At 40.0% G+C, this 144,179-nt stretch overlaps 1 protein-coding gene and 3 long non-coding RNA genes across 8 annotated transcripts; 3 read left to right on the top strand and 1 right to left on the bottom strand.

Annotated features, from left to right (window-relative positions):
- The first annotated feature begins 42,741 nt into the window (after positions 1–42,741).
- PIK3R1 (phosphoinositide-3-kinase regulatory subunit 1) lies at positions 42,742–103,929 on the top strand. Of its 4 annotated transcripts, XM_055790485.1 has the most exons (16): positions 42,742–42,893; positions 47,435–48,193; positions 76,238–76,330; positions 78,042–78,116; positions 80,969–81,100; positions 81,986–82,178; positions 82,379–82,458; positions 92,706–92,808; positions 93,489–93,587; positions 93,711–93,891; positions 94,367–94,492; positions 95,555–95,697; positions 95,975–96,151; positions 96,262–96,330; positions 98,682–98,852; positions 99,310–103,929. In XM_055790485.1, exons 2-16 carry the CDS (start codon positions 47,860–47,862, stop codon positions 99,497–99,499), a joined length of 2,166 nt encoding a protein of 721 aa, XP_055646460.1. In that variant the 5' UTR covers positions 42,742–42,893; positions 47,435–47,859; the 3' UTR covers positions 99,500–103,929. The 4 variants fall into 4 exon arrangements, with proteins under 4 accessions (XP_055646460.1, XP_013157213.2, XP_005240714.1 ...); XM_013301759.3 differs by lacking the exons at positions 42,742–42,893; positions 47,435–48,193; positions 76,238–76,330; ... (2 more) ...; positions 81,986–82,178; positions 82,379–82,458 and adding an exon at positions 88,673–88,796; XM_005240657.4 differs by lacking the exons at positions 42,742–42,893; positions 47,435–48,193; positions 76,238–76,330; ... (2 more) ...; positions 81,986–82,178; positions 82,379–82,458 and adding an exon at positions 88,817–89,166.
- Positions 103,159–113,384, bottom strand: LOC129782707 (uncharacterized). The gene is made up of 2 exons (XR_008744734.1): positions 113,008–113,384; positions 103,159–105,491 (listed from the first exon to the last, which is right to left on the bottom strand). It is a non-coding gene; the product is annotated as an uncharacterized LOC129782707 (long non-coding RNA).
- On the top strand, positions 106,951–122,520 carry LOC106112698 (uncharacterized). Of its 2 annotated transcripts, XR_001227140.3 has the most exons (5): positions 106,951–108,744; positions 113,391–113,484; positions 114,258–114,459; positions 119,652–119,770; positions 121,586–122,520. It is a non-coding gene; the product is annotated as an uncharacterized LOC106112698 (long non-coding RNA). The 2 variants fall into 2 exon arrangements; XR_001227142.3 differs by lacking the exon at positions 113,391–113,484.
- Positions 122,521–125,031: 2,511 nt separating this feature from the next.
- Positions 125,032–131,712, top strand: LOC106112699 (uncharacterized). The gene is made up of 3 exons (XR_001227143.3): positions 125,032–125,349; positions 128,834–129,371; positions 131,338–131,712. It is a non-coding gene; the product is annotated as an uncharacterized LOC106112699 (long non-coding RNA).
- Positions 131,713–144,179: the final 12,467 nt, after the last annotated feature.

The following is a 144,179-nucleotide window of genomic DNA, read 5'->3' as shown; positions in this document are numbered from 1 at the left end:
GTGCTGTTCCTTTGAGCATCACTCTGCCTGCCCTGCTGTTGCACCTACAACACTTCCTGGCAGCCAGGGAGAGGAAACACTGGCATGCAGCTGAGATCTGGATGGGCACAAGATGGCAGTAAGCCCAGCAAGTGGACATGGAGGCATGGGGCAAGGAGAGAGCCACAGGAAACATTCCTGTTTCACTTGTCTATTTTGACACTGCATCCAAGCTACAGATAGGGAAATGGAAAACACAGGAGGAGGTTAAAGTGGTATAGGAGATGGGGTGGTGACTAATCTAGGACAGTCAACAAAAATATAGATAATTGGATCAGAGGTTTGAAACAGTTTGCAGAAGACAGCTAAGAATGAATCCAAATCTCAAAACAGAAATGGGCAGGCAATTCTGATTGTATCTCATCTCCCAGTCTAATTTTACTGCACAATCCTGCTCAGCTAACTGTTGTTGCCTGTCCTAATGTACTTTTAAAAGCTAACAATTTTTTAGCATGAAAGATGGATAACAAGCTATGAGCTGTTATTTCAGTTTTTTTAGCTCCAACTCAACTAAATAATTGAGCATGTTTTCAATACGTTAAGATTATCTGTACAAGCCAGAAAGGGCTGCAAACCTCAGACCAGAACTGCCCCATGTACTTCACCACATAATGTAAGTGAATATATCTTACTCTTACACCAAAGCCAAAGCTGGCATTCTGACAAGGGCAGAAGAAAGTCTGTGTTTGTGGAGGCAGTGGGAACCTGACTATGAGGAAGGAAGGAAGGAGAAAAAAACTACAGTTATGTAGTTTGTGTAATATGTTATTGCTTTAGGCTGTACATTAGGGCATCCTGATGCCCTTCCAATAAAATGGAGAAATACCTTTTGAATTACACTGTTGTCAGGAAAGGTTTCAACCCAAGACATTTTATAGAATTGTAGAATGGATACAATTCATAGGTAGGATTTTCAAAGAATTCAGATTTTCAAAAGATCTCCTTCCAGCAAATTGAGTTGGATTCTGAAGACCTGGGCTTCTGCTGACAGAATAGATAGCATGCCCATCACCCAGCATGTGCCTGGGGACTGGTGCTGCAGGGCAGTTGGACAGCCTTGAGCTTCCTTGAGACCAGGAATTTCAGGGCCTAGAGAGTCTGACTCAGAGCCAAAAGTGTAGAAAGCCAAAGCTTCTAGTGTTAGAAGCTCTAGGGCAGCCCAAATGTTTGGACTGCACATATGTCCATACCTCTAAAAGTCTGGTTTGGACCTATCCCATACGCTACTCCGTTTATCACTGTTGGAAGAGTTCTTTAGTCTTTCAGATTAAAGTGGAATAAAATGGCTTTTAAAACAAGAAAGGAAAAAGAGTCAGATCCCCTGAACTAAAACAGACTTTTTACATCCCAAAAAATAGCTTTTAGTAATAACACTGTCAGCATTATTCCTTCCTCTGTGAGGGGCAGCCTTCCCTTATGAAGGGAAGTCTCTATGTATGTTGCCTTTCTTACTCTATTTTTTTTTTTTTAATAGATTTCTAAACCTGTTAGCTCTGTCAGCTACTGTGCTTCTGATTTTAGTTATTTTCTGAAGGCTGAGTATTGAGTACCCTATCATCACTGATCAAATCCCTGCAACACAAAGATTTTGGTGTCACCTGATTCTTCCACGTCTTGGCATAGAGTCCGAATGAAGCAGAAAAGGTTTACTTGCTATTACAGAGGATATGCAAAGCTCTGCAAAGTGCTCTACTTACTGGGAAGCAGAATGAAGATCTTGTAGAGCAAATGGAATAGAAGTGTAAATCAGCACCTCTCAGTACAGTCAGGCAATGTGTAAGTATGGTTGCTAACAAACCCCCAAAGCAAAGAGGTTTCCTTTCTCACAAGAAAATGCTTATCCTCAATCAAAGCAAAACCGAAATCTTGGGGGGGAAAGAAAAAAAGAATTGAAAGTTTCAGAGTAAAAAGAAATTCCAAATCAGAATGGAATTTTTTTTTTATAAATTGGAATTTCCCACAAGAAACAGATTGCACTAAAAAACCAAATCTCAATCAACTCCTGTTTCCCTGTTTGGTTTTCACAGCAGCACATACTGGATTTGACCTCCAAAGTGCTGAAGCCCAGACTTCTATTACTGTACGCACTGTAGTGATCACCAGTTTAAGGATTACTGTTCTGGATGAAAGGAGCCCTTAATTTAACAGCTATCAGCCATGGCTACACTTGTGGTTCTGCCAGTGTAATCTGCTGTTATATATAACTGTTATTCCTCCCTGCTTAAGGAAATGATGTATTCCTTCATTGTTTGTGATTTAAGATGTAAAGCAAACCAGGCTCTTCTAAGTGTCTTGTGCCCTCCTCTAATCTCCTCTCTCCATTCCTCCCTCTATTATAGTCTGAATGGATCTTCCTCAAATATGACACCAAGTTTGAATTTAATGGTATACAAGAAGTTTCATGCATTCTTGGTAATCTGACTGTATTTCTGTTCGAAGTACTTCTAGAACACACTAGTGTCATGTTTGCCTTTCTTTCTGATGGCAACATATGTGCAGCTTATAGCTGTTCTTCACTCAACTTCATACCAAGCTCTTACTCCTCACAAGTAATTTCCAACTGATATTTTTGTTATGAGTCACTACAGGGTCAAATCTGCCATAATACAAGTACAAAGAATTTCTACTGCACAAAAAATTATTTTTCTCCTAAAAATGTGGAGTAGTTTCACTGCAGTGTTTGTGATAGCATGAGGTGCTAAGAAGTTTTAGCTTGGACTGATAGTGCTCTGAAAAGTACTCTGTGGCTTCCCCATGCACAGAAAAATGCTGAACAGTTGTGCCAATAAAAAGTCTATTGCATATCACATCATTGATATTACTAATCATATATCATTCATTTGGATCTTTTTAAACCTGAGTCAGCACAAAAACTATGAATGATATTCTGAAAGAAAACCCAACAATTTAAAATAACAATGAATTTAAGGAATTTCATAAGACTCTTGAAGTTTAGCTTTCTACATGTAAAAACCTTAAAATAAATTCCAAAACCATTTTTTGCCCTCACCATTGATCGTTCACTCTATCCAATTCTGATGATTGACATGAGACTTGCTAACAACTGCATCTGCATAGAGCTGCATTAGACATAAGTTTTACAAAAATCTTAATGGTAATGCAGAGAAAATGTGGTATATTTCTTCTTCCACATCGAGGAACAACCTGTACAATTGTATTTTTAATATCATAGCACTGAGAGGTCACTTTGCCAAAGGAGAATAACTGCAGTATTCGCCTAATTTTCAGAATTGCCCATAGTAAACCAATTTTATTTTAAACTAAAAATCCCATGCCAAGGAAAATGGCATTACCTGACATTATGCATATAGAAAGACTGCAAACATAGATGTATTTTGTAAGCAGAAATTGAAATTTCATTATTGAAACTTTTTGCATTTGTCTTGAAAATGAAAATTGCTTGTAAGTACATCTGATACCTTCCGTTCCAGGTATTTGTACCCCTATGTGTTTAATTACAAAAATCCATCTGTACTTATCAGCTTCTGTCTCTCCATCCAATATAAAAAAAGATAATGAATCTCAAGCAGTAAAATGTTAAGAGTTCTAGAAACAGGCTTACACACAAGTTACATGGACATCTAAATCTTACTAGTGGATTACATTTTTTCAGTGATAAAACTACTGAGATGGAACATTTTTAGAATTTCTTGCTATGGAGCAGTATGGTGTGTTTGTCAGCCTTAAGTGTTCAAAAAAGGAAGAAAAAAAAAATCCAGGTCATAAAACATTGACGATGTTGGTTTAAAAACAATGAGATTTTAAATAAAAATACATGCTGGGGTTTGTTTATTTACCTAAAGATGTTTGAACCAATTGTGTTCCTTTTTCACGTTTTGCTCAACTGGCCAGTTTGTGAAGTGTTATTTACTTATGTATCTATTTTTTAGTGAAAGATGAGATTCCAATGTAGTCGTTAACTGCTTAGGAGAGATGTTAAACTGTGACAGCTGTCAAAACTGTAAGTAATTATCACTGACTTGAGAATATTTTATCCAATTTTGAGGTACTTCTGTCATTTAGAGTAGATTTTTGAAAGTACAGTAAGAACTGTCTCTGAAACTTGTGGTGCCAGAATTAGAAAGACATGTACGCAAATATACCCACTAAGTAGCACACTGTCACTGCTGTGTAATGCAAGGCTACTAGAAATTATGCACTTAGTGGCTCAATATGATGCCGGACTTTTTCTTTTAGTATCAGTATAGTTATAGTGCATATGGGCAATTGACTTGGCATTAGAAGACAGACGACCTCAGCTAATGACACAAAAGACTTACTGAGATTAGAAAGCATGCTCTTGAAGAAAGTAGAGTCTCTGAAATAAGCAGAGTAGTCCAACACAATCGAAAGTTATGAGTCTTGGTAACAGAAAAGCTAATCAACAATACTGGTACAACAGCAGTGAAAGAACACAAAAATGTTGGCGTTTGTCTGCTTCCAGACAGCCAGGTAGCAGTGTCTCAAGATTGCCTCGCATTGTTTGTGGAAAGCAATGAGTCTGCCAGTTTGTCCCCGAGTTGCAGGTCTCATCACATCTCAACATACCTTTGTCACATCTAGATGGGTCCTAAATGCTGGATGATAGGTTTCCAAGAGGCTCACATGCACCAGGACAAATCCTGGGAATATCCAGGAAATTATTCTTGGTGGTAGAAACTACCAGAAACTGATTTTGCCACCCTGATTGTCACATTACAGAGCATAAGCCGTGTCAGCCCAGTGATTTTAAGCAGATATTTTAAATATTAATTTGGATATTAGCCTTAAAATTGTTTACATCCTTACTATAGAAGAAGTCCTTCCCATTTCTTAGATCAGTTGAATTCGTGTTGATTTATGTCCACTCATCTGACAGCTTTGTTCAGTTTCATCCTCCTCCCTCTTATTGCAATTTGACAAAAATTTTGAAATGGAAAACAATTCTAAACAAAAAACTCACTCTCTTTTAACTTCATTCTGACACCAGAGGATGTTTTCGCCGATTTGTGAATCAGGGTATTTTTTAAAAAACACTTCTACTATAGTTTTGGTTTGAATGAACAGGTATTTTGACATATGGGAATGGGAGTTTCCCAGCTAGCTACTTCTGTGCAATTTGTATTTTTAGATATAAAGCTACTGAACTGCAGTGTTAGTGTAAATGTAGAGAAACCATAATAAGTGACCAATTATAACCAACCATGACTAATCAGTAATGGAGGGATTTTAGAACCAGACCCCTTGTAAGACAAGAATGACCAAGGACAGAATGTGTTATATTTTGTTATATTGGTCAGTGATAACATAAAATGTATGCAAATCTCTAAGCATGCTTTATCAATATAAGGCCATAAAGAGGGAGTAATAGTTTACCTTTTTTCTTCTACAGCAGCATGGTTTACTAATTCCAAGATGTATTTCAAGTGATTCAGAGGCACATCAAGAAATGAGAATAACTGTCTTCCTGAATAATTATCATTCATTCTGGACATGTTAGGTAAAATATATTCACCTAGATCTACTCTACTGTGTAAAAGAGGACCATCTTAGATTTAAAACTTAAAATTGTGGCAAGAACTACTTAAAAATATCAGCATAGTTAGTCTGCTCAGAGACAAGCTACTGCATAGTACTGATAGTACAGGATATTCAAATTATACTGGGTACTGGCACTTTGCCAATATGTAATTATGTCGGTTGCAACACAACCACATATATATTTTATGTGTTGTATATAGCCAATTGGACATGGTTATATTAGTCTCACATGCAAAATACAAAAATAAAGATTTGCTGCCTACGTTTCTTCTGAATCCTGCCTGAGGGACAGAACAAGGAGTGGTGCACAGGCAAGCCTTTTTCAGCCCTCACTCTCAAGCTCGTTGACACTAATCAAGGAAGGGCACCAAGGAGGTAGATGATGAAAGTTGTTCCCAGGCTCTTTCAAGCTGATTTGGTTCAGAAACCACTTCAAAGGATGTGGTCAGGTGCACACCTCTTGGTTTTACGTCTGTGGAGCTGCATCTGCAAGGAGTCTCTCTTCCTTACCTTCTCCAAACACTCTCTCCTGGGCTGGCTGGTGCACACTGGAATCTGGCTGCATGGCTTTTTACACATGAATCTTTTACAGAAAAGACATAATTATACCATTTTTTTTTTCCCTAGGTACCATCTTAAGAATATTCTAACCAGCATTACATACAGTATCCAAAATACAGAGCCAGCCAATCACAGCAAATAAATCAAAACTTGTACCACGCGTCTTTTAAAAAAGAATTCCCATCCATTACAGTTAATGGATGGGAACCACAATCTTTCAGTAGCTTGAGCTATATCTGGTTCTACTTCGTAAACTTCCAGTTGTCTGCAGACTTCTCCTCATTCATGTCTATCTTCTGCATTTGGAATAAAAAGCCAAGTATGAATCTGAATATGTTAGCCTTTTGGGACATGTGAGACAGCCTAAATCACCTGCTGCAGTTTCACTCTGTCTGCAGGGTCTGTGTTGCTCACAGTCTCTGGATTTTCATAACCTATGAAAGACTTAAGTCTTCAGGGTTGCTACTATTTCAAATTCATCTGGAGCCTGATATAGCTCTGCAGTTAAATGCTAAGCATTTTTGTCAGTCTATGGGAAGGGTGGGTCTGAGAATATTGACAAAGATGAGAAAGGATAAACTGAGATTCATTCATAGACTTCTATTTTAATGGAAGACCATAAGGATTCTGTATTTCACCTTCTTTACATTAGTTCATTTCTAGGACATGGAAAGTAAAACATAAGACCTGAAAGCACAGGATCATGCTCTACCTTCAGTTCCTGACAGTTTTGCCTGAGCAAGAACAGCAAGGCATGGTGCGCAGTAACAACAGATACTTCTGTCAGAGCTAGTCAGATTTCTGCATGCATGGACATTAACCGGAATTACATGCACAGAGTGTTTAATTGTTGCTTTGCTGCATGGTGACAGCTGATGCTGCTCAACCTTTCCCCTCTTCTTTTTTGAAATTTCCCTCGAGTGCACAGTGTCTAATGAAATGGCCAAATACGGCTTAACTGGTCTAACTCTGATGTGGGTTGGTGACAGTAATATTCAGGCTATAAATATCCTAATTCTGGCTTAACCTTGGGCCACCAGACTGCATGACAAATATGCAGAGGACCAAATATGTGCTTGGAGGACTATAACTTATAGCTGCCACAGTTGACAGGCATTCCTGTTCAGAAGACCCCAAAGGATTCACACATAGCCAACACACCACACCCTGAAATCTTGCTGGCAAAGACTTATATAATTTTAGGACAACGGATCTTTCTCAGGACAGTTGCACGTCTGTCATTTCTTCCCACCAGTACTTGCCCTTTTTATTGCATAGTACTTAATAGTGTCAGTATTGATAGTCCTTTAAAATTCACCTATAATTTGTAGTAGAACAAAGGAGCTTTGTGCAGGGTTATTGACTTGAAAACAGTTAATCAACCTCATTAATAACTATCTGGAAAGTAACCCTGATATTATTGGTTGATTCCAGAAGAAAAGAGAAATCATATTTGTGCTTCTTTGTTAGGAAGCTAGATAGAACTAATAGGAAAATTACAGAGTTCCATAAATATCTATAATTTAATTTGAGAAAAAATATCAGCAGCACTCAGATATCTATGAGGGAGCCTAAAGTGTCAGAACAGGATTTAGAAAATGGATCACTTTCACATTACTCGTTTTAGACCCACTAATAACTAACTCACTCTCACTACCTGCAGCTAACACACTGTAGCAAGGAGGAATATCCTGTGAATGCTAGAGAGCAGAAACTGTTTTAGCTCTAGGAACAGCAGCAGCTGAAATGCACTGTGTGAATATGGCCAACACACGCAAATCAAACACTATAAATTAGACTGAATATAAATGGCACTTAAGAAATGGCACACACATAGACTCTTCAGAAGTACTCCTCTAATTCCGGAAACTCCTCAAGGACTTGCACAAAAAACACACTGAATGATTAATAGGGAAAACTCATCTGTCAATGGATTTATTTGCAAACATTGTGTTTCATTGTCTCTGTCTTACAAATCTACACATTACTTTATCCTGCTAATAAGGTTGCATAGTATTGACCAAGGTTAAATAGCACTCACTTTATTTCAATCTATAAAGTGAAGCCAATCAACATGCCTTGATATCAACTACTCCAAATTCTCAATAGGACTGAATAATAGAGAGGAGGTAAATCAAAGCTAACTACTTTAGCTCCCGCCAGTCTGTCTCCACTCAAAGCATCCATTCAGCTGGGAAGTACATCAGAATTTATAGCATAGACATTTACTGTGAAAGGCTTTAACACTATGAGGAATCCTATACTCGTGCCTTGAAAGCCAATAATATGACACACAGCCTATATTTGCACTGTCCTACAGGAGCGCTCAGTGGCTGACTTCAACAGCAAACAAAAGCATTTATTAGCCTGTGAATCTTATTTCATCTGTGTACACTGACACTGGCTTGTTTTTCTTGAAGCTGAAATCAACAAAAGATTAGAAATTATAATAGCTTCAGCCTTTTTCTTCCACTTCCAACTAAGAGTACAGAATCACAGAATTTTTATATAATTCTCCATCAAAAATCTGGGCAGTGCAGCGCTGTGTTTCCAGTGTCATAACTAAACAACACAGAACATAAAAGTCCTTGCACAGGCAATACACAGCAAATCTATTTTCCTACTCAGTGAAACTAATGTTGTGTCAGGCTCCTGAAAAGAACAAAGATAGCAAACATTTATATTGCTGGCAACTTCATGCCTTAGTTCTCCATATTGCCAGTGATGATGTGAAAGAGATGAGCATATGAATTACTCTATTAGGGTGAAATGATAATCATCTCGTTTGGATGAACTCTCACGGCTTTTAAGAAAGACCCTTGAGTGGATCAGATAGCAGAAGTATATTCTTGCTTTGTTTTTAACTGTAGGTTTGATTTCATTGCATATTCCTCATGAGAAACATACATGGCTAAAGCAATGCACAGGGTATATATGTTCCACTGTGTTCCCCTTTATTTTGGACAAGTGGAAATCAGGTGAATTAGGTCCCACACTGTTTTTCCACATTGGGGTCCAGCCAGATGTAAAAGGTAGTTGCACAGCTCTTGTAGTGAGTACCCTTTGCAACATCTATGTTGTTTACAATAAGTTTGACAAAGCCTGAATGTTAGTACAAGAGATTATTCTTTCCCTCATCAATGTAACAAGGTGTTGTTTGGCAAAGAGGAAGGACATGAGAGGGGCTGACCTTGAAAGGCTCTTGATTTCATCATGACCTATGATTTCTTCTTGCTTTGAAAAAGATTTCTTTCAGATCTGTGATCTTCAGACTGTCTTAACATTCTTTACACCTGAGAGGATGAAAAGCCATTGCAGCTGTGATCTACATTTTGTAGAGGAGTGAAATGCGTTGCTGCTTGCAGAACATTGATTGTTTAAGATTACAACCCAGAAGCAAAGAAGGATTTTTGTTGGCACTTTGATATATCCCCAAGTACCAATTTTATCAAACATGCCAAATCAGAAGTCCAGCCTAGCAGAGGGATGCCTAAATGATAGGGACTTCCTGAGGTCCTCAGTGGACAGGCAAATGGGAAAACAACCTTGTGTTAATGTAGGAGGAACCTTCATGCATTCATGAGTAATCAACTCACAGTATGTTATAATATAGATTCTATGATTTCACCAAAGAGAACTATGATAGTTTTCAAAGGTTTCTACTGTCCTAGCCATAAAAGGATAATGTGCCTGATTACATGATGCATGTAGGGGAGAGTTTCCGGCTATAATTATGTTTACTTAGCAATTCATTTGCTTTGTTTCTTTGTTTAAAGGTTCACATTTAGAACTGTGGGACTCTTCTGTGTTTTGTTTGGGTTTTTTTATAACTGATTTGGTAATAATACTTACCCCTTTCCTCTTCCCATCCAGAAAAGTTCAGTGGTTCAATCTCCCCTTACCTTTTTCTCTCTGAAGTTTTCTTAAGCAAATCTAGGGAAGGAAGTTGTGGTTAGAACTTAAAAAATGTAATAGCTGGTAAGGGATAGAAAGTTTAAGTTTGATAAACCATCATAGTATCCTTTCAAAAGCAACTTCCCTTCCTGACCTACATTTACTCTGAATAAGTCACCTTTCCCCCATTCTGGTGCCTTTGTCTTATCTTGTGTTTGCTAATTGCTTGCCAATGGCTATGCATCCACTTTTCAGCAAGAAGGTTTTCAGTTTCACATGACAAATGCATATTATGGAAAAAACAAAGTAACAAATGGAAAAAAAAATACCATAAGGCATACTATGAGAAGTCAAGCATGGCCTGTATTGCTTGCCCTGAGAAGTTTATCTTCTGATACAACTCCACTTTGCTGCTAAAGTAAGTGTAGGGGGGAGTGCTGGCCATCCTGTTATAAAACTGCTAGATCTGATGAAACGAAGAATTTCCTTTCCATTAGGTATTACAAAACTGGAAGAGAAAGGTATTCTACATCGTTCCAAAATGTCTTCAGAAATTACACACTTCTTTGGAAAGGGAAAATTCACACCACCTTTCATTTTGAAATCACAAGTATTTCATTTCAGATATTTCAAATCAAACTTCTACCAACCACAGAAGCAACCACAGCTCTTCGTTGCCACTTACCTGCATTTAGCAAATCTGAAAAATCCTGGATTGCTGATCTCTAGGGCAACACACAGGATGGGAGCTTCCAGAGATGCCAACAGATTAAAACTTAGGTCGTGAACCTGAGGCTGCATTATAGGTGGGTGTCCAGGCATACAGCTGAGAAAACCTCTAACAGAAATCTGTCTGGAAGGCAACTTCTGCAGTTGTAGAAGCTCCCAGTCTGTCCCCAGATTCCCAGATCAGTATTTTGCTGTAAACTGATTTCATGCTATTTATTTCATATTTTTTAATAGAAAAAGAAGATCAATTTGGACATTTCTCTCCACGCTAGTTACATAAAATCATGCATTATTCCCATTGCTTTCTATCTCAGATTCCCTTGATTTTCTTTTAGGTGAATTCATTTTCACTGTAGACAACCTATTAGATCCCGTTACCCGTCACATCCTTTAGCCCACAGCTCCTGTTGAGCTTGAGTTCCAAGCTGGGTCCTTCATACCACATTCGTCGGCTTGGTCTTTACCGACTAATGCTCTTTCCCTTGCTAAACTTCCAAATTAATTCTGCTGCTTCTTGAAAGTACTAACCACCCTTCCTGTTGTGAAGAAGTTTTTGATATTCTCTAGGAAAGGAACATTTACCACACAGTAGTATGTTAGGGAAGCTAGTTTAACATACATGATGTGCAAGCAATGCTAAAACATTCAGAGACACCTCATTAGGGAAGATGTAGCTCTCAGCTGACTATTGTGCACTGTGCTATATAGGATCGTGCTCTGAACTGACCATCATTACTAAAAGCCTGAGGCCCCCTTGGAGTCCTGATAAACTGTTTCTGGTTATCAACAGGTTGTCAATGACTGACAGCATATGCCGTCTTTCCATGTTAATGTGGCTTTTCTAGTAATCCCTTACCTTGTATCAGCAATGGCACCATTTCCCAACACACCTCATACTGAATACATGTGAAACACCAAACACAGATTGATGTCAGATATGCAGTTTTCCATGTGATGTGTGTTTTGAGCTGAAGATTTTACCTCATTCTCACTGAAATTCCTTCCTACTCTGAAATATATTTAAGGCCAGATGTGCACACCTCCCATCATTTGTCATGGATGACCTCAGAAAACCAGTAAGATTTGCTCAAACATATGCTTCCTCAGAGGCTGCATCACATACACCTTTTCTGTTTTCTGAAAACATTAACTGGAGATACTTTCAAGACTATATGTTATTCAAGAAATTGTATTTTCACTCAAGATACATCAGTCTTCACTCTCTGTTAACACCTGCAACTCAGATACTTAATGTTTTTGGATGATCCCTGAATGAGTCTGTTTCCATAGGGTAAAGCTAGGCTACATTTAGTCTAAATTCTGTATGTTTTCTGACAATACTACTTCAAGAGAAATTTTTCTCACATGTCTTAGAGTAATGTTTCAGAAGCAGCTCCACAGGAATCCATAAGATCAGGAGAATAAGTTGTTGTCACCTTGAGAGCTGTCAAGCACAAAGGTTAACAAAAACAGACACAGCTCTCTTCCAGCACATTGTGGTTACTGTGTGTGATATAGGAAGTATAATATTCCATGACAATGTCTAGTAGAGCACAAACAACAGGAACTTTCCTCACCAATTATTACAACCCATTAACTAATTTCTCCCTGTTTGCAACCCTTGCATGTTCTCACTCCATGAATAATCAAATTCTTTCCTTTAAGAGCACAGAAGTTAATTAAAAGTGAATCTATAGCTAATTTTCTGAAAGTATGTGCTGTTGGTGCCAGTTTTAATGCTGTTATCTAATAATAGGGTTTCAAATATGGTATAAGGTTGATGAGTTAACTACATGTAGCAAAGTCTATTGCCAGGGCATGACCAGGGTGAAAGGTCTTAGGGCTACAGGCTGGAGAGGCAAAGGTCACAGTCACCTGTGGCTTATTAGCCTCCTAGGAAGCAGCCTGCAGCTGCAGCAAAGAAGAGAAAGGGAAAGGCAGCTTCTAAGCAAAATGCAAAGGGTAGGGTTTGATCTTATGTTGTAATGAAGGGTTTCTACAGATCTTTTGTTTCATACTATTCCTAGATGCAAAGTATATTCAAGCAGTGTTCTTATCTTGCTGTGGCTTTCTAAGAACCCAGTGGCGAAGAACTCCCAGAACTGTTTTTTCAGACAGTAAAGTATATCGTATGTTACTCTTTCCAAATTGGATGGAAGAAGACACAAAAATATTTATAGCTATGATTAAACAGATAGGGGGTGTAGCATGTAACAATCATACCTTCAAGACTGGTTTGTTACAGTGGAGATTCTGTGGTTCTTCAAAGCAGCAGACTGTTTCTTTTCCCCAGACTGAAAGTACTAGTGGACTATAACCAGATTTGTCATTGTAGGCTGAGTTCTTGGGATGATTTCTTAAAAGAAGAATGGATGAAGGCATTTCCTAAGAACAGCAGGTGAAGGTACCTGCATTCTGCCTGAGTCACAGGTAACGCAAAGATCAGAGATCATAATCCCCTGAAAGAATTTCATTAATTAGCAGCAACTTGCTTTTAGCTAGTGTGTAGCACAGGTCTGTAGCAAGTTGTATCATGCTATCATTACAAGCAGGAGCCTGATAAACTCCTCTAGCATGATGGTTGTATTCATTCAGCAATTTCACAGTTTGCTTCTGCTAACTCTGTACCCAGCTGGAAGAAAGGCATGTCATGCTTGTCATTCAATCACATCATGCCACCAAGTAAATGACAAGGAACACTTACTTTGATAAATGCCAGAGGCTGGCATCTACCAGGAGCATAGCATAACTCCTACCTGAAGCAAGTTTTAAGAATGGGAAGAGGGAAGAAAAAGACATGTCCCCATCAAAGTCTGTGTCTTGCCTTGACATGGGATTAAAATAGGGCTGAGAGGCATGAACTGGAAATTGTTCCCAACTGTTTCAGTATAGATGCAGTTGTAGAAAATATCTGCAACCATTCCCATAAAATGTATTATAATATTGCTGGAACTATGACTTCATTGCAGTTCTGCCTGGAATAACTACAGCAGAACTAGTGTGCAACCTCTTTATGAAAGACAAAATATTTTACATAGACAGCCTGCACACACCTCCACAAATACACATCGTTCTTACTCACCCTCCTTGTAAATTAGGCTGGTTTTCTGGCTTTAAACTCACTATTGCTAAACAAAGAATTCAGTAAAAGCTTCAGTGGCCATCTCGAGTCTTCAGCAAGTTCTTCTGCAAGCACATGAAACAAGATCAGAGCCTACGCAGAGAGCAAGCTGGGGGATATAGATGAAAGATGAAAAGAAAGAACCAAAAGTTTTTGTTATTTTGCTGGGAGACTAGGAAAGACTCTGAACTGCCTGAGGCTCTGCTACCAGCTCTGAGCCTATGGCAGAGACAATGTAGGTGTCTGTCTGTGTACTGTGATCCTGGACAGAAGGGTAGTACAGAACGACTCACAAAATTCTTGTGAAACCAAAAATGAAAGACAAATTTTAGTCAGGTAAAGACAACCTGATCTCTACGTCTGACTTCAAAGATGTTAAGGGCTTCTTATTTAACGATCAGGTTGTTTGGGAAACTAATTACTCCCCCTTATAGAACAGACTGAGAAAAATATATTCAATCCTACAGGAAGCTTTCAAAGAACAAAGACAGCTGAGGAAAAGGATCAAGAACTCTTACTGGTGGGAACAAGAGCGAAAGTAAGCTGGGGAAGAAGGAAGATCCGGAGGGCAGATGGATGGCCAGGGAAGCAGCAGGAAACACAGAAAGCAGCATGGAGCTGTATGTGGGGGTTCACAGTGTTTGGGAGAAAAAAATCACCTTGTTCTATGGCACAGCTAACAAAGGAGGAAAAAAGCAGTAGCATCCGCAGGGTCTGTCAGCCATTAACTGCCATATTTGTGATTATAATACCTGATCAACAACCCATTTGATTGCAACTGGATTGGGAAACCAGCTGCCGTTGCTGCCAGCTGAGATAAGCCGCAGCATTCATGTGGAGACATGCGGCTGAGTACTGGTGAGGTGTGTTCTGAGGCCAGTGGGCAACGGCTGGCTGTTGATAGGAAACCCGCAAAATGAGAAGTGTTGCTGTTCAGATATCATCATAGCTGGCACACAGGGAGTTCCCTTCTGTGTCGAGCAGCAGTGCAGTGTGAACCATGATCACAGCAAAACATCAAAACTTGTTGGAGAGGAGGGTATTTCTTTAGGTTCTGTGCAGTATGTTGTCAAAGATCGAACTGAAGTTTAGCAGGAATGATTAAATCCAGAACTGCCTTAGCTTTGGGGGATACACCTGGGGTGAGTTCCAGCTCTCTGTAGAGGCTTTCATCCTACATGTCCAAGTACCTGATGAAGGAACTTAGTGTAATTCATGTACTTTAATTACATGGAGACTGATTCCTGTATTTTTAAGTCCCATCTCAAGTTGTCTGCTTAGCTACGCTGCATGTAATTAGCATTATCAGTTCAACAGTAGTAAGGAAAATACCAGGCGAAGTAAGGTACTGAACTTAACAATCACCAACTTGAGCATGGAAGACATTTGCTAGTTCAGGACAAAAGCACCAATGGTGCAGTATCAAATGCTTTTTACACTCTGCTTTGCAAGTGCTGCTGGGTACACTGCCAGCTTGGGAAGCCTTATCCCACAGCAGCCTTCTGCTCAACTACATGGTTCTGTCACTTTGGTCGCTGAAGTGACTGATAGCCATACTAGGTTAGCATTTGTCCACATCCAGGATGACAAGGAGTAATGATGCACACTGTACTAGTGTTTAGCACAAGTGGCTGCTGATGGTAGAGAAACAGCAATATACCTTTCCCCTTCAGATATTTTTGCAGGGTGGGGAGGAGAAGGGAGCTGGAAAGGGTAGTTTATGATTTAGCTGAAAGTTCAGGATTAGGGCATGGTTTTTACTTCCTGAATTGTGTACTGAGGTGGGTACTGGAATCAACATTATGCAATATAGAACAGACTGGAGAACTTGGGTCATTCTTCAAAGCAAGGAACTTCATCATACATGCAATCAACTGGTGGCAAAAGCCCTCTGTTTTGACAGCTAAGGCCCTTACTGTGGACTGCATAGAAGGAAAGTATTAGAAAAAAATATGTCTTCTTGCATTAACAGGAGATGACTCAGGGAGAGATGTTAAAAATTTATGTGTGACATGAAGTGAGGAAGAACACTTTGTACTCCATCCATTTCTACTCCCTGCTAAAACAAATGGTAAGCGTTTCTAATGTCCAATAAACTTCAATGCATTGTTCAGAGCATTTCTGAAATCCAGGTTGCACTTATATCATTTATATCAAGAAGTGATGTTGCATTTTTTCCTAGAAAAATTCCAATGGTTTTCACCAAAAGAACAACCCAAATCCTGTTTAACTACTGTTACTACAAAGAAAAAAAGGCTAAGGAATGTATGTTGGTAATTGTGTTAATAAGTCACCAAGGATTATAAAGCAATGACTAGCTGATGCAATGCATCATTCATGCTGCTTCTGCAATTCTACATTAAAAACTACACTGAGCAGACAAGGAATGGTGAGAAGCTGAAAATACTGGGTTGCTAAAGGTTTATTAACTTCTTTAACAGAAATGAAAAGGAGTGAAATACTTGGAAGAAGGACTAGAAAGAGCTGTGTTGGCTTAGACGTATGATAAACAAATTGCATTTTGTGGTTGGCCTTATTTTATAATCGAAGATCAATCTAAAATGCAATAGCATGAATAACAAAACATTTAAAAGTTTCAAGTATACTTTCTATTAGCTAGCTTTCAATAGGTTCTTGAAGAGAAGTTGGGTAAATTGTATTTTCCAAAATATCTTTTTAATTAAGAGACAGTGAGGAAAGCAGGTGAAAGCAATATGAATAGGAAACATCAAACCTTGTCTTCTTTTCGTCAACACATCTTTGGGCTTTGAGAACTTAAGACCCTCTCTTTTTTTTTAGGCAATAAGCAACTTTGATTGATGGTTCTAATGGAAGATCTAAAAGTGTTTCAAAGTACTTTGCCTTTGAGTATTCAAAAAAAAAAATACTCACTTCAGCTCAAGCCACTTACAGCACAAAAACACCCAAGCACATAGAAAGTCTAATGTCTGCACTGGGGCAAAGGTGGTATTTAAAAGGAAACTAGCTAAGGACCTCATACCTGGATCTCAGAGGTATTTTGGTGCTTAACTAGCATTGTCTCTGTCCAGGGAAAAAGAAGTTGATGTGGATTTGCCCTGTGTCAACAAAGTAATTCATAAGTCATGCTGCTAGCTGGATTCAGTTATCTCCACGCAGCTTAGAAAAAGTGTCTCTTTTGATTTCTATCAGGGGAAAGATGTGCAAATACTGAAGTCAGCTGTACTAAAGATGAAAGCTTAAATAACTGTCTTGGTGTAGGATCTGTGCCTTAGCTACATATGCAGAGCTTGCTGCAACTCCCAAGTTCAGGTGACTCGGGACCAGATACCCAGAGCTGTAAGTACGTCATACTGACAGAGGTCATGGGAATTTATGTAAGTATCCATAGTCCGGGATTTCTCTCAAGATGTATAGCCAGACTCATCCAATCAGCCCTGTAGGTCCTGTAGATTCAATCACTGAGGAATTGATCATGGCGACCAAAACTGATGTAGCTGTTCTTTGATTATCTATGGACAGGCAGGAAGATCAAGCTAATTTTGGACATTACCTCAGAACTGAGAGCCAGAGACTCAAGCCATTCATTGTTACTCAGTCAGCTGGGAAAGTTAAATATAATACAAAGTGTGCTAGATGGTGTCCAGCTGTACTCTCTGCAACCAGAATGGTATACTTGCAAATTACTTCAGTGGGTGGGGACTGGACTCCGAATCTCTACTACCCAGCTCCAATTTCTGCAGTTTCACTTATGAGCTCTACCTACAATTGAACAACCCAGGTTCTTACTGACAATTCTTTTCTCCAAATAATGGAGATTATACAATTTGTCTCCACCACTCTGATTAATTTGCAAAGGGAAGACAAATGTATCATACCTTGCAGATAATGGGAGTTGTCTTGCCTTTACAAACAGGGTTTCAGGCACTGGAAGCATCCAGAAGTATTAAGAGATAATTGTTGTAGAACTGCTTAACCATTCTGGAAGCAATTGCTTCTGATAGTTGATGCTACACAGGGCAACTACACTGCTACAAAAGTCATTGCAGTTGGGAAAGCCCAGTGCTTGGTATTATTGAGGGAACTTCTCACTTTCTGCATCAGTTTGCTGTTGCACTAGTGACATGAGTTATAGCTCAGTGGAAGACCTTTTAAAAGCCTAAATAGATTAACTTCCAAAAGTTACTCCAGCTAAGCTAGAAACCAATTTCTAAAATGAAGTTAAAGAAGTTCTGCTTTCGGAGCTTACTATTCATTGATGCAAACACATCCAAGTAGTCTGATCCAGAAAAAAAGGAGACATGTTAACCAGGAGGCCACATTTGTGCCTTCTGGCTTTTAGGGTACATATGACGAAAATGGTTACTAGTACAGTAGCTATTACAGAAGATGTGAAACTTCCTCACTGATTTATGTTCTGTCAAAACATGCCGATTCAATGAAAGAAAAATACTTAATTTGGGGTTTGCATTTCTGCAGTTTTCTATCATAACAACCGGATTTTGTATTAAGTAGCCTGTTTTCTGTTCAGGCAAAAAAAAATCAAAATTATAATGAAACATTGTGATAACACTGAAATTAACACGGTAATAAAAGCAACTATTTAGGGTTTAAAATGTTTTTTCTTATTTCATTCTACTGGCTGATTCCTACCCCTCTTGATGAGCCATTCTTCTGGCCTCTGGCCGTCATATTTTTATTGGGAATATTTCCAAACTCAATTAGAGAGTCAGTATGTAAAAAGACATCTTCTAGTTAGTTGGTTAGTACATCTTGACTTGTCATATATTTCTTTAGTGGATAAAACTCCATAAACTTACAGTTGTCCTTTTGCAGAAAGGAATAGGCAATAATCCACTTTGCTTTGAAATTCTAATTCTACATTAATATTTTTTCAGTGCCTGTAAAGCACAGACATGTTTCAAACAAACTTTTTAAACAGGAGCAGCCTTTTTTTATAAGTAGTATTTATAGCATCTATTTAAACCTATCAAAGCCCCATTCTTCCACCTAACAAGCTCGATGGATTCACACATTCTACGTGTCCTGAAAGCTGAACATATTTTGTGGCAGCCTTCTGCTACAGGCTGAAAATGGAAACTCCTGGTAATGGGATAAACGCCAGAGGAAAAAAATCTAAACAGAGAAGTATCTACTCAAGAAACAGTAGCAAATCACAGGCAGAAATATGCTCTGCAGTAGCCTGAGTTGTACAATGCCCTGAAGTGGGAGCTGAGATTCAGTGTCCATCCACTGCTGAAGAAATTTAAGGAAGGCCCTACTCTTCGAAGGTGTGATAAGGTGCATTGAACAATTCCGATTACAGCAAACATCTGGTTCTAATGAAAACCCACCCCTCTGTGCACAAAGACTAATTGAATAGGCACGGGATTTACATCATGTACAGCTTGGAACCTGCCCGGCACACAACCTGCACAGTGGGGCATGCGTACAGCTCACCACCCTCTCATATCCAAGGCTTCATTCTGCCCTACCTATGTCCTGTAATGCAAGGATCACAGAGTCCTGCTATAGTAGAATCTATAATCATGTTTTTAAAAAGCAAACTAAATTGAGTAGACTGGTCATTTGACATTTCTGACTTAAAACAGCTGACTTAGAAGAGTTATCCTCTACCAGAAAAAGAGAGGCTTTCTCTTTGTCCAACCTACAGTGCATTTAAAAAATCTGCTTATTCACTTAGTGATTATTATATCTGCAGTTTGACCTCTTATTTTTTTCCATTTTCAAAGCCATAAACTGGCTTTTAAGTAGCTGTGAGACAGCAATTAGCAAATGAGGAATATAACAGTTCCTAAATGACAGTTCCTGTTGCACAGTTGGAAGATTCCCATAGATTTAAGTGAAGATGCTTGACTGGGATTGGGTATGTGAATTTCTTTCAGTTCTTTTTTACTAATATACTTTTAAAACTGGACATAGGGCAGTGAAAGTAACATTTGACTCTTTTCCCACCAGAAAGTTGTCAGATTCTTTGGGAAATGTTGAAGTCTACTGTAGGAATTTTCTCACCCATGTGGCTCCAAGAGCATTTGGGATTCCAAATGCTGTTTGCTAAACTGCAGAGCAATGCATGCTGTGAACAAAGAAAGTTTTACATTACTGGCTTATTCATGTATACTAGTGGGTGGATCAACTGTTTAAAGTCAAAAAGATGGTAAGGGGTAATGTGTCCATGCATGCCTACAGTTAGTGTTCTTAAATACCCTTCTAAGCATTTTAGAGTATTTTGTTTTATTTATAAACCTCACATACTCTGGAATTTTATTAGTCTGCATTCCACTCCCAGGAACAAGTTCGAAAGAGCTCCAGGAGTACAGAAAAACATGAAGAAGACTGCTGTTTTGGGACTGAATATAGAGGCTGCCACTGAATGAGGAGTGATACCCCCTGAAAGAGAAAACAGTGCCAGGTACAGGACAAAGCTGTTCACTTTGCAATTAGAGGCATAATGCAGCAAAACATGTAGACAGAAAGGTGAAGGCCTAAGCAATTCTTAAAACTAGGGTCTGAATATGAGAGATACAAGTCACAGAAGTCAGGTAGCAAAAATATATGCTAAGAATTTAGGAAGTGGCATTTGCAGTCACTCTTACTATGGAGTGAGACTGATCCCAGTAAAAACTTAAACATTCTGGTTGTTGGCCTCTCTCAACTCTGTGCTGAAATTCACATAACAACTCAAAGACAAAACATGATGTCTGTCTTGTACCTCCAGACATATTGGAAAGACAGAAGAAAAGAAAGAATTCTCTAAAGTCTGCTCTATCACATTTCTATGCCTGAATTTCTCTCTCAGCCAACTGTAAAATTTCCATACCTGCATTTACTTCTTAGTATACACTTCAAGGAGTAGAACAGTAGAATTCCTTACTCACCGATGAAAAAGTAACAGCTGCTCATTTTGCTCAGCTCAAATTTTCAGGCTACTTTATAATTTTCTTTTTCATATTTGAAAGGTGGTGACAAGGATGTTGTAACTGTTGTTTGAATGAACAATCTATAGACCCATACCTTCTTCAGGAGCTATGTCACATTTACCTTGGAATGTCATTCTTCCATACTTCACTACAAATGTTTCACTCTGAAACTGTCCTGAAGCCATTAATAGCCACCTGTGAGTCAAAGAACTTAAATTCAAGAAATGTGGGCAGTAATTACTGATCTAGGCTACCTGCCATTTCAAGAGCTGTCTATAAGAAACCTGGCACTCTGCAGCATGTGGAAAGGCAATGCACATTGAAATGTCACTGAGGCTTCAGTGTTCTTATAGCCACCATACGGAGCAACAGCACTGGAAAGAGGAGGAGTAGCCTTTGCTCTCTAGTAACATGTATGCCTGCTGAATGCTGTCTGGTTTGTGTCTACCACATGTATTAAGCATCCAGTACATTTGGCAGGACTTAAAATAACTTCTCCTGGCATTTGGTGACTTCAAGATGAATTCATGTTTGTTTATTGTCCCTTCTGAATAGCTGTCAGTTCTTGGATATAGTTCCATCTTTTGTAGATACTTTGCAAGAGGATGCCTATATTCCATAAGTGAAGGGTAGACTAAATAAACCAAAATGAGTCTTTTATCTTGGAAATTATACTCTCAGCACAGAATTCAGACCTGCTGCACAGTTCCACGTTACAGTGCAAACTGGTCTTCAACGTACTTAGCTGCAAATATATCAAATATCAATTCTGCAATGACCTATCACTGGCAAGGGAGAGCAAAAGAGACCTGAACTAGGATTTGCACTAGAGAAAAAAGAAACTGCATGTCTACATCTAGGAATGAATTTGTTGGTAATAGAGTGATACTGATCCAAGGAGACAGGAACCATTTTCTTTCCAACTGCAGTTTACTTTCTGAGTAGTGAAATTCTGACTTACATTTAGACAGGACTTTGATTTTAATTAATTGTCATTTTGCTTTTCTGCTATTCAAAGAAAACTGTATGATCACTGGGAAGTTGCCTGCAACAATACAATCAATGAAAATGAGATAGGAAAGGGATCTCAAGAGAGTATCTGGTCCGATACTTTGCTCTGAAGCAGGAGAAACATGTTTTCATTGTTCATATCAGATGTTTGTCTTCCATGTTCAGTAAAATGCATGGTGGGATAAGACTTTAGGGACAATGGCAAAAAGAAAGACTCTTCCCAGACACTGTCTAAGAACTGAATTACAGGCTGCACACCACTACAAATTCCACTCTTTGGAGATGACTATGTAGTGAAATATGAAGCTTATGTCCTAACACTAATTATCCTGCAGTGCTTCTTTGGGCCATTTCTTTCCTACTCAAAATTATTCATTACTAAAGATGAGGCCTAGTTTCCCCACTTCTTTGCACTTTTCTGAGCAAAGATTATGTGATATTCGTTATACAGATGGCTACAGAAATTGAAAGACAGAAAAAACAAGCCTTGAAGATTTAAGTTCAAAGAGGAAGAAGAAAGTCCCAAGGCCCTTTTTTCTGAATCTATTTGTGGGGAGAAGGACAGGAAGGAAATGTTCACTTTATTTATTTCATCCCTTTCTTTCAGAAGACAAACAGATGTGTTAGATATTGCTATATCCAGCTTGATAGCAGCACACTGCATTGGCTGGCATGTTACTACCTCTAGGAAAACTTTACTTACTGTCTACTATTTTGGGTCTTCTGGTCACTCTCCCTGGGCTCAGAAATATGTTTCCTTCAGTGTCTTCCACACCCTACATTGTTTAAGCCCTACAATTTCATCAATACACACACACACACACATATATATATATAAAATACTGCACCAAGCCTTCTGAAACTTGTCTCTCTGGCATTATCTTTTCTAATTTAGCCATGCACATGCAAAGATCTAAAACCAGTAAAAACAATTGTGTTGCCTTTAATCAGAAAGCTAATACTTATCTGAGTTGTTCTCCCACAGAATCCAAACAAAAGTTGCACTCAATTCTTCTTCATTGGTGATTCTGTATGTTCTTAATTGTTTATACATCTGAAGACCAACAAATATGTGCATGGCTCACTAGCCAAATGCAAGACTATAACAGCTGGATAGCTTACCTTTTACTATAAGGTTTACCTTTACTTAGAAGACAAAGTGTGCCATGATAAGTCCCCCCTTGTCATATGACCAGACTGGCAGAGAACTTACTAAGCTGTCTGTTTTTTTGAAATATGATACTTTCCATGAAGTTTATTACACTTGTGTTAACATTATTGGCGTCAAATAGCCAGAAAATTAACTAATAAGGCACAAGTAACTCAGTACCTTAAAAAAAAATACCAAGAATATTGAAGCCAGGCTAACAATAAATATAAAAACTTAAAACTTTATGTTCTGCCTCCTTTTTCTCATCATGGAAACAGTTGTGTTAAGACAGAGAAAAGGTTTGTGACATTTTCCATTGAAATATAAATACTAAGTAAAATCAGTCAAGCAAAAGGGAATTTATTGCATGTTACGCATTTAAAGTGATACTATTTGAAGAACTTCTGCTAGTCCCAGTAAGAGTGAAACATTAGTACTTCTCTACTGCTCAGTGAAGCAGTGATAAAACTTTCAATGTGATATCTGATGCATGTCCAGCTAACAGATTTGTAGTTGCACATCTATATATAGCAGCCTATTAGCAGTTTAACACTATTCCAAATTACTGTGAGACTCAATGAAGCTGTTTATTTTCAGTTTATGACTGAGTAATCAGTATAGAAGCCAATGGAATGAGTTCAGATTTGCTGAGACCCTGGTCCAAAGTTTCTTAGTCCTAGCTATTCTGGTAAGAAATCTATTCTCACGAATAAAAGAGATGGGGGGGGGGGCGGGGGGGGGGGGGGGGGGAAACAACAACCAAAAAAAAGACCCCCAAAAAACAACAACACCACAACTTACATCACACGGTAACTATAATCAGAAGTACAAATCAGGTCACTTCCCAGCCAAGGATCCATCATTAATGACATAATGACAGATTAAAGACAAGGATAAATGTTTTTAAATAATCCAATCTCCTAATATGGATGCAGCGTATTTTCCTTCTGCCAATTTTTGTGCAGAAGTAAGTGGGTGATTACTGACAGCCCATGCCAGTATTAATTTAAAAAGCTGTCTTCATTTCTGCAGTGCAAAGCCTCACCAAACGCTATCAGATCTTTGGAAAATGGGGGTAACAAGAGCATACCAAGAGGATGAAAAAAATTCTCTTCATAAAAATTGTAGGAATAATTGTTTACCTCAGCAGCTCTATGTTGCTAGGAGTTGACAAACCCAGAGACCACCTTTCTAAAGGGGTTTGTAGTTTGCCTTTCTTTAAAGAAATGTAATTCACACCTTATCTGTCCATCTGTAGCATAATGCCAAAAGCTGATCTGTGCTTCATGTGCAAATGCAAGGTCTATCATTTGCATGCACAAGTGATATGCAGGGACCCATTTGCACTGACATATGTAGACGATGACATTTGAAAAACTGGCTCCTAGAACTATTCCTTCTGTGAATGTTACACAGCCATCTGTACAAAAGTTGCAACCAAATACTCTGCCATCAGCTGAGTGTTAGCCTTTCAGATATGACTGGTCGAGAGGCTTTTTTTGTCCACACTTCATTTCAACAGAAAACTGCTTTTTCAACTAATACAATTTTTCACCATCATGTTAAATATGCTGTTGGTTTTCAGCTGAATCCATCCTTTTGTCACCATTTCCAAATTTGATTGATCCGATAGATGCTAAGCGTGTTCGTGCCCTGGGACTTCAGTTTTCTCTGTGGTACTATGATCAGGGATTCTTCTGACACATCATAGCAACTCAGTGAGGGAAGTGTGAACTCCTGAGGGACTGTAGCTTGTGAAAAGAAACATTACCTCAGATAACACCACAGCATTTTTGGGGAAAAAAATCAAGGTTCTTTTTCTTACGCCACTTCCAAAAGCATTAAAAAAATGCAGCCAGGAAAGTATTTTTTCTTCAGTTCGTTCCAGTGCACCATTGTTCCAGGTGGGAACTGTCCTAGGACAAAGGTCTTTTTCAGAGAAAATTACTGTGACAAATTGTCAAAAAGATTTCTTTGCATTAAAATCAAAGTAAAGTCAGCTCCTCAAACCAGGTACAAACTGATCAGTGCTCTGTTTTCAATGAAGTACGTTGCCACTGGATCAATGGAGTGGATGGACAAAGTATGCAATGAGGGAGGCATGAAGGGCTGGACCTTGGATGATGAGAAGCACATATGGAATCCATGGGTCATGCACTATGGAAAATGCTCAGTATGCTAAATCTATCAGGGGCTGCACTGCTGAGACTCTGCAGTGTGCCCAGTTACAGATATCAAAGACTCATGCTGCATGTTAGATTACATCTGACTCACATAATCTAAACACAGGTGATGTCCAATGGGAGAACCCATCAGAGTCATGAAAACACAAGTGTGGCAATTTTCCAAAATCTGCTGAAATGGCACACATGCCAGGACAGGTGTTCTCTGCCTCCGCACACTGTGCCAAAGAAGTTAATCAGACAGGTGGAAGAGTGATTGCTATTTGTCATATTAATCTGTGTAAATACTCATTCCATGATATCCTTCCTCAGTGTTTTATATGAAACAAAGATCATGCACACATATACACAGATCAGAGACATGGACGTGATTTTTTTTAGCAAAGTGTAATCAGTTTCATATTCTTTCAATCTTCTGCTAGGGGTAAAAAAAAAAGTCTTTTACACTTTACCTCTATATTTAGGACAAATTTTGATCTCAGCTACATAAATACTGTGATCTGCTGAACGAAACAATTTTATCCATGAATCAGGAAAAAAAATTAAAAAAATAAATCACTCTTCCTAAGGAAATGTTGCTGGAAGCCAAGATCTTTTAGAAAGACATGTTGTATTAGACTTTACTTGCAAAACCACGCTGGAGAGCCAAGGTGCCTGACAATCACTGTGCTCCCTTTAGGAGGAGATCCTTAAATTTTGCCTTTTCTCTCCCCTTTCCTGCACATCTTGCCTTGTTCTTTACAAGAACACTGAATGCAGGAACAAAGCAATTTTCCCACTTCAGTGATGCTTTATTCTCCCATCCTACTTTCATGGCATTTTATACATGCTTTCTGATACAGTGAGTTATTGCACAGGATGCAAGACAATGACAAATCAGGATCTAGAATCCACTGGAATTGGGATTTTCTTTTGTGTATGACTGAAAAATTCATTTAGCCTGGTCCTCAGCTAGCAGCTGAAACCAGTGAGCAGAGCATTGTTTTTGCTACCAGAAACCTTTCTAAGTCAGGTTTTAGTGAAAAAGGACATGAGGTAGGTGACAGCTTTCATGAAGTATATGTTTAAAATCGTTCTCCCCTCTCCAAGGCTGACATCCACTTCCATAGAAACAGAGGTGAAAATACACCATAGCACCCATGAGTTAATTTAAGCTACTAGCATCCATTTCTATCACTGGGAAAAGAGCCTGATTTAGTGAAAATAGGAGTTCTAAAATGACCCTTAAAAAAAAGTTTTAATGTATTTTTCTGCACTTGCCACACTAGGTCTCTGTGGAACACAGTCACAAAGGCACTCTGAGCCAGCAGGGAAGCAGAGGAGGATGATGACAACTCCAGATCACAGGCAACTGCTGGAAGTAAAAACCAAAACAAAAGGCAGATGAAACTTCGGGGTTCTAAAGCCCCCAGAATAAAACACTAACATAAGATTGTATAGACTTGTTTTTTAAACAGTAATTTTTTAATATATTTGCTTGAAAATCTCATTCTCAGGTGTCCTTAACAACTGCAATGATACTCTTCAGAAACTCACTTTCCCTGGAAAGGTGCAATTACAGGAGAGAAGCAGCTATCTAGGTCATGGGGATATTTAGTTACTAATCACATATACTGTGATATGTTGTTTTAACAGTGCAGTCGACCCCCAAAGACATGAAATAAGGAATTCCAAAGTATCTTTTGTTATGTAATTACAGAATGCTAAGGTGCAAGAGCTAGACTTGAGGTCCCTTGAGATTATGGTTTAACAGCATGGTACAGATACTGAACCTCACATTTCTTTTATTGTGGTGAAGCTCCATTGCCATTAATGACATTACTCCTGCTTTCTAAGCATGAGAAACTTCCTTTGTGGGAAATCAGGGCGATCAAAACCAGTTTTGCAGTGGCTGCTTTCAAGCCCAAGTGTGCATGTCTTGTGCTCTATTTGCACATTACACCAACCACAATATTTAACTGCCATTTTTGCTCTTGTGTCTTTATATGCAGTTAAAAGTCTACATGTTCTTTCTGAAGTTTGTGCCTGCTGCACAAAGCTTTAAAAGGACCAAGTACGAGTCTGTGCAGCAAAATCGTACTTCTACTTAGAGACAGAGCAGCAACATTTCTGCACAGCAGTTTGGATGCCTAGGGCTCTGCAGCTTCTCCTCTCTTTGGATGAGTTTCCCTCCCCTCACAGATGGTTAAAGGATGAAAATTACATGCTTAGTTTTGTTGGGTTTTTTTCAGGAATTCTGCTTGATTTCTACAGAGCATTGATATAAAGGTCAAATTCCATCAGCTTCTGCCAGAGAATTCTTTGAATTTTGTTCTTTTTTCCGGGACACACAATGAAACAGTACACTTGGCTTAAAAATTTTTCAGCTGGGGGGGGCGGGGGTTCGTTAATTTCTTTTCTTCCAAAAGAAGTGTTACCTTTATAAAGTATTTGTTGATTTCTGTATTTAGCTCCATTATTTCAGCATTTACTCTTCAGCACTGGGTTGAGTCCTTCTTTTCAGCCTCTAAAGCTCTCAGAAGTGAAAAAGAACATCGTGTTCTTGTGGACTGCCCAGGACACATGCTTCACATCTGTGCCAAATTTGCAGCTGACCAATTGGCCTACGTTGCAAGAAGACTCATTTTCAAAATTTACAATCGGGTTTTTTTTAATGTGTGCCAGATAGGCCACTTCACTGTGAGACTTCTTTGATTTTATTGATGTTTAGAGACTCATCCTGTTCCCAATGAAGTCAATGGGTGTCTTTCCTGTCCTTATAGCAGGACTTGAAAGAATCTCTAAGTGGACAGAACTGTTTCTATCACCTATTTTGCCCACTGAGACATTCAAAAGATCACCGACCCTCATTCTGCAATGTCATGTAATGGCATTTATCCTGGAATGTAAAGAAATTGCATGATCTTTAAAGGTAGCTACTAAATTAAAGGCAGCAACTTTAACAAATTGCCCAACGTCAAGTCCTTTGTGGACATGGTAATACTAATGGCATTATTTTATTTGATTTGTTCCAGAAATAATGTGTGCCTTTTAGAGTCTTAAGTCCTGCTTGCCTGAATATGGTGGCTTCTCTGGATGAAGGTAGTGCACGAACAAGCAAGCGTTAGGCATCTAGCCTAAAATGTTATGATGTGATTTTACTAGGAGAATTTTTAAAACAGTGGAAGCAGGCATAATTCAACCATAAAATGTTTTGATTAGTGTTTAATGTCTGAAACTATTTTAGACTGAACATTTCAGTTTACAGTGCATACAAACAGACTTCTGAAAATGAAAATCAGCATTTGCAAAGATGAAATCATAAGCTGGAAGAAGCCAAATGCAGATGACATTTGAGTCTGTAGCCAACAATAGCATCCACTCTGCAGTGTAAAATCAACAGGGCAGCAGCAATGTTTGTATATGTACTTGTATGTGTATGTTAGTATACAAGCACAAAAAGCTTGTATACTGTACATGCTCTGATGCTATTTTTCTGGTGCGTACAAAAAGAAGGAAACAAACAAACAACTGGACAGTTTAGGACTTTTTTATCCAATTATTCACCAAACTATTGTGGGGAAATTCAAGAAAATGAAGCTGAATAATTCCTCTCCCCAGTTCCTAAGGCAATTCTTCTCAGTAGCTTGAAGCAGCACAGTATCAGTATGGTGTACACAAGGAGGAATGAAGGCAACAAGATAGACTATTTGTTGAAAGAACTGGACTTTTTTGTACCCTACTTTTCTCTCCGTATCTCAGTGTCATCCTCCATCTCTGATTCAGTACAAGGAAGCACAGAGAAGAGTCAGAAATTTAGAAGATAAATTGTTACAAGAAAATAGATGAATAATTGTCCTATAGAAGAGTTGGCATACACCACTTCTATCCATCTGGTAAAAGCTCACAAACACCTAATAATTCCAGCACAGCTGAAGTTGTCACTCTCACAACTTTCTGGTATCTGAATTCAGGATTGCTTAGGACTCTAGATTTCTTGAATTGGCAGATCTTCACACATGTTATTTGGCACTGGTCTCTTCACTCCAGAAAGTTATTGGAGTAAGTCTCCCGAAAACAAAAAGGGAAAGTTGCCTATTGTAGGCACAAAGCGATATGACTTGTCTGAAGTGGAGCTAAATTAGGGTGACATATCAAGAAAAGTTTTTAGTACTGATGTCTACAGGAACATGAAATGGTATACCAAATGGAAGAGTGGAAGAAAAACTTGAAATGCTATTGCTCAAGGCACTTGAGAACAAGCTATACGGAATGATTTTGGAATGAAGAGGACGAACTAGAAGTATAATGGGTCCTTTCCAACCCTATTTTCACCACAATCTAACATCATTGAAAGTGTACTGTTAGTAAAACTGGTAAAAGGTACAGAATGGTTTTCTACATTTCTGTTAAGAGATGTGAAATGCTATGAAATCGGTTAAGAGAAGCACTAAATCTAAACCAAGCAATTATGGAAAAAGTTACATTAAACTGCAAGAAGAAAGGAAGAACAGACTTTCCTCCAGAAAACACGACAGGAAAGAATAAAACCCTATGCCACTGCAAACATTAACATTTGATAGATTTCTTTCTGAAATTGTTTTAATTTCCAGTCATATAGTTTCCCAAAAACAAAACACAGAAGGCAGACAAAGCTGCTGAGATCATGCCAGCTCAGATAAAACGAGAAGGCCAAAACTAAGGAAAGCAACAGCCTAAAGCCCCTGGACAAGTTTCTTCCAAGGCAGCTTAGAGTCACATAAGGATGTTAAATCTATTTTTCCTTTCCTTTCCTTTCCTTTCCTTTGCTTTTGTTTTCCTCACTCTCAACACACTTATCTCCATTCCCACCCTTGCCCCACCTGGACAGAAAAAGATGACCACAGTGAGAAGGACCAGAAATTACTTTTCTTAAACCACTACATCTGGGGACCTGTGAAGTCTGGATTTTGTCACTATATCAGGAATGCAAAATATGAAAAGGGTGGAAATCTGCCTCAGCTCCTGGAATTAGTCCAGTGGCTAGCTAAGGTAGCAGTCTTTATTTACATATCATTCAGCAGATTTGTGTGGACTGAAGTTTTGTAATCTTAGGTGCTATGTAAGCATGAAGAAAGGCATCCTCTCCTTGGGGCAGGAATTGTAAGGTAAAATGAGTGTCTTGAGGATGTGGTAACCCGTAAGGTGAAAGAGAAGAACAGGGAGGCAGCAGCTAAAGCACACACCAAAGAAAGGGGCTGAGAAACAGTTCTCAAGTCACTATTTCTACCTAAGACACTAATGACCACTTCGCTTAGACAGTTGATACTGCCCATGGGCTTAGCAGCACATTTAGTCATTTCACATCCTTGCCTGGACAAAAGAGTGGCTTATACAGGTAGAGAATCTGATCATGAAAACTGCTGAGTGTGAAAGTGATGCAGGTAGTGAGCGTGTGTGTGCATGTGTGTGAGGGCTAGGTCATGCCATCTTCCTTGGTTTTTGCTCGGAAGATTTCTTTGCTGTTCCCTGCATTTCTTTACTGACCACTATATATCACCAAAGCAGTACCAAAAGTCTATGATGAGCAGTACTTTAAATTAATTAGCCTCTGTATGCTGTGTTTTACTGAGTGAGTTAGTGGATTCAATGTCAATAGGCTTTACCTATTTCTTGGAAATACACATGTGAGAAAGTGGTTCTGGACTGCACACCTGCTGAACAAAGAGCTTGGACTGCTGGAGCTGACCAGGGCTTCATTATTCTTTTCTGCCTACCAACCACACCCATGAAAAGGGAGGCTACATAAAAATATCCTTAGGGCACTGTACCAGGGAGTGCTAGTGATGAGGAAAGAGCATTGATTTGCCCCTGCAGTCACGAAGTCTGCACTTACAGTCATGCTGCTGATCTTTAAATGGAAGCATGAACCTAACTGCAGAACAAAGGGAAATGGTTCCAGAATGCAACAAGACAACCAGCTTCTCTGGAGTCCTAACTGAAGTAGCAGTAACACGCTGATTGTCAAATCCCCATTTTAGGAATAGTTATTACAAATGAGCCAAACTTCTCTCTTAGCTTATTTGTAACAATGGTCTTTTGAATCTTGTAACAGAAGCAGATAAATACTCAATTAAAAAATGAATTGTTACGGTTCTGAAATAATACTTGGTTCCACACAGGCTAACAATTTGCTTGGAAAGCAGCTGATAAAAATCTTAGACACAGTAGAGGAAATTGTTGCTAGTTCCTTGCTCAATTATTTTTACTTTCAACACTGCCTCAGATAATATTCATACATTGCCCACTGAAGAATTCCAGCTCTCTTTCTCAGAGATAAGCATACCCACAACCAAGATGTTCTCATAAAAGATTAAAATTCCTTCCCATATCAAGAACAAATTAGTCATTCATTTTCACACTGTTGCACTCTGGAATCAGAAAAATATAAATTATTAACTATTCTTATACTCCACTTACAAAAGCAACTATTTTAGCAAATTTCTAATTTGAGCATGGTTTAAAAATGAATGAGAAAATGTACTGTAAATGTTAGCACTCAAGGATATAAAGTGGATTCTACCAGGAACAATATTAGCACTTAGTAAGGAGATTTGGGGAATAATTCTTCATAGGAATAGCTTCTAATACAGAAAAGATTTGCTGAAGACTTCATTTTACTACACAGTAGTGTAAAAAAGGATCAGAGTATTTAGAATACTATTCCTGTGTTATGTATCACTTATAACTAAGACTGTATTTTTTCCTCCTCTATAGCGGAGACTACTTTTATTGGTAGATACAGGAATGTGGTTACAGGCACTTGTGACTATTTAAGAAACCTGTGTGGTAACCTAATGGTAAAATCCAATGAAATCTTATCTATTAACAAGATGAATAATTGCAACAAGAATATTTAACACTTTAACTTAATAACATTCCACAAAGTGGATCCTTTAAACAGATCTGTCTGCATTACACCCTTTTACTAGAAACAACCCAGATACATACATAAATAACCCGGTGGCATAAATAAATACATGCTGGTTCACCTCAGGTGAGGATTGACAAGCAGGCTTCAACAGGGCTCAACACAAGGACATGGGACTATGTGAGTTGGTTCCTTTGTCACAGTAGATAAGACAATGGTTTTCTAAGGAGTAAAATATCTTTTCACACAGGTAGGGTGTCCTGAAATTGTCAGGAACTTTCAGTGGAATGTTCAGTGAAACCTCCATCTGGGGTATCATGCAAGGTAGTGACCATATGTAGATAAAATATGTCAACAATTTTCTGGCATGACAGAAGGCTGTACCTGCCTCTTAAAGCTTCAGTTCTATGAATTAAAAATTATATTCAAACATTAAACCAATCCCAAAGAATGTTAATTTCTCTTTCCTACTCATGAATCAAGCTCCCATTGGACTAAGTTGGTGATCCATCACAGTGCCCCACCAGAACCTTGTCCAGTTCTTCTGCAGATGAGAAGGCTCCAGCACACAGGCTATGGCCAGGTGACTTGGACAGAACTCTGTCTGTCTGCTCATTATGGTATGGCCAAAAGCTGGTGAGAAGCCAGGACTGTTTAATGGGCAAAGATGATGACCTAAAAACCTAGGCCTATGTTCCATGGGCTTATATGGGAAGAACAAAGTCGCACACTTATTCTGCTCCTATAGACCAAGTGATAAAGTTAATACGCAAAGTGTGAGCTCACCTGCCACAGACCTGACTATGCAGGTCTCTCATCTTTGTATTTGCTCTCCTCCAGTGGATCTGTGTGTTGCTTGGTGAATTACAGAAGAGGAGTTACTGCCACTAGCTGGAGTTGAACTCCAGGGACAGCACTAAGAATCAGGCTCTTGATTCCAGAAGTCTTCAGCTTGATCCTAAGCCTGACTTTCCACCCCTAGCAACAAACATCTTTGAGGCCACCACACTTCCCTGCTCTATCATGTTGCACCATTGAATCAAGGTCACATGCTAAAGTCCACCCCAACAGCAGTTTTCAGGGAGAACAAAGCCTCCGACAGACACAGCACTGCAATAGTACTGAGAACAGAGGGAGGCACTGGCTGACCTAAGCCCTGTACCTACCTCTCACCACACAGCTCTCCAGAGTGGGCCTCTTTTTGCAGTGCCTGCTCCAAAGATAAGCACAGCTGGGGCTTGGATCCCACTGATGCATCTATCCACTGAGGGGATCTGTCTTTTTACCTGAACATGGTAACAGAAAGTTCTCCTTTAAGACAGCCAGGGCAACACGCTGAATATCATGGAGGGAGGGAGGATTCTTCAAGAAATACTGAGGCTTCAGGGGAAGTGAAATCTATTACAGAGCACCTCCAAAAATTGTCTCCCTTCAGCTTTTTATTGCCAAGGCTCACTAAGATTCCATGCAGTGCTGACATGATATGAAATATAGCACTGTGCAGAAAACAAGCTCACCAGGCTTACTGGAATTACTTAACTCCCATTTTACCCATTACTGTATGGGACCCAGATACATAGATCAGGCATCCATCCAGCCTGGTCATGTTCCCACTAAAAGTAGTGGAAGAAATTCAGGCTCATATTATATGATTACAGTTCTTACAGAGAATTGTAATGCTTTACTAAAAATCCAGAACACATGATACTTTCCAGCTAGAAATAAGGTAGGACTCTCAGCCCACAGTGAAGACTATCTGTAGACTATAAAGCCTTTGGCTTTTCTTTTGAAAAAGAATTTGGTTTTTTTTCAGTTCACTACTCCATTGCTGAAATGCTATTCTAAGCATTCCCTGTGTTATTTTGTAGACCGTTAGCAACCACAAAAAAAAAAAAAAAAAAAAAAAAAAAAAAAAAGACATAGGGGAAACTTTCAGTGATTTTCAACTGAGATACTGGGCTGTGAATTCAACAGGCCCTGTGTCCCCCCAGCTCTTCTGAGTGTAGCACCATGGGCAGCATGTGCAACACAACACACACTGTTCACCCAGACCTCCCTCTGCCTCTCTACTGAAAGCAGAAACACTCTCTAAGGACAACCGCTTACAACTTTTTTCACAGGTGAATCTACCACACCCTATAACTCACTTCCCGTGTGTCTTATATTAGCCACATTTCTGCTCTCTGGTTTCTTCCATCTTGATATTACTTCAAGCAACTCCAAGTCTAAGTTGTCCAAGTCCAAGTCTACACTAAGCCACATAACTCAGGCAAGGCACATCATAGGCTCACCCAGCTTGGAGTTTCCCCTGGGTGACACTTTAGTTGTGAATATCTAAATCATGTTTATTAACTAAATATCTAAAGGCCTCTGTGCTGAGTACTGTACAAGCATTGAGAGAAGCCAACCTTGCAGGGGTAACAGCCCCCCCTGGACCACCATTTTCTGCCTCCTGGCCTTCCAGAAAAGACAGATTGTAGTCCTCAGGTGCTGCAGGGCAATCCGAGACAGGGGATTTGCTTCCCACATTTCAGCCCCGTGGCAGTTTTGAGTTCAGTCACATACAAGAACAGCCACGGTTTCAGAACATGTTGCACTGCTTTAATAGCACTTCCTCTCATCACCTTCCAAGAAAATGTTTTGCTGTAGCAGCAGTTCTGTCCTACATTTAAGCATGTTATTTCTTACAGTGCACCTCACCATATCACTCTGTTCCCACAGTCTATACATTTTGCATTTTCCCCCCTATACTCAAGCCATCAGCATCTTCTGCTTCTTTTAAGACCTTCTCTCTAGAAGGACTCACGAAAGTCAAACAATTTTTTTTCCCTGTCACATTCAAGACTTTTTATGCTGGCTACTGTCTCAGTCCATTTCTGTAGTGAGTTCAGGTATTTCTTACATCTTCAAGGCTGTCACAAGATCCCTCTGAGATCTGACTTATGATATGATACAGCTGATGAACTATGAGTTCCCTCAGTTCCTTTAATTAAAAAGTGATGCTTCAGGAAGCAGGCCAGAGGGCAGTCCTGTCCCTTAATAGGCTGGTGACCCTACTATAAACACAGTTGCATCACATCAAGGGATCTCTTTCCAGCAGCAAGTTGCATTAATAAATTGTGTTCCATAATGTAGTTTCTGCTTCAGGTAGCTGGCACGCTCCAACAAGGGCAGTGAGAGACCAAACCCCACTCCAGCCAACATAGCTTACTTTCATCATTGTCTGAGGGGTATCTTTGTACCAGCTACTGATTATTGTTTGCCATCCAAACCTATGCCTGCACAAAAACAACCCAAACAACCCCCTACACCACTTACAAATACTGCTGGAGGCTACATGGCTCTGTTCTAGGTCCATTCTCCTCTCTTGTAAAGGTCATTGGGAGGCATTAATTTTCCAAAATGCATTTAATTTCCAACATCATACAGAAATGAAATGCTTGTTCTCATATGAAACATGCAACAACAATGTACAAATTTATGGGTAACAGGAAGACACCACCATCCTTACCTTTGAATTTCCATTGTTTTCCTTGGAACCCAAACCCTTACTTTAAAACTGTGGTTTTCTCCCCCTCCCCGCCTTTTCTTTGTGGTTTAACAGATAGTCAGAACGGGAGGAGGTTTCACCGCTTTTGCTGCGTGTAAAAACATTAAATTATTCTGTTATTCTGAGGCTCACTGATAGTATGAAGATGACAACTGAACACAAGGATAGCATTTTCTTGTTCTGCTAGTAACAGAGGTCTTCTTTGGCTGGGTTTTTCAGTTTAGCAAATTCCTGATGCAATATTCTTGATACAAGCTTTTCAAGTTTCTGCCTCAGTTTCTTCCCCAAAATAACATTCTTCTTTTCCCTATTTTTTAGTTTTGCAAAGAAAGTAATTTCTAAACAACTTTTCAGTTTGTAGAGAAATACTAGCTTACATGCATTTGTCAAAGCATATTTGATCAGCCTTTCCAATTTGCTCCAAGGAAGGCTAGCTTCAAAGTTAGACCATGTAAACAAAAAAAGAGTTCCAAACACTAATTGCTCACATAATTGCTTGTTTTACGCTGACATTCATTTAATAGTTTTGTAACATTTTTACAATAAGACCTACCGTCTTGTAGTGCAGCAACTACATTGTTGCCACAAACCACCCTAGTCAGATGACAGGCACAGTTAATGTTTAATTACATATGCATATGTGTTGTTATACATGTGCATTGAGGAGATCCATGATGCATCACCCTGCTCCATAGCTGCAAGGTGGAACTGGCACTGTTGGTTCCACTTGCTGCTCCTACTAAGGAAGAGTAGTAGACAGGAATAATAAAGGCAATTTGCTGTCATGCATTTCCCCTTGAAAAAGTGAGAGGCAAATGTTCTCAGCCGTCTCAGCTGACTGGGATCTAGGGAAGCCTGACATTCTAAGGTGCAGCTCACACTACCTATATTATCATTTTGAGCTTGCTAGAATGACAGCTGTCCTATCATGTAATAATATGTGCAACAAACACGTGGAAGCCTTGTTGCTGTGCCATTAGTTATCAACAGACTACTATGATACAGCTGGTTAAGCATGCTGCAAATCTATCTCAAAGTTTAAAAAAATTATAGCTCTGGCCCATCAGATTAAACAGCAAAGATTATTTCATTTATTGATGTAATAAAAAAGAACTACTTTCCTAGCACAGGCAGCAAAAGGAAACTGAATACGCTTTTCCTCTGGCCCTGAACTCCTACTAGCTTCACAGGATGAGCCCTACTTTTGTATTTGCTTCCTAGTAACATAATTGTTAGAGATGTCACTCAAGATGTATTTTATGTAGGAGCAACAGCACATGTTCCTGCCTGGCAGAATCTGGATTATTCACGCCCATATTGCAGTGGATTTCGCAGGCTGTACAAAAACACATCTAAATTGGCAAGATTTCCAAGGCTTGGTCTTGCATCTTATGCACTTTGCAAGAGAAAGGAAGGTGCCATCTATCAAGTACCCATATTGAGACTTAACTGTGATGAGTGACTCCTATGAATAATTGAATTAAGGGTCCAGAATATCTCAAACAATTGGTACTAAGATGTGACATCTTCCACCCCAATGTTATTGGAAGAAACTAGACAACTCTTACTCTATACAAATGGATAGGAAATGGCTAAATGGTATCAATGTAAATTAAACTGCATCTGCTTCTCAGACCAAGCTCACTATTGCCGGACGCAAATTTCCCTGTGATCAGATGTCAATACCAAAACCTACAAATGGCATCTTCAGGAAAACAGTCTCAGTACAAAAAACATCTACAGATGGCCCTCGAAGTTTAGACACATTATTACTCATGGTGGTCTTATTACTCCTGGTGGTCTTGTTTAAAGGTGCTGATAGACATCAATATAGAAATGACAGTGCACGTGAAAACTTCCAAGATCTCTGTTCACACTGCACCACTTGTCTACACAGAAGACATGAGTCTTGCACGGCTGTCAAACCCAGACTTTTCCATCACTTAGCGTATGAGCATTGAAAGAGCAGAGGAGGAATTACTCATAGATTTCATAAAAAGCAGAATCTATGTTTATGTAATTTTATATAGTTGAAAGATAAACACAGATGTTGCATGTGCAGATATGATATTTATAACACTATTTTATCAATTATGCTGTGCTTCAGACATGGAAAAACATTGTCTATATTTGTCTTAATAGTCTGTAGATAAAAAAAAATTCTTACAGATTTCAAAAGGTTTCTTGACAAAATGTAAATTTTCGTTGTCAAAATTATGAGACTAGTGAAAAATGCATAAAAAGTCAACTTTCGGATGACTAAAAATAGTTTGAGTTTATTAAGCGAAATATTTTGAAGACTTTTCATGAACACAACGTATTTTCTGGCCATGATTTGTACACAGAAATCTTGTTTCTCATTAGTTTTGTCTTTTAGGTATGTGCTCCAAAGCAAACTGGAGAAACTCCTTGCTAACAGATCATATTGCACAGGGAAGGCCTTCTGCTTTTACAACTACAGTCATTTAGTTTTCAGATATCAGGTAGGTGCAGGGGAGCAATTTTTGGGCCACTTTGCTTCTGGTGGGAATATTTAATTAAGCAAGAGTATGATTTCTCAGGGTTTCTGTCTTCTTCTGATAATTCATATATATGTGCACTTAAAGAACCATAAAAACACCTCCAGTGGTCATCTATACCACGTCTCTGGCCGAGGCAGGACAACCAGTTATCTCTGCCATGCAGCTGTTTGACTAGCTTTCCTAAAAACCTCCACTGATGGAGATTCCAGCACCTCCTCAGTTGGCTCTGTATCTTGAAGAATGGAAAAAAGCCTTAGATGTCCACCATAGCATGAAATGAATCATACACTGGAAATGTCTACAAAGGCAGATTTGTCTCATTAGCTGAAACACTGACATTTACTGCTGATGTCAGGATTTTAGCCAGATAGAAGCCATCCTATCCTTCCCACAGAACTGAAATAAATTCAAATCAAACCATGCTGTGATGCCCAGCACAACTGGCACACTGCTCATCAGCTTCCTTCCAGTTTTAACATGAAGGCTGCCAGGCTTACTTCTCTGATTTTTAATATGATAGCAAGCTTTGTTTCCTTTTTCCCCATCTTATTTTATGCCCATTCTTTTCCTTTTTATGTTAAAATGCTTTTACGAAGTGAAGAAACTTGCCTTTTATGCCGCTGTTTTGTCTTCTGAAACACACTTAAACCCACATTTGAACAGCAATATTTTCTTTGTCCTGGCTATGACAGGAAAACATCACCATTCACGGTCTTTGATGCTTGTCCTTCTTGTGATCCATTTTATTTATTTTGTATTTAATTCATGTCTACAATAACTATGGACAGTTTTTCCTGTTGCTTTCCTGACTTGACTAAGGTCACTCCTTCAGGAATTTTACGTGAGTCAATCAGCAATATGTGCTAGTAGAACTGCATAGTTACACTGTATGAATTCATATTCGTCTTTGGGAGTAAGAAAGAATGTAAGTGTTGATTCTTTTTCAGCTTCAACCTTCAAATCAGCTGGCTGAAAAAACCACTGCTGCAGGATGGTACAATTATTATGTCAGAAATCACAGGACTCTCTTCTGAACTTAGAAATGACATGTGCCATTAGCATTCATCACACCTAAAGTATATTCCAATAGAACTCCCTTGCATGGAATCTTCAACCTTTGCTCACGCTGTCCCAGGGGATCACATTCAGCACTTAAAAAATCTGCTAATCTAGGTATCTTTACTTTACAAATGGATTTGCCTTGGTATCTTAGAAGAAACAGAAGGAAATATCCCTGCTTAAAATGTGCCAGTAAAGAAGAGAAATTGAGTTTGCCAGTCACAGCGGATGAGATTTGATACTCTGGGAACTCTGCTTTCCCCACAGATCCTCTGATGAGTGTGTTTTTTTCCTCTCAGTTTTCATACTTTAAAATTTCCTTTCTAAGATCAAGCTGAACTCTTTGTGCCAGAGGAAAGGGAACCTCCAGAGTAGATTCTCTCCAGTGCTGCATAACCTTTATGAAATAAAGTTTACCCAGAGGTAAGATGCAAAGGCTCAATTCATACTAGTACTGAACAAGAGACCTGCTTACTTTTTTTATTGTCTTCCCCTGAGCAGCCTCTGGCAGAAATGCTCGAGGACTCCTGACAGATGGAGACTACAGTTGTCTTCCTTAGCAAGAACAAATGTGTATGACTTGTACCTTGATAATCTTGCCCTCTACCCATATTTCACCCTTCTGTCTTTTCTTCTCTTCACCAACCTTTGCCTTGACAAACCCTCCTGTTTACATGTTGCCTCAATGACTTCACCTTTCAATTGGTCAAGAATTCCTTCTCAACAAATACAGACCTAATCAACACATCTACGTGCATTATGCCCACCATAAGCTTTATATGCAAAACTTTATGTAGTACTTAAGACCTTCTGAAAAGTAGCTGATTGAAGAAAAAACCCAGGTTTTCAACTTGCACATCCTTGCCCTTATTAGGACAAGCTTTACACTAGAGTAGTGCCTTGTAATGTTCCTAGAGCAACCTTATTGCATAGCCTTCCCCTACCGAGTTTAGACATAGCAAATTATTCCTGGAGAGACTGGGATAATGCTGGGGTCTGCGGGGAAAGGGATGTGAGGGAGCCATTGTGACAAGTGACCTTGAGACAGAAGTCACAATAGGTATGACAATAAATCCGGCAAGGGGTGCAACAAAGCAACCTGCTGCTGTTGACTACTTTCCCTCTTTTGTGTCCCTTTCCTCCTTGATTGACAGAGAAAGCAGCAAGTGAAGTGCTCAAAGTGAACTCAAAAGTCAAGTTCAGGGACAAAAACTGGTAAAGAAAGCAGAGACTGAGATGCTCAGCTACTAGACAGGAAAGGCAAGAAGGAGGTCCTGGACCTGTCCTGGTCCAGGAGACCTGGTCTCCAGGTCCCCCTACCCTGGAGACTTTCCTCTCAGGGACAAACACCAGCCATTGACTGTAGCCCTGCATTTCACCTGTGGGAGAAGTCTAGTCTCACCAATTGGGAACCATTACTGGAGAGGTTTTTAGTTCCTCTAAATACCCATTGTCAGGCCGGTGCCCAGGACTGGCATTCCAACCAGCCAGTCTGTCTAATCCCCTTCAAAATCCATGCTGTTTTTGCCCTCAGCAACAGCAAACGCCACAGACAGCAGTCTGGACAGAAGAAATGTAACATTCTTTCTTAACTCTGCTTCTGCCTGTATTTTCAATCCCACAAAAAACTGTATGAGACAAAAGCTGTTACTCCCCTCAACAATTTTACTATTTAGTATTTAAATTACAGCAATGCTTTTGCTTAGGTACAAACACCAGTCTCTGTTTCAAAATAAGTGTTTAGCTTAAAGGTCATTCTGTGTGTTTAGATTGCTAGTTAGGCTAATGAAGGCATTTTTACCATTTTCCAGGGACTGAATCCAGTGAGTCCACAGCTGCAGCCTTCCAGCCCCCATATGGTGTCAGATCAATGCTGTCACCCTAGCAGCCTTAGGAGCTGTCATCTTCTCTCATCTGCAGTCCTGAAGTGGACTGAGTCCTAATGAATCAATGCAGAAATGACTAATGGGTGAATGGTGTCAGGAAACATCCTTCCAGTGTCTCTTGGAAGCTTGCAAAGTTAGGAACTCAATGAGGAAAAAAGTAAAATCCCCTCCAAAGCATAAGAGGCCATGGAAGATCACATTTTAAAGACATTATGGCTGATGAGAGATTTCCACTTTCCCCCCATACTCAGGAGAACCAGGTTTCTTAGCTTAGAACATTTTTCAGGAAAAAAAAATGGTTCCAAAACCATGCACACTGATCTACCGAACATGGCAAAAACTAATTACACCTATTTGTACTAAAATCATTCCACTTCTCCTGTCTGTTGTCCACGATCAGACCATATGGTAATTCTCAGTTTCAGAATGCCCAACTGCCAAATTAAAGCAAGGCGGATTTCCCCACACACACACCACCACCACCACTGTCCCCATCCCCAGCAACATATAGTCTTTCAATCATAAGGCTTCAGGCTGTCTTACTTTATGGGTCCTACAGTCTTGCACAGGGCATTTCCTCGCATTCTGTCTGCGGCAAACATTTTTGATGTTCTACCTGTCTCTCATTTGGCAGCTTTTAATCAGGTCAACCCCTAGCGCCTGTATTCACAGCACAGGCCTCAATGAACCCTTAGCTCACTTCTTGCATAGCTGCCCTTGCATCCATTCCTTGACAGCCTGGATTTGTTATATCTCTGTTTAAACCACTTTCTCCTCTTTCACAGTGACACCTACAAGGACTGAGTCACGGTAACATATGTACGCATATTTAGTATCTAAAGATAAACAGAGACCTGTTCAAACACAGCAGTACCTCAGCAGCACAGCTCTCCCGCTGCAACCTGGCGGTGGTGTGTCACACCCCCGCGTTGCCAGATGCACCAGAGGCTCTGCACTCCGTGAGGCAGGGCATATGACATTTTTTTCTGCCCCGCACGGAGCCCAGCAAACTCGGGCACCCTGTGAGGGTCATTAAGGGCATCAAGTGATGATCTCTGCTGCCGCATACAGCTCCCACCTCCACCCGTTCCACGGTGCCCGCTGCAGGGCAGCTCTGGCTACTTCGGGGCCGAGGGGCTCTGGCATGGCACGGCGGTGGGCAGGGCCCAGGGGCGGGTGGACCGCGGTTCCCCGGCGTGTCGCCCCGGGCGGGCCACCACCAGCCCGACGAGGCACGGCAGCCCGGCACGGCTCCGGACCTGCTGGGGAGCAGAGCCGCCGTGCAGCTCACACCGCCAGCGTAATTCGGGCGGGAGGGCAGGAGAAAAGGGGAGAAAAATCCCCGAAGAGGGACTAGGAGCAGCACGTGCTCCGCTCACCGCCACTGCCGGCCTGGCCTGGCCGGGCCCGGCCTGCCGCGAGGGCGCCCGGGCCTCGCCGGCACCGCGCCTGGGGGCGGCCGCGCCGGTCCCCGTCGGCCGCGGGCGAGTACCGCGGGCAACGCAACACCGCCGCCGGCTGTCAGCCCCGCGGGCCTGCCTGCGGCGGGCGGCGGTAAGGCACCGCCCCTCGGCCGCCGCCAGCCAGCGGGCGGGGCGGCGCGGGGCGGGGCGGCGGCGGCAGAGGCGCGGATTGGCGGGAGCGCCGGGGGCGGGGCGGGGGCGGGGCCGACGGCGGGCACGGCGCTGCTGAGACATCGGGGCGGCGAGCGCGGCCGGGAGAAGCGCGGGCTGAGCGCGCGGCGGGACGGACGCGCGGCGGAGGAGCGCAGGGCGACGCGGCGGCGGCTCCCCGGCGGCGGACGGTGGCGGTGCCGCCGCCGTTGCGGCTGAGTGAAGGTAAAGAGAGTTGCCGCCGCGGCCGCCTCATCTGGCGATGTTTCGCGAGCGGCCGCCGAGGCAGGGGAGTGGGGCCGGGCGGCGCGGGACCGGGCGGCCGCCCGGGACCCGGGCACCGGCCGCCCCGGCGGGGTGACAGGTCCAGCGGGAGTGCCGCCGCCGCGTGCAACTTCCCCCCCAGTCCGGGCCGGCTGCCGCACCGCCGAGCCCTCCGGCGCGGCAGGCCCGGGCGGGCCGCCCGCTGCTGCCGAGGCCGAGCCCCGCGGCCGGCCGTGCTTCTCTTCGCCCCCCGCGGCCGGGGGCGGCCCGGCTCGGCGCTTCCTGGTCGGGCAGGGCGGGCGGCGCGCCGTGCCGGGGGCGAGGCCCGGCCACCGCGGGGCTGCCTGGGAGCCCCGATCCTGCCGTGCGGCGCGGGGACCCGTGCTGCTGCCCCGGCCGGCTGGCGGCCGCGGTGCGGGGAGCGCCGTCTGCGCGCACCCCTGCCCGGCGCCGCGGGGTAGCGCCCCCCGGACGCGGCCCGACTGCGGCCCCTGGAGAGCGGCTGCCCAGCGGCGGGGGCCGCAGACCGGGTGCGTGTCGGTGCAGGGCTCCCAGAGGGCGTAACTGGCGGGCCTCTTAACAGGAGTGGGGCTCAGTCTGTACCGTCTTCCTTGGTTTTTTTAATTATGGTTTAAGCTTCTTTTCTAAAACTGTCATGACGCCCCCCTACCTTCTTCCATAGCTTTGCGGCCCGTATGAAGTCTTTGAGACGTTTCGGAATGGGATGCGTTTTACAGTGTCCGCAGTGAAGTTAATGTACTTCTTCCATGTGTATGTGTTTGGATTTGTTCAGCCTGTTCTCCACAGGCTCGAAATCACTCTTCCAAAGACTGGAAGTGGTATAAAGGTATAATAAGTATGCATCTCCTTCTTCACGATATATCATGGAGCTCCCTTTCTTGCAGAAAATAGTGTTCTCACGTGTAACTTACCTTGGTCATCTCCCTTTGAAGAGCAGCAGCATCTTACTTCAGAGATGACTGCGGTTGGTGTTACAGGTGTGTAGACACCTAGTGGGGAGAAGAGTCAGTCTCCAAGCAAATTCTCCACTTATACTTCAGTTCTCGTTATTTCAGTGCCTCACTAAGTACATCCATCCACTCTTCTATTGATGAAGTTTATAATTGCAGTAGCAGGAAAATTCATGTTAGGCACTGTTTCCCTAGGGATTTTTTTGAATATTAGAGAGGTGGCTGTACAAGGAGAAATGGTTATTAAATGTGTTAATATAAAGCTGAAGAAAATCTTTGCTGTCTTGTATAGGGCTGCCGTATAAACAGCACACATGCACGCCTGTGGCTGGGCTGGTAGTTGGGAGTTGTGGAGTTGAAGTTTTCATTCTCTGTTGCCAAAGGAATGCTAGCTAGCGTGGGAGGAAATGCTTGGGTACCAGTGGAGTGGGAGCCAAACATCATTTTTGACAGAGGGAGAAGAGGGGAGCGGAGGGAAAGCTTTTGTGTCCCCTTCCTTTTCCACCTAAGTTTACAAGAATCTGTTGTTGAATTTTTCTGTTGAATTTTAAATGTTAAAACTGTTAAAGTGCCTACCATAAACCATTCTGCTGAGAGGCGAGAGTTCTGCCTGAACTCAGGAATCTTTCACTGGGATCAAGCTCTTAGACAGTAAATAAAAAACAAATGAGCGTTTGATTCCCTGCAATACTCCTTCCTCCTTTTCCATTCCACCGGCCAAATGGAAATCCAGTAATACATCATCTCAAATGTAACAATGTTTCTTGCCTTAAATGTTTGGTTTGTTTTTTCCTCTCTGCTTAAGATGGTCTCAGAGCTATTTATTTTAAGACTGCTCAGCTTAAGTCAATTTGAGTCAAAATGTCGTGAGTGCAGAGCCCATGTAACTTCACTTGGAGTAAAGGGAATTTGTCTATATGGGATCTTAACAAAACAGTAAGTAAAGAACTGTCAAACAGGGCTCTTTGGATGCGCTGCAGTGTTACCAGGCTGGTGTGGAGAATTGGTATCTGTCCCTGTGCTAGGGCTCTCTGCAAGGTTCTTGGAGTCTGAGTCTCTGACAGATAGTGAGAATAGAAAAAGGCATAAATCCAAGAAATTCAGCATGGCTCACCCATGGGAGTGTCTCCTGGTTAACTTCAGGATCAGTTAGAGGATAGGATGCTGAGGGCCCTGTACTGAGAGCAGTGCTGAGGAGTGAGTATGAACCAGTGGTAACTGGATTTAGAGAAACTTTGCTACCGTAACTGCATTGCGTTATTCTAACACACAGTAAATCAGACCTTCTGTCCTATCTGATTCAGGTTTTGAGTTTTTAAAATAGACTTTAAAACTGTCATAAGCAGATTTTATGTTATTAAGACATTTCCAGTTCCGTATTGTCAGACCAAGCATAAGAGACACTCATTTTAAATATCTGGCCGTAAAGTTGCTGTGACACATTTGATAATAAAAGATCAGAGGAGTAGGTAAAGTTAGTTAAATCATGCCGTGTTTAGAAGACCGACTTCGTTGACTGCCAAAATGCCCGTAGGCAGTAGGAGTGAAGTAAGTTGTAGCAGAGTACTTGTTGAACCTTTCTTAAAAAGAAAATATTTCGGAATACTTAATGCAGTCAAAGTGGTAATTTTCTAGCAGATTTTGCTGTGCGTAGTTGGTTTTGACTGGAAACATTTAGGTTAGCTCCAACACTTAGATCTAAGGTGTGTTAGTGCATTTTGTTCCCTTGCTATATGAAATGGGAGGAACCCATACTTTTGAAAAGGCTTCTGTGCAGTTTAATTGATACTTGTGCTTTAGTTTTTTGTTTCCTTTTATTTCCCTCTAATTTTTGTCTCTACGCTTTCTGGTAGACGAGGCACAATGAAATATCAGTGAAACTCTTCATGCTAATTGCAACATCTGATATTTGGTAGTGTGAGCTATGCAGCATAGTTTGGTTTTTCAGAAGTGGCTGCAGAAATTTCTCATTAAAATTTTGGTAGGAGCTGGATGCCTAATCCACGTGGATAGATTTGCAAATTATTAAAATAAATACTTGTGTGTAGGCTTTTTGAAATGAGAAGTCTAATTCAGACTCAGATAATTCTTTCCTACAGCAAAAACTGGTTGCAAGGGATGATAAGCAAGTTCTTTCAGAATTTACAAGATTTTTCTTCTTTGTTCTGTTACAAGAGATGTTGCGCAACAAGCCGCAGGGAATTATAACTAGACCTGATGGACTGAAGAGGAGCTGCATACAAATTAGGGATTGGGGTCATTCATTGGCAAATGAAGCCTATATACATTCTTATTAACACTTTTTAGTTTGTCCGTTAGTATGTTCCAGCAACTTGATGACTAGACATCAGAGAAAATGGTGTGGAAAAGAGCTGTCAGAGGTTCCCTGTTCCAGCCGTGTCTACTGGTGTTTCTACAATGTAAAAGGAAGTGTTTCTCAAAAAAACCAGCTTTCTGTATATTACACAGACAATATTTCACCTACTGATATGACATAGTCCCCTTGGGTCTTTTATTCTATTCTAAACTACACAAAGTTAGCACTTTCTGGTTCCCAGTGTAGCATTTCAAATTATGATTGGGCTTGTTTTTTTAAGTAGATAAAAATGAGTAACAGTTGAAATAATGTTTAGAAAACTTTCACTTTTCTGTATGTCTTTAAGCTACTGTTTTCTAAAATAATTTTATTTTAGTCATATCTTTCCTTTTTACTTCATGGTTGGGCAACCTTGAGTTGAATGTTCAGGCCTGTATTCTCTTGCCTTTAGCATAATTTAAACATAAAGCTTGATGCTTTCGTCCCGCTAGTGTGCTTAGGTGGTCTGGGTGTGCCTGTTTCAGTTGCTGATTGTTTTTCTAGTGTTAATACCACAAACGCATTAAAAAACATCTGTAAGATGGGGGAGTCGGGAAGCTTCTCTTTTTAAGAAAAAAGAAATACGGTACTCATCAAGTAAAAGCACTTAGGATCTTTTGGTTCTGCAGATTTTTGAAAAGACCCCTCCCTCCAATATGTTTTTGGAATATAGGCCTTGGGCTGGAGTTTGTTGCCCAGCCTCACCCTCTGAACAAACAGCAGGAGATTGGATACCCCGGTGGGGAGCATCAGCACTAATTACAGTGAGCTCCTCCTCTGTCCGGGCCAGACCTCTTACAGGGAAGGGTTGTGGCTGTGTGTGTCTTCAGGGACATAACATGTGAAGTCTTGCCATCAGACTAGATATTGCAATACAGGTATCTCTCCAGGGCCTAGCCCTCTTACTCTGAGACTTCAGTAGCCATAAGCCACAGAGAAAGAAGCATGCCTCATACTGCAGGGGTGCAAATTTGTTTCAAGTATTTAGACATACATCCATTATAAAAATGCAAACATTAGGTGGCAGATGTTTTTGTGAAGTCACTTTATTGTTATTTAGGGCTCTGCCAGGGTTGCAGAAAATCCGTCATAAATGGATTCCCAAGTGCATGATTATCAAGAGAATGATTTCACCAGTTTTCTCTTTTTTTTTTTTTTTTTTCTTCTTTTTCCAGGAAAAGCACGTGTGTAGAGTTCAGTGGCAGGATATTTGAGGTTCGTGGGCAGTCTGTGGCAAGTGCATCTGAAGAAGGTGTGACCAGCTACAAGAGTCAGCTGAAGTTGAGCATGGACATCCAGAAGAGCCAGCAAGCCCAGAAAGGGAACTAATTGGAAGAATATTGCTAGACATAGAAGTGGAACACACTTCTGCGACAGTCACTGTCTCAGAATAAATACATTAGTAAAAACATCAGCAGTGAAATGACAGATCCTGGTGCTTTTTGATTCTCTGGTGGATTTTATTACTTAGATGTTGCTATTGACATTTTTACTATCCCATTTAATGCATCTTGAATCTCTCTGTATATAAAAATATAACTGGACAATCACATTTTGATACTGTTTAATAACACTTTTGAATGTTAAATTGTTTGCCAAGATGAGTGCCGAAGGATATCAATACAGAGCTTTATATGACTACAAAAAAGAGCGAGAGGAGGACATTGACTTGCACTTAGGAGATATATTAACTGTGAATAAGGGTACCTTACTAGCACTTGGATTCAATGAAGGAGAAGAAGCAAAGCCTGAGGAAATTGGTTGGTTAAATGGCTTTAATGAAACCACAGGAGAAAGGGGGGATTTTCCAGGAACTTACGTAGAGTACATTGGAAGAAAAAAAATATCTCCCCCAACTCCGAAGCCTCGTCCTCCTCGGCCCCTTCCTGTAGCACCAAGTCCTGCAAAAGTTGAAGCAGAGAGTGAGCAACAAGGTCAGTAGTATTCTCAGAAGTTGTGTGTGTGTTCCATGTTTTTCAGCTATTTTTGTTTCATAGACTTGTCTGACTGTACATTTATGTGTATAACACCTGCTGGTTAGCTTTTTTAGTGCATGGCTCATTTCAGTCAAGAATTGTTTCTACTTCATAATAGTTACCTCACATGCTTTATAATTTTGTGTCCTTTGTCTCAGGCACCACAGAGACCAATAACTAGCTGTGAGGTACATCTCACAGGTTGGAAAGTATGCTTCTAATTCCCAACTGTAAAGACACAGTGAATAAGCAGGATAGCATTTATTTTAGGTTTCTAAGAAGCTGGCAGAAATTTTTCCCTCTGTCATTTATGAGACTCCATATTGAGAAACTCCTTGGTGAATCTGACAGTACGAATTCCAAATAAACAGTATGTTCCCATCAGAAATCTCTTGTTAACAGAAAAAACCCTGTACTTTGTCATGGGGGCTTAGCTTTAATGTCACAGGTAAGAGCAGGTACTTAAAAATGAACAGTGGGATGATGATAAAGAGGAATTCAGATTAATGTTTTTTGGGGGTAGGCATGCAGTAGAAAAAATAGCATTTGTATAAACAGAGGAAGTATTTCCTTTGTTTAAACATAAATTGCTTTCTAAACCTACATTTGCAGCAGTATGTTAGGCAGAACTCAGAATCTGATCAGAACTCTTCTGTTAGTAGAAGAGCCTTCTCTTTTTTAATTGGAGGAACTTTAGGGTAAAAAAACCCCAACTTTCTTCCAAGTTATTTGTCTCCTTTACCTACTGACATTAAGGTAGTTGGAGTTAACGTACAGCAAGCCAAGTCCATCTTAGGGTAGATTTTATGTTGGTACTTATATTGCTTCAGGACGTAAAACTTCTTAAATTCTCAATGTTTGTATCTGTAGGAAGTACAGGTTGTATGTAGTATGTGATCCTGGTTCTCACATAGTTGTGAATAGTCTCATCACCCTCTGCCTCCACAGAAATCTTTGTACCATCACTTGCAAAGTTGTGGTATCAGTTTATCAGCTTCCATGCCACCATGTTGATAAGCAACAAAGATAACAGAAATATAGAAATTGTATGTGGAGACCTGGCAGAAGCATTTCTAGGTTGGTGGGGACTTAATAAAGAGTAAATCTGAACTGGTTTAAGTAGTAACGTCCTTAAACACTCAAGAATTGCTTGCAAGTGTATAATGCCTAGGTGAACGTCATTGCTAGAATGAAGGTGGGGGGCAGATGGGAGTATAGTGGCATTGTAGTTCATACTGTCCCTGTTCCTCAAGTCCTCAGACTCTCAGTCTCTATTCATTAAAGTCTCATGGCTTCTTATTAGATTAATTCTGAAATTGGGGTATTTGCTTTTGGAAGAAAACACCATTACTTCTTCGATCATTCCTTGTATTGGATATTAATGTGCTGATGAGGTAACAGTGACTTTTTTTCTTAACCCACCTGCAGAGATGGTTGTCTGGATAGTATGTAGCAGCAGAATAAACATGACTCTTTGGATAGACACCTCAGTGCTGACAGGTCATTTTAGGAGGCGGAGGATAGAAAGAAAATGTCATTCTTTACATGTGTGTGCTGTGGTAAAGTAACTGGCATCCCAGGCTTTCAGGTATTTGTTGCTTTAAACGTCAAGTGGTGCTTTATTAAGTTGCTTGGTCTCTGAACTCATGCTTACTTGATGCTCCTGTTCACAGCTTCACGATGTGAGCTGGCCACAAGGCTGTGCTGGGAGGCCCCTGTGTTAATGTTGCCGTTCCCGAGCCTGCCCAGGCGCTGTGTTTCTAACAGATGTTTAAGGGAGTTTCAGCTGCAGGGAGTTACTCTGGGAAATTCTGCTGCAGATCTGGGTGCTCTGATTAAATAAAGGCTTTCCTACTTCCTTGGAATGAGACGGTGCCCTGAGCATTAGCGACTAGAGGTCTCTTAAACTGAAGTTTATTGCCTCTGGACAGAGTACTATTTACATACAATGCATTTATTTTTAATACCTTGAGAGTGTGGGATTTGAAACAAGATGTGCTAATTTAACTGGGAATCTTAATCTCAGAGTCTTCACAAGTGATCCTGTCATGCTCCAAAATGTTTAAGAATCAGGTTGCAATCCAGCCTTATATTTTTCTGATTAAAAAAAACCCCAAAACCCTAAGTTCCCAAAACTCCTTTTTGAATTGAAGATTGTAAGCATCATGTGAAAGGCTAGGCAACTTCAGTAATGCCCTAGGATCAGGGATTAGACCTTCAACATAATTAGGGAGGGGAAACACTGAATTTTGAACTCCGAATAGCTCAAGAGTTAGGTTTAATTACTTCTAAAACAATGTGTGTTAACTTAAACAAAATTGTGAAAAGTAATAATAAGTGATCTCTACAGATCTTATAACTGTAAAGAACTAAGGCAGAGGGCGCTTTAAATCATAGAAACACATTTGGGAAATGTATTGAAAGAGTATTATTAAAAAAACAAAAGGAAGGTGAAATTAAGTGAGCAGAATGATACAATAATGATACCTATGGTGAAACCAGAGGTGCAGGTGGAAATACAGTTCAGATAAAGAATAATATAACAATGTTTGTTTGACTTTCACGTGGCTTTATTATTTTGTATATGGGATTTGGTGCAGGGGATAGCACACTTACTGTCCATCAGCCAATGTGATGGCCAGTGGGCCAGAAGATTCTTTCGAGGGTGACACTACACCCCTAGAGTGTATTTGAAAAAAATTAATGGGTACTATGAAACTTGCTTGACCAAACACAGTCACACTTACATTTTCAATACTTCATCATTTGAAACTCCTGTGGATCAAAATGACAAATCAATGGGGAACTGGAAGCACACTTCTTAAATATACCTCAGTTATTTGTAATCCGTATACTTTTTTCATTCTGTGAAGAGTCAGTTCTGTATGTACCTCTGTTGTGTATGTGTTGAATAAGAATATTGGAAACTTAACTGGAGATTTTAAAGAATACCTATAATCATATGAATTATTTAAATTTTACCTCTGTGTAACCTGCTGTAGGTGAACCTACTTTAGCAGGGGACTGGACTAGATGTTTTCCAGAGGTCCCTTCTAACCCCAACCAGTCTGTGAAACCACATACATAGATTTACATTTTTTTTTAAGAAAATACTTTCTAATGATTTCAATACTCTTTAATACTTAATTATTTGTTATGATTTTTTTTCCCCTGGCCTTGTTAAGCTTGATCACTTGCTCACTGATGTCCAGATTGTTTTGTATTAGGTCAAAATTGCAATGTTTAGGTAATGCTGCCAGTATTCACACTCTTCAGTACTCATACACAAATAATCACAGACATCTGAACAGACTTTGCAGTCAGTGAGGCTAGTAACATGGGCAGAGTTGTTCTTCGGGCCGGTGTCTTATGCAATCACAGTCTTACTTTTAAATAGGGAACTCTTTAAATATTAAAAGCCAATCTGAAAACAAATAACTGCTGGTGGTATCAAATTCTATTAAAGCATTAATTTATCCATTACCACACGTAGGTCAAATATTTCCCCAGATGTGTATTTTATCAATGATCCATTTACGTTTCTAGAACCACTGGTCAAGACTAGAACTGAGGCTCCTTGACTGAAATTTTAGGGTTGTTGCGTTTTGCCTGTCTTCACCTTACGTATGTTATAGGTAGATTTAGTCTGAATTTGGGGAGGGAGGCAGGTGTTACTGCCTCTGAAGAGAGATGAAAACTAAGGGGATACAAGAGCCCCAGGAAGTCTTTAGCAGCTTTTAGTTTCAGGCCTGCTGCATCAGAGCTATGGCAAGGAAGGTTTAGTTCATCTTCCTGTTGCAGAGCTCTCACGGGTACAACATGCCTTTTTCCCAGGTTTAAATCTCCTACCGGGCAAGGTGGCTGGCTGCTGCTGGAGGAATCAAGGCACTTGCAACAATGCAGACCCACTGTAGGGGTTATCTTTATGCCCTCCACTAGACACCTGAAGTTTATGTGAAGTAGTAAAGATTTTATATGATTTTTTTTTTGGCTTAAAATGTTTTTGTTTTTTAAATTGGAGCTACGTAAGGCTGGTTCCCCTTACTTAGCTCCATCTCGCCCAACCCTTTGCAAATGAAAAGTGCATAAGCTGTACTGAGTCCAACTGAGTTTTGTGAACTTTGATTCAGCTCATTTGATACAGCTGCATATCTTTAGAGTGGGTTCATACAGTATTATTTTCCTACCTGGTTTGTGAAGGCTGAACTGAAGCAGACTTTGAAGCATAAAGCTTTGATTGATTGACAGAAACACTTTCAGCTTTAACTTGGAATGCCAAATTCCCACTTTGAAATTAAGGTCAGATTGCAGAAGGGCAGACTAGGTCTTTGTATGAATAATTTGGCTGTTTTCATGTTTTGGAGCTTCCTGCAACTTCCTGTGTAACTTCAAAGGGTTGTGATGTTGACACTTCATACAGTTTCAGCTGGTTTGGAGCCTAAAAATAATCCAAAGCTCTTCCTTCTTGTGATGAAACCAGAACATAGATTTAAAAAAAAATAATGCAACCCCCCCCCCAAAAGAGACCTCCTTTCTTTACACTTTTTCCCTAGAACAGATACAGATCAGCAAATTAGACAAAGATAATGGCACGGAACGTTTGGAAACTTTCCTTTCAGAGACCAGATTGTGCAATGTCTGACAAAGATCCAAACTGACGGAGAGCATAAAACCGTGTGTGCATGCTTGAACTGAATATGCTGTAGGATTTTTTTCTTTAATTTTGCTATAAAGCCAGTAGAGCACTTGCGTTTCTGAAAATTGTTTACATTTGTAAATTAGGGGACATAAGAGTGAGTGGAATGAAGTGAGCCTGGAGCCTCTGCTGGGAATAAAACAGTCATCATCCCTCCTGATTGAGGCAAATGGAAAAAGGAAATTATGGGGTGAAGTGATGAGTCACTATCTCATTTGGTAAATGTATTTGCCATTCAAGCCAGAGCCCCTGGATTCATTCAAAAAAACCTAGTTTGCGTGTAAGCCTTTGTCAGAACTGCCCTGCAGTCACAAACTTCAATTTGGTTGCTTTTGACTTGCACCGACGAGTTGGCAGACTCCTGCCATAGAGCTTCGCCAGCTGCTAGAGCTCACTTTTCTTGGTGTACAAGGCAAATTTCTAGCTGCCACAATGAGCGCATGCATCTGAAAACAAAGTTCATGCCACCTGCTAAAGAAAGCAGAGATTTTTGCAGGCTGCGATAAAGTGAGGCAGAGCACTTTTCCACAGTGATAAAATCGGGATGATAGCAACTAAAAAAGTCTATGTAAGCACCACAGAAAGCACAGGGACATGCTTGCAAGTACTAGTACAAACTGCACGTTAACGGTGGACCTGAGCAAGTTCATGGTTGATGTGTGGCCCCACCTGCTGGTAGAGGAGGAAGGAAACGAAGAGGGAGGAAGGCGGTTGAAACCACGGTCTTCCACGTTGTGTTATAATCGTTGCAGGATAAGAATAAAAGTGAGACAGACCTTTTGAAAGTAATATTTTAATTGAAAAATTGTTATTTTTTGGAAAAAATATATTACTTGGGGCACACAGAACTCCCTTTTGAGCCTCAAAGATAATCTTAGACCTGAAAAAGCTTCTGTGGTTGAAATGCATCTTTTTCCCTCAGCTGTGTCAATTAAGCTAAAAAAGTGTTGCTTTTTATTACTTATTTTGCTTTAAGAAACTGAATAAGACATTCCTATTTTGATGCTGTAGAAATATTTTTCTGTTTTGTATTGCACCAATTTTTATATGCCTTTTTATAGTTACAACAGTGACATTATGTTGAGTGACTTGGTTTACTTTTCTTTAGCCTTCTGTAATACTGGTTCAGTCTGTTAATACCTCCTGCTGACATGAATGCTCCTGGGGCATGTTTAAAAAAGGCAAAGATGAAGTAGCCTACTCCTCTCCCTTGGAATCATCTTGATCTGTTCCTGTACCGGTAATCCAGGAACATCTGAAAAAAACCCCACAGGGTAGCAAACAGTTCTTACTTTAAGCTTGCATATAACATCAATTTGTGAGTTTCAGCAACACATGATGCTAAGTATTTGCCAAGAATGGATCATGCTGCACCCCAAGCAAATGAGTGTGCCCACATAAATAGTTGTGTGATGCCATGTACGCATCCAGATTTTCTTGTGTGAAAGAACACAGGTGGTGTAACTGCAGCTGGCTGTGCACTGTTTCACATCTGCGTCTTGTTCCAAAGCTGCTTTCCATGATAAACTTCCATGAAATCAATCTGAAGGCTAGAATACAAAGAACTACTTTATATTCATAGCTAAGAATGATGAAGGGAATTACAGGATTTTAAAGAAATACTTTTAACTAGAGAAGGAATTAAATCCTGAGAATACTTTGGTGTAAATCTAGGTACTTAGGAGAATTTTAAGAGAATTTTTTTTTGTTAAAAAAAAATTAACTGTGGTTATGTATGTCTAAAATACAGTCCTATTTTGTGGTTTCATGAATAGAAGAGATTTTTTTTTTTCTTTTTTGTTATGTGTTACATTTTTTGCACTTTGTTATAGAAGTGCTTGTATCCTTGGACATTGCCTGAAGTCGTCTGGTAAAGTGTTAACAGGTGTAACTTTGTACTAACTTGACTGCTTTTTGTTCACTCTTTTATGAATGCTGTATGCAGCAGTCCATCAGAACAGCACCCATTTTCCTTGTTTTCACATATTGATCCACTTCATAAGCCAGTTTGCATATAAGACAACTTTTAAAAAACAATGTTTAAGCTGACAGCTTTTCAGGTAATAAGGATCTATAGTCAAAAGCCTCAGGACAGAGTTTCAAAAACATGCTACTGCCCTGAGCTAGGGAAAGGTGTAATCATATATGATTTCTACACTTAAAAAATATCTTTTAACACAATCTTGTACTTCAAAACTACTGTGTAAACTGTGACATGAATGATGAAAAAGGTCTTTAACAGTTCATTTAGCTATCAGACAATTTACTTGCATAATCCGCTGGATCTCTTTGTATATGCTTGGCATCATTTGCTGCATTAAGAGTTATTTCACAGAGGTTAATGTCTGAGATAGGTTCTTTACTAGAGATTGTAGGTGTTGAGGGCAAGAAGTGAGATCTGCCCTTGGCAGGTCTGAACATGCCAGTTTCCATTTCTATCCATGCTGACAGATCACTCCATGGTATCCAGGATGGGAAGGTGCTCCAGCAGAAGGCAGACCTTGTACAGGAAGAGCAGTTACTTCTGGTCCACTCAGCTTCCAGAAGCTCTCAAGTAGCTATAGTATTTTTCATTAAATAGGCAAAGCATAGATGAGGCTAATTTTTCTCTGTGGTTTCTTTGATCTTTTTTTTTTTTTTTTTTTTTTTTTTAAATTGAGTTTCTGCATGTTGGGAAACCAGATGAACTCTGCTTTCCTGTAAAGTTTTGGTGCTTCCTTCTAAAAAAACATGTATACTTGAAAATGTAAAGATACTGGCCAGAAGCCAAACTGTTCCACTTAAAACGCATCAGACTGGTGTAATTCAAGGGGTCTCTTCCTTGCTCTTTCTCCACTGTGGGAGTCGATTTGTTGGATGTGGCACGTCTGAGCACTAGTGTGCTGTAGCCTCCTGCTCACCAGCTGGGAAGGAGGGGAGAGGAGTGCAACTTGAGATCTGTAGTCCGAGGAGGGAATGCACCTCCCAGGAGGCATGGCTGCGCCAGTGTTGTATGTCTTGTTTACAGATATGACAGTGGAATCTATTTGTTGGGGTTAGAAGAGAAAACTAAGTGCTGTCACAGATTTCTTCCTAGATTTCCTCATTTCTCATGGACAAGATTGGTAGGTAGCAGATAAGCATGGAGAATTATTTTTGGTGAAGAAACTTTTAAATGGTATCAGACGCTGCAGATTCATGTTTCAAAGCATGTTGTAGCTTCTCCAGTAGTGTGTCTCAAAGGAAGGGCTTTTAGTTTGTGAGGTTACCTTTTAATTTCCAAGCCTTCTTCCTAAGCTGTTTTTTGCTGGAGGTAGACCAAAGCACTTAAATTAGGGAATTAATGAAAGAAACAACTAATTACGTGCAGTGGTTGATAAGGCTACACAGCTGTGTCTGGTTTTGTTATCTTTCTATCCAGGGACATTCCAGAAATGAGCAGTTAAGGGCAAAGATTTGCAGTCCTTTTCCTACTTCCACATGATGTTCAAGCCTGTGACCACACATGCCAGCCCTCTGTTGCTAATTCTCAATTTTTCATGTGCAGTGCTTAGATGGAGGCATGAAAATGTCTGTTGTGTTTATGAACTTAAACTTGAATTGTCTCCTCGCCAAGACCACAGCTTTTTAGCACAGGTGAGGAGCAACAGAGGCCATAGCAAAGCCCTCCGTCATTTATTTCTTTCCTTCTAGTTGACTGATGCACGCTTGAGGGGCATCTGCCTCGCCAGAGTCTGCAAAAGACTGTGAGGCTCCAGGGCAGTATGGGATGCAGCAAGGTGTGATCTGCTCCCATGGTCTTCCCATTTCTTCATGGGTCTTCTGTGAGGGGTCGACACCTTTTGAGAGCTCCTCTGAAATGGGGTGGCTGACCAGTCTTTCACTCTTCATTTGGTATTTATTGCATTGTTTGCAATATATCCATTCCCTTAAGAGAAAGGGCAAAAAATGTCATCCCTTGACATTTTGAAGCAAGTTATTTTGTGTACTTTGGAGTCAAATCTGTACTGATGTTTCAGCATAATTTAGAATATGTTCTTGCAGTCCAAATTACTCCATTATTCTGAGGCCAGAATAGCGTAGCTAGTCATTAGCCTACATAAGCAATTTTCTTATGGAGACAAAGGTTTAGGGAGGGAGGCCTTTTGTTCCAGTGCAAGCCAGTTCTGAGGATAAAGGTTTGTTTTAGTGGTCCTTGCAATCTGGCCTGGTCAGTAGAGAAAGGGTTATAGAACACATATTCAAAACAGTAAGAAGCAAAAACTTCATCTCAGATATCTGGAAATAAAGGACCCCTGTTCACTCAGTGAGGGGTCCTCATGGGCACAGAGGAATGAGCGTTTGTATTGTCTTTGCTCTGCTGCATTAATAATTTATTACCATTGGTTGAAAGATTAGCGTGCATTCCCCACCACTTTCATGTTTTTCTAACTTCCTCTTAGGTCAAACTTAGTGCTGACAACTCCAAAACTCTTTTTGTAGTCTGTGTAAGCTGCAGCCCCCTACATGAAATGAGAGATTTTCACAATCCCACTGTTATCAGGACACTTTTGGGGGGTGATATTAAATCAGTGGTTTAACAATGTTTACTACAGCATGAACTAGCATGAAGTCTCACTTCTTTTGAGCTGCCTTCTGGCTTTTGGGAGCATTCCAACTGCTAGAGGAACATTTGGTGTTCATCTGTGGTGTGTAATACTGATCATTGCTTTGGACTACTTTTGTAGTGGTAGTTAAAAGTCTCTTATATCTTTGATATTGAAACTTGCACTGAAAACGATAGTGGATGCGGGTGCCTTCCCTAGTGATTTAAGATGCAGGACTTTGCGTTGCATGTACAGTTTAGCAAAAAAGGGGAAGACAGTTACCAACTGTTAAGCTTTTTCTCCAGATGTTTCCTCTAAGACAAATATCTAGAGTTTTATTATAACGCAGTAAGATCACACCAATAAGATGAGAATGGTTAGGGGGTTTTTGTTGTTGTTGTTTTCCTTGTCTGTTTGATTGATCTAAATAGCTAGTCAATCAAATACTGTGGTACATTGTCTGTTAGTTTAGATGGAACATGTCCATGCTTGTTAATGTGAGCTGCTTTAAAGAGAATATTAAAATGCCTTATTCAAGATCCCTTTGGATGCAAACTAAAAATGAGATTATTTTGAAGTGCTGATGTTCTTGAAAATATTGTGTATGGTTGGGGTTTTTTTGTATACTTAAAGGACTTGTCCACACAAGAAGCAGCAGGCTTCTATTCAACTTTCCCTTAAATTGGTGGCAAACCCCATTCTGACTTCAGAAGGAACAGGATCAGACCTATAGTCAAGCTTTAGCAGCATTGGGACAAATACCATAGCTCTTACTCTCTCATCTCACAACTGCCATTGCCTTGAGGGTTTGGAGCACAAATACTAGCCATGTTCTGAAGAGATTCCAGTATACCAGACTGCATATAATATGAATATGCATGAAATACTACACGATAAACACTGATGTAAAGAACAGTGACTGTCCTTTCACGGTTTTCAAAGACATGGAAGGGAAACACAATCATCTCTTCTGAGGACCAGAGCTAATGCAGGGCATGGAATTTCACTGGGTACTTCCTATATTGAGCTTATAACTTATAGACAGATTAAAGCATGTTTCTAATTAGTCCACACTCCTCCATTTAGTACATACTTAATGTAGATGACTTAACGTTTTAGCTGTTTGTATAGTCCATTATGTAGTAGGAATTGGAAATTTACTAGTATTTGTGTATTTGGTGATGACAGGATATAGATTATTTTCACCAAATTATTTTCTTCCATTTTTTTCAGTCCTTTTCACTAATGCATATGAAAAAATTTGTTCCATGCTGCTAGATACTTTGGCAAGGCTGGTTTTTTTTTGCCTTACAGCTGCCTGTTTGGGTAACTAAAGCGATGGTAATGAGTGTTTCATATAATTGAGGAAATGATATGGTGACAGTTTTAATTGTATAGTCTGTTACTGTACAAATTATTACTTTTATGATAAATATAGACTTTTATTACCTTGATACATGTGCAAATACACAGTGAATTAAATTGCACACTTTACTAGGGTTAACATTGTTAAGATTGCAAAGCTATGTATCTAAAACTTTTGTTTGTACATGTAAGTACACCTTCTTGTAGTGTATGCCATCTGATAGTTTTTAATTACAGTCGTCTGACCCCTCTTCCCACTTGTCCTTGCTTTGCTCCTTGTCAAGGCCTTCACTGAATGAGAACTGCTTCATTCTGGTTGTTCAGTTTGTGGTCTTAAGCCACCTTTTCTTCACAGCCTTCAGGCTTGTCTCTGGAAACAGGTTTCTTCATTGCCTCTTCTGCGCTTTCCAGTGATGTGGCTGATAACAGCTTCATAGAGCTTCATATTCACAAATATTAAGTCATCTTCTGGACACTGTTGTGAGCAAAGGTGGTATCATGATTCCTGTGAAGAATGAGGTAGACCAAAAAAGACAATTAAAAGAGTAACTACTGTTTTAAGATACTTAAAGGTTGATCTCTTTGTAGTAGGGAGGTCATGTTTCAAAAAGCTGAATCGGGGGGTGGAACTGTTAACTTAGAGATCTCTATACTCTTAACACTTAAATGTTCATTGGGATAACCAAAACCAGGAACCAGAACTGCATTAGGTTTGACAGTGTAAGGCTTCATTTGTCACAAGGAGCAAGTACCATCTGCTCACTCCACAGCTGGCTTCAGTTACTGATTACTTGGGTGTCCAAGATGATTGCTTGCAGAACAGATCTTCCTGGCATACCTCTGCCTGCATCATCCAGCTTCACCAGCTGGAATCCAAATACAAGCATCAAAAGCAAAAGAATTATTAGAATGTGAGTGCACGTATTCAACATTTGTGACATAATTTAATGTCATCTCATTTGTTTCCTGATTCTGATAATTCTAAGTTTAAGTTCTCAGTACTTCATGTAAAGCATGTCTTCCAATAGAAATCCACATTTCAGGGACACACGTGTTTTAAGTACCTTTTGCTTTAGGTTTTTATAGTGCGTCTCTAGTAGTTTCGCTTTTTTTCACCATGTCATAGTTGAGATTCACAATGCAGGAATTTTTGCAAATGATGACATTATATAGTAAATTCAGTTCTTGAATCTTCATTTTGGTTTTCTAATACCAATCAGTAACTTGCTTACTTGAAAGATGCTTTTGCTACCGTCTTTATTGTGCCATGCTGTAAACTGCAACATTGTGTAATCAAGAGGTTTGGCAGTGCAGCTTCATCCTAGCATGACAAATTTTTTTCCTGGATTACTCTGTTGCTAGTATCATACATTAAATTTCTCTTTTGAGAAATACTAGTTTAGAAAGTGGAAAACAAGGCAGCTTCGGTGTGCATGATAGATGACTAATAGGGGAGGTATGAGAAATACTCTTGACACCTGGAATGATTATTCGTTGACTTTCTAGACACACTAGAAACATGGGAAGAGTGTTCTGCTGTGGAGGACTCTGTGCTGTCTTGCACCAGACTTCTATGCCAAGTTAGAGAAATTGAAGGATATGCTTTCTCTATATGAAGTTGTCTGCACAGCCTTTGTGTTTTTAGGTTTTTCATATTTTGTGTCTTCTAGATACTGATAGAGGAATTGCAGGGTCATTGGGCTTGTATGTACAAACAAGACACAGGACTATGAAGAACCATGGCATTTGATCTTTGAAAACCAAGGGTGTATGAATGCATGCTCCTGTGAAAACCCTGAATTGCAAAAATCGTTTGTAGTGGGCTAGAGAGGCATTTGACAGATTATGTGCAAGTACATACATGTGTGTTTCATTATTCCATTGCCTTAGGAGACTGGTGTTTAAGTTGGCAGATCCGCTTATTAAAAGCAAAGCTTTTTGGCTGGCAGGATTACAGAATGCCTGAAGGAGGAAGAGGCCAAATGCTGAGAGAAGGAGAGAGAACATGTAATGTGCAGAAAGCATGGCGAAGCTATAAAGCGAGCAGGAGAAAGTAGACTTAAATCTGATTCCAATTTGTTCTGTTGGGCTGAAGTGGATAGTCATGCAGAAGTAAAAGCATGACATTCTCTCATTTCAATATGAATTTAATATTCCAGAGAATATGGACTTTTATGTCATATTAAGTATGATTTTGTCAGCTGTTTGCAGTCTGTCAGAAATATTTAATCCATGCTTATTTTTCTGACTCAAAAGAAAACAAAAACCAAAAACCCAGCACAAAAAACCCCAAAACAAAACAGCTTGCTTTGAAGCTTTACAAAGCACTGTCAGACCATGGCGTAAGTGGATCGGATCATAGCATAAGTGGACCCTCTAATAGGATCTAGAACTTTGTTCTTTGTCTCCATTTGGCGTGAGACTACAGTATGTAGTCTCCCAGTGTATGCTAAGTTTCTGCATGTTAGTTTGGTGATATGTAATTTGTAGCTCTTTTTTGGGGGGGGAATAAAACCCAACAAAACAAAAAACAACCCAGTCTTTATACATTGTAGTTTGAACTATCCTGCAAGGTTTTGGAAACAGCAGTCAAACAAGTTGAGTATGTGTATCTGGAGACACCTGTAGCCTTGCACTTTCTTGCTCAGTTTGGGTTCCTTTGCAACCGCAGGCAGCACAGATTAGAATATTAACTTGGTCTTTTACATTATTTATTCCTAGTTGAATGCCATTGGAATAAACAGCTGCTCTGTCTCCTAAGACTTCTCAGATTGAGAGCAAGGTTTGAAATGTGGGAAGCTGACTGGTGGAAAGCTGACAGAATTAGTGAAACAGAAGGAAGAGAGAAGCAGAAGTGCTGCCTCCCTTGAGAGTTCAAGAAATACACTATTAAAAACAAACCAAACAACAAAACCAAAACAAAAAGCATTTCCCTTAAAACAAGACCTAGATTTATATGATTGCTCATACTGATACCTCTGAAAGAGGCTGTTAGTGGCACATTTACCATAAAATATTAGAACCCTTTGGGAGGTGACAGGCTCCTGTTTAGCAGTTCTGACTCCTGTAAGAACTAGGTACCTAGTGGTAATGTAGCAGAGGTTAGGCGAGTTAGCCAGCTGTCTGCTGCATATAGCATTTTGAAGAGCTTTATCTTGTAAAAGCCTCAGGAAATTTCTGTGAAGATGCCAGGCTGAGCTAATTAGGATACATCTTTTCCAGCTTCATGCACAAGTTTGGAAGGGTAAATTAGGAGAAGTAAGTAGAAAGGTGCTTGTTCTGATGTAGCAGGCAGGTCATGTGAACATTTGAAAACTAGGAGTCATAAAAAATGACAGAAATCAGGTTAGTTTAAAATTAATGTCTTCTTGTTCCTTCTGTCCTCAACAGGGAACTGTTTTTTTGGATGGATTCTCCATCTGGGAGTCAAGTGAGACATCCTTTTGTTTCTTGGCATGGCACCTATTTAAATAAATAAATAAATTCCTTGTAAAAAGTAAAATTAAATGAGAAAGAGGTGTTCCCTTCTGGTAGGGTCAAATAAAGGTAACTCTGGTTCTTTCTCTTGGCAAGATGACCAAGGGATTCCTCTGGGGCATAATAACAAAACCAGACATATAAGACTTACATAAGACTTCCTTTTTTTTTTTTTTTTTACACCCTCCACCCCCCAACCCTCCCCGCCAAGGATAGCAGGAAAACAACCAGGATATACCTGGCCTTTTGACAGAACAGCAGCCAATTCCCAGTCCTTGCTGGCCAGTGTGGAAGAAACCTTACGCCTTCCAGCCAGCAGCCTTTCAGCCTCACAAACCTCCACCCATTTTGTAGTGAGTCACAGCTGGAAGACCTTTTCACATGTTTGATCACATCTTGTGCAAGTCAGGGATATATATATTTACTCCGTTATTGTGTCCTATAATCAACATTCTGAAACATCTGAGTGACTGTAGCTTTAAGGTCTGTTTGTGTATATGTGGAAATAGAGATACATGTATAGATAGATAGTGCAATTATATTTGCAGATGTGGGTGGGTTGGTTAGAAGTCTAACTGTCTTGGCAGGAGCAGGCTGGTGGAAAGACTTGGGGATTTTGTGTGCGTGACCTGTAGAAGCTCTGTACAGTTGCAGCACTTAAATATTCAACAGATTAGTATTTCTTGGCATGCTCTTTTATACACTCAGTACTCCCCTAAGTGCAGAGGCAGGCAGTCAACTTGAGCATTGATCCTGTTCCCTGTGAATTTTCTACAGGAAAGTCGGAGAATGTCCACAGCATGTTCCCCTGTGCTGGAGTAGGGCAGCTGCCTGGTGGCAGAGGCAAGGAAGGGAAGCAGTAGGTTACAGTGCTCCTTGCGCATCTCATGAGTCTTTGAGAAGACATAAAAATAGTTTCTGCCCCTCCAGCTTCTTCCCTGTAAGAGCAGCTTTCATTTAATCCACCGGAGTTAAAAATCAAGGAAATATGTTGTCAGTTCTTAACCAGATGCATGTTTATTTAGTTTGCACAGCCCCTCTGCAGTTTAGGCTTTTCAAGGCCACTTACAAATTAATTTTTGCAGGAATTTCAGCTTCTGCTCAGTCTCACTTCTTCTCAACATACCGCTTGTTTTCAAGAGGGACACATCTTTCTTTGTTTTAGCCTCTGAGAAACTCTTTAACACTGTAGGGTTGCATGGACATTGCAAAAGGATTTCCCCAAGTTGAAGTGCTTAGAATTATGCTTGTGCTTTCTTAAAGAGAGACTTTGCCTCTTCCTTTTAGTTTCTTTGCAAATGAATACACTCCCAATGCAGACTGAAATCCTGTTCCATACCTCCTTACCCTGACTTCAGTTAATCTTTGGCTTGCAGACAGTGATGTAAAAACATCGACAGTTTTTCATGCTAGCTTTTCATTGGCACCAACTTTGTTGTTATTTTCAATTCTTTTTTTACACCTCTTATAAACAGTTTTGCACAGCATGAATTTCTGCAGTGCATTGTGCTAGACAGTGCACAACTGAAGGTCCTTCGTCCAGGTGCAGTTAGCCAGCCACTTGAGACCCTGACTGCTTTAGTAAAAGTCCATGAAATTCATTCATCCCTTTAACTGCTGAAGTCTAAGTTACAGTTACTTCAGCAGCAGAGTGTGAACAGTGATTTATGGAAGAGAGGTTCATGCATTAAGTACATGTACTTCATATTCTGTGGCATCCTTTTTGTGTAGCACCTTAACAGTATGAAGCATACTGGAATGAGAAATCGACACTGACATTACTATGCAGAGGAATCTTGACAGATGTATGGATGTATGGTACAGGTCAAAATATCTTACTAGATACAGATTTTGAACTTTCTTCTTCATCTGAAATTAAAGACAATGGTGGGATAAACTCTCTGTAGATCTGGTTCAGGTATTTCCTAGTAATGTTTCTGTATCTATGTTGGATCAGCCCATGGTTTAAGGGCTGTAAGGATTAACCCAGTTTTACTTTCTTATAATGTTTTTCAGCATTGCTATATTTCTGTTGCTACAGCTAGAGTCCTAGCCCAAAGGTATTTCTTCTTTTTTTTTTTTCTTTTGGTAAGAGGAGGCAAAAGTCCTGATTTGAAATACATTAGTCTCCAGTATAAAAAAGTCCTGATTCTGGATTGCTGTTACCATTGTTGGCATTTTTTTTTCTGGGTGACTGCTATACACTTAGTATTTTTAACTTTCTGTGTACTTACAAATGTTTCCCATAATTCCCAAAAGATAAAGGAGCTGTTTTGGTTTTTATCTGTCAGCAGCTTCTGCCATTACTTTTATGTAAATCTTCCAGATCTAAACAACTTGGTTTCTCAAAGCACAGTAATACACATCTTTTTCTTGGAGTAGTGAAGAGCTTATTCTTTTCCCTTAGATTGCTTGCCTCTGGATAGTTTAATGGGGATTTGTTGGCTTTTTTCCCCCTATTAGTTTCTCTACAGCAAAAAGGTAGCAAACCAAAGTATTCTTTCAGAGCAGAACAACATACTGGCTTGAATTTTTATGTATTATGATTATTGAATAAAAAAAGAATGTTTTAATATATGCTTCTGAAGCATACTTATTATCACAAACCAGTGATGGTCTTGCATAAGAAACAACTGTGTGGTACCAGAAAAAAAATGAAACACCATTAAGGAACAGGGATCCTCTACAAGAGTGACAGGTCATTCTGGAAGAGAGTTCCAGCATCCCCAGTATCTCACAGTGAACAACCATCCAGCAGCTCTGTCTCAGTTACAAAAAGCAGATCCTGCTGGAGCACTATTACTAGTCATCACCATGGTTATATGGAAAGGGAAGTGAGGTTATCAGTCTTGTAGGTTAGTGCCAAACTATTCAGAAGAAAGTACAGGTCACTGCTTTTTAGGTAAAATGGGTCCAGCATGGGAAGTTGCTCTATATGTGAAGTTTTACCTGATGGAGGTCATTGAAATCATCTCACCTTGACTCTCCACTGGCTGGCCAGAACCAAAATTTTCAAGTGCCTCTTGAGATAGACCTGAGCATTCCTTCCCTTAACAGATAGGCAGCTGCCTCTCTGTCATGTGACAAAGGTTTCCAGGAGCAGCAGAATACATACTTCCTTCCCCACTTGCTATGAACAACTTGAGAACAAGCTGAGGAGCAAAGTATTCTTGTATGTGAAGCCAAGTTGAGCTGAGATAATAGAAAATATAGGTTTCAAGAGGAAGGTAAACAGGAGAATGTGAGCCTACTGGATGTGTCCTTGTACAGTCTGGATAATGCTCCGTGTAATATATACTTCAGCTTTTCACTGGGTTCTGTCCCTTGAGAGCACTAGGCTTTGTGCGCTGAAATGAGCAGGATAGTTTTATGGGAACAATGCTATGTCATTATGTGGAAAGAGAAAAACAAGAACTGAAATTGCACATGCAGCCTTACTTCTTTGTGGTCCTAAGTTTTGGGTGCTTGACCTTGTGCTCTTGGTCTTTTAATGTAGTTTTGTTTATGTGTCAGTGTATTATAGCAGGTATCAGACACAAGGAGCTTTGCTGCTGATTCCTTGTAGAATTGCTGTAGTAAAATACTGTGTAAATGTATTATTAACTTACATATTTAAAATAAATTATGCTTTTGCTAGAGTTTCACTGATCCTTTTTTAAAAAAAGTCTGTAGTGCAGAACTTAATAGAATATCATGGCTTTAATACCCTTGCGGAATGATGAAGTAGAGTTTGAGGGAAGGCAGCTGGCATCAATTCCAAGAGATGGCTTAGTTAATTATAAGACCAGTAAGGGATGTTTTGTTTGTAGAGAACTCTTACAAGTTTGTTCTGATTCTGATAAGGGCTTCTAGGTACTACTACTGCAGTCTGGATGTTTAATGGCAATCAACTCTGAAGGTTGCACTGGGAAACTGCTAAGTAGGTCACATGATGCAGCTGCCAGTGGAACATGCTGTTGTCCTCTCACACCTACACTATCCACATTACATTTGAATATTCAGTGACACGTATTTTCCTTCTTGGTATCATGTACGCCGGAAGCTGGAATGGTAAGTTTTCCATTGTCAGTATCTCTGAGGAGAACTGGGTGAAATCACTCAAATTCTTACATAGCTCAGCTCTTTTCTATCCCTGGAGCAGCAATTCTGAAGGAGGAGGAGGGAGTATAACAAGACTCCCTTGACAAAAAAGGCAATACATCTAGCTTCTTGGTTGACCCTGTCCTATCCCTCCCTTACTGTCACCTCTGTCATCATTTCCTTGCTTGTGGAGATGCAGTAACTTGGTATCCACACCACATTTTACCTCTCATCTGCTAATATCTCTGACTGAAAACTGCTGGCAGGGACCCTGCAGACATCAATAAGACAGAAAAATAGGTGTTGGCTTATTAAAATACTTTCTTTGTGCTAGCTCGTTTTGTTTAGAGACATTAAGCTGCTTTTCCATTTAAAGTGATGTTCTTCGGGACTGTGAGAACACTACCATCCACTGTACTTCCTACATCACACAGGGCTTGGGGTGATACCTGAGAATGAGGTAAAGAGGGAATCATGCATCGGTCTGCCACCCCTGAGAAGAGCGTGGGAAGCCTCTAGCAATGCCCTGTGCTCCAGACAGTAGGAAGGAGGTGGGACGCACCTCTCCCAGAGACTGGCAGTGTCAAAGCCCTGGTGCCAGCCTGCTTGGGGTTCAGCTCCAGCAGTGCCTGTCTTGGGCCCTCTCTGTGCTCCTCAGCTTGTTGAGTGCCTTCCTCTACATAGAAGCAGAAAGGCATCTTTTACTGCATTCTTGCTTATTTCTTATTTTACTGTTTCAGCTTATCTCACAGCTCTTTGAGCAAACAGTTGAATAAGCAGGTGGTTTTCCCATCTCTTCTGTGGGTTTTGGGGGGGTTCTTTTGCAAAACAGTTTGTGTTAAGTACAGCATTATAACGCAGTGTACTGCATGCCAGAATATTGCACTGAGTTAGTTTTGGGTTTTTTTTTCATAAGCCTTGCAATTTTTCCTCTGAACAGGGCTGCTTTTTCTTGAATTATACTAGTACCAACTGTAAATAGTTGCAGCTATTTCAAATCCTAAGTTCAGTTCTGGTTTGAAAAGGAGTAATGTAAAAGCTCACACATAGAGGGAAGTAGAATACTGTCTTTACAACAATCTTAACTACAGGATGCTTTTTAAAATTTATCTGTGTTTCAGTTGAAGCCAACAAAGAACATCTGTTGTCTTATTTATAGCTCCTATTTCTAAGAAGTATATTCTGTAGCAGATAAGAAAAGTGCCTGACAGCTCATAATTCATGAAGTTACTGAGGTTTAATCTGATAGAATATTATGTACAGAATTCCTTCCCAGTACAGGCAGTATCACTTCCCTTTCAACAGATGATAGAAATAGGGCTTTACGAAACACTAATAAGTGTGAAACATGATTAGCAGCTACTATTAAAAGTACTAAACTATTATAAAGGAATATAGGACTCCACACTATGTTGCCTGGTGGTTTTATTTTTCTGCTTATTTGTGCAGCTAAACTTCCCTCAAGCCAGACAACATCTTCTCTTTTTTTCTTCCTCTCCACACTTTCATTTTCTTTTGTCTTAGAGGAATTGTTTGTTGATTAAGGCAGCAGCTCTGTGACAAGTGTTCATTTTTGTGTCAGGGAAGGGTAGAGACCCCAGATTTCTTTCAGGAGAATTGGTATATTATAAAATATGACTTTCTATATGAAATCAAAGCCTTCTTCTGTCTAGTTCTGCCATATGTTGTTTATAGGTGATTTTCTTGCACTAATCTCTATTTGCCTGAGCTTGTTTCCCCACTGTTCCCATAGCTGCCCCTTATTCTCCTTACCCCTGAGAGTGCAGAGTGCAGCTGGTGCAACTTTCTAAGTGGGGATGAGGAGAGGAATTAGGTCTCTAAGCCCCCCAAACTTCCTGCATAATCACCATGCACATTATTTCTATCAGTCAGATCATTGCTTGCATATATGTGCTGATAACCCTGGAAAGTATCTAGGCAAAGTATTTGACTTGTCTCAGTTACAGCATTGATTTATACAGGTAACTATGTCTTTTTGACACATTATGTGTAGCCAGGATAAAATGAAATGACATTCAGGTTTTATTCCAACCCTCTTAGATTTAATGAGTTTGACTATAAATGTCCCAATCTTAATACAGATGTATTTGGCCTCCTGGAAAAATGACCGCCTGGCTTTATTCTGTGAAGTGCCACAGATATTACAACAGGTTTTGAACATTTTTCTACAAAAGTCAGTTTGAAATGCCCTTTTTCAAGCTTATAGATGATGTTGTCAGTACCTACCTCATGCAGAGGATTCCGGAGATGCATTTTGGGCAATACACTCAGACTGACCATTCAGAAGGTCATGCTGGTGAGAACTTCTGCGATGGTCATCCTTTGGAATAAGTCCCTTGGAAAAGTTCTTGTCACTCTCTGTTACTGATGTGGGATCACAGCAGAAATATGGAAGCTTTAAAAAGCTATTTGAAGTGCAGAGGTGTATTAACAGAGTACTGTTTATCCGTGAAGGGTAAATGTATTCTTTGAGATGCCCTAGGAAGGGTGTTCTGCTTTATTCAGGTGTTTCTCCATTGAAGACAAAGGAAAAAGAGGAGTGACAGCTGATGTAGCAAAACATTTTTTTCGGTACAGATCTGTATTTCCTTCTGTGGCTAAAATCTTCAATGCACATTAACAGACAAATCTAAATGAAGTTGTCACTTTGTCCTCTAGTTCATATCCAACACCTGCTGATCGATGGAAGAAGTAGGCTGTGCTGGCCGCATGGTGCTGAAGGATTTTAGAATTGGTGGTATTTCCATCCAGCTTCCCAGTTCTACTCCAGTCATGTAAGGTCACCAGCAGGCATCTTTTCCTATTCCTTCTCATAGCTCTGGGGTCATTCATATCGCTATAAATCTTGACTTGCAGACATTTTTCTGCTTCCATAAAAATGGGCTTCTTGTGAGCCCCAGGGCTGATAGTGTTGGTGGGGCAGACCATTCCTTTTTCTAGTGCTGGGATAATCTTTACCTCTCTGCATTTCTTCCGGATTTAGTCTCCCTTGGCTGCCAAGGCTTCTGTGGTATTCCAAGTCCACAGTCTGCCTGATTGACGACATCTCATAAAAATAAAAGACAAGTAATAGTAGACAGACTTATTAAGCCACTTGTAATGACGTGTCAGATTCACTGAAGCTTAAATCTCTTTCATATTTTTCCATGAATAGTGTTGTCTTTTAAAAATCTTCCTAATGAAACCAGTACTGGAGAAGGTGGTTGAGCCCTGAACAGCTCTTTCTCCTGCCATTTTCAGTGATGCTTTCAGCTTCTAGAAGAATTTAACTGTAGCCAAACTGAATGATCTCAGGTCAGTAGGGTCTAAGGAGAGGTATTTTCTTTTCCAATAGTTGCAGCTGAATTTACTATCTATTGCAGTCCTTCATTTATCTGAGACATAGAGGGACATCAGCTTCTTTGTCTTTGCTCTCACCTTCTTGTCTTTCATTCTTGTGCAGTAAAAACCTTTCACTAATAGCGGCTGGGTAGTTCTGAACACTGCTTGCCTGTCCTTTTGGTAAATGATGTTAGGCTGTCTGAAATTACAAATGCCAGGGCAAGGTTTCAGTTCTCAAATCTGAGTGAATTTTTCTCTGGTATGTATTTGTAATACCATACTCCTTATCTTCTCTCTTGGTCTGGCTTTGAACCCCTCTTCTCTCTTGGTCTGGCTTTGAACCCCAAGCACAGATACCTGTGGAAACTTTCTCCATAAGGTTTGGGATTTCTTTAATCTTCATACTGTTCTGCTGAAAGTTTCTGCAGGAACTTGCCACTTCTTATGGCTATAAAGAAACATATAATGGACCATGAAATTCCCTCTCACTGAAAGTTAGGAGGTTTGTGTCAGTAAGAGTTGTTTCGCTCTGACGGGTTGTGAGGCTCGTGTGGCCTTTCTTCCCCAGCGGATGAAAGCAGGTGCTGAGGGGGCAGCAGCAGCTGAGACTCTGCATCTGGACCAGCTGCCACTGCAGGGCCATGAGATGCATCGGGCCATGCTGTCACCCATGCAGAGGCACCTCATGGTGCTTTCCAGTTCGACAGGATCTGAACTCATGTTTCCATATGCATGGCTTTCGGTGTGTTCTCCGTGCAGCCTCCTGAAGTGCTGATGTCTCTCTCTGGTCTGGTCGTCACTATTGGTCAGCACACAGGGGTACGCAGGGCTGCCTCAGTTCATGCCACTGCCTTAAAAAAGGCTGCACAGGAATGCCAGACTGCACAATTGTGTCTTCACTTGAATTTGACATTGTATACTGACAAGTGATTAAATTCAGCCATTATGAATCCTTACTGAAATTCAGTTTCTGTTTCAAGGAAGATGGGTGGTAATAGGGGAAGGTTTTTTGAATTCCATTTCCCATACATAGTATACTATATAACTGCTAAAATAACAGCATTTCAATTAACAAAGCAAGCTCCCACATTTCCCAGAATTTTCAATAGCAAGCATGGGTGTTGAACTTTGTGGAAAAACCTTGGTTGTCCACAACTTGTCATGCATTATCCCACTTGGTGGTGCCACTGGCAAAAGTATTTTAGGTGCTCAATCAGCCATCATTTCTTTATAGTTTGCTGGCCGGTCTTGTTGGAGACATTATCACAAGTTGCTTGACAATGACCCTTATCTTTAATTTCTTCTTCTGTTCTTGTGTTTATTACAGTTAATTTCAGCGCTGGTCAAACCATTCACATTTGGACATACTGTATGACTTTCAGATGTGTAAAACTATGAATGCATAGTTCACTGTGTTAGTGGATGCAGTTGCATGCCTAAAGAGTATATCTGCATGCACATAAGACAGTTATGATCATCTTAAGACCTGAGCTCTCAAATATTAAGACTTTTATGTAGTACTGTTTTGTCATCAAATGCAATATGAATGCCTTTCTGAAAAAAGAACATACATGGAGTAATCTTGACTCAAAGCTACATTCAAAAAACGTTAGTATCTAGTTCTTGTAAAATAATCAGATATTTAAACTTTCCATGGTGTGTATTGCTTCATTTTAAGTTGTATTCATTTTTTTTTAATACTCATTTCATTCTTCTTCAAGCAGTAATGAAAGATTTGGCTCAGAAGTGTCTGAAGCCAAATTCCAGCTTTAAATTTCCACTTGTCGTTGCCAGGTACTAACTCTAAAGTATCTCTTTTTACTGAGAACCCTTCCAAAAGGTGCAGCTGTGTGCTGGTTTCATCTTGCACTTCGAGGCTGTGTTGGCAACCCTTGAACATAAGGTATGCTCTCATCTCCCACACGTTGCCATTGCCTTAGAGCTGTTTAGGCCTGTCTGTATCAGGGATAGGGAAGAGTTTGCAGATTAAAGCGAATGCCGGCTTGTGGTTCATCTCATTGGTTCTCACTGTGGCAAGGTAAAAATAGAGCTAGTGGAAAATCCAGCCTTTATCATGTGTCATCAGAAGCTTCCTTACTATCTAGAGATCCACTACCAGACTTGTGACTAGAAAGAAGACGTGAAAACTATATGGCAGCTTTTCAGAACTCTTCAGAACCTTAATATTTTGGAGAAGGTGGAACTTAAAAAATAAAAAATAAAGAGGAATTTGGGGGGAAAATGATTCCTTTAAGTGAAAAGCTGGTACTGGATTGTAGCAAAGGGATCTACAAAGTTGCTCAGATTCCTAAGAGTGTATTTGGTTCTCCAAACTTCCGTGCTGTGCTAGAGCATGCTTCAAAGCAGAAGATGCTTCTGAAATCAGGTACTAAATGCAGGTTGCATGTGAGCTTTTGTTCATTTCTCTTTTACTAAAACTAACCTGTCTGGGAAGTTTTCCTTTCCTTCCCTCTGTAGATCTTAATATGCATGCTGAATTTTCTTCTGGATCACCTAATTTAGAATCAGGACTTCTTTAAAGTTAACTTGTATTCTGGCTCAGGAAGTCAAATTCTTTCTTTCCAACTTTAGTTGTAGTTCTCTTCAGTTTAGACTCTGCCATTTTCTCTCAGCATTTTGAAACTGAAGAGCACAGTTCCCAAATCGGCTGTCTTCTGTATAAGTATCATAAACTAGCTTCAGTTCTGTAAGTACCATTGTCTTTTCTTTTTCCTGACAGATGTGTGTTTCATGAGGCCTTTTGCCTCTAAATTAACATAATTTTCTATTTTGTGCAAAAGTTGGAAAGTTTAAAGTATGACGCTATTCATCAATTATATTGGAGGTGGTGCAATGAGCAGGAAATCCTAGAACAGGTGGGAGGCTAAGTGATTTTAATTTGTTAATACCATCTCCTACATGCTGATGAAGTGAATGTTTTTTTTAATGTTGCTGAGCACTGTAACTGTGTGTGTCTTAGATGTATTCTTCTTCATGGCTGTGAAGGTAACTGCAGGTTTTGTACCTGCCATTGTGTGTATATATGTTTGTGTCTTTTAACTGTAGAGCTTATACACACCAGTGTGTGCATAGTATTAAAAGAGGTGAGTATCTTGAGTTTTCAGTCAAATACAGAACTGTTTTATGTATCGTCTTCATATCTAAAAGTTCAGCAGTGTCTTTAGTAGATAGAAATTTCAGGTCTTGGAGAAAAGGAATGGGATATAAGGAAAAAAGACATCAGAAATTATCTGATTTCCTAAAATTCTAATATTTTTCCAATTGCGTATTTTAGGGTAGCAGAGGAGTGTTGAACATCTTTCCTTTTAACCAGCGTTACATTTGCTTTACATACATATGTCCAGTAGACATGTTATAGATTTTGCATAAATATGAAGGTAAATGCGTAGCTTCCAAAAGCCTTTCATTTTCACTAAGAATATTATCGATCCAGGAATACAGTACAACAAAGAGATCCAGTGACAGAATATGATACTAACCTAAACTATAAACTAAGATCCTGCTTAAAGTGTGAATGAGAAGCATGGAGCATCAGGTAGGTTGCAGGAAAAGGCACTCTAGGTAAAAGTCTACATCCACGCCATTTCTTATGTTCCAGAGAGACAAACTGGTTTCTGCAGTGTCTTTCTTCACCCTGCAAGGGCTTTTGCCCATGAACTGAAATCTTCACTTGACATTGGGTTCTCCTTTTTCCTTTGCTTGGACACTTATCTCTCATGCAGAAAATCTAAATCTAGTGGGAAGTTTAGTTATTTTTCTAAATACACCTTGTTTGTAGGTATTTGGAGTATATCTCTCGCCATCATTTCAAGGCACAGTTTTGTTAATCCAAGAAAGCATAGTTCTCTCTGCTGCACAGTAGCTTGAATGGACTGTCCTTGAACTGCTGATCTGTCACCTGAAATGTTTCAAATGTCTGTCAGGTTTGACATCCATCCTCTGTCTATTTCTCCTTCACCTCTCCTTTCTTTCCTCAGTTTCAGTTTAAATTGTTCATTGTTACTGCATGCTGTGTCCAGCTAGAATGATGAGATGAGCATCTTTGCTCAGAGATGATACAATTCCATTGCTGTTACACAAGAGGGAGAGAGGTCCTTAATGTAACTGGCCACCTAAGGGAGCAGAAAGTTTTCATAAGTAAAACTAAGTAAACTCTGTTCTTAAAATCTGTTCTTCCTGTGCTACTATGTAAGGGATGCATTTTATGCCCTTAGCATTCTGTGAGTCTATGAGTGTGTCATAGTCTTATTTTCATAGCATATCCTTTGATCTGACTCTGATCAGATCTTTCATTTGTTCTTTCATTAGATTTGCCCTCATGGTAAAAGAGATACATAGTTTGGAGTTGAAAGGAACTATTTGATCTGAGTATTACAAACCAAATGCTCTGTATTTCAGCATGCCTCAGATGTTAAGCTAGAAGAGGTGTTCCAGATGGAACCTGAAAGTGATTTAAAGAGACAAAAAGTCCATTCCTTCCCTGAGTAGCTTGTTCTGCATTAATAACTACACTCAGAGATCTGCTGTCACCTATAGCCATGTAACACCAGCTTTCTTTGAATTTAGCTTTTAATCACAGTGTTATACTAAGTTAGCTATCTGATTTACATTTTTCAGCTAACTAATGTGCCCCAAGGAAGGAAGTGGTGTGGTTTTTAACAGAACCTATCCTCTAAAAAGCTATGCAGACAATCCTTAGTTACAGTGCTATCATTTATTGCTTTATCATACGAGTCTAGTTGCCAGGTTTTCCTTTATTTTGCCCAGGATTGATAATGTCACTAGCATATAGTCACCTTACTTGTCCTTTCAAAGTGTGGATCAGGCATTAGAATGCCTTTGATCCCCAGAAATTGCTATGATTTTCTACAAGTCATTAAAAAGTAACATCAGCAGACCAGAGATCTGCTTAGTTCTTTTGGAACTTCTGAACACTCATTTTCTCAGCTTCTTAAGTTAAACTGTTACGACTGAGAGGTGATTTTCTAATGTCCTCAGTTATGAATGGATTAGAAAGTATCCCATCATTATCGTAGCATCATTTGCTTCTTTTTGCGAAGGACATGTCTCGATGTCCTAGTGTGCTCCACTTCCATTACTAGTTCATAAGTAATTGTTATTTATTGTGTTTCATTTCTCTCCTCAGTGTTCTGCATTTCCAGACTTATGTACCTTCCTTGCTGTGTTGTCACTTCTAAATTGTTGGCATTTTTAGAAGATTATGTAATTGTTGCTTCCAAAATAGGATGAATTCTCAGCCAAAATTGTCTGCTTTCTGTTTCTCAGTTCTGGTGTATTTTACTTTTTGGCTATCTCAAAGTTTTCATTAAAAACTTTATTCATATTTTAATCTTGTGGGGTTTTTTTTTCTTTTTCTTCTTCTACTTAGTAATCTTCATAATTTGTTCAGTTTCAGTCTTCTAAAAATACAGTATGTACATGTGCATGCATGTATGTATACATATGCATGCAGGTACATAAGTGCATGTGTGTTTAACAGTTTCTCTCTGTTTGATGAGTTTAATCAGGCAGAGATCACCATTACTTAGTCAACTGGCAACTTTTGCTTCAGTCATTAAGCTTTGTTTATCAATCATAATCTATCAAACTGTGCCAGATGTTTCTTGCAGTAGTTTAATAATATCTTTACGTAAACATTCTTGCCTTCCAAGCGTTAAATAGGACCACTCTAAAACTTTTGAATTATTTTTTGGCAAAAATTGTGTGTTTAGAGATAGATAATCCCTCACATCACAGAGCCAGAACATTCCTCTATACAGTATGTTCTCTCTGTGAAGCAACAGGATTGCGTGAAAAGTGACTTTGTATAAAATTCGTATACAGGTTTGTTTGAATCTGCAAAATGTCCCTTTCTGATTATACTACTATTTATTCTTAATCAGTCATTGTAGAAAAGAAAATTCTTATTCAAGAAGACTGTACTGTTAATGGTATTATGCTTGAAAATTGAAAGCAAACAGAAGTTACTGAACTTTTGCATGAGTGTGAAATACTTGTTTCTACCGCTATTTCAGCCCTCTGTAAGTCTGTTTTACTCAGGGGATCAGCAGCTCCCCGATGGTGATGTGTTTAGCTCCCTCATCTGGCACACACTGGATGTAAATGTTTCAGACCAATAGATTTTTTCTTTTCTTCTTTACATTGTGTTTCTGCCCATCCGTGGACTGCAAACTTTTATTGTGTTTTCTTTTCCTAGGCAATATGGAGGATGATTCTAGGACAGACTGAGGTCCCTAAAAGAAAACACTATAAAACTGCAGTTATCATTTTTATTCAGTTTTCTGATTACGTGTGGAGTGCTCTCATTTAGGCCTGACAAATGGGATGTTTGTTCTGTACTTAAAAAGTAACTGGTTGCATTATGTGTCATAGTTTTCATAAACAGAAATTGCATTTATCTGTAGCTTGGTTTATTTTTCCTCTTTTTCTTTACAGCTTTTTCGCTTCCAGATCTTACAGAGCAGTTCGCACCTCCTGATGTTGCTCCACCAATTCTTATAAAGATAATGGAGGCCATTGAAAAGAAAGGTAGGCTGAAGAATGATCTATGAAGGTTTTCTGTTACTTGCATGAGCCAAGACTGCAGAATCAGATCCAGACCTGGCATCTCCTCTTTTTAGAGCTGCTAATGCATCACATTAAATGAGATTGTTTCATATCTGTTAAGTAAGGTTTGTTGCATTCATTTCTGCTTAGTAGAGGCAACTTGGACTGTAGGAGCAAAACCAAAGCTTACCTCAAATGACATTTAATAACTAACACAAGTATTATTAAAGGTAAGGTAGAAGGGTTTGGTGTTGCTTTATTTTTTCTAACCAATAGAAGGTTGGTTATGGAAACGTCATTATAATACTGAATTGGATACACAGGCAAACGTAATGTTTTGCCCCAAAGTGTGGAAGGAAAAGAAAAAAATATAATTAAATATGGAAAAGTTAAAAAAACTGGTTTTATGCTTCAGGAGCCACTTCTTTACTGCTGCTGTATGCTGAGCCAGCCAGTGTTATTTTTATGATTTTTTGCTCTCCTGCTTTCCCATGTTGAAATCTCTTCATCTTTTTGAGGCTTTCCCCTTTCCTCTGCTATGTCTTGCCTCTTCTGCCCAATGTCTTTCCTCCTGGCTCTTCCTCTGATGTCACTTTCCTAGTCCTGGTGAAGTATGGAGCAGCTCAGCGGGTCCTGCTCATTCAGTGGCCTTACAGCCAGGGAGTGAGAGGAAAAGTAGTGTTCTGATCGTACTCAGGTTGTTGTCCTTGGGGACAGAGGTGCTCACATACAGCTCTGACACTAAAAGAGCACAAGCCTTTCCTGAATGAGTAGGAGCTTGCTAATATCAATGAGAATGGCCAGTATTTAGCAATAGTTTGCATAAGCAACTACTGCTTCCAGGAAACACCACTGATACTCCTAAATTGTCAGTGCTCTGCATCCCTGGGCATGGTCTCTTTCCCTGTGTCTTTTCTCTTTTCACTGAGATAGGGAAGTTGTAAACAGTATCTTTCACTTGAAAACACTCTGTTGGTGTCTTTTATTCAGGAGGATCATCAGACATGTGACATACACAGACATTTTCTCTCACACTAATGATGTGACACTCATCTTATGTATACTGTGAGGTTGTGGGCTTTGTGGATGGTCAAAGGTGGTCTAAGGGCTACCTGTCCTGTAGAAGGGACTCTGTCCCTGTTGACTGCATAGGGTGCCAAAGGTTAGGCAAGTTTTAACTTAGAAGTCTCAGTTAAATCCTTAAAGCTAATTAGGATGTGTCAGAACTTTTGTCATGTACCTGTCCCATTACTGTGGGGTGACCTGACTCAGACCACTCACTTATTACTCACCTGAAAGACCTGGTCTTTCTAACTGCCATATAGGGTGTAAAGGAAGATCTGGCTGCCATGTTGCTGTTGCAAACTGTTTTCTTCACTGGGGTATGTGAATCTGTTTCCTGGTCCTGGCCTTCTGAAGCCAGCCCATGGAGAGCTGAACAAAATACGTGGGATTGCTGGCATCTCTGATCTTCCTTGGCCAGCTCTTTCTGCAGACACAGCAGCTGGCATGTACAGAGAGATTTCTTACAGCCTTAAAAAACAATCACATTCCATGGTTTGGTGGGTGGATAGTGGTGGGAGAATGTTGCAAATTTATACTGTAAGTACTTACTTGAAGAAAACAGCAAGTATGTTGTGTCATGGCAGCAGTCACTGGAAAATTGATGTATCCCTTCGATTTTGTTTTGAAGGTCTGGAGTGCTCGACGTTGTATGGAACACAAGGCTCAAGCAGCTCATCAGAATTAAGACAAATCCTTGAAAGTGGCAAGTACAGTTCTCTTAGACAAACTTTGTAGTCAGACTGCTTCTCTTTTCTGTGCTTCCCTATTCAGCTTGTATATATGTGCTGGTTCTGAATAATACAGTATTAAAAAGACAAACATAAGTAAAAAAGTTTTCTAACTTTACATTTAATATGAAAGGTATTTTTTACTTTTAGAGGTTGCCTTTTTTTCATGGCTGCACTGCATGGGTTTTTCCAGGAATAATTATTTTGATAATTTCTTGGTCACTTGCTTGTTCAAGGACTGTCAGTCTAGTTGTACAGAATAAAACAAGGTGTTCTATAATAAAATAATTTATATATATATATATAAAATAATAAAATAATTTTAAAAAGCAAGATAGAGATACACTACAAATGGCCATTTCTTTGCATACATCTGTGTGCGTTTTTTCAGTCCTGTAGGTGGGGAGGCAATAGCTGCACATTACCTACTTGCTACAGAGATGATGCTGAAAGGGAAAGAGAGAATTGAATTAATGTTGCTGCAGTAGGCAGGGTTCTCAGGTTTCAGATAGTAAAATGCAGCTACACCACTAATACCACATACCTGTTCAAGTTTCCTGAAATAAATTTCCTGCTCTTTTTGGTACTCTTGATTTCTATTTCAGGCCAGAATATACTGGCATGTCAACACCCAGTTGCAGTATGAGAGAGTAGAAGGAGTGCTTGCCCAGGCCTTTGTAAGCTGCAGTGCAAAGTGGGTGTGAGCTTGCACTTGCATGAGGGAGCACAAAAATGTGCTAGAAAATGGCTAGAAAATGAAACTGGTTACACGCCATGTTGCCAAAGGGGCAAAGGAAGCAAACTCAAAACTGTGAATTAGCTCTCTTCATTTTTAGTAATTGCAAATACTAACAGAATGAATAGGAGATGATGCAATGAGTTGTCTGTTCCTTCAAATCAAAAGAGCATCCTGTCCTCTTGTGATTGTGGTGGGAGTGAAGTAGTATATGAGTGCAAGCAGGGAGAGGAAAAATGCATGTGGTGCTAGCAGCCTAAGCTGTATTTTTACTATTGTAATTATATTTTTCAGTCCAGATAAATATAGATTTTCTGTGGCACCAATATGAATGTATCCCTTTTTAAATCTCTGCACTGAGGTGTACTTTTATGAAAGGTTCATCTGCCTCCTGAGATCAAGAACTTGTAGTCTACATGTATTCTTACTTAAAATGTAACTAGGTTTGAGAAAAAAAGACTTTACCCTTTAGTAAAAATGTATCTTTCTGAGTTCTCTTTAAGATAGGATCACAATCTTCCAGTACAGAGCTGGTAGAGTGGGTGTCCAGATACATGGATACAGACAGATCTCACCTCCTCTGCCTACTCTCTGAGTTAGCACTCTGCTTTGGTCTCAAAATCATGAACTGTATTAGTGTGCTGAACTGCATTAGTGTGCTGTTCTGCTTATGTGTTATTCCATATGAACTGGGTAACTGCGTGTTAGCTTCAGCTCAGTGCTATCTAGCTCTAAAATCAAAGCTGACTTCCATCTGGCCAGCTTGGCTGATGAAAGAGTTCAGGTCTGTTTATGACATTACACCCAAACAGTTGCAGAGTACCACAAGTTTATTCTTGCTCATGTATCCATTATAATAATTTGGAATATACTTCAGAGTATGGGTCAACACTGAAAGAACGAGGATTTAACTTGGGTTATGAAATAGAAAACATCCTGTGAGCAACAAAACTAATGAAAACTATTTCTCATGAATTTGGGATTGGATTCTCTGACACATAATTGCTCATGTAGAATTCATAACCACACTGCAAGTTTTTGTCATCTGAGCCATTCATAATGTCTCTTTTCCCATGCAAATTTTTTAGTGTCTGGTAGGAATTAAGCTCATACTGTAAACTTTCTTTTGGGGAAAACAGAAAGGAGGTGGAGGAGCACTGAGTTTCTCACTACCCCCTCTTGGCTGCCTTTTTTCATACCACTTACCTGATTCCTTTAATCTTCCTGATGAATTTGATTTAAACTGGCTGGATGGGTTCAGGAGTTATTTTACAGTGGCCTTGACTAGCCTAGGAAGTTGGTCAGCAGTAATACCTCTAAATCCTTGTACCAAATGTGGATCTTACTATAAACATCCAGGACGTTACTGTGCCAGAGTTTTCGTGTTTTAAGATGAACCCTAATCCTGCTTCCACTAGGTAAGCATTTCTCTGTTTTCCTAGTTTTGCTGCTGATATTCCTTGCTCCAACACTATCAAGTAGTTCTTCATGTGATGCTCCCAAAACTTAGCCCAAGCCATATCTATCCTGGAAGGATATCAGATTTTGCAAGATAAATCCTAACAGCTGCATAAAACAGCAAGCACCCAGTTTTGCACATGCATATTTGTTTTGACTTACATAAATATTTACAGACTTGGAGCCCCAAGTTGTTAATCAAACTTGCAGTCATAATAGAAGTAACTGCCAGTAAAGAAGCTGCATTTGCCCAAACCCCTGTTTAATACTTACTTTTACACAAAATATTTACAGGTAAAACAGAGACCTGTTAAAAATACTCTGGCGTTCCATAACATTGGCAACATGCAGCAAGTCTCTACTGTTATTCTGAGTTCAGCCCTGTCTTGTATGTGACAGAAGGCCACACACAGCAGTGGAAGCCATTTGGTTCATCAGATGCCAAAGGCCTGAGCATGGTGTTGAGCACTGTAAAAGATTTTTCTTGGTGTCTTACCTTCTTTCTTGCATGTTGTTCCATGTAAACCAAATAAAAGTTAGGAGGTTTGGCTTGGTATAAAGACCTAATACCATGAACTTGTGTATTTTTTCCAGTTTCTAATGTCTAAAAAGTATGTTGCTCTTTCCCTTTAGATCCCTCTTCATTGGACTTAGAGACATTTGATGTGCACACTTTATCAGATGCTCTCAAAAGGTATCTCCTGGACCTGCCAAATCCCATCATTCCAGCAGCTATTTACAGTGATATGATTTCTGTAACTCAAGGTAGGATTATCACATTGTTTCAAATGTCAGACAAAAAAATCTTTTATTAGAATTCTGAATATTTGATGTTCCAGCTGTCACCCACCAAATAGTAAAGATTGTGCAAAACCTGGCAGCATCTCAGAAAACATATATGCCTTCACCATGTTTGATGAAAACTGTTTCAATTAAGATCTAGACATGCATTATTTAGCTACCTATTGAGGTAAACATAATGGGAGATATGAAGGATAGCACAGTTCTCTTCATTTTAGTAAGTAGAATGACTGTAGAAAAACTGGGGTGAAAAATCAAGGACCTATCTGTATGTAGAAGGCTAATTTTTAACTTTTTATCAGTGCTGACAAAGTAAATGTATTGGAGGTCATGCTGTTCTGCAGTACCTTGGGAGCTGCAGGGTATGAAGTGCGAAATACATGCATGTAAGATTCGGCATCTACAGTGGTCATTTCAAACAAGTACAGCTTATAGGCTTTCAGTACATGGGCCAAGTATTCTGTTATGTATCTTAGGACAGGATATTGTTACTGGTAACCTTGAAAGTTAGAACAGCACCTGTGAGACTTATCTAGTGCATCTCAGAATTACCCAATCATGTGTGATGCTAAACACAAGACAGACTTCTACCAGTACACTCTGAACACATTGTGGTTTTTACCAAAATGCATATCTGTTTCCATTTGACTTTTAAATACTTGTTCTTTACTCTTCCTTGAGCATTTCACTTTTTTCAAAAGAAGGAGGAAGTCTTAGGGCACTAATGAAGGACAGAATTATTTTTTTTTCTGTAAAATTGATACTTCTAAAGGAGTCATATATAGTTTTATTTTATTTGTTGAATGTTCCTGTGCTGGTATCAAGAGCCTTGTATCTGTTTGCTTGCAGAAGTGCAGAGCTCAGAGGAATATGCTCAGTTGCTGAAGAAACTCATCAGATCTCCAAATATACCTCCCCAGTATTGGCTCACACTCCAGTATTTGCTCAAACATTTCCTCAGAGTTTGTCAAGCCTCCAGCAAAAATGCAAGGTCTCTGGCTGAAATTTTCAGCCCTCTGCTTTTCAAGTTCCAGATAGCAAGGTATTTGGGTCCTCTTTATTATTTTTGATACTGTAAATATAGCTTAGTTATATACAAAAGTAAATTTAGTGAATTAATTTCCTGATCTTAGTTGTAATGTGGAGGGCATTGTTGTAATTTTTTCCAATGATTTTTTTAATAATTCTAATGTAAACTTTTGCAGTTTTCCTAGTTCTTACTGCCTAATCCATCTTTTGCAGCTCTGATAATACTGAACACCACATAAAAATCCTAGAGGTTTTAATCACAAGTGAATGGAACGAGAGACAGCCTGTACCAGGTAAAAACTATTTTTAATTTTAGAAGTTATAGAACTTTGTTTTCTTAAATACTAAAATTCAACTTAAGGACAGTAAATGCTTTTTTTTTTTTTAATCAAATTTATGCAATGTTTCATAATTACAGAACTAAGTAGAAATGCAGTCTTTGTTTTTTAAGGAATTGTCTTTTTCATTAAAATCAGTTTAGTACCTATAGTTTGTACAGCCTTAGGAGTTTTATTTCTTCTTCAGTAAAGAGTGTAAAGGAACTTCGGAATTTTTAAGACCTGTAAACCAGTAGTATGCTTCTCATACCCGGGGCGGGTGGGGGGTGGGGGTGGGGGTGCGGGGTAGGGCAGTAAATTCTGGAGATTTTATTTAACTTTCACTTTACTCTCAGGCAAATTTTCTTAGAACTACTACACCCAATAGAGATTATCAGAAGAAAGTAAGATTTCCCCCTTTATTTACATATATGTATTCTTTAATCCAGAGACTCAAAAGATTTACTTATCAGTATCGATAAACAACATGGAAAATATTAAAACCCCATTCAGGAAAGCTAGATTACACTTCTATTGATTCTGTGAGTTAGCATCTAATTTACTCAACAAACAGTAAACCCCACCTCTACTTTATGCAAAAATCCCTGGTTTAAAATTAAATATTTGGTAGGAGCAAGGCAGAGTTGCTAACTATGTGCAAAGGAAATAATTAACAAAGGGGGACTTTAGATGTTAGCTTAAAGTAATTCCTTGTACAGCTTATTAACACAGAATATCCAAAGGATGAGGTGATGGTGAACAGAACATTGGGCAGGCTGTAGCTTTACTGCCTCTCTATTCAAAGTACAAGGTAAAGTTCATAGTGGTAGGATTTGTAGGGTTGCTTAAGATTTCAACATCTAGAACACAGCAGCAGAAAAATGCATTATTTCTTGTATTTCAGGTAGGTGTTTTGTAAAATCCCCTACATCAACTAGTGAAAATTAATTTAAAATGGCTAAGATTTTTGTTCCTGATGCTTTGACTGGGAGGCTTCTCCAGCCTTGCCATCTCTATTAGTTAGGAACCTTTCCCTAACATCTAGTGTACGTCTTTTTTCAGCTAGTTCCTGTTTGGTTTTGTTCAATTTTGTCAAGATACTTAACCAGGCATTTCGAGAACCACTATGTATTTTCCTCCTAATGCTTCATAAGAAATAGAAGAGTTCAAACTTTTAAAGACTGTTTGTCCTATTTTACTAAGAATTAGCAAGTAACTGCTAACTGTTAAAAATTATTTTCTTTGCCATCTGTTACAAGCCTTAAAAAGCAAAATATATTTTTGAATCCTCTAATATTCTAAAGAGTTTGCTCATAGCTTTTCTTTAAATGCTATGTTTGCAAGTGCTTTAGAGTATGTAAATGTATATGGGTAGAGGCACTGACTGGGAGGTTACAAATTTAGGGTCAACAGTAAGAGTTACTTAAGCTGCACTTAAGAGATCACTTAGCATATCGTCCTGAATTGCTTCATGTGAGGAAAGTATACAAGTGAAAGGTGTTAATGTTAGAACTTTAATGAGGACAAGGAGTCTAGACATCTTTAAAGTATCATTGGGGTGCTTGAAGAAATGGGACTGTATCCATCAGATTTATAGGGTTTAACACTACATTAATAATTATAATCTAACATCCACTTGCCTTTAATATTGCTTCTGCATTAATTAATAATTTGTAATGCAGTAGCTTATGTTGAGGGTCCTCCTGGGATTTTTCATAGGATCTGTTAGGAAAATAGAGCCCCTTCCCTGGGAATTCCAAAGTCCATCCTGGGCAATGGAATTTTTTTTGGTAGAACATTTGCACAGGTATTAATATGCTGAAAAAAACCCTCAGATACAAATGTTCAAGCTTTGTAGTCTGTGGTTAGCTAGCCTCTGCTTTCAGGCCTGTAATGAGCCTGAATAATTTCCAAAAGTTGAACATTAATAGAATGTTACGTACATTTACAGGACAAGGCCACAAGTCTGGTTTCCATACCAAAATCATTTAGTGGCCTGATCATCTGAAGTGCTCTGTTCTTATAGTTCTTATAAATTGTATTTTTCTAAATTATCATCTTAGAGATTATTGTATGTAGGGGCTTGAGTTTCCATAAAAATTGTTTAGAGACATTGTAATAAAAGGAAGCTTCCTAGAAAATACAATTTTTTTGTCGTATAATTGTTTTGAGAATACAGTCTGTAATAGAATTTTAAAAGTGCAGAAGTTAAGAGGTTTTAAACAGGAAGAATCTTACTTGTTGAAAATAGTGTGATGACAGCTAAGCAGTAAGAAGGAAGCAATGCTACCAGATTTCTTCACTTTTCCGCAGGCTGGAGTGATACTCTCTTCCTTTCTTTTTTCTTTCTGTTATTTTCAAACCTGGATGAAAATACTGTCTCTAAATCAAGCTGTGCATGAAGTTTTAGTGGCATCTTACACAGTGCATATATACGTTAAATGTGGTGTTGGAGATAACTGATCTGAATAGGGAGGAGGTCTTTGCACAGCTGTGGGGTTTTTCTTATCCCTTCACCCACTAATTATCCTTCTTGCCTTACAGCAATAGAAAGTATGCGATTGGACCTTCTATCTTACTATATATTAAAGTTAGTATCTTAAATTGGGCATCTTTAGTTGGGCATCCTATAGCTAGAGTGATGCTTTGGACACCGTAAAGCAGAAACAGGAGTTACTCCTGAGCCATTACTTGATCTTTTTTACCACAGAACAGCTCTGGACTGATTTATTTTTTCCTCTGTCACAGTGTTCAGCAGCAAACTATGCATTTTAGTTTGTGAATTAGAATAGTGCTTAGCCCTCCACAAAAGTCAAAGTACTAAAGTTACAATATTTGTTGTGCCTATGCATGTATTAGGGGGAGACAAAGTAATGTTGCGGGAGAAGTAAAACTGGAGAAATGGTTGGTAACTAGATAAATTTTCTGATTCCCGTCTCATTCTTCAAGTTTATCATGAGTAGGAGAGCCAAAAGATAGTGTTAGCCCGCAAGCTAGGTGACTTAGCATCCCGCTTGAACACCCTAACTTGGTGAACAGCTTTAATTTGAAGAGTAATACTGATCTCACAGTCAGAAACAAAGTGCATGTCTCTATGCTATTCAAAACTAGTATTAGAAGAAAATATCTTAATTGTAGATTATAGCTAACAGTGCTGCTTATGTCTGATAGAATCTCACTCATCATACAGAGGTGTGAAGGCATGTGTGCTTTCAGACATAGAAGAAAAATAGGCTATGTTTTTAGATATAGAAGATTGGATTTTTATTTTTTTCCCCCGGTTAATTTTCAGGGATTGTAAAGGCTTCTGGCTTTATGTCTGGTGGAGGCCTGTGCTGGATGCAGGTCCCAGAGCTATCAGTGGGGCCCAGTGTGTGCTCAGGACAGCGCAGTCATTTTGGAGGTAGTAGGTGGGGAGGCAGGTTGTACAGAGGAGGCTGGGGCAATGGGAGACTGGGAGGTGATTTTCAGGGGGAACTCAGGGAAATCGGCGGCCTCTCAGGTTTGAAGGGTATCAAGCAGCACGGAGTGGCTTTGAATGCATGAGATTAAGGTGTTCCTTATGGCAGGGAGGGAGAGAGGAAGGGGGTCGTGGTGGAAGAGTGAGAGGACGTGGGGAGCTGGGGGCATTGCGGGCAGACAGGCTGGTGAGGAGCAGAGGAAGAGCTACTGCAGCAGCAGGAAGGAATTGCCATCCTCTATGGATGAATTGAAGCCTCTAATGGCCTGTGCACTTATGCAAGTTGAGCTGCTTTGTCTAGACTATCTATCCCAGTTTATTCCTGCTTCCCAGACTTACAAATAACTTTGTAAATAGTGGCTCAAACTGTGAAATACTGCAGTTTTAAGCATGAAGAGGAACTCACAGGGTCGTAGCTAAGAGTGAGTGAGGTAATGAGGCTGCCTTACACTTAACTCCTCATGTGCTTGGGATGGGGTAAGAGTCCTGGCAGTATCACCAAGATGCAGACACTTTGATTTTAGCTGCACAAAATATTAGGAAGCATGGTGGCATAACATCCAGAGCCGGAGAATGTGAAGGCTGTGTGTTCCTCTTGGAATTAGACACAAAGCTCCGCTGATCTGCTGCGGTGGTCAGGCTCAGCCCACAGTCCTGTCGTTAGTGTCTTGGGGACACAAACAAATATGCAGGAATACTGTCCCTTGTCAGGACTTTTCAGCATCATGTCACAGGCTTGGCTGGCCTGTCAGCAGTGCGGAGTGTGGTTTGAAGCGTGCAGAAGGCCGTCCGTCCCGCGGAGAGCTGGTGCCGCGCAGGCGGGATGTTGCGCATCTGCACATCACCCGGCAGAGGGCTCCCCTTCTAAGCTAATAAAAACCGGGCTTTGTACCTGACCAGCGGAGAGCAAAAGGCTTTGTTAATCGCGCATGCTTAAAATTAATGTTTAATGTAAAAATTAAAAAGAATGCTGTATTCTTGGTTTAGGTATCGACTGTAGTTATGCTTTATGTTTCTCAGTACCTAATGGAAAGTATTTGGTAAACCGGAAACAACATGTACGCCATTATTACAATGTTTTACAAGTGGATACATGAGAGCGTGTGTGTATTTGTATTTAAGTATGTGTAACACACACATGCAGGCCTGCCAAACCTGATCAGTTCTCTTCCTGTTTCATACATCTTTTTTTTCAGGGGAAAAAAACTTTATCGATAGAAGAACACTGTGAGTATGACTGCAAAAAATAGTAGGCTGCTGACTTTCTGCAAATACAAATCTATAGATTCAATGGGCACCACTTAAGATTTTGAAATTTAAATAATAGTCAAGATAGGGCAATTGTGTAAAAATGCAGTTGTGTGCCTGCCAGTATCTTCTTTTGACAAGAGACTTGATTCCTTTCTGCAGGATGATTAGAAATGCAAATTTGCCCAAGGCACTGGAATCCCCCCCAAAAAAATTTTTACAGATTGACTCAGAACAGAGCCTTATCTTTTATCTCTGTGTGGTTACCTATGCTTTCTAAAATGATAACCAATTCAATGGTGGTCTTTTCTCGTTTGAGAATATGCTTCTGTACTGTGGCCCTATTAACCAAGAAGTCTTATCATCCCCTTCTGTAACTTTTAATAGTAAATAGGAGACATGAATTACTGTCAGATGAAGTTGGGTAAGTTCAGAAACACAGGTTGCCATCTGCATTTGAAGTATGTTGTATCTTTATGAATGTGCTGCTTTATATATAGAACTGACAATTGTTCAAGCAGGCAAAGGCTGGCATTAGAAAAGCAGGGGATTGTTACAGGTGAAGCTGATCAATCGACTGTAAAACATAAAAAATGTAGTGCAGATGTTTGGGATTTCATTATTAGGTACAATGGTATTGTGTAGCATAGTTGGATTTTGGGAGATGGTGTGTTCTGGAGGTGAGAACTTTTCAGTGCCATTTGACCGCCATAAGGAGCGCAAGCAGATCTCAAGAAATGCAGCTACTAGAAGTTCTCACAATTTCCAACACATGGGAGGAAAATATGAATCCCCTTCTCTTCTTTCTCTGAATTATACCCTGTGATCCACTTCTCCTTCCACTTTGAATTTTTTCCTTGTAGAAGTATAGCAGGCAATAAAGTTAACCACTACAGGCAAAGGGGAGCAGGCTCTTCAGTTGCTGCTCAGTTCCTTTAGCAAGTCTGATCTCCACCAAACACTAAGGCAAGGAAAATAAATTTGAACTAGTTTCCTCTCAGTGCAGTCCCTTCTCCCACCTGCCTGCCCAAGAAATGAATTATCCTGATGTACTGGAAAACACCATGCATATGGACTGGTGTTTTTTCTATTATTTTCAGTTTATAGGAAACAGATAAAATGCTTCACAGCATCATGCTAAGGGTCTTCAAGCTGCACCTGTATTTGTGATACAGCGTGAGTGTGTAGGAGGTGATGCTGTGTTTGCAAGCAGGCTATTTTTATTTTGCTTGCACAGAGCTGCTCTGAGAGATGCAGCTCTTCTCAAGGAAGGTTTTGATTCTGTTTGGTTTTTTGCAGTAAGTTAGTCAGCCACTTCCTGTATTTGCCTGTTCGTGGTGCTTTTCTCAACTTCACTACTGCATTCAGCAATCAGTCAGTGACAGAGACTATTTTAAGGCCTCTTACAATGCCCTTCTCATTTACTTAGCTAAAATGAGAAAGTTAGTCCTGCATTGGCCACTTGTTAGCTGATGACAACTTTTACTTTGAATCTGGCTCCCCCTCCCCCACCTGAAATCCCTGGCTCAGCAAATATTTGAACCTGCCCAAGTTAATCATGAAACTGAGATCTTTATCTGAGAGAGACATGCAAGCTCCAAGGGTGGTGGGTATTTTGGTTTTTTCTTTTTTCACAGTACTAAAGTCAGGTTCACTTTTTAATGATGAACCAGTAAGTGGATACCTTCTGCACAGCACAGAGCTTTAAGCAGTTAAGAGAGAGAAGACTTGGGTTTTCTTACTGCATGTTACAGCTCATTTAGAGATTTTTATGCAACATTGGTTGGAAAGCAGAGAAATCTCTTTTTCAGATCTTTTTTCTTCATTGCTTCAGAGAAGCTTCCTAGTAAAAGAAGTTTTGGGTTGTTTTTTTTTTAAGCAAGATTTCTATAAGAGGAAAACAATTTTTCAGGTTATTGGATTGTATTTTCAGGCTGTATTACAAGGGTGATCATTTGTGATGCATAATTTACAAAGTAAGTGATTTTTAATTTCTGTGTGTGTTCTCTTCATCACTTCATTGAAGTATTGTACTATAACTGACTATCAGGTCTTAAGATACATGAATGAAAGTCAACTACCTGAGTGCCTCTTCAGGTTATATAGGGAATGGGGGATCACCTATCTGCCTCCTGTACTTTTTGCCTGCAAGCTAGGCTGGTCTGAGCTGAGCTAACCTGATTATAGAAGAATGGGCAGTCCAGAATCTGGCCACCAGTGAAACCCTGGAGAAGTACTTTTTCTTGAAAGCCTTTATTGAACAGAATAAAAAATCTGACTGATCCCACATGAGTCCTAAATGCAGCAGTGTAGTCTTTGTAGGAAATCTTTATAACTTAATCTAAATAATTACCTTGGCAACTCAATTGTTTGGGTAGCAGGTGGTCTAAACTGCCAAGTTCAGTGTTTGGACTTGTGTCTGGGGTGATTTTAAATATCCTGTTTCATTTTGGAAATGAAGGAATCTTTGGAGGTTCCCTAAACAGGGAGACAAGAGTTTACTTCAGAATGAATTTAAGGTTATCTAATGTGTAAAGTAAACTAGCATGCATTTCTTGGTAACTGTTGCTACTCCAGACATGTTCTTGTATGTTAATTCTTGTCTAGAAGGGGTAAGCTGCTCAGGGGCACACAGTGGGGGTAGATATGTGTGAAATACTTGGGAAGGATAGAAATTGTGTTAATTTTTTTAATGAGTATTTCTGAGGTAGAGCTTATTTCAGCCACACCAGGATTTCTTATGATGCAGGCACAGATAGCTGCTACAGCTACTCTTTGTTGTGGTTATTTTTGGTATCTGGTTTTCTGCCCCTGTAGATTATAGCAAGTGTAAAGCAGTGACATTGCTTTACATAGCATTCTGCTCTGGAATTGATAGTCTGTTCTGTGCGTGTTTCTTCCGAGAGGTCCGAGAGAGTTACAGTCAGCAGTGGGGGAGAGTTAAGAAGGAATATTTCTAAATGATAGGAGGATACTGATGACATAAAGTCAAGTGAGGAAGGAGATACTAACAAGGGACTCCTGCTTTTAAAAACAATTATCTTGATAAATATCTCAATGAGAACAGAGTAGAGAAACAGTGTGAAAAGGCAGACTAAACCTTGTTGTATCCTGACAGACTGGCTTTTTATGTTCAGCAAAATCACTTTTCAAGATCTTGCTCACTTTTGACTTTCTTCCATGGTTTAAGGCAAGTCTGCTGAATATAAGATCTTTAGCTTTTTAGATTTCAAAATGAGTTAATCTAGATCTGTTTGAATTGTATTTTATCAGAAAATAAGGGGGGAAGACATCTCTGCAGTAAGCACATTTTATATAATAATTTCAAGTATATCAGACCTGTGTGTCCATTAAAATAACAGAAATCTGCACAGTTTAAAAACGTAATCCATATTTCATTATATGGAGATACATGTCTCTGTTTATATGTATGTGTAAAATGAGTGTGTAATGGACACACGCACGCACACACAGAGTCATGCTGTTTTCTCTTTTGCATCTTTAATATGTAGTAGGTCCAGAAGCCTTTTAAAGCTTTTTGAATGGTAAACTTCAGGCATCCAAGCAGGAGAATGCAACTGAGATGTGACCGACCTACTTCTAAAGTGTGTTGTGTGCGCGTGTGTGTAAGAGCTACGTGCTGCAGCATATCAGCCTTTTGTCATCCTGCCAGGATTGGACTGTACCATGCTGCAAAGTCAGGAAAGCAAGCTGGGAACACGGGCAAGGAGAGTCCGCTTGCTCCTTTTGTTTGTAATACTGGATTTATATTGCAGTTCTGCTAAATGTAGATTCTTTCCGAAACTGGAATTGTTTTAAGATTAATGTAGAACAAAATGAGAAAACAGGAGTGGTCTGGTGACATTATTTTGAGATGATTGGCTGAGGATTATGATGTAATAGGTTACAGTGCAGCCCCTTATAGGTTTTAAAATGAATTCCAAGACACCATTACAAAGAGAGCCTGACTCTTTTCTTGTATCTGAGCTTACTCAGTGAAACTCATACAAATGTACAATACTGTTTGGAATATGGAAGAACTGGATATAGAATATCCTAAGACAGATATAAATTGTGGCACAGACTTGATGTTTTACATAGAAATGGACCCACCAGGTAAAACTGCAGTCTTATTATGGAAGACTTAATTAATTTTGGTCTTTACAATAGCTGCTGAAAAATTCTTAGTGATTATGTGGGATTTCTTTACTTTGTCATTGATACAAATAGTTTTTCTTTTTCCTTTTTTTCATAAATTAGAATTAAATTGTGGTTTGGTGCATGGTTATAATAACTAGAATCTTAACCTGTAGAAATACCTGTCTGCTTCCTTCAGTGAATTTTTACTGAATTGACCTGTTTCTGTTTTGATTTTATTCTGTCAGATATAGTTCTAGTTCTGCTATTATATCATTTAAAAAAATTATTTCTTTCATTATTATTTTTGTTGTCTCTGTTCCACACTGTGACTAAAAGGAGATGCTGTAGTAACACTTCTATTTCCTGAAACAGTGATTGCAAATCATTATTTTGGGTTGTTTGAGGAAAAACAGATTTTAAAGTCTAGCAATATTAATTGAATACCTGATATCGCATCATTTTTTCATATAATATAAAAATATTCTGTTATCTTGATATTCACTGCAACTTTAAAAACATTTTCTTTTGTAGCTGGTTGTAATATACAGGACAGGGACATCCGTAAGGAATGATGTACTTACTGGAGAACTAAATGAGCTGAATTGATTTTTAATTCTGATTCTGTTGTAGTCACCCTAGCTACTAAGTCAGTAGTGCTGCAGTATCTTCTCTGGCACCCACTGGTATACATATGCAGCTTTGACATTGAGAAAAGGGGGATGTGGTTTTTAATCAGTCCTGGCATTTGGAACACAATTTATTCTGCAGAATACTAAGATTAAAACAAGTATATTTGGATCTTGGATGGGTTTCTTAAAGTGTTTTTTGGCAAATCATCGCACAGAAAGCTGAGGATTACAAAAAATTCTTCTTCAAATATACAGTATTGCTGTGGGTTTGCATCTTTTATTACTCAGCTTGTAGGTGAAGAAGCAGCAACATTCCTCTAAGATCATTATGCAGGAGGGAGAAAAAAAGACATTTTACATGTTTTATTATTTATATTCACCTGAAGATAGTGGAAGAGGATAAAAGCAAACTTCAGATTTTTTTGTTCTCCAATGCCAATGTGATTTCTCAATGAAGAAATGACAGGGAGAGAAGATGAGTGTGGTATTATATTTTGCTTAAAATACATTATTGCAACAGTAACATACTCCTCTGAAACAGTACATCTTTCTTGTTGAACTGTATTGTTTTCAGTAAAATAGCTTGATTCCTCTAATGTCTTTTAAAGACTAGTGATGGGAAACTATTTTGTAGCTTTTCTTTTTTTTTTTTCCTCATTCAGGTAGTAATGTATATTTTCAGAGAATATACAGTCAGGTTTTCAGTGAGTTATAATCACTTCTTTTTTTTCCCCTTTCATCTGCAGCACTGCCTCCTAAGCCACCGAAACCTAATACTGTAACTAACAACAGCATGAATAACAACATGTCATTACAAGATGCTGAGTGGTACTGGGGAGATATCTCACGGTAAATCAGCTCAAGACATGTATTTCTTGTGTTTGGCTTTATGTTCTTGCTATGCTATTCTGTGTATATGTATTATGCTTAAATATAGAAAAATTACAGTTCTAAGAGCCATTTTTAGGACATCTTCCATCAGAAACATATTATGGTTGATTTTTTTTCCAAACATGACTAAAAAGTTACTGTCAGTTAGAATGTAGAATGTGAAATAATTGTTCTGGTACTTCAAGACAGCTCTATGAAATGGTAGCATGAAAGGACAACACCAAGAAATCAGTATTTTCTTCTTGTCTTTCATACAGAACCTCAGCTGTAGGCACAATAGTTAACAAGCCAGACTAACAAGTGCCATATATTAGCAACATTTTTAACTGTACTATATATAGATACATTAGACCAGCACTGGCTGCTCCAATTGTGCAGGCTTGTATGAACAAGCAGAAAGACCTTTGCATGAATATAATTTTGTCCAGCAGTGAGAGGACATAGAATATACCATTTTTATATCCCAGTTGTTCTCCAGCAATTTTACATAAGCTATTAAATAACTGTATTTATTAAGATAGCTATCAAGAAGGCTTCTAAAAGGCACTTGTTTTAAAACAGAAGAATTTAGAGCACAGGGAGAGCATAAATGAGTGAGAAGTAGCTGAAATGATTGGTTACTTTTGCTTTCATTTTAGAGAAGAAGTAAATGAGAAGCTCCGAGACACTGCTGATGGTACCTTTTTGGTACGAGATGCTTCAACCAAAATGCATGGGGACTACACACTTACACTAAGGTAAGATTAGTTACACTAGGTCTGTAGTACTTGACAGTAAAATGCAATACTGCATTTAAAATATGGTGTTCTTTAGGGAACAGTTCTTGAAGTATCCTAACTTTTCACAAACTTTATTTGCAGGAAAGGAGGAAATAACAAATTGATCAAAATATTTCATCGAGATGGAAAATATGGCTTTTCTGACCCACTAACTTTCAACTCTGTGGTAGAGCTAATAAACCACTACCGGAATGAATCTCTAGCCCAGTATAATCCTAAACTGGATGTAAAATTACTGTATCCGGTATCTAAGTACCAGCAGGTAATTTGGTCTATTTATTTCGTGTTTCACTTAAATACAGAGAAGTTACTGCAGACTGGGGAGTCATTTATCTTTAGTAACTCAGCTCCATTAATATTTAAAAAAATAAAATGCATATAAACCCAGATATTTTTGTTTAAAACCAACTTCAGAGTTCGCATGTAAATAACAAAAACTTTAAATAGTGCCAATACATTATTAAGAAATAAACTTAGGTTAATAAATATCCTTCTCATTAATGATGAAATATATAATTTTCAATATAAAGCTGAACATGTACAATTCAAAATTGCTTTTTGACATTAATTTCTCATTTGCATGTTATGCATATAATATAGTATATCTCCATACTGATGACAGAGGTGTCACATTTACCATGTAACTATCTAGGCATTTTTAAGTAGTTTTATCCTGAAAATCTGTGCAATATAGTTGTTTCTTTATGGAATAATTTGCCTTCTGTTCATCATTCCAGGATCAAGTTGTGAAAGAGGATAGCATTGAAGCAGTGGGAAAGAAATTACATGAATATAATACCCAGTTCCAAGAAAAAAGCCGAGAATATGACAGACTGTATGAAGACTACACAAGAACATCTCAGGTGAGCTAGATATGAAACCAAAGGGAGAGTGGAAGACTTCTGTGGATTTAAAAGAATATTATTGTAAATTCATACTGCCGTCTTCTTCCACCTTTTGCCTTCTTTCGTTCTGCCACCACTGCCATTGCCCGAAAGAGGAAACATATCTGATGTGTTTGCTCAGTACAGTAGAATCACTTACTCATGTTTGAACAGTTACCAACTGTAACCTAACCCACCCTGTACCCAAGCCTCACACTTACATAAAAAAGCAAGTAAAGAACTATCTTGATTTACCAGCACTTCTGCACACTGACCTCATCAAGCCGAGTTACGGTTTTCAAGGCACATTTGCAGGGGAGCATTGTATTTTATTACTAGTTTTTGTTTGAAGGGTCTGGTTTCATCTGTGCAGGGTAGAGCTGTGACGTGTAGATACAGAATGAAGAATGCAAGAATGAAAAACTGCCTCTGTCCTTCTTTCAACTTAACCAATTATTAGCAAGGTCTTGAAGTGCCAATGAATTAGTGCAGTTTTACATACCCAGAATCAAGACTGCTTCTTAAAATGTGCAGGAAATACACCTAAAATAATGGAAGAAAGGTGGGGAAGTGCAGGCAACTTGAACTGATGCCTTAAAAGACCTGGCTATCGACTAGCTGTGCAGGGGCAGGAGGATGGACTAAATGACCTCCTGAAACCTGTCCAGGCCAGTATCTTACACTTTTATTTCAGAAAGCCAGATGTGTCTCTAAGGTCATTAATTGGTACAAAGGGCAGAGTGCATTGCCATAAGGCTCTAATCATCACAAATAAAACTTACTTATACAAAACAAAGATTGTAGCTAGCTCTTTGCCTAGCAGTTTTCTGTTCTTGGAAAACCTAATCATGGAAAGCCTAATCATGGCAGCCTTTTGCACAGGCCTGTTCTCTCTGTTACAGGGCTCTGCAGACAGAATGCGTTCCGGTAAGGGGATATTAAAACCTTCTTCTGCAATATACTGAAGTGTTCCTGGGTGCATGCCAATAAGTCATCCATGCTGTCAGATAACAACTATAATAACAATTATTTTATTTTCAGGAAATTCAAATGAAAAGAACAGCTATTGAAGCATTTAATGAAACAATAAAAATATTTGAAGAGCAGTGCCAGACACAAGAAAGATACAGTAAGGAGTACATTGAAAAATTTAAACGGGAAGGAAATGAAAAAGAAATACAAAGGTCAGTATTTGTATTTGCATTTCAAATTGTATGATTTTGAAGAAAGAAACAATGCCAAGTGTAGATCTGCCTAAAACTAAAGCAAGATGTCAAGTTTAAAGTTGTTCAGTTATAAGCAAAGAAGCCTCAAAATGGGGTAGATGTGAATTTGCAAAATGTATAGCTATATCTAGAGAAATTACTTCGTTCTCTTAAGTGTCTACACCGCTAAACAGCAGATTATGAAGTTATGAATCAGACATCATCAGAATATAACCTACCACATTATTCCATTCAGGATCATGCACAACTATGAAAAACTGAAGTCTCGAATAAGTGAAATTGTGGACAGCAGACGTAGATTAGAAGAGGATTTAAAGAAGCAAGCAGCTGAGTATAGAGAGATAGACAAACGTATGAACAGCATTAAGCCAGACCTCATACAGCTGAGGAAGACAAGAGACCAGTACTTGATGTGAGTATCATTATGAATTAACAAAATTATTTTTTTAAAAAGTTGGGGTTTTTTTATGGGTAACCAACTTCTGTGACTAAAAATTAATTTTATTTGTAATTATTGTCCAGGTGGCTGACTCAAAAAGGTGTTCGGCAAAAGAAGCTAAATGAATGGCTTGGAAATGAAAATACAGAAGAGTGAGTATTAAAAGATTTAAGTATTTCTGGTATTTCAGATCATCTTAGGCAAAAGTGAGATAAACCATATTTACTTCCTCGACCACACAGAGGAAATCTCAAGCCTAGGTCTCCAGTAACAACGCACACTGTTAACACATGGCAGCCTATGTAATGCAAGTATTACAAAGGACTCTGTTACGCACCCTACTCTCCATTATTCTGGGAGGTTCATAATCAAGTTACTATAGCAAAGCACAGCAATGTAATGTGTGTCTTTATTCTTACCTGAAAATGCAGATGATAAGGTGTTAGTATCTTACAGAGATGCCATATGGATGGATAAGTTGTTCAGAAGGTCTCTTAGGCATGGGCAGGCTTTTTCTAAATTTCAAGCATTGGTACTATGGTGCCATCTAGTATAGTGGTACCCATGTCAGCATATCACACTGCTGTTGGAGATGATAAAATCATATATGCCGGAGTGGTCCTTCTCTGGTTTTGTGGTCTATTTAATTTCTGAGGGAAATGGCAGGATAGTATTCTGTCATTTCAAGCAATTCAGTTTACTATAGGTTCTGACGCGGGCTTGGCTAATGAATACATTTCACTTCATTCCTGGGGAAAAAGCAAAAAGCACAAAGCACCTTGGTATTGTGAATGTCGACCAAATTTAAACAAAAGCAAGCCACACAATATTATCGAAAGAGTAGTAAGAGTGAAGAATGAACAAATAGAAAGTTGTCTGAGTAATACTCATTTCAACATTTTCTGCGTATGTAGTTTCTTGTGCATGCCTTTTACACTGCCTGGCTGAACATACAGCGAAAGCAGCAGAGTGACAACTGTTTAGTGGATTTACATTCTAGCCGTGTCCACATATGTTTTCATTTGGCTTGGTTTATTGAGTCTCCTACTGTTATCCTGGAAATTGTGCATCTCTGCTGTGGCTGCACTGATGGAAGCAGGGGATAAAAATGGCATACACTTTTTAAAGCCATGTTGTTTACTCAGTCTTAGCACAGCTCAAAGATGATATGATGGAGAATGTGTAGGCACCTGTTTCCAGTAGTATTTCCATCACTTAAACAGTAGACAAAGAACAACACCAGGCCGTGGTTGTAGTGTGGCATCAAAATAGTAAGTGAAACTTTAAAGAAAATCTTCCTTTTCCCTTACTCTGTTACTCTCCTTGCCAGCAAGTATGGCAAAAGTGCTTGTGTTTCTGCTGAAAAATTAAACTTTCAGAATATGACTTTTTTCCTAAAGTTGTAATGCAGAAAAGAAATCACTATAATGAGCAGCAGGAAAAACAGGAATCACTTTCTCTAGGTGCTCGTTGCAAATAGAGCCACTGCTAAATGTATTTGAGTATCATGTAGAACAAAGGAGTACAGTGGGATAAGGGACCTAGAAAGAGCGTCATCTGAAACAAAAGAACCCATCTTCTTTTCTGAAAATTTTAATTCTTTTTGAGATGGCTGATTTCTGTAGAGTACTTTGAGAATCTTCAGAAAGACAGAACTGTGGATGAGTGAGAAGTCATGTGTTCTTAGACCAAGGAGAAGTGATTAAAAACCTATTACAGAGACAATAGATACATTAGCTAAACAGAGGCTGATTGCAATCTCAGCAGGAGAGGCAGGACCCACCAGTTCACGCTGTTGGAGGAGTGGGGGGCTCTGGAACTGCAGAACATCAAAGTGGTGTCCACGTAGCTGACCCAGAGACATCTTTCATGGTGGGCTTTAGCTCAGAGGGTTCTCTATAACTCTGAATTGGCTTTAGAGTTGGTAGCTGTTTTGGTGGAGATGGCCCTGTATTTTATGCTCTTCTTATAGTCTGGTCATAAGGAGGGAGAGAGTGAGAGTGCTCAACTATTCCACCTTTTCCACAAAGCCATCTCACCTGTAAATAATTAGTCTACCTGCACAACTGCTCATAGCTTTCCCAAGCAACAGCTGTAGCTGATACGTTGCATGGTTTTTCACTGCTGACAAGTGTTCTGATCTTTGGAAATGAAGCTGAATCAGAGGGTATTTTGTTGGTCTTGCTATTTACCAAAACAGTGAGCAACAGTGTAAGTACTCAAGCATCACAGCAGATTCTGAAGAATAACACAACATCCTTTTATATTCTTCTTCAGATTTACAGGAGTGTTTTTGAAAGAATCAAGAACCAGAGCTTATATTTTATTTTTATTAAGTGGTTTGAACAGTGCAGTATTACATGGTTTACATCCCTAGTTTTACCAGGGAAGTATCCTACTAACCACTGATTATTTTTTTAACTAATATGAAATGGGGACTACTTAATTCATGGATTTTGTTCTGCTGTGTGTTTCACAAAGACATTTTGTCCTATTTCAACAGCCAATACTCTATGGTAGAAGATGATGAGGACTTGCCCCATCATGATGAGAGAACATGGAATGTGGGAAATATCAATAGAAGCCAAGCTGAAAATCTGCTGCGGGGAAAACGAGATGGAACATTCCTTGTTCGAGAAAGCAGCAAACAAGGCTGCTATGCCTGCTCTGTTGTGTACGTACCCTAATTTGCAAATGATGTAACCAAAATTTGAGGCACCTACCTCGAGCCAGGGGCAGCTAGACACTTGCATATACACAGATCCTATTGGACCTTTGTGCGTAGAAGCAGACCAACAAGACCTGAGGCCATCCTTATTGCTGCTCCATTTCCTACACAGCTCAGATCTGTGCCACTCCCACAGATGAGCCTCACACAGAAGAAGGGAAACCAAAGTATGAACGCACTCCTTTCTGCGCATCTGCTAAGTTCTGCCTGTCTCCTGCCTCTCTAAGCTAACACAACATCTGGGAATTTGGGTTAAACTTAGGCTTTTACCATTATCCCACCTCAGAAGACAGGGATTCTAGGTAGCGACTAGCATGTTAAGATTTATTGCCAATACCTTATTTTCTAGTAATTTTACTGTACTGACAAACTAAAAACTGATGGGTTTTTTTTTCCTTTTTAGGGTGGATGGAGAAGTAAAGCACTGTGTGATAAACAAAACACCTACTGGGTATGGATTTGCAGAGCCATATAACTTGTACAACTCGCTCAAAGAACTGGTGCTACATTATCAACACACATCACTTGTGCAGCACAATGACTCTCTCAATGTCACACTAGCCTACCCAGTATACGCGCAGCAGAGGCGATGAAGATCTTAATACTCTGCATTGTTTGTTTTTTTTTCTAAAGAGAAGATTTGACAACATTGAGGCCTCTGGAGAGAAAAGGCTCCTTTCAGCCTTACTCAAGAATCTGAGCTGCAGTATCAAAGCTATCTGTCTTCAGATGGGACTAGAGCTTTCCTTCACAACTGCAGTGGGAGAGATCACAGTATTAAGCTGTGAACGTATGTTTCTAATCTGAAGTGCTTTTTTTTTTTTTTTTTTTTTTTTTGTAACTAAGAAAATTAAAACACAAGAGAGAGAAATCTGAACCTGATCTCCCTGCAGGGACATAGAGGCCTTTAAGCATGGTGCTTGTTTACGACCACTTCTGAAGCTTTACCAGCTAGAACATTGGATTCTCCACACACAAGGTATAAGAGGTCTTTGTCATTCAGTTATTGGAATTCTGTCATCATGACCTGGCTTGGACTTGGTGTTGCTGCACTCAGTGGATCCAGACACACAGCATTGTGGATTCTTTTGGTTTCTGGTGAATGATATGTAGCAGAATGGCACTTTCATTTCTAAGGGACACTTTAAAAGGACTACAGTTACAGTATGTTTTTCAGAGTGTTTGTAATAGCAAAGTGCCAGGAAGCGTTTTGTTTAGACATTTAAAAATCCATTTTAAGAATATATTTAAGACTGAAGAAAACAGGACTTTCAGTGGCATACAGTATATAATAATGTACATAGTACTGGATGACTAACTATCACTGATGGAAACTATCAATACCAAACTGCTTCTCTTTTCCCGTTTCTGTTTGCTGAAAGCTTAGACCATGCTATGCAATACTGAATTTTCTTTAGGCTGTAGTCTTCTCTCAAGCATATCTACAGGTTAAGCTTGGTTTTCTTTCCTGTTTCCTTGTCTTCTTTTTTCTTTCTTTCTTTTGGCTGAGAATATTTTTCCTGATGATTATTTTTTATTATTCATTTTGTTGGTTGGTTGGTGGTTGTTTGTTGTAGGTTTTTGGGGTTTTTTTTCAAATGTACAGGAGGCCAGCATGAGTTGGCTTCAGAATTAAAACTATGAAATACTTTACAATTTTCTATGTACAGAATATTGGGCTACTAGCTCAAAGTTTTAAAAGTTCATAATTTTTTTGACAAAATATTTTGTTGGGGCAGTGCCTGATAAGCTTCAAAGCTGCTTTATTCAATAATAATTAAAAAAAAAAGAACATTACAAAATATCACTGAGTCAAACAACATCGTTTCAGAGATATCTTTAGAATACGGTACCACGCTGTTTGCTTCTTGAAGCATTTTGAACTTCTATCATGATTGTCTTGTATTTGGAACATGAAAAATTGTCTATCCTCTAATACTGATTGCAGAAAAATGAGAAGTTTGGCTACTGGCGTGGATAGTTTCGATCCCAGAATGAATCCACTCTTCACAGTAAATAAATCACTTCTTGACCTACTGTGGCAGAACTTTTGTCAGCATGTAAAGGTATTTTCATTTCATATGAAGGAAGTTTCTCTGACCTGTTGCCTAGGGGTTGGGTTTTTTTCTATTAGTATTGCAAAAAGAAAGCTCCCACCTGTACTGAGAATGTTTAGATATAGCATAGAGCTAAGACTGGAAAATGTCTTTTTTGAAAATGATTAGACTATCATATTAAACGTCTTTGATTTATTTTCAGAAGTTGGTAGACTGGGGCAGTATCATAAGTGAACACTTTTATAATTTCAGGCACCAGAGACTTACAGAATTACGGTTTAGTTAAGGGAAACAAATACATGAATCCCACTAAAGCAAACAACAGGAATTGTGGGATAATTCACTGTCAATGGTTTGCAATGGTTATTTATTGTCCTGACTGCTCAGGAAATTCACACATTGCAAATCAATAAAGTAATGAAGTTAAGAGAAATCTTGGAAAAGTTTTCACTAAGTGCACATACAAATTTATTCTTCCCCCAAGACACAAAGGCAAGATCCATTACTATTAAAGAGAGCTGCACACACAATCAAAAGGGCAAAATCCATGGAGTTTTCTTGTAATAGCTTTGTTTTAGAGATATACGTACTTTAATTCCAGGTATGCAGCGCTTATTAGGCTATTGGAAATAATAGCCTAATCTCCAGTAGTTTTTATATTATCTTTTAATTTTTACCTTCCTTCATTTCTGAGACTGTAAGGCTTTTGATTTTATTTTGATTTTGTGCTCTTTATTTTTGGTGGGTCGTCTTTGTTTTCCTGTAGATGTATTTTCTTACTAGAATTTATATCAGGAAACGTGATTCAACCAACATTAATGTTGCAGGATAGTCACCACGTACAAAATTATTCTTAGTATTTTTTCTGAATAGAAGTTTAGTCTTCAACCTTTCCCTTCCTCATTCCACACTCTTTTCAGGCCTGTAGGACCATGTAAATTTGGTTTACTAATAACTGGTTTTTACTATGAAAAGCACCAACAGTTACTCTAGCATGCCAGTTACACTACTGGGCTTGAAATTATGAATTAGTTCAGTATACAACAATTTAACATTTGTAGCAATCCAAGATATTCTTTGGACATATATTAATTTTTGAATGTTAAATAGTTTAAGAGTAAAATTGTATTTTTTTCTCTATAAGCAAAATACATGTAATCTGGATTGATGTTTCACGTAGCATTTGTCAAGAAATTTTATCATAGTTAAGGCATTTGGATCTAGTTTTACTCATATTAAGAAAACTTCTGCTATGTTGGTGGGCCATATCCTTAGCATGCCCAGCCGAGTATGGGATATTATTTGTTCCTGTCGTGGTGTACAACTTCTCTTCATCTGTGTAGCAGGGAAAAAGAATAGTGTGTGTACAAATTTGGCACTTGCTTTTCTTGCACAAGCAACAGTGAGAAATAAGCACTATGTTGTGACAATGATTGCTTAGGGCTTTTTAAGGGGATGTTCTACCTACACAGGGTCTGTGCAATTTGCAAGGATCACTTATGCCCTCAAACTGGCATGAGTGGGTTTTCTTTGGTACTTATGTATTGTGTGGCCTCTGCATTTCTCTCGCTCCTTAATGCACAGAGCTAAGTCCTGCCAAAGGCCCTATTCACTGCAGACTTGTACTCAATGTACCATATCGTTCACTCCAGTTTTGATTTGGTCTCAGACAGACTAATGTAGGCAGAAAGAAAGCATGTGGATATAACTGAAGAAACACAGTGCTTTTCTGTATTTCTATTGACATGTAGTTTTTCCATTTAATGTAATTCAAGGTTGATAGTTGTTTGTTATCTTTTTTGGTTTGGGGAATTTTTTTTGTTTTGTTTTAAATCCCTGAGTTATGCTGCAGAGCAGCAGCACTTTCACAACACCTTTGAAAGGTATGAGACATAACACAGAGAACCAAAACCCACAAGCAAAATCAGGAGTTTCTGATTTCCTTAAGGAGAAATTTGAATTTGCAGGTTTGGAGATGTGTATCTGTGCGTATGCGTGCACACTTGCTGTGTTCATGTATGAATAGATCCCCGTGTAGGTACATATTCACCAAACATGAATATTTTGCTGAATTTAGTATTTAAGTATATATCATTAACTTTGTTTAAAGACACACACACATACACATTAGACCTTTGTGGGTGCAGCATGTTTCCAAATACTGAGTTTCTGTGTTGTTAAATATTTTCTTTAAAAAACAAAAAAAAACCAAAAAAACAAAAAAAAAACAAAAACAAAAAAAAAAAACCAAAAAAAACACCACCTTGTCTGTATGGTTCAGTTATCTGAGAAATCTTGTCAAGCAATCTGTAAAACCAAATCTTCAATTTTTTCTATTTGGTGTCACCTGTTCTGTAGTGAAGAAATGGCTTTGTCTTGTAATTGGCAATGAAATAATAACGCTTGGGAAAACATTCAGATGCTTCTAATGGGGAATACTTCTGCCGATTTTCACACAGTGCTTTTGCTATGCATGGTATTAAGTTGGGAAAGTGAATCCTGATGATATTTTTTTTCAGGGTCACTTTAGAAATGGGCAGCTCAAAGCAAAATGCCTCCCATGGGACAAGGTTTCAAAATACAACATGTTATGTAGAATCATGTTGTATTTACTGCAGTTGAAGACTCAACTGGGCTGTGGGGATTATTAACATATATTGCACTTGTCCTAATGAGATTGCATTAGCTGCCCAAGATGCTGCTATTTTTTTTATTCTTGTTTTTAGAAATAAAGCTCTGTTCTGTTAAATGTCTTTAAAACATTAAGATTACTTTGTTTTAAAATGGTCTTTGAGGAGGTAGAGGGTAAAGTGGGTTGTAAGTTGCCTTTACAAGACAACAGAGGAAACATGCCTCCTTGAAATTTTGTTAAAGCTATAGAGTTGATGGAGCTGTGTCTTGTTTTTAAGTTGCTTTAAAAATTGTAATAAGTCTTCAAGCAGAATAAAGTTTGTTTTGAAAACACATTTCAGTTGTTGAGGCTTCAGTAAGGACTGAGATGTCTATTTACCATCATCCTTGGCCAACTCTTCCTGTCTATATGTGGCCTACTTTGACATGAGACACAAATGTGCATAATATTAGAGGGTACTGGGGAGCAAATGATTCCAGCTGACTCACAGCCATCCTATGTATTGAACTGAATGGAATAGTTGAGTAGCTCCAAAATAGCCTTGTGTCAAACAGTAGCAAAATGACAGTTCTGCTCACCTCATACTCTTGTGAAAGCAGTACTGTATACATGATCTGTGATCTACCTTTTACACTAAAGATGAAGTTCTGGTTCTTCTGAAAGTGGTGTGAGTTTTGTCACTGATTTCCATTAAGACAGCCTGTCAGCTGTTGCAGCTTGAAGTCATTTACCATCTTCATGGCTGCATCTAATGTGAAAACCAATAGAATGAAGAAGAAGGAGGAAGTAAGGGGAGGACTGGGCAAGACAGATTCTGAGCATTGTTTTCTTCCCCTCATTATTGGTATGTGGGTATGTGGTATCTGACTTCTCTGAGCCCATCCGTATCTTGCCCCAGAACAGGTTCTCCGGGGAAGTTGGCCAGCCACTCTGGAAGTGGAAGAGGTTCCTATTCCCATTCTATCCCAGGTTTCCACTCCAGAATCTACCCATATTTTGGTTGCAGTGGTCACATAACTGCCCCTGACTGAGGTACTCAGGTAGCACAGGCTTGAAATAATTCTTAATAATCACAACATTGTCATTGGATCCTAGAGGTTCTTAGAAGAAACTTAGAGTAAACGCTGTTGTCATATTTTTAGCCAGCTTAATAGAAAACGGGGCTACATCTCCAATGAGCGTGTCTGTTGCAGTTTTTCTGTTAGTAAGCTGATTCTTTGAAAGAGACATTGAGTTTATCTTGTTCCCACTCCCTGAGCCGATGTTGAGCAACACAAGTACTTCTGCGACCATGGAGCTCACATCTGAAAATAGGGTTAGCTAGATCACGAGTCACGCATTGTCCATCATCAGCTATTGGGAGGAATTAAGACTGGCTGATCATAATCTGCAGAAATCTATGCACCAGCAGATTTCTTGCCTGTGTCATACATTGTATAGAATGGCAGACTGGAAAAATAGTTTGCCAAAATGTCATTCTATTTTTGCTATCTGCAGACAAACACACCCCCACTTTCCCTCTCTGCTTTCCTGCTAAGGCTTGATGGTCATTTCTCATAGGGAATATGAAAAACTGCTTAAATCTATCTCTGTGCAGCTACAAGTGGGTGTGATATTTTTAAAGGCCTTGGGAATGCTTGTCGTGGGGGTTTTTCCTCCCCAAGCTGCTGGACTCGTGCAAAGTCACGTGCGAGTAACTTCATACAAATCCCTTTGTCTGAGCTGCAAAGCCAAAAAGGGAAGAGATTTTAAAACGTTTCACTTGCCTTCTTGGGGCTTCACTGAAGGGACAGGTGGCATCTCCTCCCCTCAGCCTCCAGCATCTCGCTCATCCCCACACCCAGCACCCGGCTTTCCCACTGCCCAACAGGAAACTTCCTTCAGCCACTGGGCCCCCTGTAAATGATACACCAGTGCTCATCAGCTGGCCGGTGAACAAGGGTGGCTTTGGCAGACAGAGGTCCCTGTCAAGCAAACAGGCCAGGCAGGGGGTCAGGCAGAGCCCCAGTGAGTGCCTGTGGGCGGCTCTGCACAGGCAGACACACGCGCTCCCATGGCTGCAGGTGGGGGCAGCCAGGGGCACAATGGCAGCGTGAGGAGAGCCCTGTGGCACAGCGCTGCTGAGGCCCTGGGCCACCTCTTGCTGCCCGTCACAGCCTCTCATGGAGGCAGCCCTCCCTTGCACCACGGGGAAGAGCCCCTCTTGTTCGCACAGGGACCCGTTTGAGACAACTGTGTTTAGGATATCTAACATTTACCTCAGGGGCCTGACACCCCATGGGGACCCTGGGTGAAACCTGAAGAAATGCCAAACAGTGACTGAGGTCCTGCCAGTGTCCCAGGCTGGTAAGAAGGCTAAAAATAAGCGGTTCTGCTTTCACTGCGGGATGGCACGTGGGACACCGGGGTCAGACGTGGGCACGTGGGACACCGGGGTCAGACGTGCTTCCCACCACACGTGGGCTGTACAGAAGGTGCTAGGCCTTCTCTATTGCCTCTGAAACAACAAAAAGCACAAACTGTGGGAGTGCTGCCGAGGCCATGGTTCTGGTGTCTCTTTTTTTTTTTTTTAAAGTCCCTTTGAGGACCCATGTCTTCAAATACATGGACTACCAAAAATAGAAATTCTGTCAGGACCTTCTGGGTCAACAGATAGAAATTGATCAGCCTCTGTTCAAACTCTGGCTAATCTTTGCAGGAAACAGCACTTCAATGTCTGAAAAGCAATCAGATAACCAGAAACGTCCTGATAGCTCTTTGAAAAACTGGGGTTTTATCCTGTGCCAGGCCATGTTTCCTGCCAGAACAGCATTGCAAGGACACATCTTGTTGTGCCATTCTTTCCTCTATGAAGAAACTACCTTTGCATACTAAAAAGGAGGAGTTTAGGCCACTGATTTAAAACATGTGCAAATATTGATAGGATAAAAATTTAGCAGGTAGCATGCAAAAAGGTCTAAAACGTGCCATCCTCGGGTCTTTGAACAAACGATATTGACAAAATTGGATATGAATATACTTAATTCAGATGATGTCTGTCTGACTGTCGTGTGTCTGGTATTCCTAACTCGTTAGAAGACCCTAGCCTGAGAGGAAAGGTAATGAATTAATATCTGAGAGCATTTCTCCCTCTATAAATGTTTATTTCCTGCATGGGTTACTTCACTTTTCCACAAATCTTGTGCTTGGTGTAAAACAAATGTTCTGTGAAGGTTGCTGGATTATTCCTTTCCTATAAATATATATATATATATTTTATGTTGCAACTACCCCAAGTGCTTCAGCAAAGTTATTGATGGGGTGTTAGGTGAAACAGACACACCAAGAGTCAACATTTGGTGACCTTCCTGCAGGGAATCGTGTGGCTGGTTTGTGTGACCAGGTGGTTCATCACACCTGCCTGTCCAGTACCCACAGCAGTGTTTCATACCGATGCTGGCTTTCGTGTGCCCTCGGGCCTGTCACTGCACTCAGGGGAATGAGGTGTAAGCTTTACCTTCCTAAAGGGTGAGTATAGCAACTCTTAGCAGCTTGTATGTGTGTGTGAGGCTGAATGAGCGTACAGACCTGAAAGAGTATGAAGTGGAAATATGAGAGGAATGCAAACCCAGCAGCTGTCTGAGCTGGAGCCAGCTGTGCCATGCCACTGGGCAGAGATGAAGGGAACAGTCTCCCACCTCTCACTGCATCCTCTGGGCAAGGATGCTGACCGCATTGTGCTAGGGCTCCAGGCACCTTCCACCTTCCCTGTGACATCCATGCAGGATTATTAATTCTGTTGGGTAAAGGCTGCCACTTACTAACAGCAGCTGTTCGCACGCTCATGCAATTAGCAGCTCTTCTGTGTTTCAGGAAGACAGTGCATTTGAACATTTTGAGGTGGGATTCATCTCATCTAATTTTAAGCACCCAAAAGAAGGGCTTTCCATCAAAGCCATCTGGCAAAACTGTCTTCACAGAGAGAGCCAGGCAATTCCCCACGGTGATTCACTTCACCTACCTCAGGCACTATTCTTAGGATGTGGTGAATCACACTCTGGAGTCACTCCATTGACTGGAGAGGGAGACCGCGCAAATGGTTTTTGCTAGACACGCAACTTTAAGGTGGCTAAAGTTAGATGAACTGTCTCTTCCCTGCTGATGGGCAGTTTCCTTTTAATCTTTCCAGTACCAGTGGTGATATCTTCTGCTCTTAGTCATAATGATAAGGGGCAATTAATTTGGGGCTGGAAGTTCAGTTGGTTTATAGAATTCCGGTCTTTCATAATAATTGTAAAGGTGGCAAACAAGTTCAAAAAGATGCTGGGCCATATCTTCCTTGGAGCTGTAATGCTGGACTCCATGCAGAGCAATGTGGATAAGCAATGCCAGGATACTGTCAGCTGCTTTGTCTGCTCCAGGGCAAAACCTTGCACTGCCTCAGGCCTGGCTTACTGGTACCTTCCAATGGCCTGTTATGAGAAAGTCACAGACCTGTCTTTTGGGGAATAATTTGGTCTCTCACTAGCCATGTGGTCAGCTGAGAAGACATGGATGAAGAAGATGCTGCTGTTTTGTCCAAGTGAGATCAGTTTGTTAGTCACACCTGTATTTCCTTTCTTACCCAGAGGAAACTTAGGGACCTTGACTTTCTTTCCTTTCAGCTGATCCCTGGCCAAGAACACAGGGTCAGATACTGTGACAGTAAAACTAAGATAGAAAAGACTTCAGTCAAATTACCTCCCGGTCACACTGAGCTCTACCACAGAACAAGAGAGCTTTGTGAAATTCCCTATGCATCTACTACACGGAAAATTCAAGAAGGTGGCAGGCCCTACGATATTTTTTGGTACAGGAGTATATGCATAACTAGCCCAGTTAAACCAAACCTTTCAGTGGAGAATGCTTTACTCAGAAGGGCTTGCAGACTGCATGGGGATTTTCCCTGTCCAGTGAAATGGAAGATCTGGCCTTGCATAGCCTCAGTGGCTAGAGCAGATGCAGTGACAAGTCAAAGGCAAGAACAACATTTTGGGGAGAAGCTTCAGGAGACTTGAGATGAGAGAAAGCTGTTATGCAAACAGCTGTTGCTCTACTGATAACAGGCAATGTAAACAAGAAAGCCATGGACTGTCAAGCAACCCATGAGCACCAGGAGTCCTCAGGATATGTGAGTAAGATCCTTAGAATGGGTTCACAGCATTGCACCTCTTTATGTCAGGCACTGTAGGGTTCCAGACAGAAGAACAATGCTCCTAGTTGAAGACAGGCAGACCTAACAGGTTAATGAATTTGCATAATCACTGTTCTGCAGGGCTGTGAGTGTTTCAAAGAGGATGAGAAGTCAAACTGATTAAAAAAATACCAAATGGCCAACTGGTGTACAAATACACACAATTAAATGATGTTGAAGTTTCAAAATGTCTTGATTCTTGTTACCAATAACAGCATTACTAAAACTGAAATCTTGTCATGGTCTGTCCGTTTCCCACTGTAATCTTGTCAGGCACAGATGAGCAAGGTCTCATACATGGTTCTCCACTGGAGAAAATGCTCTTATCTGGCTGGGCCACATGGGCTTCCAGGAACGTGCAGCCAGAGACTGGAACCAAGTTTGTCTTCCATTAGTGCAAGTCACTTGGGGGTGTGTGCACTCTTCTGGCCAGCTGTGTGTGACAGGTCCTGGCTAATGCTGGCTCAAAACACCCATATTTAGAGTATGGGAGCAGAGGGGAAGGGAAAGGGATTGCTAGTAAAGTCTTGGTAAGAATTTCTTTCACAAGAATCTTCCTTTTGGTGTCACATCCTCTGTTAAGATGGTTCAAGAAAGCTGTTTTTACTGGGGAAGGTGGTTAGCTGTGTCAATTAAATGAACAGTTTTCCCTCCTTTATTTTTGGAACCTCTGTAGCAATGTGAATGCACATGCTTCCTCAGCATGTCTATGCTGCAGACACTGACTACAATACCTGCGGGCACACTTGGGCTCACCTGGCATTTCTTAGCTGAACACAACCAGCCACATGGCCTCAGGTCTGCAGACAAGCTGACTGAGAATGTATTCAGCTTCTTAGTAAGGCTGTGCCAATTAGTAGTCTTCATTTCAAAATGCCACACTCCCCCCATTTTTAAAATTTATTTATGCCTTGAAAATATATAAAATTGGTGAAAAGCCTCTTGAGAATCCTGAAAAAGTCCATGTCAATATCTCAGTAAAGAAGTAACCACGCTGCACAGAGTGAAACAGACTGCTCGAGGTGACAAGACACTGGAGCGTGGAAAGTGAGTCTACCACAGCTCCATCACTGCATCCCAATCCTTTTTGGCTGTATCTATGATTTCTGTATCAAGTTTGATGGATTCATCTTCAGTCAAAAAACAAAGACTGGGGTTTTTTTGACTGTCTTCAAATCTTAGTATTCCAGCCACTGAGAGGGCCAAACAACAGCTGAAGCAAGCCAAAGCTGCTCCTACCCATGCACCTGTTTTTTTTCTTTGGCAGTGGAGATGCAAGGGAAGTGATGGCTAGCTGATACAAAATCAGGATGCATCTGAGGAACATGCCTCGCAGAACCTCAAAGAAAGTACTCCCATACCTGGTAATACATATGGAGGCCTTGGCTGATGCAAGTCCGTGCCCAATTCAACATGTATCAACGTCTTCTTTGAGCTGTCATCTTCATAGCTTTTTAGATCACAAAAAGCATCAGCACAAGTTAGGCAGCTGGTTTCTTCTGATATTTTATTTAAAGTCAGCTATACTCTGTACAGTTCTGACACTGAAATAGCTGACTGTATGGTCCCCATGAGAAAGTAATGGGTACCTATGGGTATCAGTCCCATCAGATACTGCACATCTGAAGTCTCTCTACACCTTTACCTCTGTACCTTCAGAAGCAAACCTGGTTCTGGAGCTCTAAGAACTGGCTCTCACTGAGAAAGAGGGACTGTGGACCTGGAAAAAAGCTTTTCTTCCTGTATTTTTCTAAGCTAACCATTTTCAGTGGATCAATATCCTGGGAGATCTACTTGAATGCAAGGAGAAGGATCAAGGGTGGAGAAATATGACAAGATTGTTAATGTCTATCTGTTCTATTCATGTAGTCTTCTAAAACCTCAGATTTACTTATCTTTTTAATTTTGCTCTGCAGATCATTAAGGCCAAAATTTTAGAGCCCAACATCTTTATCAGTTTAAAGTGGTTGATGTATTTGTTAGTGCTGATGCATTTAATAATCCAAGGCTACATTCCTGTGTCAGAGTGAGGCCCACTCAGCAGCAAGATATTGTCATTCTCCATCCTTTCTAGAAATTAATCTAGTTGTGGGCCTTGAAGTAGACTAGGAATGTAAGACTCAGCATGCATATATTGGAGTTGATCAAGGCTAGTTCTGCAAGGACAATTCTTATTAAAAAAAACCTTACTTGTTTGATATGAACCACTCACAAGGGTTATGGATTCAGCTGAACTTTTTCAGTGTTCAAAATTAAAATCAGGAGTCCATTTTCCATCTAATACAGCCTGTTAGCCAACAGTGAACATGTTAATAGACATTTAGCATACGAGAGGTCTAGGAGAGTCTTTGGTAAGCAGTGGCTGAAGTCAGAGATAAGGCATCCTAAGTGAATGCTTTTTGCACAAGACTAAAGAGTTAGCTTTAAACTACTGCTTGTTTCACCCCATATAAATAAAAATATTCATTAGGATAAAGAAAAATTTTTATAGTGCCTAGTCATTAGGACACTCATCAGAGACAAGGGAAGACTGAATTCACATCCCAGCTTCAGTGGTTACTCCATGTGTACAGCATGAAGCCTAAAGCTTCTTGAAAATTAAGCAGTCTTAGGCTGAGACAGGTAATCATATAGTTATAAAGATGGTGTGGTTTTCTGTAAGTAGTTTGATTTCTTGGTTCTTTACTGAGTATTACAGATCAAAAAGTGACACCTAGATCAGAACTACTTTTAGATCAATAGTCACATTTCAAGTCCTAATTTCAAGGTCTGCAATGTGAGTCTGGCTTTGGATTCTAAAGGACCAAAGTCTGGGAGCTTTTTCCACCATAAGAAACGATCTCATGTAATCACAAACCTTCTGGTTTGAACAGATACAACTTAAAAACAGAACAGGAAACCAAACCCAGCCAGATCTGACTATGACATACAAACCAGGCTGGCCTGGTGTTTTCATAGCTGTACTTTATCCACTCAGAAATCAAAGGTATTTTAGATCCTCAGTTTTGGTTTGGCTCCTTTTTACTGCAAAGCTCAATAGTGCCTAGTCTTTTGGATCAGAAACATGACTATTTGAACACAGCAGTAACAAAAAAGCCAATGAATGTGTCAGAAGCTTTTATGACTCTAAAAATATATCACAGTGTAACTAACTGTTAACTGATTGGAAACTTCAAGCAAGAAAAGACCCTTGGGTCTTTGTTTCAAGCCCCTTCCCTCCAGACTACTCCAATCCCAGCACAAATTCATGTGAACTAGAAAACGACAAATATGCATGATGGGGCTGCGTGTGCCAAAAATCTCTTTAGGTTCACTGACTCCATCTAATCCCAGCACAAGAATCTCCCCAGAATTATCTTCATTCCCTATAGATAGATTTGGCTGCCATTCAGGTTACTATCTTTATTGTTAAATTAAAGTGATTAGCCCTGCCTACTTGCTAAGCTAAAATATTTTTAAATGGTTTCTGCTTTCTTTACCAGCATTTTTAAATGTGACTGAACAGCAGTCACTGGTCAGGCCTCCTGGTCTTGAAGACATGCATGATCTAGTAAAGTAGAAAGCTTTCTCCTATCATTTGCATGGGAGCAGTATCAAAGTGCAAAAATGCTGAGTGGGTGATAGAATCACACCCGGGTATTCATTAAAGAAAGTTTAGTAGAAGAAGAGTCATATTAAAACTTCACTCAAATAATCCGTTTTGGACTGTATTGGAGGAACACCTGTTCAAATGCTGTTCAACCAGCAAAATGGCTATCATATCCAATAGGCAATTTATTTGACATCTTTTTCAATAATTTATCTAGCCCTGATGATACTGCATTCATAAGTGAGATAATTTAAATTATAAGTGTTATTTAATTTTTCTGCCACAAGTTTCAGTGGGGTGATTTTGTACTTGTGTTGTAGAAACCTGTTCCCACTGCGTGCCTCACTGCATGTACCCACTGTACCTGAATGCTATTTGCAGTGGAAAATAGAACTTGTATTTCCCAATGAGGGAGTTTGACTATTCTTACAGGTGCCTGAGTTTCTTGAGCTCTTTGTTTATTGAATCTGAACTACAAACTTTGTTTAAATATTGTTCCCACACGGGGGATTTCTTTTTTTAGTGTTCTTCTGCATGTTCACCTCCCTGCCTAAAAAATAAGCTGGTAGAAGGGAGGGCAAATTGGCAGTCTGATCAAATGCTTGGCTTACCTGGTCATCAGCAGTCACTTTCAGAATGGGACAAACAGTTGATATGAGAGTAAATTCACAGGAGCTGGTGAAAAGATATTCTTGTGGCAGTCATCTGAATCGGGAAGGTTCAACTTTTTCTGTCTCTGTTTTATTGTGGAGATAGCTGGGAGGGGCAGGGGAGGAAGTGGGTTTTCGTTAGTGGTAAGGGCAAAGGGAGGTGTACATTTCCTCTCCTAAAAGTGCCATGTATAAAGCTGCTTGGTGTTTGTGTGTGTGTGTGTGTGTGTGTGTGTGTGTGTAGACAGGCATACAGGACAAGTCAGTAATTTTGACTACCGCAGTACCAGCTTGCACCATAAGAACAATCAGTCAGAAGTCCCATACCTACCATTTCTTCTCAGGCTGGCTGTGGAAATTCACATCTCAGTCTATTGCCATATCAAACCTGAATCTGTGAGAAAGTCCCTGACCCAAAGAAGATAAGTTCATAAATTGGTAAGCAACTCAGCTGTTTCAAAGATGTTGGAAATCCTAGACTACATACAGTCCTTCATCCAGAAAAGCAAATGAAAAAAACTAGCAAAAGTACCAGGCAGGACAACAATGATGGTTGAAGGTGTGGAGTAGATTCAATGAGAGAGGACATATGCTAGACTAGGGTGCTTTAGTTTGGTGAAAGAGGCTGATGAGATGGTGTGATAGGCACAACCACTTCTGAAAGACAGAGAAGACAAACAGAAAATTCAGTTAGTGATTCTCAGAACATAAGGTCCAAGGGCAACAGATGAACTTAGCAGGTGGTTGATTTAAAATACATGAATATAAATAATACATAGGTGAACTGTATAATTCTTTGACCTGAGAATACCAAAGAGTGAACAGACAAATTCCTGACAGTCAAATCCATCAGTACTGCTGAACAAAAAACTGTTGCTACAACTGCTAGGCAGTAAAACCCTCAGACTGCAATGATAAACTGAAAGATAGAACTGAAGCAAGGATAAACCAAGCAAGATGTTATAGGAGCACTAATCCAGTATTTGAAAAAAAGTTGCTGAAATAATTCAGGCCTGGTTTCCAAATTTGTTAAGGATTTGGGGGTTAGGCTCATTATAACTTCAGCTGCAATGTTCAGCTCCACATAGTTATTTAAATGTCTACATTCAGAAATATGGGGTGGTGTTCTGCTTTGGCTTTTTTCCAGAATTTTGTTTCAAACCAGTGTCTCATGAATATTGCTTTTCTCTTTTTTTTTTTTAAATCTCCAGGATTTCATGACTGATCTAATACAATTTTTGGGAAAAAAAATCCATTCAGAATTCCAATTCCACAAGAAGATGTGAGACCCACTTTCAGACTCTGGGGTGTACAGTACCATAGCTACACATACTAAAATTACATTAAGTGTTTATCAATATAAACAAATAAGGGGATATTCTTACTGTGTTCTTGTGACCTTTTGCTTCAAAGGTAAATACAAGATTAATTTCTAGTATTTCTCAGCTTTTGCAGAGGCAGTCGAAGAGGCTCAATTTTAAACAAGATTGAACATGTTCACAGCTGAAATCTAAATGGGTTCTGCATCCCTGTTGAAATGTTCTGCTTAAATGTTTGATCCTTAATGCAGTCCACACTCTGCCCACAGCAAATGTTCCTCCCAGCTGCTGTTCTTCCCATTAACAGAAAGGGGAAGAAGAATTAAGGTACTGCTCTATACAAACATGTTGAAGCCAAGAGTTCAGTAGCTGCCATCCAATATGCAGTGGCCTATAATAGATTGGGTAATTGCCTGCCCATGTATTCAGAACTCATACTGCATGAAAATAACATTTGCTTTGTTAGAAATATTTTCCTAACCGTTTAGTCCTTTTGATTTCCAGTCACTCAAATGGGGTTTCCTCCTTTACATTCTGGAAAACTCTCCCAAAAAAAAAAACCAACCCATAAAATCAGCTTTTTTATTTCATTATTACCCATTGTTTAGCCATAAGGGGAAGGCTTATCTTGGAGTGGAAGGAGGGAAACCTAAAGCTTTAGGATTGTGCCAGATTCAGCCTTGTCATCCCTGAATTATCATGTCAGTCATTGTACTTCCTTGTGATGCATTTCTAAATTTGTATTCCTTCCTGCCATTTCCGTACCTTGTTGCTCTTCATTACTTGAACAAGTACTAGTAAAATGGACTCTCCTATTTCCAAACATTGCGAATACAAAACCTAAACCAAAACAAAGGAAAAAAACCTCCTTTAGATTAAGAAAATGACAACCAATTTTTCCCTCCAGCTTTTTAGATGAAGGGTCATGCTGGTACAAAACTATGTAATTCTGAATAATTTTCAAGGCAAACATTCTGGTTTCTCCTATTCATTGGTACATGAAGAAACATCTGGAATTCACTCACTCCAAGCACTAGATGAAGCTCTGTCATAGGAGAGACTAGGTAACATGGGTCTGATAAACTTTGTCCTGTTCTTTGATTCCTCAGTTTCATTCAGTAGTCTCACAGCTATTTTACTTCATTTTTGGCCTTGTGTGAGAATAGGAGTTAATTGGCAGGAGGCTATGCAAAAGGTTTTTGTCTGTCAGACCAAGCTGTTCATGGGAACCCCACTGATGACTCTCATCGGCTTGCTTTTGATCCAGATAGCCCTGGGAAGAAGTGGACACAATTCACCTAAAACATAAGTGTACCAAAAGTCTATTCATCCCTCCCTGGGAATATGGATGTGTTCTCCCCGCCTCAGATTCTTTCTTTCTCCTTTTGTTCTGTCTTTTCTTGTGGCCATCTGACTACTACACTGATTAATACAGTGTATTAGGCAAGCAGGAATTCATTTGAGTAGGTATTAAATTACGCAGCGCAAGCTTGTCATTGCAATTGGTCACATTTCTTCTTTTTCTCCATTTCAGCAAAGCCTTATCTCTTAGCTTTCTGCCACAAGCTTTTTTGAGGTGGCAAGGAAAGGCATGACAGAACACTCAATCCATACAAAATGAAAAGTGAAAAATTAGACACACACACAAAAAAGAAAAAAACTCCGAAAGTTAACAGAAGCAATTTCCACAGGCTCTGTAATTGCCAAGCTTCCGCTTTCAGTGTCTGGGAGAAATGACCAAGGACAATGCACTTCTGGAAGAGCAGTGTGATACAACCACACACTAAGTTCAGCAAACCAATATCACAACCAAACTGCATCAATATCAATCTCTTTTGGGGACTTATTCTTCCCTATAGAAATAATTAAGCATTCACAGGCCCAGAGCCTGTGAAGGATAGACAGTTAGGAGGGACGTGATGGTCCAGTTGCTAGATTTCTCCCTGGGGGATATAGGAGAACAAGGTTTAAGATCCCACCCCATTTAATTATTTATATACCCTAATAGATGTTACTTATATACTGTAATAGCACTAACAAGAAATCTCACTTAAAAAAGTCTTCTTCCAAGTACCTATTAGCATCATAGTGAGAGTGCTCCACTACATTGTGAAAAAGACGCTTTTTTGTTCTTAAACTGACTCAGAGACAGAAGCTCATTAGCAATTAGCCATTCTAATGAGGAGAAGACAGGCCTCCCTTCCCCTTGGGTTTTCTCCCTCCAAACAACAGTAATATTATTTATATTTCATTTAATTTTGTGAAAGAAGCAAACTGTTGCCTGCCACTGATGTGGAAAAAAACCTGCATCCCCACTTGTGTGTTGCCCCAGCTCAGCTGATATTTTTCCAGTGATTTCTGGAGTACAGAATGAAGCTGAGGACCATTGCAAATGGACTTTGAAGTCACATGAAACAGGCTTTGCTTGTGGAGCTCTTCAGCAGTGTGGCATCACCTCATGTCATCTACGTCCAGGCATAACAACCCCGACAGGAAATGTTCCAGACTTTAAAAGCTCAGGGTCAGGGTGGAGGAACCAAGAGCTCTGGCCCCAGAATTGAGCTTGTGGAGGAGACTTGTTACAAATCAGCTTAGCTGAGAAACAATTTCTTGAGGATTACTGAGAGAACAGCTAACAGCGGGATAATTTGATTAGAGACATGGAATTAGATGAAGGAGTGGCTTAAAATAAACTGCTTAGATATTTTAAAGCTATGAGTAATAGGAAGTACTGGGAGAGTGCTCTGGCTACTTTTTGGTTAGATTTTCAAAGAAAGCAGTCAAGAAGATTTGCTAGCGGAGGCTGGGTGGCGGAGAAAGTCATCCAAGCACAAGTGTACAGTGCAGGGCAGAGATAACAGACCCCAAAGGGCTGATGCAGAAGAATCGCTCTCATGGGAGAGGGTGTTTGGTGGGGCATGGTTTAAAAACTGCCCTGTACACATGGGATATTTTTCCAGTGTGGAGTAGGAAATATTTTCTTAGTTTTATTAATGTATTATGGTTGCTGTTTACCTCAAACAGAAAGTGAACCACTGCGACAGCAAACATTGTCATCTGCCAGAAGGTTTTGGGAGGCAGAAAATCTGTACTATGCTGTATGCTTGGGATGGGCAGTTCACCTGTGTGTTTAGATACCCTGGGTATGACTCAGTAGTGATCCACAATGCTTTCATCTTTTTCTTTAACTGATTCTAAGTCCTTGGAAAAGCTGAGGCTTGATTCTTAGTCTGGGTTTGAAATCAGCAGCCAGGAAGCAAACCCCAGATTGAATTTACTTGTATCAAGTTTCCATGTGCATTAGAAACAATGGGAGAATGCATTTCCTCTACAAACTTACTCAAGTAAAACAGAATTATCATGCTGATTTAGCTTGACTATTCAGTCAGATAAGTCTCATTCACCACAAGTCAGGGATACAGGAAAAGTATCTTTCATCATGGGTCTTTGATCCTTCTTTAGGAGCAGAAAAGGTGCAGCCAGCTTAACTTAAGATGATTGAAAAGCCCAATACAGTGCATAGCTGCAACTTGCAAAGATTTTAGTAACGCCAATATGCAGTAGCTTTTGTGTAGGCTTTCATTTCACCATTGTGAATGCCACTGAAAACCTGCTAGAGAAGTTAGATAGTGAAGCTGTAAGTGTATCTATCTGCATACATATCAGTGATGGATGTATCTCTTTGGAATCCAGTTATATTCATATGGGTTCCCACCTTTATTTATATTACATAAAGAGCAAAGCAACGTTTGAAAGGGTATTACTCAATGCATTGTAGCCTAGACTGCCCCCTGGGCCAAATACAGGCAGCTAACTAGTTTTTGAGCATATTAGCCTGCAGCCTAACAAAGTTTTTGATCTGCATGAGTTGCATTGCTTGAGATAACCTGAGTGAAAAATGATGCTTTTTAGCCTACTGAGACAGGATCTCTGAGGAAGCAGGAACAGACTTCAAAATAAAAGGATAAGTTTATGCTGCAGTTTGTTTTTTCTGCCCAGCAAAATAATCAGGGAAAATCCTGAATGGTCATGAATATTGTCATAGCAGTGGTATAGGTGTGGTGCAAAAGCTATTTGCAGTTTGCTCTTCCCAGGGGGGTTTCTAGTCTTGAATGGAACCATATCCTTGCACAGCCAGTGAAGCACAACACACTTGGCAGTGCTGCAGTGCCGGAAAGCACAGAAAACTGCTGTTTTGCAGCTGACATGCATAGGACCACCATGGATGAATGGGACTCCATCAGACACTCCTTGTCCAGCCATGTCCAGATGTTACACAAAGCCAAACTGCTACATTATCCCAGGACTGCCTCTGAGCCTGACTGGGCTGATGCAGATCAGGGGTTACAGACCTTTTAACCCTTGCCCACTGACAGAGCTACACACTTCCCTACCTGCACTGCTCTGGGACCTGATTTGCAATGAGCCTTTTGCTCAGTCCTCACAGCAGAGAGGTGCTGAGCACCTACTGATCCTTTTGACTGCTTGGGATTCAAAGACATTCATCACCGCTGCGAGTTACACAACAGCTGTTAAGCCCTAAAAGAAGAAACACTGAATGGGATGTATTTCTCTGTTATATCTCTGCTAATAGCTGTGCATAATGTCAGGCCAAGCACAGGTTTGCTGTACAGTTAGTGACTCAAAAACACAGCCAGTTTTCAGAACCCCTCCGCTGTATAGTTGTCAGCTCTCTGCTTCCTCACGGCACTCAGAATTCCTTACCCACAATACAGGCAATGCTTCCACTTGACATTTCCTCTTGAAGAAGGAAAATCTTCACATTTCAAATTCTGTAAATAAGAAATTTTATGAGACATTTCAGAGCTGTAACCCCTTGAGGTTGCTTCCCATTATATCAAGAATAATGTGGATAAAAAAGAGAGATGATGAAAGTTGCTGCTCTGTTATGGCCAATCTGTTCTGTAGGCCTCATTAGGCCTTGGGTACACTGATCCTCATCACAACATCAAGTCTAACTGCGAACTATGAAGTCCAAGGACTAAGTACAAGTAAGTAAGTACAAGTCTAAGATTAAGTACAAGTCTAACTGCCCACTGACTGTGGACCATTACACCTTTGCAGGCAACACTGGTGTGTACTTTCAGCTTTCTCTTCTCCCATCCAGACTCCACCCTGATCCCTTGAGAATGACAGCACACATCTGCACAGAAACAAAAGACTGAGATATTTTAAAAATTTTTAATGCAAGATCTTACTTATTTTTTCTGGAAAAGAACTGTAATCCTACTGTTCATTATTGTACCTAATTTCCCCTGCCCTCAGGTCTGTAGAGCATAAGACACCAGACAGCCTGCTTAATCTGAAAGTCCAGGGAGAACCAACACTTCCTCATGAACAGTTTGGAGATTTTTAAAGGCCTCTCTCAGATGTTCAGCAGAATGGTAATTAAAATAATAATCCTTCCCTCCATCTTTAGCTTCAGAAATAGTCTCATAAGCAATAAGCAGTGAGCATTAAGTTATACTCTCAATAAAACCAACAGTGTAAGTACTGCTCTCTCCCAAGTCACAGCTTGCCTTCACATACTGCTTTTTCTCTCTGGTCCTCATCCAGTGAGGAAACACTAAGAGTTATTGAGCCAGGTATTGGAAGAACCAGCTCACTGGGGAAGAGATTTTTGGGTTTTCAGATTAGGAGCAGAAAAGCCTCCAGAAGTTTTTCTGTGTACATTTTTGTATTACTATACTTATCTTTTTGCCCACTTTCCAATTTTTCCCTTCAACATAGCCTAGCAATTTGTGGGCTGGATTGCTTTATCTTGCAGCTGTAGCAGATCTGAAAAGCCTAGTTCCTGTAGGCAGGAATAATGTCTGGGTCCCCCAGTAACATTTCTGATCTGTACTCTTTTTATTTCGAGTCCCTCAAGACCTCACATCTCTACCAGCTCCTGCAGGGGGTACTTGCTGTTCCTGACGAGCTTCTTAGCCTTCACTAGGCAGAGTGCTGTGCTGCGCTTGGAGGAAGGGGTGCCTTTTGACCTAATTTCTCAGTGGTGCTAGGACAGCAGTACTGGGGCCCCCCATGAGCTGCTTGAACCAGCAGAATGATTTTAAATCTTCTGGGGTGTGGAACTTGGAAATTAGGAAACCAAAATGTGCTAAGATTATACTAATCCACACTCAGAAAGATCATGTTCGATTTATTTAGCAAGGCATACATAATTTTAAATCAGGTCTTTCTATACTAATTTGTCTTCATTAATCTCCAGGAAGGTCACACTATTGCAAGCTTTTCACTGATTTCTCCTTTATGATATAAATCTAAGAGAATGTAGAACAGGATGAAACACATTAAATAATTAAGGCTCAGCTCTTAGAGACATTTTATGCATATGGTTAACCAAATGCAATGAATTTTTTATTGAATATATGTAAGTATTTGTAAAACCAGATGTAGTTTTGTAAGGTTATGATCTAATTTATGCACTGCACTGTCACTGATACAACAAATCTTCTTTATGTAATTTCACTGGAGTGCAGTGTGACAGAGCCTGGGCTGGTCCTCAGAAGAACCAAGAGAGAATTAGACATCTCTGGGATGGCGGGACAGAAGGACTGTCTATGCCATATAACATATTGTGCATGCAGGTGATCCTGCTGGTCTTTCCTCCCTTGCTGTGCTGATAAACAATGTCTCAATTTGCAGTTTAGGTGAAAGATTAAAGTTCACAGATCAAAACCCTTACATTTCTAGAACCAGACAGTCAGAGCTGGAAGGTCAACAGTTAAACAAAAGACTAAATGCTCATAAGTACAGGGAGTCCACACACACCAGACTTCCCTGTTCTGAAATACTGTCTTCCTGTTTAGATTGCATAGAAATACAACGCAGCGCAAATTAGCACTTCTCTCAGATAACACTCCTTTGAGAGCAGGGATACTGTGTCAAGAATTAGCTGTTCAGTGTCCAAATGTTCTTCCCAAGACCTTCCAGGGATTTCAATCTTTCCAAACCTGTGTGGAGAATATAGGTATTTCATTAACCTTTGCTTGTTCTGCTGAAGATAAAACGCAACACAGAAAGAACAGAAAGAAGCTGGGTTTGTCATCAGTTGAGGATTAAGTCATTAGCCGGAACATCCCCGAGCTCTGTTACTGCCCAGGCCCATGGGTTTCAGTGTTGTCTGGGGATCTGTTATGGCTCATTCCTACACCATAAACCTCTGTACCTACTGATCTCTCTACCATTTTTTAAAGCTGTGGAGCAAAGCTTGAAGCAATCCCATGCAGCCTGAGAAGTGTGACACACAGAGGGGCAAAAGAGAAAGAACCCAGCAAAATCTGCATTTGTCCTGCCTACCATGTGAGCAGCAGCCATAAGACGGAACCTAGACCAGCCTCAAAATCATGACATGGAAATTCCATGAACCCCAAGAAATTAAATGGCTCCTTCTCGTGTGCTTTTCCTCTCTTGTTCTTTGTTCAGTACTAGGAAACTTTTGTCAGGAAAATAAACTAATAAAAACCTCATTGCTTGTTCTTCTACTCCATTAAAGTACTAGTTTTCCACCTCCAAAGCCGGACCTCAGGGCTTTTTTGGTTCTGACCCTCGGTCTTCAACTGTAATTCCTGTAGCAAATTTCAGACATTAGAACGAGCCACATTATTCAATTGATGGGCTTTGTCACCCATTTTCCCAAACAGCTTTTACAGTAACTGGTTTTACTTGCATAGTAAAAATCTAAAATAAAAGGTTGCATTTATAGCTCATTGCATCACCAACCACAGCAGCAGGCCCCATTAACAACTACCTAGCTCAGAGAGAGCTGCAGCCCCGAATGCAAATCAGTTAAATGAGAAGGACTGGAACCTAATAGTAGATAGAATTATTTGACATTGTTGAGGTCACAATTGCCTGTCTGTTTCTGAAAGACACTGCTATCAAATTTGAAAGATGTAAAAGGTCAAGTGTATAATTTTAGGAAATACAAGGTTAAGGGGAGAACAAGAGCAGGTGATTTAGCTGAGTCCTCCTTAGGTTATGATTTTCATAATTATGCTACTATAAACTCACAGAACAGATGAGAAAGAACAATACCTGTTTGTTTCCCTGTTACATCTGCCTCCCTCTACTGCATAAACTCCGCAGGCTGTAATTCAGCTTCAAGTAAGGGAAATTGGCATGCTTCTGGTGGGACCAGAATTGTATAGAACTCTGTGGTGATGCAGACAAAGTTTAGAGATTTCTCATTGGGAATGAGTCAGATGGGGAAATCTTTTTCCCTAGACACCTGAAGCTTGATTTGAACCATTATCAGACAACAATGCCAATGTCATATTTCAAGTGCAGAACAGCAGCTAATCTCTTATCAGAGAATTACAGCACTTGCAAAAACAGGGAGCCACCAAGTGAGGCTAGAGTGCTTCTCAAAAGTAGGGAACCAAAAAATTATTCTCTTACATATTCCACCTTTCAGTGTGAAATGGGAGGCTGAAAAGCTGTCTGTAGATGTATTTCTTTTCAATTAGATGAAAATTTAAGATGTTTTTAAGTGAGTCTCACACAACATGCTTTCTGAGGCAGGGGTTTGTCTGTGTTCTTTTGGTTTTTAGGTATTAAGATTCAAAATCATCCATGCAGTTCATGTTTGCTTTATTTTGGGGAAAAATCAAGGCATGAACAACAGAACAGTAGCTACACCAGTGGATAAATTAGGCCACTGGAAAAAAAGATTGTTCCTTTTTCAGAGATGCCTTGTGGTAGGGACAGTATGATTAGCTGATTTACATTCCTATCTGTAGCAACATAACGTAAACATTTTTCCTCCAACTTCAAGTTTGTGATCATATTTTGTAGCTATGTGGCTGGATCTCTGCTGAAGATACCGATTTTTAAGATGGAGACTGCTGAACTCCCTCAGAACTATCTATTAGGTATAGGCTGTTGGGGGATCAGCCAGCTTCTAGCAGACATGTGAGGCCAGATCCAGTCTTCAAAGGCATCTTGAATCCATTCCCACTAGTGACAGAGCTCTGATCTCTGTAACATGACGGATGTGCTCAGGACAGTGCTGATCACAGAGCCTGTATTGATGTGTTTGAGATGTGTTGTATGCTCACAGCTGGGTGAGAACAAGCTGTCAGAGCACATTAGGCACAATAATAAGTAGGACATAGTTTAGACACTTTCAAAAGGCCCTACCCCAAAGCACGTGGCCCTTCTGTCTCACCAGCATCCTTCAACCCAACCAGCTAAGCAAAAATAAAATTAAAAAAGCACATACAAATGCAATTAAAACAGGAAAAAGAAAACTAATTTAAAAAATCTACACACAAACAAGAAAGTAAACACTTCTACCCACAAAAGAAAAAACTGAGTTCTGCAAGATTTCACTGTTGCCATTGATTTTACCTGATAGGCATTCAGGTACTCTGCTAATGGATGGCTACAGAAAATCCCAAGACAAAGAGTTGTAGATCTATCAGCAAAGAAATTGCTTTGTCCTGAACTCTTGCATTGTTCTCCACATCACAAAACTCTAAAGTATGAAATTACCAAACCTGTAGGTATCTGTAGTCCAATAAAGTGGGCATAGCTTCTCTCAGGAGCATTGCCTTGAACTAGAAATATTTCAACATAAAGTGCAGTAAGGGCTTGTGATGGCAGCTCTTTCCTTTTCCTTCAAAAACTCGACTCCTTTACATAACAAATACTTCAGTTTCACTCTAGTAAAGCTATATGCTATGTATTGGCTTCTATTTTTCTATTACAATAACCAAAACAGCTGCATGAGGCAAAAGAAAGAATTTTTCTGGCTTTGTCTTATTCAAAACAGATACAAAAAATTGCTATGAAAATCATCCCTCAATGGCTGATAAAAATAGAACTGCAATTTATGCTCCCAAATACTACCTTTATCTTAAGGCTCTTAAGGAGCATTTTCAGTAATAATGGCTGATTTAGATGGATTCCCAGGGTGCTGGATCATTGCCGATGACATTAATGGTTTAAGGCTCCCTGAATTTTGATTGATTGCTGTAATCTGCAGAAACTATTTCAGGACATAGATTTATTATTATTAAGCCTATAAAATGGTGTCAGGGTCAAAGCAAGCTGATGATTTGTGTTGTGATGCAAACATTGCACAGGAGAAGATGAAATCTTTTAATAAACGTGAAATTCAGGAGAGAACAGTGTTTCATTTCCTTTGAAGAATCCGTGGCCAACCAATACCGATTACAGCAGCAGGGAGAGTGTATTTAAGCTAAGGCTGCACTGCAAAAAATAACCTTCAACAGCATGCTGAGTCCATTGAGTGTCATTCCACCTACCGACTATGACCTTTCAAGGTGTTTCACCAAGTTAAACCATGCTTACCTCCCCTTCCTCAATCTCTATCAATATAATATGATCTCATATTCTTGATTTCATGAAACATTGTGGACCTAAATCCACCCAATAACACGCAGAATTAAAAAAATGTTTTTCATTTTGCATTTTTTCACCCATAGCACTCCTAGCTAAAGAAGTAAGAGGCTCCAGCTCCAGAACGTAATGGGAGAGGCCTTAACTGAATCTCAAGATCATTGGATTTTTTCCTAACTTCATGTGTGTTCACAAGCAGAATCAGAGCAGCTGGTTTCTTGTACAAAGGAGAACCAGGGTTACAGCAAAGTAATTCAGAGCATGGAAGAGATGCAAAAATATTGTTTGCTCTTCCCTTTTTGACTGGATAAAAAAAAAAAAAAAAAAAGTTGTCAGATCCAGGACTAATGGTACATCCAAGAAGAATGGGAGAAAGACATACTTTCAAAAATAGCGTTGCATGGATGTTTTGCCTTATCCCTGCCTGCATGCTGATGAGTTAATATGTTATTTATACAACTGAATACCTTCAGGAAAAAAATTATTTTCTGCAGTTGACAGGACATCTACTGAAACACTGAGAGGTGCACAAGATCTGATAATTCATTTATTCTGATGGTTCAGATCAATTAATGACTTGGATAAGAGACTACTGGTAAGTTTAACAAAAAATATGAAGCTTATTTCAGGCTGGCACAGCTTAACTAGTTGTTTCCTACTATGTCCAAAACCATTGCCACATTGCTATAACTTATTATGTTATTGTTGAACACAGGCATCTATGATCAACAAGATGCAAAACCAGATTAAAAAAGCCATCTTGGTCCCTCTAAGCTTACAAAAGTAATTTAAAAAGTAGAAAGAACTAAAGAAATATGACACATGGGCTTTCCAATGGTCATACTGTTCCACAGTAGATTGTGCTTTTATGTGAATAGTTGTAACTGTTATGTTTTATGCCATTAGACAGACAGTGCTCACTGGAGTTGAGACAGGCTAGTGAAGGAGTAGGAAAGGAAAGAAACAGGCAGGGCAAGGAGCACAAAGGCTGCTACAACAGGGTATAGATGTGACCAAAAGCCAGTGCCTGCACATCATGTAAGCAACCTCCTAGAATATCAGCAGTGCCAGCACGTGGGGTTTAGTAAATGGTCATGTCAGGAGGCTGCAAAGGCTATCTCTTATTTCTGGAAATGTGGCTGCTGAGCAAGAAGCCCTGCAAGATTAAACTGTATTTGATAATGGGGGGCACAGAGGTGGAGTGGAGAGAGGAAAGGAAGGGAACTCAGGTCTGGGTGGGACTTAAAAGAACCTTTTGCACTGGTTCCAGCAGCTCAGGTGTCACAAGAAATGGGAACCTGTCAAAAATGGCTGTAAGTACTCTCAACCTCTGATCACCCAAAAAATGTTACACAAAACTGATGGATTCTGAGAAAAAAAAAAATCTGATGTATATGTAAACTTTTGAGAGGCTATTTGAAATTATAAAATTCTTCCAAAGCAACATGTTTCCCAGCTTTCCTGACTGAAAGCAGTCAAAATTAACTGATCCACCCAAAGACAATGAAGACTTTATTTGGGCCTAATCCTACATATACACAGTGCTGAATTCCTTCAATTTTCTCTAATATCACTAGAGTCAGACTGGAGCCCCTGGTAGGATAATGCTCAGGAGTACCTGGAGATCATAATCAGTCTGTCTGCAGAAGTCAGTCCTGGATCTTTGGCCACATTTGGGAGTCCTGCCCATAAAATCTTCTGTAGTGTGGAGAAATAACAGTCCTGGAACTCTATTTAGTGAGAATGTTCCCTAAATATATTGTCAGCCCTGTGACCACTGCTGAAAATGTTTGGTCAGGATTTGCTAGCAGTCTGGGGTTCGACAGCTTAGGGAACAGCTCTGATTCCTTTCATAGGGAGTCTGAGCAAGACTTTGGAGAAGCTTCCTGAGTGGTAAGCACCAATGTGTCCACATTCTTCTTCAGAACAGGCAAGCTTCATATGCCATGTAGATAATAATGCAAAATTCTTCTGTAATTAAGTTAATGAGAAGGAATAAACACTCTGAGTCAAAACTAAATGGTGGATAATATAAACAGTTGGTGTTTTTGCCATTTTCTCACTTTCTTCATGGTTTCCAAATCTCTCTTGATGTTTCTCCATGTGCCCAAATTCTGTAGTACTTTTTGGTGGACTTTTGCAGTGATGGGAGGAAAGGAACAAGAACCTTTTTGTCTGTTGGCTGAAAAACAACTGAGGAGTTGTTCTTTTAAAGATGAGTCCTGTGTCAGCCAGTTTTTCCAAAACTGAGATGTCAGTTTTGGGGCCATGCTGTGGGCTGGTCAGTTGAATACAACAATAGTTGAGGGACTGAGGACACATGCATAGAGTCAATGACAGTTGAGGGACTCAGGGCACAGGCATGCATCGACACAAAAGGAAACACTTGAAGTCATTTGGGAGCTGGACATAATCAGCTTACCGGATGGGTACAGTCACTGATCAGCCAGATGGACAACCCTAATTTTAAAATTAGTTGTAGGCCAAAGTAAAGCTGCTAAGGAAGGAGCTGATCCAAGGTATCACTAGCCTAAGTCTGAGGCTATGCAGAGTTCTGCCTGGCTCTTTTACAATTTTACAACTTGTTTTCAACAAGGAAAAGGATAAGGGCAGAAAATGGGTTGCAAGTCTGAGAAACACAGCAAACAATCCAGTAAAATTAAAGTTTAAAAAAATAAACAAATAGATAAAACAGTTTTTCTGTAAGGACACTTGAAAAAAATTATTTCTGCTTGTTCAAGTGGTAGAGTGTGAGGACTACAGAAATCTTTGAAAATGCTTAGCTTGATTTCTGGCCTAGATTTTTAAGGCAATGAAGACTATGTTGTTGATCTGCTGTCTCGCCCCTATCTTTTGAATAGATTGATTTCTACCATGTTTAGAAGGGCAGAGAGATAGACCTGAGCTGATTCTGTGTTTGGTGTTTTTTCAGGAGAGACCCTTGTTACACTGGGAGTGGTCTTCACTCTTTCTTTAAACCAGAAAAACCCCATATTTACTGTAAATGTGTGTGATAATCTGGTTATGTATGTGTAGAGTTATATATAAAAACTATATAACTTTATCTATGCAACTTTAACCTACATTTATAATTACAACTATATAACTGTACAACTACATATATAAATACATACACGCATGCATAGGGTTTTTTGTATAAACTCAAATATTAGCCTGATAAAACTTCCTGATCTGGTAAATGCTAAAACATATCCAGAGGCTCCAGGTAGCTGTAGGACTGGCTGGAACTTTCTTCTTCCTTTTCTCTGCTCTCCAGTGCTACACTGAAACAGGGCAGACTTCACTCACTGCCTTCCTTCTAGACATGTTATGTGGCCATGACAATTCCTTCACCTGAACAAGCTAAACATCAGATAATTAAATGCCCCCACTTTGCTGATAATTCACCCCTCTGTGTTACAGCCAGAAGGAGGGATCTGCTTATGGCCACAGACGAACTTAGTAGCAGAGCACTGAACAGATGCCAGATCTTTTGAGTCACAGCCCAACTAAATAGCTGTTTTGGCAATTTAGCACAATGCAAAAACCATTCAGCATTGCTGATAAGATTCTTGAAGAATGTTTGGAAGCAAAAGGTAATATTTGCAAAATCGAAATGTATCTGCAAGGTTACATTCCTAACTTCATAAACAGGAAACGCAAAGCAAGAAGGCTGCAGTTATATCTCTTTAAGGAGATGGATGGCCCCACACCCTTATTCTTCCTGGTGTCTGCTAGCTGTGATTTCCTGAGTGGCGCTTACCTGAAGCATTGTTGGTGCCATCTCCTAGCAGTACCACCTCACACTGCACCACAGAAATCTGGAGGTATTGTGGTGTGGAGGGGTCAGAACTGAGCTGCTGTCGGTGACAAGAGAGACAGCTCTAAAAACTGCTTCTGAAATGCGGGGATGAGCAGGACTGTCTCTGTAAGTGGGTAACTCCTTTGTCAAAAGACCCAAAGGATTTCCAGAAAACAAGCCACACAGTTTGCAAAAGAGTCAACCAAAAATGCCTTCAGATATACCTTACCTCACTCCACTGTATTCCTTCTTTGCCATTTTCCTATACAAATTTCAGGTCATGGAAGAAAGCCAGAGCTTGGGTCTGAGAATCTTCTAAGCAAAAGGCCTGCCCCTGGCTCCCAAAGCCATGTGTAAGGCACGACAATTCAGGGTGACCTAGAGAGCCAGAAGCAACCTTACTCTGGGCACCCACCGGACCCACTGCAGGACAACTCTTCCCTGCAGGACAACTCTTCCCTGCAGGACAGGCTCTGAGCCATGCATGTCAAAGAAGTTCACATTCCCCTAAAACAGTGCAGAGTCCAGATCTGAAGGTAAGCATTGCATCTGTGCAAGACTAAGTGGGAAGCGAGCTCCTGAGCGTGGACATCAGCCTTCCTCCCTGCAGTGCCTGGACACCTGCACCTTCCTCCTAAGGAAGCTGGGGGACAATTGACCTGAAAAGAATCCCTGGTGTATGAAACAAGTGTTTAACAGGAAGACAGGCATAGAGCAAGCGCTGGAGAGGCTGGGAAGCAGAGGAGCTATCATCAATCACCCACCCTCATCTCTCATATGTCAAGAATCTTTGGTACCAGACCCAAAATATTCTGGTAAGCAAATACAAAATTTATCACTGTTGGTGATGGGACCTACATAGTGAATGAGCCATTCTATGTAGGCTGCAGGAACAAACAAATCACATCTGGAGCAGAGCTGTGATAATGGAGGGAGGACTAGCATGAGCTGTGCAGGCTGTAAGGCCATGTGGATTGCCTCAAGCACTGTCTGATCTTAAGAGGTGTTTCTGGGTGAGTTGTGTGCTCACAGAGTTACAGGCAGGTCTAGCAGGCCCAGAGCAGGTGACCATGGTAATCAGACCAAAAGCAGAGCTTTATCCTCGTTTTCTCTCTCAGAACCAGCAAACTGCTCTGAGTGCCCCGGCTTACGGGCAAAAAGTCTGTCACATTTGCTGTGACCATACTTTACTGGAAAGTTAGATGGGGCAAAAAGCAAAGCTTTCTCAAACTGTTCAAAGAGGAACTGAATTTTACTGTTGTGCCTTTTTTTCTGACCAAGCTTGCCTTGACTGTTTCCTAGCACCAGAAAGGTAGGGTTCTCACAGGACAGCAGTTCTCTTTCCATGCAATATCTGAAGATAAACAAATTATCCAGTAAGGCAGTTCCTGCTTTCCTTTGCTGGTGTGGAAGGACACCATCACTTAACAGCTCTCTAGAGTTCAGATCAACCTTTCCAAAACAGCTTTCCCGATAAAAGTATATCTGCTTTACTTGGTCTAAACTCGGACTTTTCTGAGCAAAGTTCAAGGAGAATTGAACTGGCTCTATTCAGGCCAGAATGAGGTACAGACTTCTTAACTGTACATTTAAACAATTAAAAAGGTTTCTAATAAAGGTTCAGTGCAAGTCATGTGGTTGTTTCAGAGTCACACCTGAACTATTTCTTTGTGTGATGTGATCTGTGTCAAGTGCCTTTGGGCAGGAAGCCTCTGCAGGGAAGTTGACTAGTTTTCCTTGTTCCTTTATCAAAATGCCTTACCTAAGTAATCAGTTCTGCATTTACCTGTGAGATCTGTAAGGAAACACAAGACGTGCTATAAGAATAAGCAGGCTTCCTAATCATCCAAGTGGAAAGAATAATTCACGGTTAATAACTTATCCAATTAAGTCAGCCTATTTGTCTGCTCCCAGAATATCCCTAAGCAGACCACAATTCCCCCTCATTTACTCTTTATTTGCATTTTCCTAATGACTATGTTGCAAGACTTACTATATACTCGGTGACCTGCTCCCTCCTCCTCCTCCTCCTGCCAGCAGGACTCCTTTAAACAGTTATTCTTTCCCTGAGAGTCTCTGCCCCTCTCTTGTCCTCAGCGACCCCCCTTTGCACATTGAAATCCCTCAGTGTCCTTTCCTGAGCTCCTTCAGGAATTTAAGAAGAGCATTCAGTAGCTAGCTGCTACTGGCTTCAGGATATTTTTTCCTGTTTTCTGACTGAGTGGTCCATAGTGAGAGCAGAGGTGAGTCTGAAGGAGCTCTGAAGCAGCTGTAATGAAGAATTACAGCATCTTATAAAATATTTGTTTAAAGCCACACAGGCTTCTAGCTCAAAAAGTCTTCCCTGAGAGCAAGCTCTGTTTAACTGTGTAAAGCCCTGACGGTCATCATCTCCCTCTTCCTTCTCTACAAGACCGAATGCTTTCCTGGAGGGTGTACCTCATTTAGGAGGGTGTCATTGGAAGCTTCCTGACAGATTTAATCCAAAAATTATGTCCATAGGCAAACTTCTGAGCCCATACAGACTTCTGCAACAGTCAATCCACGCAGAAGTGTCTCCTTATGCACATGCAAGACCACCTCCATACCCTAATGACAACCAAAAGCTCTGGAAACCTTTTCCTTCCTTGTTTCCAAATGTCAGTTTGATTCATTTAAAGTATTCCAGCTGTGTATTACAGATTGCGCTGGAATTTTCTGTCATCGTGTCTGTCAGTGACACAAAATAAACAAGTGTGTATGAACCCATTGTTGCCACTTTATCTTATTTGTCTATCAAAGAAAGGAGGAGTTTGGAAGTCTTCTGCTCCAGGAACCTGCATCCCAAGCCTGCTGCCTCACACGGACTTCATGCACATACAAGTTTTCATTGAAGGCAAGTAAAACAAATACCCACAGGAAAATTGTTGTGTTCCCGTTAAGCTGTAGTACTGTCCAGAGTAAAAACTATCATTCATTACAATGCTTGTATCACCCCAGAAAGCAAAGAGAACCACATGGCAGCTGGCATGTGAAGTCAGTGCTATGTGCATGGCCTAGTGGAAGTGCAGAAATGCACACATAATGCAAAGGTGGATGGATAGACAAATACACAGACTTATTTTCCATGTGTCTGAGATTTGTTTTAAGACTGTGGTGTTCATTTGTACTCTTTGCACTGTTCTAATACATTTGTTCCATAGGACTACAAGATAAAGTTTGGTGCCACCAACAACCAAGCTGAAGAGACAGCAATGCAATAAAGTTTATTGTGATATGAATGCTAAGAAAGAAGAGATCTGACTAGCTGGTGAAGATTTGTACTGGGGAGATATCCACCTTCAGATATCTACCAGATTTTATGTTTCCCTGCTTAAAATGCACCTAACCTGAAACTGGAGTCTGTTAGTGAGAACTATTACATACATTTGCATAACTGTCCTCTGCCCCATTCTACTGCACTTTTTTTCCTGCTCTGTTTCCATGGAAATGGGACTGACGTCAGACATACGGTATAGGCAATTGTTTTAAAGGTGCTTGAAAGGCTTTGCTCTTCACAGATTTCATTTTTCTCTGAGAATGGAAGTGGAAATGAAAGGGAGACACTCACTTTTTCTTATTTTTTATGTATTTTATTAGAATCTGTAATCCCAGAAAACCAGGAAAGGCTGTTTTATTTCCTTCTACACCTAGGAAGAAGACTGTTCTTGGGGGAAAGTAATGTGATGGTCTGCCCTGGGGTCTGTTCCTGAACACATTAGCATGGTCGTGCCATGTCACATGCTATGTGACACTACTATGCAGTGCCAAAAAGGCACAGTCTCAAACAAGGACTCTATGTACCTGGCAAGGTGTGGTGGTGCATTTCCCCCCTCCTCTGGGCCGCTCTGTGATCTCAGGAATTCCCATTAGGCCTTGGCCTCTTTGCAATGAGTTGGGCAGTTGAGTGTCCCTTGACCACCCCAGGAACTCTTGTATGGCTACAGTGAGAACAGCACTGACTGTACCAGGAACTCCGGTTGCCTGGCCAGGGTGATGAACAAGAGAATCAGTCATCCCTTGACAGCCTTGGAACATTCCTTGCCTGGGTCATAGGCAGGCAAGTGGAACAGTACCATTGCTACTGGAGTTTTGAGAATTCCGACCTGGATTGTGGCCAGGTTAGAAATGTACAGATTACTAAAGAAAATAATCTCATAACCCTATAAACAGTGGTCATAAGTGAGACCCTTTGAACTCTCCTGGACCACAGCGGGCTGTGACCAGCATCTCCTGAGCAGGACACCTCTCAGAGCTTGCAAACTCTTCAGTTTGTGAAGTTTGGAAGACCATCACTGAAAGCTGATGAAGGGCCTGGGCCAAAATCTTTTACTCCTCGAGGCTCAACCCTCACCTGCTGAGAAATTCCAAGACTCAATCCTATTTACTTACTTTGTAAATGTTAGATTAGAAAATTATTAAATGCTACTGAAAGCTTGTGATCTATGTTAGATATAAACCATTGCCCAAGTCTGAGACTAAGACCAGACCTAGTCTCACCTAAGCTCTATCACGTGTTTAGAAAGCAAGGGGGTCTGCTCTGAACCTCACGACATAATGGGAGGCCCTCCCTTACCCTTTTGCATCTTTATTCTCTGCATAAATCCTTCTAGCACAATTCTAACTTGATTTTCCTTTGTATCTTTCATCCATGTACTAAGTATTAGAGTGAACCTTGTCACTGAACTTTGTTGTCACACTTCCATAAGTTCATATTAAAATTATTTTGCTAATACCTTTGATGGTGATTCCTTAAGTGACCTAAACCACTCACTCACAACACAAGGGAGCTTCAAGGCTAAGCAGCTTATTTGCCCGTTATGAAACGGGAGCACTGTTTACCTCAGGGATGTTTTGCAGCTAACTACAGTTAAGTTTGGAAAGCACTTTGATATCCTGAAGTTCGCTGGACCACTTTGATCACTGGAAATGGCTGTAGATAGAAAGGATTTGCCTTGTTGCTACTACTAACTAGAAGTAAGATAAAGGTATTAGACTGCTCTCTTGATTTTCTCCTATTTTATTGTCATGCTGCTAGCTTCCATTTCCATGGAAACAGGGCTAGATAAGCAGTTTGTAGCAATGTGTAAGCTATGGTTGGGAATGACATGTAGATTTTAGCTGCTGGACATCAGCTGATAGCTATAAAAATGAAGGCACAATACAAGATGAATGACAAGAGGAAAAGGGATGGATAAAGAGAAGGAGGCTCAAAGATTTCAAAGCCAATGAGAACATCTCCTTCCCAGTAAAGGTTATCGACATTTTGTGTTTTCCCTCTGTGTCATTACCTTCCTTTTCCAGGCCTGTACATGGATCTAGCCTCCTTTCCATTATTTCTGTTACAGTTAGGTAATATTTTGTTGCCATGGTGTCTGAAAGCCACAGAAAACCTAAGGCCCTCCTGTGCTAGAACCAGAGCAGGAGACATTTCTATAGTGGGAAGAACAAAAAAACTACAGGAAAGGTAAAATGATTTGGCTGTTGTCACACACACAGGCTGGTGACAGAGCCAAAAATGGTCTTTATCCAGGGTTCATGGCAGAGCTCCTCTACACTTGCTCACTGCTTGCTGTACCAGTGCTGAGGGAGATGTGCCTTTGCCATGTCTTTCTCCAGTGCTTTTTATGCTCCTCCTGAACCTGGGATTTCCTTCCAGAAACTGCCTCTCCTGCCTAAATATTTATTTCATGTTGGTTTTCTAAACCTCATGCCTACAGAAGTCGTTATTGGCTCTTTTACATGTTTTACTGCATTACTCTCCTCAACACTGCTCCGACAGCACAGGCTCTGCTAAACCTGGTGTAAAACAGTCATCTTTCCCTCTTCCCAGTGTATGCTAAACCCTCACCCATGTGCCCAAGCCACCTGTAGTCCTTCAGAGAGATATTTTGCTTGTAAATTTATTTTTTCTTGGAAGCTCCTCATCAAACCGTTCCTCTTCTTAAAAGTAGTGATGCATTGTAATAACGGGGCAGTTCTCTAATCTCCAACTCAGAGTTATGGATATTTCACCTTTGAATTGCTGATAACATTCAGACTACTCCACCTTTCCACTGAATTCTGTGATTTGTCATCCTCTTTCCTATCAAAGATGTTGTCTCGGTTTTCTTCTTCGTTATGTGCTCTGGCTAGGGTCCACGAGTCTCCTAGGACACCACTCTTTCTGAATGGAAATTTGTGACAGAATTATTACATTTTAATTAATTTTAAATAAGTCTTCTGTCTAAAATATGTGATACTGAATGAACAAGTCTTTTATTGTTCACAGGGCAACAGGTGCATCACCTTATTGACAGATATTGATTACTGGGGGAAGTACTTGGCACTGGTTACGCTGGGTCACTGAGCTACATGACCTTTAACTCACCTGCACTGCAGGAAGCAAAGTGCTGTGGCAGGGAGACAAGACACAGGATGAACAGCCCAAAGGCAAATCCTCCCAAGGAGGACTGAGCTAATCTTTCTGATGATATGGGAAAGGGCTACCTACATGTGGATCAAGTACAAGAGGAATTGTGTTTTAGAAGCTTTAGTGTATATGCTAAAGGCTTGATCAGGCCCAAGAGAGATGAGCTATGAATTATTGCATTACTGCAGCTGACTAGAGACTGCTACAAAAGCACAGGAACAGGAGGATGAGTGACATTACTTTGAAAGCCACTTTTTAGTGAAAGGTGTATTAAAGCCTGTGTTTATGAGAAGAAACGCAAACCCATTAACTGCAATCAGTGTGCTTGTTCAGCTTTTCTGTTTGGATACTATCAAGCCTAAGTAAGATCCAAATCTTATTTGCAATGTGTGTGGCCCTGCCACCAGTTAAATTTTCATTGAACTCTCAGGGTCTATGCGTGACTCTTTTCAGTCTAAGAATAGGACAAGTAAAGCGCCCTAGGTAACTCTTCCTCTGGGTGCTCAGGAAGGACTGGTATTCTTAATGTTGGGGCAGGAAGAATAAAATCTCCCAACAACAGATAAGCTAAGAACCTTACACATTAATGCATCACACTAAAGAATTAATTTGGTTTATCACAGAAAAAAATCCAGTGTGCTAAATTTTCCTTTTTTTGTCATTGTTTGTTTTTGTGTTGTTTATTTAGTGTACCAGGCTTCTTTTAATCATTTGCTGTTCTTCTTTATATATTTTTCAATAAGAAGAGAAGCACAAAGACATTTAGGACATTTTAAACTAAATGGAGAATGAACGAAGGGATGTAAATTCATTCTATGATAGAGACTACTCTCTTTGTAACAACAGAGTAACCCTTCTTTTCTGTGTGTTAACTTCTTCTTCCACCTTCAGCTTACTACAAACCCCTTCATTGCTTCACAGCTGAAGTGCACCTTGTGCAAATGTTGCCCCCTCCTTGGAGCACCTAAAAGCTGATAACAAGTTATAGCTAAATACCAGCAAGGACTGCTATCACTGGAATTCAAGCTGTCCCAAAAATACTCCTGCAGAAAAAAATCAGGTTTAAACTTGAAAAAGGAAAATGAAGCAGAAAGCATGAGAGAGTTTATCACATTCGGACATCATCCAAATGTTCCCCAAATCCTCCATCACGGATGTGTCAAAGGCAAGGATATGTATCAGTTCTGCCTTTGCTGCAGCTAAATTCCTTCCCACGCTCCAGACTGTCCTGACCTCTACATCCACTTGTCAGCCCTCCAGAGCTCCCCAGTCTCTCCAGAAAGCAGTGTCAGGGACTGGCAGACATATGTGTCAGGCATCCCTGGCACTGCAGAAGCCCTTTCCATGTGGGAGCAACCACACAAGAGGGTATGTTTCCCCTTCGTCCAGATTTCAGCACATTAACAGAGTTAGGCATCAGAGAAGTGCTGCAAGAAATCAGTCACCACATGTAAGTCAAACCCATTCCAGCCATAGCTAATAAAGAATACCTACAAGCCCCATTAATGACAGAGTTTGTCAACACTACCATGAAGAAGATGGCTCACTGGTTCTTCTAAACCAGGGCTTGGCATCTCCTGGGAACATTTTTGGACTTGACTGATCCTATAAATTGTGCTTGGCTGCAAAGCAATTCTGATTAATGGGATTATGAAATAATCACAGAAGTATTTTTCTTTTAAATCTTTTGACCACCAGGCAAGCCCCTGTGATTAACTCATGGTATTGCAACATGTTTGATTAACACTTACACATTAGCATCTACCTATAGTCTATTGAAAAACATCAGTGCTTGCTCATGGGATCTGACACTCCGTTCAGAAATCATTCAAGGTATTCAAGAAGAAACTTCTGAAAGAGATTTCTTTTGATTAACACCAAAACAACAGGAAGGAGGTGAACTCTGAGCAAAGACCAAATGGAAATAATAAAAAATACCTGAGTAACAAACACTGTATAAGCAAACAACCTCATGACATGCCTCTACATCAAAGGAGTTTGCTCCTGCAGCATCAGAACAGGCTACAATTCAGCTGACTGTCTGGGTACTCCAGGCTGTTTTGCCTGAGCGAAAGACTGAGCATTTAGATAAACACCAGATTCAGCTGAAAAGTTGCAAGTGCTGAGTGCTTAGCTTCAAATGGCAACCCCAAAATGCACTTAATACCCCACATCTGGAAGCAGACAAACACAAACAATCCTATGGCAGGACACAAGAGGCTTTTATTCCACTTGTGCCAACTGTTCTTAACTGTCTAACCATGCAGTGGATGTGCCACAGGGTGGTGAAGCACAAAGTTCAGGGAAATGCAGAAGACTTCATCCCCCCAAATAGCTGAACACAGAAGAAAATTTCAGCAAGCAAAGAAGGCTCCTGAATACAGTGGTTACCAAAAAAAATGCATTATATTTGACAAATGAGTTATTTCTTTTATGCTTCCTTAAAATCTTTTCCCTTATAGTCTCAAGACTAGAAGAACCTACAGGAAGTTGTAAGAGGAAAGAAAACCCTTCCTCCAGGAAAATTATACTTTCTTCTGATCATTTTCCACCAATTGTCCCAATGGTACAAAGCTATGGTATTGCACTGCCTTCACTAGCTTGGGGCCTTGACCAAGTTTCTTTTTCTTACACTGCAGAAACCACCAAGGCTCATGTGTGTATGTATGAATAAAAGGTATTATTTACAACTGAGCCATGTTCAAATGTTTTCCTTCTTAGCACACTCAATGAGAAATGAAAACAAAACATAAAGAAAAAAGCACATCCCAGAAATGGAAGGGCCATTACTGTTGCTTCACATGCCAGTGAATTCTCAGACTGCAACCTCTCACAGCCAAATTAGCCTTGATGACTTTTGCTATGGCCTCTTCTGCAGGGTAAGTCTACCCTCTGGACCACATACACATCCTGGAAATGAACATCCCCTCTTTGTGGTGGAAGGAGGAGGAACAGTGATCCTTTTGTCATTCTCTCATTCCTTGCCCGCTTCTGATCTGAATAGCTAAGTGTGCAGGGAGATTTCCACAGCATTTGGGGAGCAATCAGGCATAGCTGTATGCATCAAGCCAGAAAGCTGCTTGCAGCTTCCCAGACTGTAACCTGGCTCCATAATCTGCTTCCACTGAGTACAAGATAACTGCCCTAATATTGTTCCCTTAGGAGTCCAGGGGAGCTGCTATGAGTTTCGAAGACTGGAGTTTCGGAACCTGAAATGGCACTGCTCTCTCTGTCTCTCAGAAATAATAGAGAAGGGGAGAAAAACTAAGAGTGGGGAAAAAAGAGAAAACCCAAAGATCAAATAAAAGGCAGGAGGTCAGTTTACAAGACCTAAAGCGATCTTTCTTCACTGTGAAAATTAGGTATCTATCACCTCACAGATACACATTTAGCACAGTTCTGGCCAGCTCATCCAAGGAAAACACCAACATGTCCCTGCAGCATTCCTTGTGTCCTCTCTGTCTGGGAGGTGATGCTTTCCTCCAGAAAGTGATCTGGCTCCCTGGTGCCATTCCATATGCTGATACTTCCCTGAAGGCTGGACTGCTTCTGTCACCTCCATAGCCCCCTTGACCCAGCATGCTCACTCCTAGCACAGCTGGCAACAGAATTAGAAAGAAGCTGGATCCAGGACACAATAGGAAGCACTGGCCCAGAAAATAACCAGGAGCCTACTATGCATCCCTTACTGTCCTGTGTTTGAATACTTCCAGTTTTCCATCACACACATCTCTGGTCATGTTTGTTTTTTGAAAAAAATTAATTAATTATCTGAAATGTTTCCTACAGAAGATTTCTTAGTTTAAATATTATTAAATCAATTAAATTTCTTTCTACTTGAAGAACTGGATCCCTGCATTATTAAAAACTTTCTTTGCTCTACCCATTTCTCATTATTTCCTTATTTAGGTCATGGGTTTGGGATTTTTTTCTTTATTCCCCCCACCTTCTCTATTTCAAATCTGAAACAAATTGAGCACTTAAGGAAAGAAAGATGATACCATATTCTGTTGCAGTCTCCCTCAAAGTTTATCAAAGAACTTCATTAGTCAAATCTTGGTCTTTGTCAGGAGTTAGCACACTACCATGCTGACTTACAGCAGATTCTGGAAGCACATATATAGGGAATAAGATTTAATCACTGCATTTATTCTCTAAGACCCCTCACAAATTCATTTATCTAAAATAGCAAAATCTATCTACAAACCCTGTGGGAGAAGTCCTTAGAGTAAGAAGAGGGAGAAAAATAGCATGGTTACCAGAAAGGCACAGAGAATCACAGTGCTAATGCCAGCACCAACAAGAACAGAGACTGGAAAAATCATTCCATAACGATTTCACATTTTATTAACCTCTTTAAATGGTGTCCTTAGTCATTGGAAACACCATGCACAATGGCCTTACAATCTTCCCTGTGGTGGAGCAATTACCACCTACTATTGAAAAAGTTTTTCACTGGTTTTCTTCAGCCATCTGAAGATTCGAGCCAGGAAGATGGATTAGGTGTTCCTGTGGTCTGTTTCCAACTTTGTATGACTGAGGGAAAATCATTTGACCTCTCTGTGATGCAATTTCCTCATCCGTGGAAACAGGAAAATTCCTGCTAATATGGAGAAACACTGTGGATGCAAGTTTTGCAAAGTGCAGTGCAAACAGCAGAACAGTGAGCTGCAGTGCATGAATGTGAAGATTCATTCTGCACGGCTGTGATTAACTTAACCATTAACCAACCACGTTTACCAAGTCCTCAAGTCTATCACCCTAAACTTTGGTGTCCATAAATGCTTTCCTTAGGCTTACAAGCACAGGGCATGCTTCTGGACCTATTAGAGACAAACTCAGCTTCAACTGCATGTCCCAGATCTATCTTTTTAGGTCTCTTGCTGGCTGTTTTCGCTTGAGGACTTTGTCTTGGGAAGGAGTATGTACTGGGTTGTGTACGCTGTAATGCAGGGTGACACGCTGACCTTCAAACCCCACCTTTCAGCAGCAGAGCTGTAAGTGTGGCTCACACTTCAGATACGGCTACACAGTTAAAAGCTGGGGCTGCCTGCTAGGAGGTTAATTGTGTTAGAGGCAGTTGTGCGTGGTCATGAAGATAAACCAGACTTTATACTTTGTGGCAAAGAAGGAAGCTTGTGGGACTCGGTTTCAAAAAACTTCTCGAGGAATCGGTCACCTTCAGGGGCAATGCTGGCACTTGCTGGCAGTGCATACTGAGCTGTGTAGGAAAGGAGCATGTCGTCCTCGACATACAAAATGAAGGCAGCCGGTTTGGTGTAAAATAAGCACAGAGGAGATTAGTATCATTTACTTTGTGTACTGAGGGCCTGTGTTAACATCTTCTTTTGGTTTAAGAGAACACCTCCTCAAACAGATGAAGGCATATCAAGTCCTGCAAATAATCTCTCTAAGGCTTTCTCCATGGGAAGATACACATCCAGGGAGGGATAAACCAGACAGTCCTCACTGCCCCTGTATGGGTGTCTGGCTCACATAGCAGCAAGTAGGGGATCTTGGCTGGTTTATTCAGCAATTTTCCCCCATCAGCACTGCAGCTTGCATCTACCCCTAGTGTCCCGTGTCTTCTAACTGCTGACAGCAACTGACAGTTTTAACTGTTATTGCTAGGACCTCTTTAATCTGAAACAGCAATCCTGAAGAGGAAAGCAGCCACAAAAGAGAAGGTGAAAAGTTTTCATGCAGAAAGGAAATGAATAATTGCTCTTGCATAAAAACAAAGCAAGCTATAAATCATACCTACAAGTCAAAAGAAAGAAATTGCAAAACAAAAAATACTCCCTGAAACAAACCAACCAAAATCTTGTGATCACCTGGAAGTACAGCCAACTCAAAGAACAGCTCACAATGCGGCTCTTTACATCATCACCAATGGTTACCATGCAGGAGGCACAAGTCAGAGGTAAGTCAACCTGCCCATGCTGCAAGGGCATGAAGAAATTCATTACCTTTTATTGGCTTGGCCAGCTGATTGGAAGTCTGAAAGCAACACTGCTGTTTTTCTAGAGCTCATTCTGGCTACTGTAAAGCAGATAACATGTATTATATACTCTGTAGTGTACACTTTATAGCTGTATATAACATGCATGCATATAACAAATGCATATAGCAACATATCGTGTAGCTTCAGACAGGTTCATCTTAAAAGTTACATCTTTGTGAAAATCTGTTGAGAGAAGGGGATCAGTGTACCAAGGCACTGAAAATCAGGAAATGTTTCTTACACAGCTCTGCAGAGGAAAACCCACCCAGTTCCATACAACCTTGGCAGTACTTTATCAGACTTCTCCCTTTCACTTGTCCTTCTTTCTCTCTTTCTTTTTCTTGTGACTTTGTCTGTGGTACTTTACTGACACTGGCTAACCCCTTAGCTCCTTTGCATCTGCTATTTGCTTCCACCAAACTGCATTTAGTGCTGTTCTCTGCCCCTAAGAACATAACAGTCTGACCCTTTGTGCTGATACTTGAGTTTGAGTTTTCATTAATTCAAATAAAAGATATATTTTCTTTTCCAGTTTATTGATCAGTTGTGTACAGTTCTTAGTCTGGGATAAAAAGATGTTTAATGAAAGCTGTTCTGCCTCCTCCCACGTGGAGAGGGATGAAGTCTGTAATTGCACATGACACGATATGCTTCTGCTATCCCTCAGTGACCACAGGGGTAAATCTAAACAGTTACAGATATTTATAAGGTTGCAGCTTATACATACTAAATGTTTTTCAGACAAACCAGCCTCCATCCACAGGCTTCTCCTTTTCACCAGCCTTCTTGGAAAGGCAGTTTTGGGCAATGTAGTCATGCTTTTCTGCTTCATGTGGAAGTGATAGGCAGCTAAACCAGGTTGTCCCTTCACCACTAGGTTCATGGGAAATCTTCCACAGATGGGTCACTATATAATGGCTTTACTGCAAAGTAATGTATGATTACTATTCCTGAGACACTAAAAAAAAAATCAGATAATACTGCTTAGTCCTAAGCAGTTATCAGGCTTTGTTTCAGTATGTTGGAAATCCTTTGCACAGCAGAAGCCTAGGACACATGTAAATATAATTTAGATTGTATCTGACATCAAACATGGTAAAATAAATCTGTTCATGAGGGTAGTGATTCACAGGGGATTTACAAGTAAAGCTGTATATCATTTCTTAACAGGAAATTATTTTCCCACTCTCTTAAATGAGCACAGAAAGACCCCAGAGAGAAGCCGACCCACCTTGGTGAGATGATACAGGCTGAAGGAAGGCTTCCTAGAGGTCCAGATGGGAAGAATGCTCAGGAGAGAGCTAGTTTTAGTAGGGCCATGACAGGAGGGGGGACACTGAAGGACTACAGTACATCTGGGAAAAATCTCAGCAGAGGTGGCATGTTAGGGCCAGAAAGGCAGCTGAGCAGGGCAGCAGCAGACTCTGCTCCAAGGCTCTGCTCCCTCCTGCACCCCACAGGGCTGAGTTTGTTCCATCATGATTCATACCTGAAATAGGTCCACACAGAATCAGCTTATTACCAACATGCAGCAAACACTGTGCCTCAATGGCATGGTGCACACATGAAGCATGTGGAGAGAGAGGGGAGGTTTCTGCATTACTGCTTTTCATTGCATGAGTCTAAAATTTAGATCCTCAGGCAAGAGCTGTGGTTACTGAGAGCTGTTGGAGAGCTCATCCTGGCCACAGCTGTAAGGCAACCAGAAAACGTATCTTTATCTGTGCCCAAATCCAAAGCTAATGTAATCACTGGTGTCGCATTTTTAAGGTGGGGCTGTTTGATCCTGTACTGTGCTATTGTCCCTTTGTGGTTTAATGTCAGAGCACGCCTGGAGCTGTACGACTGGAAGAATAAATATAATCCCTGTGTTGATGATCTTACATTCACAGAACTGATTTGCAGTACTGTAAGGACCTCTACAAAAGGTTTACTGCCATAGATTGCATGTAAGAACAACTAATTTACCCAGGAACTTTTGCATGAAGGCTGCAGTAAGACCACAAGGCAGTCTCAGTTATCGCCCTGAGCTCTCACCTTTTGTGAGTCAGAAAAACATTCACTTTTTGAGCTTAAAATGTTCATCTCTGCTTTCTGACTAGAAATAAATTATTTTAGTAAGCTTTATCCCTTCAATTGTTATTGAGTTATGGCAGAGTATAAAAAATAGAACTTTTTTCATGTTGTAAAATAAATTCTTGCAATGCTGTTGTTTGGGTTTTTTTAAGCTAAAAAACAGGAAAAACCAGCTGGGCTCTAAAAAATAAAATCTGGCAAGGCCCCAGTTCAGCTCAGGATTGATCCTTTTGCCAGTCCTTGCTCAGGAAAATATTTTAGCATGGACAGCAAACTGAGTATGTTCCCACATCTCCTTCAGGTCAGTGCTAAAGTTACAGTTAAGTCTGTGATGAAGTGTTGTGTGGGAAAGGGATGGTTTACTGAATTGTGACCTAACTATATTTCTTGTCTGGAAAATAAAATGTCTAAGCACAACTTCAGGAAAAGCATTTCAAAACTAGGTTGTCAGGACACAGAAGAGACAGGCTAAGTCTGCAGCAGCAGCACACTTAAACACAGAGGGTCAGAGCCCCAATACCCAGGATACTGAGTGTAAGACTTGCCCCATGTTATTGCTGCAGCTCAGCAAGTCCCGGAGCTGCAGAATTTTTGAGGGAAAGAGGGAACATGGCTCTGTTGTGCACAGGACGCTGGCCCAGCACTGCCCACAAAGCACTCCCACAATCCAGGTAGGCCAGAACAGACAGAGAATATTATGAGCTGCTTTTTCCTCTTCAGATCCTCCGGTCTTCCTCACCTCCCTCTGCTGAACGGGCTTCATGTCAGACCAGGGAGCCACCGAACTGCTCTGCAAGAACATTTTACCCTAGCACTCTGCATCTGGCCTGCAACCAGTTTAACTGCATCAGCTCTGCACTACTGAGAAATCACAAAACAATCCTGAATTACCAAAATGAAATTTCAACCTGCACTGTGCAAATCTAACATTTCTGCTGCTATTATGCATCTTCTATTCCTTTTTTTAATACTTGGTACTGATGAATTACAACACTGAGCTAATATTTCTCTCTCATTTACATTTTAAAAATAGACCACACTGATATATTATATTCAGAAACCCCAAAATTTCTAGTTTTCTCTTTGATTTTTTTCATGGAAGAAGACTCTTGT

The sequence above is a fragment of the Falco peregrinus genome, chromosome Z (genome assembly GCF_023634155.1).
Source record: "Falco peregrinus isolate bFalPer1 chromosome Z, bFalPer1.pri, whole genome shotgun sequence".
NCBI classification, from domain to species: Eukaryota; Metazoa; Chordata; class Aves; order Falconiformes; family Falconidae; genus Falco; species Falco peregrinus.
This window is presented reverse-complemented; position numbering and strand designations above follow the sequence as displayed.

Excerpts from the sequence above, each read along its gene's own strand:
- PIK3R1 (XM_055790485.1), top strand. The coding sequence starts at position 47,860 with ATGAGTGCCGAAGGATATCAATACAGAGCTTTATATGACTACAAAAAA. Across the intron at positions 82,459-92,705 it reads CGAGAGACAGCCTGTACCAG|CACTGCCTCCTAAGCCACCG; the intron begins GTAAAAACTATT and ends TTTCATCTGCAG. Across the intron at positions 95,698-95,974 it reads AATGAAAAAGAAATACAAAG|GATCATGCACAACTATGAAA; the intron begins GTCAGTATTTGT and ends TATTCCATTCAG.